Raw genomic sequence first — 144179 nt, forward strand, 5'->3', positions numbered from 1 at the left:
ATTGGGGAGAATACTGATATTAAAAACCAGGAATGTCACCCAGTGTCCTATCATTGGGGAGAATACTGATATTAAATAAACCAGGAATGTCACCCAGTATCCTATCATTAGGGAGAATACTGATATTAAATAAACCAGTAATGTCACCCAGTATCCTATCATTGGGGAGAATACTTATATTAAATAAACCAGGAATGTCACCCAGTATCCTATCATTGGGGAGAATACTAATATTAAATAAACCATTAATGTCACACAGTATCCTATCATTGGGGAGAATACTGATATTAAAAACCAGGAATGTCACCCAGTGTCCTATCATTGGGGAGAATACTGATATTAAATAAACCAGGAATGTCACCCAGTATCCCATCATTGGGGAGAATACTGATATTAAATAAACCAGGAATGTCACCCAGTATCCTATCATTAGGGAGAATACTGATATTAAATAAACCAGTAATGTCACACAGTATCCTATCATTGGGGAGAATACTGATATTAAATAAACCAGTAATGTCACCCAGTATCCCATCATTGGGGAGAATACTGATATTAAATAAACCAGTAATGTCACACAGTATCCCATCATTGGGGAGAATACTGATATTAAATAAACCAGGAATGTCACCCAGTATCCTATCATTGGGGAGAATACTGATATTAAATAAACCAGTAATGTCACCCAGTATCCTATCATTGGGGAGAATACTGATATTAAATAAACCAGGAGTGTCGCCCAGTGTCCTATCATTGGGTATTATATATATTATATGATAGAAGTGATGTCATGCAATATCCTATTATTGGAGAGTAATATATAGCAATTGCTGATCTCCTGCCCCCCCCCCCCTCCCCACCCACACACACACACACATACACAGACACAGAGATGTAAAATGTGACATTGTTTATTTGTTTATTTGTTGTCTATTACATTTGTTTCTCTTTATTTGTTTATTTGTTGTTCATTACATTTGTTTCTCTTTATTTGTTTACGGCTTGGTTTCAGTGTGAGGGCTCTGGTGGGGAAGGGGTTAAGGATGCTGGGACAGGTAAGATGGAGGATGCTAGTTGTCCGGTCCATTGCTATAGCAACCAGCAGGCGCTAGGGATGTGAGAGGTGGGCGGGGCTAATGCGGTCTCCATGGTAATTTTGACAGGGCGAAGTGCGTGTCCGTCAGCCAGCTCGGCAGCTGATTGGAGGAGCTGTCCTTTGGTGGGCGGGGTGTGTTAGCTGTCGGTGGGCGGGACTTGCTGCCCATCTTCCGCTTCCGTGTATGAGGTCAAAGCCAGGCCGGAGAGCGAAGCGAAATGGAATGAAATCCGGGGGGAAACCGTGATCGCGGCCACCGGGAGGACAGAGGCCGGAGTGCGGCTCAGAGACAGAGTGCCGGCCGGGCGGCGGGAGAGAGAGGTGAGGGCAGCCGCCATGTCTGTCTGCGGGCAGGTTACATCATGTTCTCTATGGAGACACCTCCATCACCCGGAGGGACATTCCCCAATATCACCCCATGCACCCCATATAATATAATAACACCCCTTGTGATATCACCCCATACAATAATATCACCCCATATAATATCAATATCACCCCATGCACCCCATATAATGTAATAACACCCCTTGTGATATCACCCCATATAATATCAATATCACCCCATGCACCCCATATAATGTAATAACACCCCTTGTGATATCACCCCATATAATATCAATATCACCCCATGCACCCCATATAATGTAATAACACCCCGTGTGATATCACCCCACGCACCCTATATAATATGATATCACCCCATATAATAATATCACCCCATATAATATCAATATCACCCCATGTAATATCACCCTATATAATATAATAATACCCCGTGTGATATCACCCCACATAATAATATCACCCCATATAATATCAATATCACCCCATGCACCCTATATAATAACACCCCGTGTAATATCACCCCATGCACCCTATATAATATAATAACACCCCGTGTGATATCACCCCATATAATAATATCACCCTATATAATATAATAATACCCCGTGTGATATCACCCCATATAATAATATCACCCCATATAATATCAATATCACCCCATGTAATATCACCCTATATAATATAATAATACCCCGTGTGATATCACCCCATATAATATCACCCCATATAATAGAATAACACCCCATGCACCCTATATAATATAATAACACCCCGTGTAATAATATCACCCCATGCACCCTATATAATCTAATAACACCCCGTGTAATATCACCCTATATAATATAAATATCACCCTATATAATCTAATAACACCCCGTGTAATATCACCCTATATAATAACACCCCGTGTAATATCACCCCATGCACCCTATATAATATAATAACACCCCGTGTAATATCACCCTATATAATAAAAATATCACCCTATATAATATAATAACACCCCGTGTAATATCACCCTATATAATAAAAATATCACCCTATATAATATAATAACACCCCGTGTAATATCACCCTATATAATAATATCACCCTATATAATATAATAACACCCCGTGTAATATCACCCTATATAATAATATCACCCTATATAATCTAATAACACCCCGTGTAATATCACCCTATATAATCTAATAACACCCCGTGTAATATCACCCTATATAATCTAATAACACCCCGTGTAATATCACCCTATATAATATAATAACACCCCATATAATATCAATATCACCCCATGCACCCTCCCTATATAATATAATAACACCCCTTGTAATATCACCCTATATAATATAATAACACCCCGTGTAATATCACCCTATATAATAATATCACCCCATATAATATCAATATCACCCCATGCACCCTCCCTATATAATATAATAACACCCTGTGTAATATCACCCTATATAATATAATAATACCCTGTGTAATATCACCCTATATAATATAATAATACCCCGTGTAATATCACCCTATATAATATAACACCCCGTGTAATATCACCCTATATAATAATATCACCCCATATAATATCAATATCACCCCATGCACCCTCCCTATATAATATAACACCCCGTGTAATATCACCCTATATAATATAATAATACCCCGTGTAATATCACCCTATATAATATAACACCCCGTGTAATATCACCCTATATAATAATATCACCCCCCATATAATATCAATATCACCCCATGCACCCTCCCTATATAATATAATAACACCCCGTGTAATATCACCCTATATTATAATATCACCCTATATAATATCAATATCACCCCATGCACCCTCCCTATATAATATAACACCCCGTGTAATATCACCCTATATTATAATATCACCCTATATAATATCAATATCACCCCATGCACCCTCCCTATATAATATAATAACACCCCGTGTAATATCACCCTATATAATAATATCACCCTATATAATATCAATATCACCCCATGCACCCTCCCTATATAATATAACACCCTGTGTAATATCACCCTATATAATAACATCACCCCATGTAATCATATCACCCTATATAATATAATATCACCCTATATAATACTATCACCCCATGTAATAATATCACCCTATATAATATAACACCCCGTGTAATATCACCCTATATAATAATATCACCCCATATAATATCAATATCACCCCATGCACCCTCCCTATATAATATAATAACACCCCGTGTAATATCACCCTATATAATATAATAACATCACCCTATATAATAATATCACCCCATGTAATAATATCACCCTAAATAATATAACACCCGTGTAATAATATCACCCTATATAATCTAATAACACCCCGTGTAATAATATCACCCTATATAATATAATAACACCCCGTGTAATATCACCCTATATAATATAATAACACCCCATGTAATATCACCCTATATAATATCCCCCCATATAATATCAATATCACCCCATGCACCCTATATAATATAATAACACCCCGTGTAATATCACCCTATATAATAATATCCCCCCATATGATATCAATATCACCCCATGCACCCTATATAATAAAATAACACCCCATGTAATATCACCCTATATAATATAATAACACCCCGTGTAATATCACCCTATATAATAATATCCCCCCATATAATATCAATATCACCCCATGCACCCTATATAATATAATAACACCCCGTGTAATATCACCCTATATAATATAATAACACCCCGTGTAATATCACCCTATATAATAATATCCCCCCATATGATATCAATATCACCCCATGCACCCTATATAATATAATAACACCCCGTGTAATATCACCCTATATAATATAATAACACCCCGTGTAATATCACCCTATATAATAATATCCCCCCATATAATATCAATATCACCCCATGCACCCTATATAATATAATAACACCCCGTGTAATATCACCCTATATAATAATATCCCCCATATGATATCAATATCACCCCATGCACCCTATATAATATAATAACACCCCGTGTAATATCACCCTATATAATATAATAACACCCCGTGTAATATCACCCTATATAATATCACCCTATATAATATAATAACACCCCGTGTAATATCACCCTATATAATAACATCACCCCATGTAATAATATCACCCCATATAATATCACCCCATGCATCCTATATAATATAATATCACCCCATGTAATAATATCACCCCATGCACCCTATATAATATAATATAATATCACCCCATGTAATAATATCACCCCATGTAATAATATAACCCCATGTAATAATATCACCCCATGCACTCTATATAATATATCACCCCGTTTAATATCACCCTATATAATAATATCAACATCGCCCCGTGTAATAACATCGCCCCGTGTAATAACATCGCCCCGTGTAATAACATCGCCCCGTGTAATATACTGCCTGCCCCTCCATCACCCAGAGTGCCATTCCCTGTGTAATATAATATCACCCCACATGAAATCATAACACCCTATATAATATCAATATCACCCCACATAATATCACCCTATATGATATCAATATCAACCCATGTAATATACTAACACCCTATATAATATCAATATCACCCCGTGTAATATACTGCCCGCCCCTCCATCACCCGGAGTGCCATTCCCCGTGTGAGATACTGACACCCCATGTAATATACTGACACCTCATGTAATATCACTCTATATAATATACTGACACCTCATGTAATATCACTCTATATAATATACTGACACCTCATGTAATATCACTCTATATAATATACTGACACTTCATGTAATATCACCCTATATAATATACTGACACCCCATGAAATATACTGACACCTCATGTAATATCACTCTATATAATATACTGACACCCCATGTAATATCAGTATCACCCCATGTAATATATTGACACCCCATGTAATATCACTCTATATAATATACCGACACCCCATGTAATATCACCCCATGTAATATACTGACACCTCATGTAATATCACTCTATATAATATACCGACACCCCATGTAATATCACCCTATATAATATACCGACACCCCATGTAATATCACCCTATATAATATACCGACACCCCATGTAATATTACCCTATATAATTTACTGACACCTTATATAATATACTGACTGTAAATAGTAGAGAACCAAAGGTGTCACTCGAATAGAAAGTGATCACAAGGTTAAATTTCCAATCCACTCCAATAAGATCTTAAAGGAGAAAATAATAAATAACAAAATAACTTTATTAGTAACTCTAAAAAGTACTAGGACAAATTAAACAGTGTAGCCTGATATGAGGGAAACAGCCCTGAGTGAGATGCTCAATAATAGCTAATAATAAAGCATACCACACTAGTTCCAAACGGGTATGGATTGGCAGTACGAGAACTAACTGAAGAGATAGCAATCTCCCCCTTTATGTGTTTTTAAGCCCTCATGGAAGTATATACTGCCCTGGTTACGACACAGCCTTGTGTGATCTTCCAGAAGCAAAAACTAAAACATAAAAGGAATAGTGAGAGATATGCTAAATGGTGAGAACAAAGCACACAGGAAAAAATATATAAAAAGGATATATACAGAGAGATAAGTAATAGGGATATAACCAATTAAATCCACCTCTCTAGGGTATCCCTAGTCACTAGACCTTCAGTTTCATGGATATTCTATACTTAAAGGGACACTCCAGGCACCCAGACCACTTCTGCCCATTGGAGTGGTCTGGGTGCCAACTCCCACTACTCTTAACCCTGCAAGTGTAATTATTGTAGTTTTTTATAAATTGCAATAATTACCTTGCAGGGTTAACTCCTCCTCTAGAGGTCACTTCCTGCTCTACAGCGTCGCTCATTTCCCCATAGGAAAGCATTGAAATGATTTTTCAATGCTTTCCTATGGGGAGACGTAAAGCGCATGTGCGTCATTGCCGCTCATGCGCATTAGGTCTCCTCGGCCGGTGGGCGGGATCAGTCTCGCCCACCGGCTGACGCAATGAAGAGGAGGAGCGGCGCGGAGGAGGAGACAGCGGCGAGGGACATCGCTGCTGCCTTAGGTAAGTGACTGAAGGGGATTTCACCCCTTCAGTAACCGGGGATTGGTGGGTGGGAGGGAGAGGGACCCTCCAGTGCAAGGAAAACGGATCGTTTTCCTGGCACTGGAGATTCCCTTTAAATTCAGTTTAGGGAAAAGGGGAAAAAAAATTAAAATCCCTTAAATTCTCAAATAGATGTCTAAATACCAAGTGATATGCTCAATAGCTAATGATTGGTAATTAAGCATGCCACATTAACTCCACAGGATACAAATGTAACGATATGAGAACTAACTGAAAAAGTAGCAATCTCCATCTTTGTGTTTTTAAGCCCTCATGGAAATCTATATAACACTGGCTGCAACAGAGCCTAGTGTACCATCCAGAGGCAAAAGTCAAAACACAAAGGAATAGTGAGAGATATGCTAAACGGTGAGAAATAAGCACAGGTAAAAACATATAAAGTGAAGGGTTTAAATACACTCCGTTATGGAGCACCTTATCACTATGCACGCACTTTTTTCACTTTATTTATTTTAAGAATTTTTATTTTTTGTCTTTTAGTACTTAGACAGCGATTGAGAACTTGAGGTAATTACCCTAGACGGAGTATAAGCATTGATCACCCATGAAGGTGTTTACAGGAGATTTAGGGTCTAGAGACTAGGGACACCTTTACCAGATACCTCCAGTATTTATAGTGAGGTGGAGTCATTTGTATATATCCCTATCACCTATCTCCTTGTGTATATAAACCCTTCACTTTATATGTTTTTACCTGTGCTTATTTCTCACCATTTAGCATATCTCTCACTATTCCTTTTATGTTTTAGTTTTTGCTTCTGGAAGATCACACAAGGCTGTGTCGTAACCAGTGCAGTTTATACTTCCATGAGGGCTTAACCCCTTAAGGACCAAACTTCTGGAATAAAAGGGAATCATGACATGTCACGCGTCCTTAAGGGGTTAAACACATAAAGGGGGAGATTGCTACCTCTTCAGTTAGTTCTCGTACTGCCAATCCATGACCGTTTGGAACTAGTGTGGTATGTTTTATTATTGACTATCTATTATTCAGCATCTCACTCAGGGCTGTTCCCCCACATATCGGGCTACACTGTTTAATTTGTCCTAGTACTTTTTTTAGAGTTACTAATAAAGTTATTTTGTTATTTATTATTTTCTCCTTTAAGATCTTATTGGAGGGGATTGGGAATTTAACCTTGTGGTCACTTTCTATTCAAGTGACACCTTCTACTCTCTCTACTATTTACTGTATTCCCTAGGGTTATCCACTACTTTTCCAGTCTAGGTGACCTTTGTTTGTGGGTTTGGTATGGGATGAGGGTGTTACACTAAACCCCTATCCTTGACCGCTCCCCTTCTTTTCTTTTAAAGCGGCACTGTCATGCGGAACTTGCCTTTCCTCAATCTCTTCCTCTTCTCCCCCTCTCTCAGGATCTGTTATTCTTTTCTTCCTGTCTTCTTTAGTTTTCTTTAAAATCATAAGACAAAGTAGGGACTTATGGAGGTTTCCTCCGCTTGACCAGCTTTGACCAGCGGAGGAGCAAAGTGTGCTTCATTTCCGCTGGTCAGAGCAATTTTCCCATAATTCTTACCTTTCCTCTGTGTCCCCGCGATGCTTCCTGTCATTTTAGACTAAACTGCCGAATTGCGTTCTAACTGAATGAGAACAGCAGTATGTTTGTTTGTTTTAGAACGCAATTCGGCACTTTGTTCGTGTCGGAATTTCATTCGAATGAATGAAACTCCGATCCTATTCGTGCTGTGGCTGCATCTTGCAGCCGCTTAGTAGATAGCTCCCTAATTCCCACGGTATCAGGGAGCTATCTACTAAAAGGCTGAAAGACCTAAATTGGTCTTTAAGCTAAATTTACTAATACTAAGTAAAGATTACTTAGTATTAGTAAATTATGCCCCTACTCGCTATACCGCGAGTAGGGGCATGCCTATTAAACAGTGAGCAACCTGTGGCTGCTCACTGTAATAAAAACCTATTGGCCCCCACCCCTAAACGACGGTGGGGGCCCTAAAGTAAAATAAGGGGGGAGACCTATTCCCCTGTGATATACTGACACCCCATTTAATATCACTCAATATAATATCACCTTATATAATATACTGACTGCCCCTCCATCACCCTGAGTGCCATTCCCCATGTAATATCACCCTGTATAATATACTGACACCCCGTGTAATATCACCCTATATAATAGACACCCCGTGTAATATCACCCTATATAATAGACACCCCGTGTAATATCACCCCATATAATCCGGCCCCCCCTTGTAATATCACCCTGTATAATAGACACCCCGTGTAATATCACCCTGTATAATAGACACCCCGTGTAATATCACCCTGTATAATAGACACCCCGTGTAATATCACCCTATATAATAGACACCCCGTGTAATATCACCCCATATAATCCGGCCCCCCGTGTAATATCACCCCATATAATCCGTCCCCCCTTGTAATATCACCCTATATAATAGACACCCTGTGTAATATCACCCTATATAATAGACACCCCGTGTAATATCACCCTATATAATACAGACACCCCGTGTAATATCACCCTATATAATACAGACACCCCGTGTAATATCACCCTATATAATACAGACACCCCGTGTAATATCACCCTATATAATACAGACACCCCGTGTAATATCACCCTATATAATATACAGACACCCCGTGTAATATCACCCTATATAATATACAGACACCCCGTGTAATATCACCCTATATAATATACAGACACCCCGTGTAATATCACCCTATATGATATACAGACACCCCGTGTAATATCACCCTATATGATATACAGACACCCCGTGTAATATCACCCTATATAATACAGACACCCCGTGTAATATCACCCTATATAATACAGACACCCCGTGTAATATCACCCTATATAATACAGACACCCCGTGTAATATCACCCTATATAATACAGACACCCCGTGTAATATCACCCTATATAATATACAGACACCCCGTGTAATCTCACCCTATATAATATACAGACACCCCGTGTAATATCACCCTATATAATACAGACACCCCGTGTAATATCACCCTATATAATACAGACACCCCGTGTAATATCACCCTATATAATACAGACACCCCGTGTAATATCACCCTATATAATAGACACCCCGTGTAATATCACCCTATATAATATACAGACACCCCGTGTAATCTCACCCTATATAATATACAGACACCCCGTGTAATCTCACCCTATATAATACAGACACCCCGTGTAATCTCACCCTATATAATACAGACACCCCGTGTAATCTCACCCTATATAATACAGACACCCCGTGTAATCTCACCCTATATAATATACAGACACCCCGTGTAATCTCACCCTATATAATATACAGACACCCCGTGTAATATCACCCTATATAATACAGACACCCCGTGTAATATCACCCTATATAATACAGACACCCCGTGTAATATCACCCTATATAATACAGACACCCCGTGTAATATCACCCTATATAATACAGACACCCCGTGTAATATCACCCTATATAATACAGACACCCCGTGTAATATCACCCTATATGATATACAGACACCCCGTGTAATATCACCCTATATGATATACAGACACCCCGTGTAATATCACCCTATATGATATACAGACACCCCGTGTAATATCACCCTATATAATACAGACACCCCGTGTAATATCACCCTATATAATACAGACACCCCGTGTAATATCACCCTATATAATACAGACACCCCGTGTAATATCACCCTATATAATACAGACACCCCGTGTAATATCACCCTATATAATACAGACACCCCGTGTAATATCACCCTATATAATATACAGACACCCCGTGTAATATGACCCTATATAATATACAGACACCCCGTGTAATATCACCCTATATAATATACAGACACCCCGTGTAATATCACCCTATATAATACAGACACCCCGTGTAATATCACCCTATATAATATACAGACACCCCGTGTAATCTCACCCTATATAATATACAGACACCCCGTGTAATCTCACCCTATATAATATACAGACACCCCGTGTAATCTCACCCTATATAATATACAGACACCCCGTGTAATCTCACCCTATATAATATACAGACACCCCGTGTAATCTCACCCTATATAATATACTGATTGCCTCTCCATCACCCTGCATGGTATTTTGTGTAATATCTATCACAAAAGTAATATCACACCCTGCAACATACAGACCCTATATAATATCATCTGTAGAACATACACAGATAGCTGCACACCTTGTGTAAAATACTGAATGCACAGACAGTGATGTGATTCTCCATATTAGACTGGTTCACCTTGTATAATACATTGGCAAGCATCAGCGGTGTGTAATCGTGTTCTATATATGGACACCGCCATAATATCCCACATCACCCTAAATATAATGTATTTACCTGCTAAATGTTTCCGTGTTCTGTATAGAAACGTCACCACATGTAAGTCTTTGGAGAATTCTATTACTCTGTCACTTCCAGCCACTGCAGTAGATAATGGCGGCAATGAGCACCTGTCCATCCAGAAAACTTTGGAACTTATTCTCCAGTTGCCAGTGTCCTGCCTTCTTTTAATTCCATGCACTAATTTCTAGCTTTTCTTTCTAGATTGCCCTTATTTGTGTTTGAACATGGGCCCCAGGAAGTTGCGCTTGCTCTGGCAGTTTCTGCTCTTTCTTGTGTTGGCTCTGAAGATTCTATCAGCCGCAGACTTTGACCCATATCGCATTCTCGGCCTCAGCCGGACAGCAAGCCAAGTGGATATTAAAAAGGCTTACAAGAAGCTTGCCAGAGAATGGTAGGTTTGTTGGTAGCTGGTCTTTTCTGTTGTCAGGTGAGCTGCGGTAGTTTACAGTTTATTCTGCGTTTTTTTCCTAGCATATAGTGGCGGTAAGAGAGGGATGTTCTTACTTAAGGTAAACAAGTAGCCTCTATAATTAAATATGTAAATTACAGAGACTACCCACCTTTTCATACCTTAAATAACTGCAAGCAGCCCCACAGCGTGCAGGATGGGAACCTCTGGATCGAATTCGGATGGTGAGGTGCATGGGTTGCAACCTGGGGAGCCTGGCAAAAGTTACTCGGCAAGTCTGGCAGCTCTTTTTTTTTTTTATTATTTTATGGCACGTAGGGAATTCACAAGTCGCTAGAGTCGGCCATGGGAGGCACGCCTATGATTGAACAGACATGGAGTACACATGGCGAGTACAAATGCCGAGGTGGCGTTTGCGTTTCACCCAAAAAAGTGCGCTACTGCACTTGCACAATTGGAATTCTATTTATGGCTCGAAATTTTAGGAGCCTGTTTAGGCAATGTCTGACAGCAAAGGTTGCAGGGATTTCATGGCAACAGCCTCCTCACACGATCCTGAAGTCTTTAAGGTAAGGAAAATTCTTTTTCTTTTACCTGAAAGGGACACTATAGTCTCCAAAACACCTTTTAGTTTAATGAAGCAGTTTTGGTGTATAGATCATGCCCCTGCAGTCTCACTGCTCAATTCTCTGCCATTTAAGCGTTAAATCACTTTGTTTATGCAGCTCTAGTCACACCTCCCTGCATATGACTTTCCAACTTATTGGGAAAAAAAGGAAGTGTTTCCCAGTTCATCCAAGATATTCAGGCCTCATGATCGGGAATGGAAAAACCTGGAGAAGAAATCCAGGCTTTTCAAACTGATCTTCAAATTACAAGATTCTGTTGACTGGGAAGGATTGTCAAAGGTTGATGTACACGTCGCACAGTTATCCACAAAAGCCACCATTCCAAGTGTACAAGCGAGGGGACACTCCCTGCAAGAGAACTTTTCAAACATCACCCTTCCAAGGTAAAGCCAACATTGGCGTCAGTAGCCAGAGCTCAGAGGTTTGGCTACAATCTCTGGAAGATTTGTCTTTGTAGCGGAACTCCTTTTTGGATGTCCCATCTATCGTTTTATTTGTTGGCCCTGCTGAGGTTTTTCATGCCTGGATTATACAGATTGACATTGCACCAGCTATGGACATACTTTGTTCGGTATACGAACAAAGTACCGAACAAACGGACCACCATGATGTACATTAATCATGCAATTTACCTCCCTGATCGTTTCTCTCATTCCCTTGGTTTATACAAATTCACTGCTGTATCCCCTGAGTGGCCACCATTTCGGCAGCCGAACGCGTGGCGGCGGCCATCTTAATCCCACGAACAGCGGTGTTTGGTCGTCGAGTGTCTGGAACTCAAAACGGACACTCGACTAGCCGAACACCGCTAAGACCTCCAGGATGGCAGAAAGTACCAAAAATAACTCCCGAACGGCCCGGCATTCGGTAGGATGAATCCCACGAACTAGGGGATTCATCCGGTTACCGACTCAATTATGTGTGGCATAGCCTTTCGGGAGTTTTGGGGCATGAATAGACCTACCGCAGGGCCAGATTTCATGGAACTAATTTCGGCATCTTTACCCATGCGGTCGGTCAAAACTTTACCTTCCTATAACTCCCGAACCCCTGGTCTGATCTGGGTGATTTTTGGATATGTTGCTCACCCAGATCAGATTTTTAAAGGTATATCACACATATTTGGGGTACATCTGGAAAGTGGGGAAAAGTGTGTACAGTATAATCGTATTATCTGTTAAGCTAAGGGGAGGAGATGTGTGGGAGGTAACGTCTGTATGATTGGTGCAATGTGTAATTAATGTGAATCCCTTCCTTGCATGGGAGAATCTCATAAAAGCAGGAATGTTGCCATTAAACATCAGTTCTATTCCCGATACTGTGTGTCGTCCAGTGATTGGGAAAGGTGATGGGATATTATTGGATTTGATTGCTAACTGTGGATATTCTCTGGGATTTACTACTTGTTCCTGCATCCTCTGGATAAATTGGTGGTTAAGATGTGGGAAATCGCTCTCCGCTACAGTCTCCTAGAAGGAACGGACAAATAACCAAATCATCTCTCTTGAAAAACATTAGAATGGCTAACGATTTATGTGACATGACAGGAGAACAACTGAAACTGTCAGCTCGGATCATGGATCTATCATCTGTGAGAGCAATCTGGCTTGAATACTGGACTTTCAAAAGGCACACATTGTTTGTTCCTCTGTTGGAAGAACTGATTAAGCAAATGTCTGACACAAAGAATGCTCTTCCTCAAGAAAAGAGAGGCCAATGGAACAGACTGTTCTTTCCACACACACAAGCTCTTACCGATATAATGGACAGATTTACATCTTCCACAGGCAACTGCAGAATACCAGGTCCATTGGTGAACAGTCTCATAACAGGCAAGATAAAAGGAGACCATTATGATGCCAGACAAAGAGTGGGGAGAAGATTGCAAGTGTTCATTCAGCAATGGGATCAGACCACTTAATACCCTTGGGTGTTGGATACTGTTGCAAATGAGTACAAAATAAGTTTTTTTTTTTTTTTTTTTTTTTTTTTTTTTTTAGAGTTTCCTTCTTTCCTGTTCCTTTGTTCAACTTACAGTTCTTTAGTGAAGACCAAGGATATTTATCAAGCTTCTTTTACCTCTGGTCACTGGGCCCAGAGACCAATGACTTTCAGTCGTCCCTTATTTAGACGATTGGTTTCTCAAATCTGTGGTCTGTCTCTTTCCACTCGTGTAAAAGCTCATTTCACAAGATCTATTGCTACTTCCTGGGCAGCAAGGGCATTCTCCTGAGGACATCTGTAAGGTGGCGACTTGGACATCAGTCAATCCCTTCATCCGTCATTACAGGCTGCACATCTTTTCGTCGCCAGAAGCTGCTTTTCTTCTGCTGTATCCTGACGTCCCACCCAGTTTGGGATGTAGCTGTATCCCTCCGGTACTAACGCTATACCAGGAAAAACAGACATTTTACTTACAGTAAAATGTATAACGGCAGTACATATCCCCCTTCTAATAAAGTATTTTACATTTTTTTCAGTATCTGGTCTCTTGGTTCTTCTTGCTATTACTGATGCTGCTGGCTGCTTGTGGTTATTTAAGGAATGTGCGGGTGGGGTTTCTTTTTGTAAATTACATATTTAATTATAGAGGCTCGTCGTCCACCTTAACGAAGAACATTCCTCTTATACTGCCACTATACTAAAGAAAAAAAGAATTTGCTGTACGTTTTCAAGATGTTTAAACAGAACTTGGCCAAACCATTTTGGACATTTAACCTCAACCGTTAAACCAGTAGTGTCCTATTATAGTCTATGGATTTAGTCTATCCACCTGCAGTAATCTGTGGCTTTTTATGTTGCTATGAGTGTGGAATCCTTTCTATTGGCAGCAGAGTCAATAAAGCTGGGCCATGGTCTGCTGGATGCATGCACTGCACTAAACTCACGGAGTGTGATTGGTAGAAGGAAAGTGGGGTAAATGGCAATTCTAGATCTTTGGCCACGGCATAGTTTCTTCTGAGTGTTAATGGTGTCCAACTGACGGTTCTGTCTTTTTCTTCTTTCAGGCATCCAGATAAAAACAAAAATCCTGGAGCAGAGGACAAATTCATCCAGATCAGCAAAGCCTACGAGGTACAACACGCTCTCAATGCACCCAGTTCTTAAACGCAAACTGCAAAGAAATATCCTCAGCCTGAACACTAAGAAGCTAGGAAATGGTTAGGTTGAATTTTTAAGCTACAGCAATGGTGTGGCTGTGGTGGTGTGTGTGTGCACATCTTTGTTTACTCACACAATACCAGACGTGATCCCACGGTTACTCTCGCAGTGCATTGTGGGAGCCCACAGCCTAGACCTGGGTATGAGCTTCAGGCTGATGTTTTAGGTTAGCTAATACTGCAGGGGGATTTATCAAGGAAATCTGAAATGGGGGCACAGAATGTGTTGTCTGCCTTCTTTGTACATTGTGACAGTTTTTTTTTTTTTTTTTACACCTCCGTGGTTCTGTATTATCACTTTCTATACGTGGCTTAAAATAACCCCGGAAAATCGAATACTTTACTGGGCGCAAAGGATGCCTAAAATATTAATCTCTTTCGGTATTCAAAAAGTGGAGCAGTCTCCATGGAAAGCAATGGAATTTTCCGCAGAATTGACCTTTAGACAGATTAAGGTGTATCTGTTCTAAAATAACTTCTGGGTTTTCTCCACATACAGTGCTGAGGGAGCAGCACTATATTGGGCTGTGGTGGTTCTGGTGTTTAAAGAGTCAATGCAATAATGTGACATTATATGAATTTGTGAGAGTATTTTTTTTTTTTTTTGCTGAATGCCCCCATTTGCTTCCTCTAAATCTGTGTGATGTTAGAAGTGAGTCCTCTAACCCTCTCCCTTTTTAGATCCTCTCCAGTGAAGAGAAAAGAAGTAACTATGACCGATATGGAGACGCGGGCGAGAATCCGGGCTATTCACAGCAGCAGCATCATCACTTCCGGCATTTTCACGACAGCTTCTACTTCGACGAGTCCTTTTTCCACTTTCCCTTTAACTCCGAGCGCAGAGACTCCACCGATGAGAAATACCTCCTCCAATTCTCGCACTACATCAATGAGGTGGTCCCAGACAGCTTCCGCAAGCCCTATCTCATCAAGATCACCTCAGACTGGTGTTTCAGCTGCATTCACATCGAGCCCGTATGGAAGGAGGTGGTTCAGGAGTTGGAGGGAATTGGTAAGCAACTTTGATTTACCTTCTGAAATACACTTTGCAGAAACGGGCAAAAAGCCAAATGGCTGCTGAGTATTATTTTATTCTCCCCACTTACCCTTGTTCCTGACAGTGTAATAAAACATGGGAGTTTAATGTTCCCCACTGCTGAGACAAGAACATAATACGGCTGCAATTTAAAGATGGTCTTTAAATCGCAGAGTTTCTTCTCCAGCTCTCCATCAGTAATAACGGAGTTTGCATGATTAGTCCTTCCAGCAGATTATTCTGCTCCTCTGGTGACCATTAGCTGTTCATGGCAGATTGAAGAGGTTGAACACAGGAAATTCCCTAACCTATTAAACACTGGAAAAAGCACAACGGATACCGTTCATAAAACAAAAATCTTATTTTAACAATTTGTTTCAGACTTAAGATTTGTGTTTTGATTTACAGTATAATGTTTATTTAGATTCTACAGTGATTATTATTACTTTTCCATCATATAAACTAACTCTAATGGGAACATCTAGGGAAAATCAAATGAATTTAGAGGTTATTTTGTTTAATATGGATTGGGCTATGTGCGGTGAAGCAAGTCGCTGTTTATTATTGCTATGTGAAGTTCTATTTATTATTGAACTGGCTATGATGGTCTATAATACGAACTTACATCACCATGCTGATTCACTGTGCAGAGAATTTTCAGTATTGTTGCAGATGTCCAGGGGTCAGACGGATTCATTATTCGACCAAGACCCTGGAGTTTTGCAAAAAGGACCACTATAGGCACCCAGACCACTTCAGTTCACTGAAGTGGTCTGGGTGCCAGGTCCCTCCAGATTTAACCCTGCAGCTGAAAACATAGTTTCAGAGAAACTATGTTTCACTGAGGGTTAATCCAGGCTCTAATGGCTGTCTCATTGACAGCCGCTAGAGGCGCTTCCGTACTTCTCACTGTGAAAATCACAGTGAGAAGACGCTGACGTCCATAGCAAAGCATTGAGAAATGCTTTCATATGGGCAGTTTGAATGCGCGCACTGCTCTGATGTCGGCAGGAGGAGGAGAGATCACCAGCACAGAGGGAGCCCGGCACGGGATAAAGGTAAGTGGCTGAAGGGGTTTTAACACCTTCAGCCCAGCGGGAGGGGGGCCCTGAGGGTGGGGGGGGACCTAATGACCCTATAGTGCTAGGAAAACGAGTTTGTTTTCCTGGCACTATAGTACTCCTTTAATTATTTGTTTAATTTTTAGCCAGTATTCGAAATACAACCCTAGGTAAATACAGTAACTTTGCTTCTGTAATATGTAAGCAAATTAAATATGGTTTAGCAGCTGCAAACAGACAGCTCTCTTAATGCTGTGACATTTAATCTTCCATGATTTGTTGTGCACTGGCTGTCCCAGAGGCGGTTAGTAAATTGGCGTTACTTGCTCCTGTATGTGGAGACTGTACATCTGTTTCCTGTTTCAGGTGTTGGCATTGGTGTGGTCCATGCAGGATACGAGCGACGTCTGGCCCACCATCTTGGGGCACACAGTACACCGTCCATTTTAGGAGTGATTAATGGCAAAATCTCATTCTTTCACAATGCTGTGCTTCGGGAAAACCTGCGGCACTTCGTAGAGAGTCTCCTCCCAGGAAACCTGGTGGACAAGGTGAGGCCGATACCAGGAAACAGACTGGGGCAGACAATGCCAGCTGTTTTAATGTATTTCCTTACACTATGCGAGTTTTATTTCATCTCTTGTCTTTATTCAGATTACAGATAAAAATTACATCCGGTTCTTATCCAACTGGCAGCAGGAGAATAAGCCTCACGTGTTGCTTTTTGATCAAATGCCGCCGGTACCATTAATTTACAAGGTTAGACGATCCCACTCAGTTCTTCACTGTATTTCTTTATTAGTGGCGTCCACAAAACGTGCCTCGGTGTGGATTCCCATCTTATCATTGCTGAAATGAAAGTGCTGCTTCTGCTTTCTTACAAAAGGCTTGTTGTGGCATTTAATATAATGTTTTGGAATATGACCGTGCCAGGTTTTTTACTAAAGTGATTTTCACATTTTAGAACCGAGTAGCCGAACTGGAAGCGTTGCTGACTTTGCTGAATTTTCCCAGTTTTGCTATTTTTTTTTTTTTTGCTAGTTTTTCTAATTTGAAATTCAGTTTAGATTTTCACTAGTGAACTCCCCTCACATTTAGATTTTGTGCTCGCCATTTGTTGCAGCACATCACACTGGGACCATGCAGACAGCAGAAAGACTTCATGTCATAGTTTCCGTATGTTTGATACTGATTTTAATCATACGTGCTAATCACTGTGCTGACATTTTAGCGTTCAATCTATTAGAAGTACCGTATTCTTTTGTTAAAAATGTCCAAGTCTGTCCATTTAAAAAAATGTTCTTTTTCTTATCTTAATCCATCTCCACTTTCAGCACAGATTTTAGGGAAAAGATTTGCCAGTTCTCTGGCATTGAACAGGATATTAACAGCAGGTGTCAGATGTTTTAATCTAAATGTCCCTACCCAACACCCTATGGCTGGGCTTTAGTAATTGCCTACGTTTTGGATGCTCTCCACAGATTTGGCACAATATTAGGGAATGACCCACTGCAATGTCTGTACTGTCTGCATTCGGTGATTTGTCTGCAAAGCACAAAATGACTTTCCCTTACTTCTGCTTTCAGTTAACCGCCTTTGCGTATAAAGACTATTTGTCGTTTGGTTACGTGGATTTGGGGCAGAGGGAGGCCGAGCAGATGAGCAGCCAGTATAATATTAATATGTACGCCCCAACCATGCTGGTGTTTAAAGAACACATCCACAAACCGGCGGACGTTGTCCAGGTAAGCAGAGTTCTCTTCCGTAAGTTTCCAGAATCGTATGCATGCCTGAGATTGTGTGATCTAAATCTTCAGCAGCTCTTAGTCATATTTTCTGTGAGCTTTTATAAAGTCTGCTGTCTCTGGAGCACACAAAGGCTTCTGCGAGGTAGAAAAAAAGTTATATATAGAGTTTCATGTTGAAATGTGCCTTTTTAAAGTTCTGCATTTTATAGATGATTTTTGGGGGCAGATTTTAACTTAAAGGCAGAAAGTCAACGATGGAATTTTAATACAGACGTTTTAAGAATTTAATTGTAAATTGTTCTTTGCTTGTCTGCACATTGAAATGTTAACTTCTGTGTAATTTCTAGCGTTCATCTTTTGGCAATTGTAAAGAATTCTTTGTGGTTGCAGGCCCGAGGAATGAAGAAGCAGGTCATCGATGATTTCATTTCTACTAATAAATTCCTGATGGCTTCAAGGCTGACCAATCAGAAGCTGTTTCAGGAGCTGTGCCCAGTAAGGAAGTCACACCGCCAACGCAAGTACGTGTCACTGTATTCAACCTGCCACACTAGGGGATGGAGTTTTTATCCAATTTAGAAATGTAGCAGTTTAGACGTAAAATGTATTTAATGGTTCAACAATAACTGAACCTTCAAGGGTAAATTTGCTTTATCTTTTAACATACATGCCGTTTTTCATTACCTATTGGACCATGTAATATCTGGTACTAGTCCTCCCGAAATTACTGTGTGCTATTATTCTTATAATGAACAAATATAGTGGTTAATATGGGTGTTAGGACCCGAGAGATTAGGTCCTGATAAAATACTGGCTAAGCATCATGGGAATTGTAGTTCACAAACCTCTCTAGTCCTCAAGTAGCATTGGCTGGTGAGTTATATTGAAATGCGGCATTTTGCGTTCTTTGTGCTTGTTTTGACTACTTGACATTATTTGCAGGTACTGTGTCACGCTGCTGACCGGCGAAGGAGGCAAGTTCCAGAAAGCCTACGAGTCTTTCTTGGCGTTTGCTTCAGCCAACACCAAGGACACTTTGAGATTTGTTCACGTATTCAAGGACCGGCAGAGAGAATTGACTAGCGCACTACTAACCGAAGAGGATAAACACCCTGACAAGTCCTCTGTAAGTATTTACTGTAACGTCTTAAGACTCAGTTTGTATGATTTTAGGTCCAGTGGACTTTAGTAACCCTGCCTTGCTAGACAGAGGATTTCTCTTTGATCCTGCACCAATTACAAAATCCATTGTTTAAAAACCACTGAAGCTGAGAAATTAGAGTCCTTTAGTTGCAAGGTAGTGGTTGAGGGTCATTTGTTACTGTGCAAAGAGCTCACGGTCTCCTGCCTTCCTGAATAAAGCTACTCAGTGACATACTTTGCTGGCACTAGATGCAGGCAGTATACACATTGGAAATCATTCTCCGACACTCGTTCGTTGCTGCAAGAGTTTCAGATTTTCCAAAAATGGGAGAAATTAAGATGTGAATTTCAAAGTAATCTGAAAGCACTGCTGACTTAGAGAATTGTTCGAGTTCGGCTATCTTTTCACCCTAAAGGAACACTCCGGAGCTTGCTGAAAAGCTTTGTGTCTTCTGATTTTAGATATAACTCTAATGAAAAATGCACAACTAAATGCATTCAAGTTTGTATTTGGGGTATATCTACTATAACAATTTTTTTTTTTTTCTTTTGCATTTGGGCAGTGGGGTGTCCCTTTAAATTTGAAACTCCCCTTAAATTGTCACTTTGAATAACCCTGTGTGTGTGCTGATCATTCTCACCTATAGGTGGCAATATTGGAAAGGAGAAACTCTGCCGGGCGGATTGTGTATAAAACTTTGCTGAAGATATGGAGTGGGAGTGAGGAAAATAAATTTGCGCTGCTCGACTTTCTGGACCGGTTACGAAAAGACCCGAGTGTCTTGTCATCCGAAATCATCCTGAGTGATCTGAATGATGAGCTTGCTCCTGTAAGTCATTTTTCGAGTATTTTACAGTTTTAACAGGTGTTTACGTGTCGTCATTGCAATCTAATCAATGTATCAATTTTTAATTGTATTATCTCTCTCTCTATTGTAGGTGTTTTTTCTGCGCTGGTTCTACACAGCAGTAGATTACTGGGCTGATGTTTGGGAGAGCGTTTTACATAATAATTGGTTTGTACCTCACTGCCTAAGGTTCTCTGTTACATTTAGTAAATCATATTAACTTAGAGCTGCTGTGCCCAGTACATTTTGATATCTGGAAAGATTTCTTGTATTGTGTTTCTCTTTTGTGAGGCCGGCCGTGTATAGCAGTCTCTGAGTCACAGGTTTGATTCCTGACGGCATCAGTTTAGTCCTTCATCCTTCTGAGGACAATAAAATGCATTTCATGACGATGAGAAATAATACCATCCAGATCAGGAATAGGCAACCTTTAACACTCCATGTGTTGTGCACTATATCTCCCCTCCCCCAATGCTTTGCCAGCATTATGACAGCTGTAGTCCACAACTTCAACTTCCGGAGTGCCAAAGGTTGCCCTAATAAACACCGTGGGGCATACTTGTTAACTAGGGACAGACAACATGTACGTTTCCTGGTTTAATATTTTATTATTACTATTACATACAATTCATTTCCTTTCTATAAAAATAATAAAACTATTACTTAATATTATTATATGAATTATCTTATGCAGATGTCTTAGATTGATATCTAGAACAGCAAATTCTATGAAGATTATAGGAGATAGTTGTCAGTCAGATAACCGGTTCTGTTACTTCCTGGTTTGGTTAGCTCAGTGGAACTAAAATCAAGAGGCAGCAATTTCCCAGAGCACCTGCCTTGCAAAGACTTCTGCATTGGGAAGTCTGTGATTGGACAGCCACAAAGTCTGGGCGGGATTAGAAGGGGAGGGCTTGTAAAGGGTGCAGACAACAGAACTGCAGCATTTCCAAGTTTTTTTTGTGTGTTTTTTTGTTTGTTTTTTAGATCTACCCCAATGGGAAAATGCATAATTAACATTTTCATTGTGGGGTATATATACTAAACTGTGATTAATTCTTGCATTTTGGCATTGGAGTATCCCTTTAATACACACAGTACCCGTGAGGCTGATGTCTGGTGCAGAATCCTGCAGTCCACACATTGCACATTTGTTGGTGGTGTCTTTATATGTAGTGTTGTGTAATCCAAGTCCAGGGCAGCGACCTTTCTTTTGTTGTGGTTGTTACACCTTTATCACAGGAAGATGCTTGTTTGGAAGAGGAAGTTTAGTCCGAATTTGCCAGGGTTTATTTGTGGGTGACGGATGGGTTTTCTGTTGCAGGAGAGAGATGATGCCGCTGCTGTCCCTGATCTTCTCCGCACTTTTTATCCTCTTTGGGACGGTTATAGTTCAGGCTTTCAGGTAACAAACCGCATGGTCTTTCACTTTTTAGAAGTACAAATTCAGAAATGCTTGTTCCTGCAGATGCTTATTCTGCTTTTCCTGTTAGTGACTCGAGTGATGAGAGAGATTCGGTTCCTTCTGAAAAAGATGAGCCAAGTGACAAGGAGAAAAGCACAGACACAAATTATACAAAGGAAAATACCAGGTAAGAAATGGCAGGACAGCGAGGGACTGGTCTTTAACCAGGGAGAGAGATGGGGAGACAGGCTTACACTTAATGAGGGAGAGAGATGGGGAGACGGGCTTACTTAATGAGGGAGAGAGATGGGGAGACGGGCTTACCCTTAACGAGGGAGAGAGATGGGGATACGGGCTTACCCTTAACGAGGGAGAGAGATGGGGAGACGGGCTTACCCTTAACGAGGGAGAGAGATGGGGATACGGGCTTACCCTTAACGAGGGAGAGAGATGGGGATACGGGCTTACCCTTAACCGGGGAGAGAGATGGGGCAGGGAAAAAGATTGAGAGCCAGCAGGCTCGTCCTTAACCAGAAAGAGAGACATGGTGAAACAGAGAGAGAGAGAGAGAGAGAGAGAGAGAGAGAGAGAGAGAGAGATGAGAAATGGAGAGACGAACAGATGGCGAACAGGGAGAGGCTCTTTGTTATTAAGAGAGAAGAATGAAGTTACCAGGAGAAACTTTTTTTTTTTTTTTGTCCAGAAAGGAGGAGACCAAGAAGTATGTAGACAAACCCTTCTGCCTCTGCTGCCATGTGTAACAGTGTGTCACACAGGCCCCTTGCAGAGTCAAGGTAAAATATCACAGTATAATAAATCGTTCTGTGTCCTCCCAGGGTTCCTAAGAAAGGTTTTGTGGAAGTTACGGAATTAACGCACGTGAATTACATGAGTAATCTTGTCCGGCTGCGCCCGGGACACATGAACGTGGTCCTCATACTGTCTAGCTCCACCAAGGCCAGCCTGCTGCAGCGCTTTGCCCAGGAAGTGTACACCTTCACAGGGTAAGTGACTGGCAGGGTTACCTGTGATGGGATTCTACTCAATTTCTGCAATGTCTGTCTCCACCCTGCTGGGTCTCAGTTTCCTCCTCCTCACACCATGAATATCTGTATCGGTCATGCTGTCTCTTAGAGTGCCCAGGCAGACAGTTACCATGTAACATAAAACCACTGTGTTCGGTGCGAGGGGGAGAGGGGGACATATGTTTAGATTGCGGTCTCTTTAGGTTGCTATAAATGATACACAGTCCAGTAACCGCATCTGTTTTCTATCTTACCTGATGCTCAACTGCTGGGGATCCCCTTGAAAATGCTGTGTTACAGGCACTCTGCAGTTTACCCACATATTTACATGCATTGTGTTGATAATGTAGTAATTTTTTTTTTATATATTCTACTTTGAAATTAAAGCATTTGCAGCTGATTTGTAGCTGCTGCAGTTAGCTGTCCATAGACCATGAAGTAGCTACGTCTATCCCTTAACTCACTGCTTGGTGGATTATGTGACTCAGCCCTGGAATCCATTATTTTTCATTCCATTTCCTTTTTCTTTCATGCAAATAAATCGATCAATCCAAGCACAGCCCAAACTCCTGGTGGTTCGTATCGGCTTCTGTCTGCTTGCCAGTGGTTCCATTTATGCTTTTCATGGATCTCTATTAAACGACGCAGCTAAAGGGGGTTTGTGCACGTGTTTAGTTAGGAGCTTTCAAGCATTCGTTGCTATAGACGTTTGACTGCCTTTGAATTTTGTTTAGCTCAAGCCTGTCCCATGTAATTTAAAACCCTTTAATATTTCTCTTAAATAGTGGGGGGGCTCTTCTTTCAGATAATCTAATTTTTTTATTTTTTTTTTATATTCTGAACATTTCAATTAAAAAAAAATATATTTTTTAATTTAGTAGATATCTGGAAAAATATTTTAAGGGGGAAAAAATCTTGCTGACCTTCTGATTGCAGCCTCTCCAAGCCCTCCATTCTTTTCTCCAGTCTGTGTGACTTCTGACTGGAGTATTCCCCGGAACAAAGTACCTCGAGTTATATAGATCATTGAGAGGGAGGTGGGTTGGCATACACGCCACTTCCTTTAGCTCTCTGCAGGAAAACCTTCCTGACTGTATGAAAGCTTTGGCGCTCTTTCCTTATTTTTATTGAAGTCAGCACTGTGACGGTCTGAATAAGTATTACCGTCTGTCATTCCCTTATCCCAATAAAACAATATCGCCAGTAAAATATCGCTGGTGTCGCATAATAATCCACACATGAGCCAAAGCTTAATGCTGGAACAAGACTGGTTTAATGGCAAGAAAAGGCATTAAATTTTTATACAGCATCAAACTCTGAGCCAGCAAGATAATTGAGTTTTGGAAACATACTAAACTCAATTATCTGCTGGCCAAAAAAGTTTACAATTTCAAATTTTTCAGAAATACCATAAACATACATAAAAACCCCTGGGTAGCTGAGCTTTGTGGGATCAACATATTAAAAATTCAGACAAATCCGTTCGGTGGTTTTCGAACGGCACCGTGTGGTAGTTTGAACTGCCTGCCCACGAGGTTGAATCCGAAATAGAGTTCCATAGAATTGGTAGCAAGAGTCGGTCTCCGTTCGCGTGAATTCATACGAAAACCACTGTAGATAGAGTAAAGCTGATTCGTGCAGAATGCTCCCGTTGTTCGTCTGATTCAAACTCCTGAACGCCGTTCGTCTACTGTACTGGGAAGTAGTACATGGGGGACTTCCATATAGACCGGGGTTCGTGCGAGGGCCGTGCCCCAAACTGTTCCAGGCACTCGACGACCAAGTCCCGCTGGCCGCGTTCGGGAGACAAGATGGCCGCCGTCCATTGTTCTCACCACGTCCTTTCGTATGCACGAAATGGCGGCCACCTAGGAGCATTCGATTAGTCTGAAGATTTCGTATGGTTACACAGTGTTCTACGTTCTGATTAGTACCCAGGGTGGTCTCCGTTCGGTAAAACAAATGATTTACCGAACAATGAAAAATAAAACAAATGACTAAGGGAATTAAGTAGCAGACAGTGGAAATAGCCGAACGGTTACTGGGAAATCCTTCACAAGCATTTTCTATAAACTTTCACAAATAAGACCGTCCCCAGACACCTAAATATAATAACTAGAATTGGGGTCACCTTCAGTCTATTGTATCAGTTTAAGCCGCTCTGTCTCTACTCCCCCAGTCCATTCAGCAAGTATCTGGAATAGCCAGAGTAAGCAACGGGTATCTCTCCAACTGTTATAATAATGTCTCCCTTGAGCCTTTTCTGTAACATAGAGTTGCAGGTTTTTAACATGTGTGGCCGGTGATCCCTAATTCTGCATTCGTCCTTTTGTGTTTCAGGAGCAGCTCGCTTCACTTTTCCTTCCTTAATCTGGACAAGCACCGGGAGTGGCTGGAGTACCTGCTGGAGTTTGCGCAGGATGCAGCTCCCATTGCGTACCAGTACGATGAACATTTCCTGGAGAGAGATTACACTGGATACGTGCTGGCATTAAACGGGCACAAGAAATACTTTTGTCTCTTTAAAGCCCAGTCAACCCTTGAAGAGGAGAAGCTCTCAGAAGAGTCAGAACTTTCCCCTCTCTCGGGGGACACACTGAGAAAGATCTCACTGGGCTCTGGAGCGGGCCACATCAAAAAGAAACTTAACAAGTTATCGTTGTGGATGGAGCGGCTGTTAGAAGGATCTTTACAAAGGTTCTATATTCCCTCCTGGCCCGTGCTTGACTGAGACTTTTAAAGGGGCATCACGTCCCATCAAACTGTGAACATGTAGAGGTCTGTCCTGCCAGGGGGATTTGTGTGCTTTAAATGGTTTTCCCAGGATTCCTCGAGAACAAAGACTGATTTTTCTGGGGATCAGTTTGTTATGCAAAGAGAGGATTGCGGCATTATCTGCGCCATATCCTGCCTGCTCCATCAAAGACTCCATTGCTGTCTCCCGGGACATCTCATGTGCTGCTCAGTCCAATCCTCACCCATGCTTTCTTAAAGCTAAAGCTTGCCCATCCTGGCATGGGAGCTCTGTCCTCTCTTACAGGAGAGCCTGGGTGAAAACTAGGTATAGGACACCATTGCTAAACTTACAAGAATAGTCTAATTTATAGAACCCTATTATTTCAGATATAAAAAGCCTATGACTTTGCTTATGTGTAATATTCTGTTTTTTATTGCCATCTGGCTGGGTCGACCTTGCAATGCACTAAGAATGAGGAGCTAGCCACCTTACTAGTCGTTAAAAGTAGCCAGACTCTTGCAGTGAACAAGTGGCAAATGTTAAATGCAGCAGATCAGGGAGTGCTGACCATCAACCTTTTAATGCAGAATATGTACATTTAGAAAATCCACGTACAATCACCTGGGAATAGAGGCCGTTTGGTATCTATTTAAATTGTTTTTATTTAAATACCTCTCATAGAAAGTTGCAAATCTAATGTGCAGCGCCACCTGCTGGGACTTACATGCAACATCACCACACTGCCGCTGCCTTTGATTCTTTGTATCAAGGAATATTATTTTACACATGTTCGCTTTATATCTGTTTGTTGTGTTGTCCTCACTCCACTGTTGGTCCTGCGAATACATCAGACCTTCTAGGAAGTAGTTGCCGCTTTGGCTTTATAAGATATATTCTGAAGTCCAGCCATGGAATGTAAAGATTGAGGGGAAATATTTAAATCCCAGCTAATATTTTAACTATTCATCTGCTGCAGCACAAAAAAACATATTGCCTCCCCCTTGCCCCCATAATTTAACCCTTTAAGAACCGTGAAATATGTCAGAACAGGGAAAGTCAAATATTTATCATGATATGTCTGGCATGTCGTTGGTCCTTAGAGGGTTAATGTCTATGACCCTAACTGGCCAAAATTAGTTTAATCTTAAATGACAAAGTTTTTAGCACACTTTTTATCTCAGCCATTACATTGAATACATACAATGAGAAACTACAATGCATAGGAGCTTCTAAACCAAGCCAAACTCAATATTTAGAGAATACGTCCTTTTCGTTGCTGAAGACCTCTCCTTACAATATTCTTAATAAATTTGCATATATAAAATGTATATGTAAAATGCCAGCCTTTTTTGAGATTCACTGCTGTAAATTGTAATTGTTCAGTAATTTCTCACTATACAAGTAAATCTCACATCTTTTTAAATACTTGATCATAAAATGTCAAATCTTTCTTCCTGTCTCTTCCCATTCTTTTCTTGTATAAATGGTTGTCAGAATGAAAGAGCGAAATTTGTAACCACAACAAGCCCTCTGCTGGTAAAAGGCGCACAATGGTTCAGAGCTGGGCAAGAACTAGCGTTCAAATCTTCTACAGAAAACATTTCGTTTATATGTTTGTAACCATGCAATGTTACATTCAGCTGTTTGTGTTCCCTTTAAGATCTGTCTCAGCTGACATTAATACAAATGTCTGTCCTGTGGAATGTAAGTGGCCGGGAACCCTGAAGCCGGATAGAGTGTTTGATTCTCGCCGGTGTCACAATCTTTCTGGCATTGAAAGGGGTTCACCTCCCACACGTCAAAACCAAATCGTTATTTTAGGAATAACCTTGATGACTGCTTACATTAAATCTGGCAACGCGACAGAACAGTTTTGCACTTTTTTTTTTTTTTTTAGGAAAATAAATAATTTATTTTATCTAGTTTTTCTTTTCTTTTTTTTTTAATTATTTAACTTAACGATTGTCATTTGTATATTTTTGTTTGTTTTAAAAAATGACTGCATCAGAAACCTAAATAAACTATTTTACTGTGTGATGTATGAACTGTTTATTTTATTTTTTATATGTATCATTTTTTTTGTCTATGGACAGTTTGTGTTTGTGATATGACAGGTTTGTCGATGCAAATCACTTAACATGACTTTCTATAAAACCAAAGTGATTCCAAAACATCGAGTTTATTCACCAAATGGCAAATTGTAGAGAACTGGTTATTTTTAGGCCAACACATACAATCGGTTTAAACCAATGGCCTCTAAATACATCCACGGAGATTTATATTGCAACGTTTGCAAATTCTCTGACTTTAACCGAGTTTGAAAACAGTCTCTTATTGGCCTAAAATGTTTCAATACTGTTTTCAGTTCCCCTCGATGTTTAATGAATAAACCTAGTATGTTCCCTACCATACATTATTCACCCAGTAATCACTGCTATCGTATGAGTATAGAATGGAAGTCAAAGAAATGAAACTAAATGGCTTCTGATACTTTGAACATTCTGGGAAAGTGTCTATTTAGAACTGCTTACAAAAATTTGCATTATTGACTTACACTTTTGAGAAAAGAATCCGATTTTTCCAAACTTTGTAGAATTTCAGTTACGATGTTATAGCTTATGAAAATAATTTTCACACTTTGTCAGTTGCTTAGAATTCTGTTTCTGGTGTACGGTATGTGTGGTTCAATACTGCGATCATTTTACCCCAGTTTTGCATAAAATAGGCCAGTTTAACCATTTACCACATTATATACCTTCAGAATTTATTGTATGTGCAGTGATAAATGGGACATTTACCAGCTCTGTTTGCCAGTATATATGCCATTTAATAGTGAAAGTGTTTTATTATTTCTCGCTGATTTAATTTGCAAAGGTCAGAGGTTTATTACACTTTTTTTTTTCACACATTGGATAATATGATATAATGTGATGTAGGAACACATTGATTTGATAGTGTATGGTATATTACCATTATGAACACATTGGATAGTGTCTGATATATTCTGGTAAGAACAGTGATTGGATAGTGTCTGATATATTCTGGTAGGAACACATTGATTGGATAGTGTCTGGTATGAAGACATTGATTGGATAGTGTATGGTATATTACCATTATGAACACATTGGATAGTGTCTGATATATTCTGGTAGGAACACTGATTGGATAGTGTCTGGTATGAAGACATTGATTGGATAGTGTCTGATATATTCTGGTAGGAACACATTGATTGGATAGTGTGATATATTCTGGTAGGAACACATTGATTGGATAGTGTGATATATTCTGGTAGGAACACATTGATTGGATAGTGTGATATATTCTGGTAGGAACACATTGATTGGATAGTGTCTGGTATGAAGACATTGATTGGATAGTGTATGGTATATTACCATTATGAACACATTGGATAGTGTGATATATTCTGGTAAGAACAGTGATTGGATAGTGTCTGATATATTCTGGTAGGAACACATTGATTGGATAGTGTATGGTATTTTACCATTATGAACACATTGATTGGATAGTGTATGGTATTTTACCATTATGAACACATTGATTGGATAGTGTCTGGTATTTTACCATTATGAACACATTGATTGGATAGTGTATGGTATATTACCATTATGAACACATTGGATAGTGTCTGATATATTCTGGTAAGAACACTGATTGGATAGTGTCTGATATATTCTGGTAGGAACACATTGATTGGATAGTGTGATATATTCTGGTAGGAACACATTGATTGGATAGTGTCTGATATATTCTGGTAAGAACACATTGATTGGATAGTGTGATATATTCTGGTAGGAACACATTGATTGGATAGTGTCTGGTATGAAGACATTGATTGGATAGTGTCTGGTATGAAGACATTGATTGGATAGTGTCTGATATATTCTGGTAGGAACACATTGATTGGATAGTGTGATATATTCTGGTAGGAACACATTGATTGGATAGTGATATATTCTGGTAGGAACACATTGATTGGATAGTGTGATATATTCTGGTAGGAACACATTGATTGGATAGTGTATGGTATATTCTGGTAGGAACACATTGATTGGATAGTGTCTGGTATGAAGACATTGATTGGATAGTGTCTGATATATTCTGAGTTTTATAGATGGGAATGGCGCTGTGGAAAGGCACATGGGTTTTGTTTTCTGTGAGCAATTTTGAGATGTTTCAAAATTCTTTATAAAGTTGTGCTGAGTGTGGGCAAACTGATGTTGAGGAATCGATCTAAATATTCTGCACTTATTTTTAGGATTTAGGAAATAACACTGGGTTTAAACCCTTTCTAGTAAAAGTGAGCGGCAGGGATAACAACGGATCTTTATAAATGATAAAGAAAGAACGGGTTAAATTGGGGAAATAGCAGCTGTTCAGGTAAGACTGGTTTGGACAAATGAGTATTTAAACGTCTCTGAAGTAAACTCCCAGGAATTGGAAATCTGTAAAATGTGACGGTAATGGTGGCATTAAATGTTGGTGAACTGTCCTTTTATTAGATGAGAAATGAAGACGACGTTACAGGGACCGTGAAGACAATGGCACGTTGAGTGTGTGCTACGTGAGCAGACTGGAAATGTTTAAGGATACACACAAACTGAATTACTCGAGCTTACTAGCTGGTTAAACCAGAGAGTGGATAAACATTTAGGTGCCTGAATACCGCGTATTTATGATGATGCCGATTGTATTCACTTAAAGCAGGTTGGTCATGAAATCTCTCCCAATTTCTGGATCCCTCCCTCTAGCCCCTAGCCCCCAGCCCCCACCCATTGTATAATGGCCACAGGGCTGGTACAAGCTACCTCTTTTCCTTTGTGAGGGCCGAGAGCCTGTCTAATGGGCATGCGCAAAATGCTTGGCTGTTTTGGGCTTTCTTAGACCTGGGTTGACTCTCAGGATCACGTGAGAGTCAACACTGAGGAAAGTAACGAGCTAGACAGCCATTGATGAAGGATGTGGAGTGTTACTAATGCTTTAACCTTGGTCCCTCTAACCATTTTTAGAAATAAAAACAGATTGTTTTGGGCATGTTCAAAATTTCCAAAGTGATAGAGCTGCTTTAAATGTCTCAGAAGCTGCGGTGATGGGAGAGATGACGTGGAACCCCAAACATTTCAGAAATTGTGTTTCGATTGCTGGTTTATTATCAGATGTGCGCTAGGTACAGCTTGTTTGGAGAGAGATTAGTGTCATTTATTATATAAATACCGCCATGAACAGCGGCCTAAAATAAACAGTAAGTTTGCATTAGGTTTTCAGTTTACGGTGTACTGTTGCACTGTGTGTCTGTGGATCACACACTTGTTTGAAGTGCTCCAATATTCCTACCATAAAGTTCTTGTAGAAGCCTGTAGCTCTGTGTGCATGGTACAGTAAATGCAGCACGATGTGAGCTGGGATGCCATTTACCGCTAAGGATGTGGCTTTATTTTCTTCCAACAAGTATCACATCTTGAATGAACGTCGTGTCTCTCGAACTTTAGTAAATAGACTCCTGCTTGGCGTGGAGTCCCTGTGCGCTCACCGATAAAGTCCTGGGGGGGGGGTGCAGGATGAAGTCTGGGTTTTCCACAGAGTTTCCAATTTCACAGACTTCGTCCTAAGACGATCAATACACTTTCACCTTAGGCAGCGTGCAAAGCATTTCAAACAGAAGGTTAGCGGCCGTTAGCGCTGTGTTACCTGGAAAATAAAGAAATAATTCATTGTAAATACTAGAAGTTCTGTGAGCGATGTCTGTTATAAAATGGCGTGATTGACATGTCGAGCCCCGTTATAGTGAGTCTTATTTACAGCTAGATAATTAGTATTAAGGGCTAGTCACACCCCATCGAGGATATATCTGAACACAAGATGCTCTATGTCTCCTTAATCCCACGGCTGGCTAAGATTAATGAGAGTTACAGTTATCACATTAATGGAGGCTGTTAAGAATGCTGGATCCTGCATCATGTTGAAGTTAGCTTTTTATTCAGTGATAGATCGCTTCAACTCAATGCATTTTAATGGGGAATTCTGAATAAGGAACCGAGCTTTTTCCTTTAAAAATCCACATTGGCTCACCCAAAATGCCATTGATTTCAATACACTGGGTACCCCTCTGTCATCAAACAACATTTAGCCCGAACCCGAGCCTGAGCCGAGCTAATGGTGCAAGTTTTTGATCGAAATTGTGGTTTGGCTCAGGCTAAATATTATTGTATGATGAGGAGGGGTGTCCAGTGTGTGGCCAAGATGGATTCAGAATTTAGTTTATATGGCATTGATTTCAAGGTGGCATCTTGATGCCCCCCTTTACGTGGCAAATGTGTTATTTTATTTTTAAGATTAAATCTACTACTTTACAGAAACAAGAGGCAACTTAATATACGTAGCTAATAACATTTAGTATGGTTTTTATCATTTATTATATCAGAAATATGGTATGTATATAAATACTGTATTAATCAAGTAATATTTATAATATTTTCATACATTTTGAATGAATAAAAAGTTAGATGAATAAGCAGCTTTTTTTTCTGCATTGTAGTGATGGCATTGGGCACTCACTTGGCGCGATTTTTCAATTATTATTTATATAGCGCCATCAGATTCCATAGCGCTGTACAATCCTATGTAAAGAGTGGCTCACGTACCATGGACAAATCTTTCATTAAAATGAAGAAAGGTAATAAAAATAAAAATAAATAAAAAAGGGGGGGGGTTGTGTGGGGGAACTCAGGGGATAGGGAGAGACTAATTAAGGAGTTCATACTCTCCCTATATCTTCACTGCCGCCATCTTTCTCTACCTTGTCGTTTCACCTGCCGTTATCTGCGCCAGTGGTGGACTCGCCCACGTGTTTCCATATGGTTTTAGTAAATTTCCTGCCCGAGGTTTCTCATCCTGTTCTAAAGCCCTAAATCTTTTACTATATTTCTGATCCAACATGCTCACCAGAAAGATCATACATCGGAGCCACTTCCACCAAGTCACAGCCCACAATATTTAGCCCCTTGCAGCCACGGATTATTTCCAGAGCCTGGATAAAAAAAAAAATATATATATATATACAGGGTTATCATTTCTCTGTCACACAATAATCCCACATATACACACAGCCGCTGTATTATAGTATCCCTGATAATCCCACATATACACACAGCCGCTGTATTATAGTATCCCTGATAATCCCACATATACACACAGCCGCTGTATTATAGTATCACTGATAATCCCACATATACACACAGCCGCTGTATTATAGTATCACTGATAATCCCACATATACACACAGCCGCTGTATTATAGTATCACTGATAATCCCACATATACACACAGCCGCTGTATTATAGTATCACTGATAATCCCACATATACACACAGCCGCTGTATTATAGTATCACTGATAATCCCACATATACACACAGCCGCTGTATTATAGTATCCCTGATAATCCCACATATACACACAGCCGCTGTATTATAGTATCACTGATAATCCCACATATACACACAGCCGCTGTATTATAGTATCACTGATAATCCCACATATATACACAGCCGCTGTATTATAGTATCCCTGATAATCCCACATATTCACACAGCCGCTGTATTATAGTATCACTGATAATCCCACATATACACACAGCCGCTGTATTATAGTATCCCTGATAATCCCACATATACACACAGCCGCTGTATTATAGTATCCCTGATAATCCCACATATACACACAGCCGCTGTATTATAGTATCCCTGATAATCCCACATATACACACAGCCGCTGTATTATAGTATCACTGATAATCCCACATATACACACAGCCGCTGTATTATAGTATCCCTGATAATCCCACATATACACACAGCCGCTGTATTATAGTATCCCTGATAATCCCACATATACACACAGCCGCTGTATTATAGTATCACTGATAATCCCACATATATACACAGCCGCTGTATTATAGTATCCCTGATAATCCCACATATTCACACAGCCGCTGTATTATAGTATCCCTGATAATCCCACATATATACACAGCCGCTGTATTATAGTATCCCTGATAATCCCACATATATACACAGCCGCTGTATTATAGTATCCCTGATAATCCCACATATTCACACAGCCGCTGTATTATAGTATCCCTGATAATCCCACATATATACACAGCCGCTGTATTATAGTATCCCTGATAATCCCACATATACACACAGCCGCTGTATTATAGTATCCCTGATAATCCCATATATTCGTGCAGTTACTGTATCACAGAAATTAAGTTACCGTATATGTACCGGTACAGCTAGTATATTACAGTATATCCCAGATAATAATCCCATGTACCTGTGGGGTGGTAAGACCGGCAATCTCTGGAGTCCCAGTCCCTGGAGCAAATGTTGGATCTAGTCCATCAATATCAAAACTGATGTAAACAGGTTTTTCCCCCATTTGGAGCCTAACTTCTTCCATCAAAGGAACCAGAGATTTCAGCCAGCAGTCATGTGCGTACACCACCCGAAACCCCTGCGTAATAAAGAGGATTATTTAAAGGTTGAAACTGCTTTCACTTGCATGGGTCTCCTGTGATCTTCCAGGCTGATCAAGAGATGTGAGTTCTAGGTTGCTCATTGGTAGTCTATGTTAAGGTTAGAGATACAAGTTACAGGTTGGTAGTCAATGGTAAGATTAGATATGTGTGTTCTAGGTTACTCAGGTAGTGTGAAGGTTAGGGATACGAGTTCTAGGTTACTCACTGGTAGGTAATGTGAAGGTTGTAGATACAAGTTCTAGGTCAGGGGTAGGCAACCTTTTAGCAGCACTGTGCCGATATAGGATTGTGATGTCCCGTAGCGTGCCGATCCTCAGGCCCGTCGCTACCAGGCAAGCTAACCAAGCAATTGCTTGGGGCCACGAGCTGGCCTGGGCCCCCAAGCAGGGCCGGCGCTTCCAATAAGGCTGCAGCCGTCTGAGCGCTCTATAGAGAGCCTCAGGCGGCTGCAGCACTGCCTCTCTCGTCACCTCCCCTTCCCTGTAGCGTGGCCGAGCTCCTCTTCCTCCTGTCTGGCCGGGTACCACGTGAGATTCAGTTTCCTGTTCCCGGCCGGACTGACAGGAAGTGCACCCTGAGCTCGGCCACGCTACAGGGAAGGGGAGGTGAGAAGAACATAAAGAGGGAGGGGGGGAGTAATGTCCATTTTGTTTGGGGCCCCCAAATTCCTTCAAACGGCCCTGCCGATCCTATTTTTTTAAATTGAGGTGTGTATGCTGCCGTATTCTGCTTGTGTTATATATACTGTAATTGCTTTGCATCGTTGTATTTGTGCGTATATGAGCTGTTATATTGTATATGTTCATTAGTAGTTTATGGTATCGTGTATGATACATATGAATGTGGGCTGTGTATGAGGGCTGCTTGTGGAATTGTGTGTGGGTGGATATGTCACATTGTGTGTTAGGTAGTGTATGGGGGCTGTTTAGGGTTTTGCATGTGAGAGGCTGCATGTGGGATTGTGTGCATGTATGTAGATTGTTAGTGGTGTTGCGTTTGTGGGGATTGTGTGTATGTTTGGGTGTGGGCTGTTCATATTATTTGTATGAGGGGAGGTTTATTCTGCAGATCTGTGTATATCTAGCAGTGTGGGTGGCTTCCCTGGGTTCCACTGGGGACCAGCTTGGGCAGGTACAGGTCAAGGACAGGAGCTGCAACATCAGCTGTGGGCTGCTCTACTACAGTGTGGATTCCCATTCACAAGTGCTGGGAGGAAGTTATCTGTGATCACTTCCTCTAAGTGCTGCAATGCATAAATTGAGGATTGTCCTTCACTACCTCTTTGTATTAGCAGATATCTGAAGTTTCACTGAGACTCCTGATAGGCCAGACCCTGTTTGGCTCTAGCAGCCTTGAGTGCCGTGGAAAGACACCTCGAGTGCCGTGCATGGCACTAGTGCCGTAGGTTGCCTACCCCTGTTCTAGGTTACTAACTAGTAGGTAATGTGAAGGTTGTAGATACAAGTTCTAGGTTACTCACTTGTAGGTAATGTGAAGGTTGTAGATACAAGTTCTAGGTTACTCAGTGGTAGTTAAAGGGTATCAAAACAACAACAGTTTGTATTGTAAGCCCTTCAGGCTTTTTGCAGTTAACACTATCTTTTCAGAGAAAATGCAGTGTTTACATTACAGCGTAGGGATACCTCCACTGGCCACTCCTCAGATGGCTGCTAGAGGTGCTTCCTGGGGCAGTGGTGCATGCAGACACTGGACTTTACTCATAGAGATTAATTGATTTAATGTATCTATGAGGAGATGCTGATTGACCAGGGCTGTGTTTGGATTGTGCTGGCTCTGCCCCTGATCTGCCTCCTTGACAGTCTCAGCCAATCCTATGGGGAAGCACTGTGATATTAGACAAGTTAGTTCTTCTTCTGCCACTCTTAGATGAATGATATTAAGTGTTCAGAAACGTAAGCCATTGAAATGGTGGTTACGGACTCTGAATACTGGCCAGGTGAGGTCTCTATATAATAATACCTGTTCTCTGCCAAATTCATAAGGGTCAGAGCTGTAATTGGAACCTCGGAGCCCAATTTGTACAACTCTCTTACAGTCGAGGAGCCCGTCATCCACACAACGTCATGCAACATCACCACACTGCCGCTGCCTTTGATTCTTTGTATCAAGGAATATTATTTTACACATGTTCGCTTTATATCTGTTTGTTGTGTTGTCCTCACTCCACTGTTGGTCCTGCGAATACATCAGACCTTCTAGGAAGTAGTTGCCGCTTTGGCTTTATAAGATATATTCTGAAGTCCAGCCATGGAATGTAAAGATTGAGGGGAAATATGTAAATCCCAGCTAATATTTTAACTATTCATCTGCTGCAGCGCAAAAAAACATATTGCCTCCACCTCTCCCCCATCATTTAACCCTTTAAGAACCGGGAAATATGTAAATCCCAGCTAATATTTAACTATTCATCTGCTGCAGCACAAAAAAACATATTGCCTCCCCCTTGCCCCCATAATTTAACCCTTTAAGAACCGTGAAATATGTCAGAACAGGGAAAGTCAAATATTTATCATGATATGTCTGGCATGTCGTTGGTCCTTAGAGGGTTAATGTCTATGACCCTAACTGGCCAAAATTAGTTTAATCTTAAATGACAAAGTTTTTAGCACACTTTTTATCTCAGCCATTACATTGAATACATACAATGAGAAACTACAATGCATAGGAGCTTCTAAACCAAGCCAAACTCAATATTTAGAGAATATGTCCTTTTCATTGCTGAAGACCTCTCCTTACAATATTCTTAATAAATTTGCATATATAAAATGTATATGTAAAATGCCAGCCTTTTTTGAGATTCACTGCTGTAAATTGTAATTGTTCAGTAATTTCTCACTATACAAGTAAATCTCACATCTTTTTAAATACTTGATCATAAAATGTCAAATCTTTCTTCCTGTCTCTTCCCATTCTTTTCTTGTATAAATGGTTGTCAGAATGAAAGAGCGAAATTTGTAACCACAACAAGCCCTCTGCTGGTAAAAGGCGCACAATGGTTCAGAGCTGGGCAAGAACTAGCGTTCAAATCTTCTACAGAAAACATTTCGTTTATATGTTTGTAACCATGCAATGTTACATTCAGCTGTTTGTGTTCCCTTTAAGATCTGTCTCAGCTGACATTAATACAAATGTCTGTCCTGTGGAATGTAAGTGGCCGGGAACCCTGAAGCCGGATAGAGTGTTTGATTCTCGCCGGTGTCACAATCTTTCTGGCATTGAAAGGGGTTCACCTCCCACACGTCAAAACCAAATCGTTATTTTAGGAATAACCTTGATGACTGCTTACATTAAATCTGGCAACGCGACAGAACAGTTTTGCACTTTTTTTTTTTTTTTTAGGAAAATAAATAATTTATTTTATCTAGTTTTTTTTTTTTTTAATTATTTATCTTAACGATTGTCATTTGTATATTTTTGTTTGTTTTAAAAAATGACTGCATCAGAAACCTAAATAAACTATTTTACTGTGTGATGTATGAACTGTTTATTTTATTTTTTATATGTATCTTTTTTTTGTCTATGGACAGTTTGTGATATGACAGGTTTGTCGATGCAAATCACTTAACATGACTTTTTCTATAAAACCAAAGTGATTCCAAAACATCGAGTTTATTCACCAAATGGCAAATTGTAGAGAACTGGTTATTTTTAGGCCAACACATACAATCGGTTTAAACCAATGACCTCTAAATACATCCACGGAGATTTATATTGCAACGTTTGCAAATTCTGTGACTTTAACCGAGTTTGAAAACAGTCTCTTATTGGCCTAAAATGTTTCAATACTGTTTTCAGTTCCCCTCGATGTTTAATGAATAAACCTAGTATGTTCCCTACCATACATTATTCACCCAGTAATCACTGCTATCGTATGAGTATAGAATGGAAGTCAAAGAAATGAAACTAAATGGCTTCTGATACTTTGAACATTCTGGGAAAGTGTCTATTTAGAACTGCTTACAAAAATTTGCATTATTGACTTACACTTTTGAGAAAAGAATCCGATTTTTCCAAACTTTGTAGAATTTCAGTTACGATGTTATAGCTTATGAAAATAAATTTCACACTTTGTCAGTTGCTTAGAATTCTGTTTCTGGTGTACGGTATGTGTGGTTCAATACTGCGATCATTTTACCCCAGTTTTGCATAAAATAGGCCAGTTTAACCATTTACCACATTATATACCTTCAGAATTTATTGTATGTGCAGTGATAAATGGGACATTTACCAGCTCTGTTTGCCAGTATATATGCCATTTAATAGTGAAAGTGTTTTATTATTTCTCGCTGATTTAATTTGCAAAGGTCAGAGGTTTATTACACTTTTTTTTCACACATTGGATAATATGATATAATGTGATGTAGGAACACATTGATTTGATAGTGTATGGTATATTACCATTATGAACACATTGGATAGTGTCTGATATATTCTGGTAAGAACAGTGATTGGATAGTGTCTGGTATGAAGACATTGATTGGATAGTGTCTGATATATTCTGGTAGGAACACATTGATTGGATAGTGTGATATATTCTGGTAGGAACACATTGATTGGATAGTGTGATATATTCTGGTAGGAACACATTGATTGGATAGTGTGATATATTCTGGTAGGAACACATTGATTGGATAGTGTCTGGTATGAAGACATTGATTGGATAGTGTATGGTATATTACCATTATGAACACATTGGATAGTGTCTGATATATTCTGGTAGGAACACTGATTGGATAGTGTCTGGTATGAAGACATTGATTGGATAGTGTCTGATATATTCTGGTAGGAACACATTGATTGGATAGTGTGATATATTCTGGTAGGAACACATTGATTGGATAGTGTGATATATTCTGGTAGGAACACATTGATTGGATAGTGTGATATATTCTGGTAGGAACACATTGATTGGATAGTGTGATATATTCTGGTAGGAACACATTGATTGGATAGTGTGATATATTCTGGTAGGAACACATTGATTGGATAGTGTCTGGTATGAAGACATTGATTGGATAGTGTCTGATATATTCTGGTAAGAACACATTGATTGGATAGTGTATGGTATATTACCATTATGAACACATTGGATAGTGTCTGATATATTCTGGTAGGAACACATTGATTGGATAGTGTGATATATTCTGGTAGGAACACATTGATTGGATAGTGTCTGGTATGAAGACATTGATTGGATAGTGTCTGATATATTCTGGTAGGAACACATTGATTGGATAGTGTGATATATTCTGGTAGGAACACATTGATTGGATAGTGTGATATATTCTGGTAGGAACACATTGATTGGATAGTGTGATATATTCTGGTAGGAACACATTGATTGGATAGTGTGATATATTCTGGTAGGAACACATTGATTGGATAGTGTCTGGTATGAAGACATTGATTGGATAGTGTATGGTATATTACCATTATGAACACATTGGATAGTGTCTGATATATTCTGGTAGGAACACTGATTGGATAGTGTCTGGTATGAAGACATTGATTGGATAGTGTCTGATATATTCTGGTAGGAACACATTGATTGGATAGTGTGATATATTCTGGTAGGAACACATTGATTGGATAGTGTGATATATTCTGGTAGGAACACATTGATTGGATAGTGTGATATATTCTGGTAGGAACACATTGATTGGATAGTGTGATATATTCTGGTAGGAACACATTGATTGGATAGTGTGATATATTCTGGTAGGAACACATTGATTGGATAGTGTCTGGTATGAAGACATTGATTGGATAGTGTCTGATATATTCTGGTAAGAACACATTGATTGGATAGTGTATGGTATATTACCATTATGAACACATTGGATAGTGTCTGATATATTCTGGTAGGAACACATTGATTGGATAGTGTGATATATTCTGGTAGGAACACATTGATTGGATAGTGTCTGGTATGAAGACATTGATTGGATAGTGTCTGGTATGAAGACATTGATTGGATAGTGTCTGGTATGAAGACATTGATTGGATAGTGTCTGGTATGAAGACATTGATTGGATAGTGTCTGGTATGAAGACATTGATTGGATAGTGTCTGATATATTCTGGTAGGAACACATTGATTGGATAGTGTGATATATTCTGGTAGGAACACATTGATTGGATAGTGATATATTCTGGTAGGAACACATTGATTGGATAGTGTGATATATTCTGGTAGGAACACATTGATTGGATAGTGTATGGTATATTCTGGTAGGAACACATTGATTGGATAGTGTCTGGTATGAAGACATTGATTGGATAGTGTCTGATATATTCTGAGTTTTATAGATGGGAATGGCGCTGTGGAAAGGCACATGGGTTTTGTTTTCTGTGAGCAATTTTGAGATGTTTCAAAATTCTTTATAAAGTTGTGCTGAGTGTGGGCAAACTGATGTTGAGGAATCGATCTAAATATTCTGCACTTATTTTTAGGATTTAGGAAATAACACTGGGTTTAAACCCTTTCTAGTAAAAGTGAGAGGCAGGGATAACAACGGATCTTTATAAATGATAAAGAAAGAAAGAACGGGTTAAATTGGGGAAATAGCAGCTGTTCAGGTAAGACTGGTTTGGACAAATGAGTATTTAAACGTCTCTGAAGTAAACTCCCAGGAATTGGAAATCTGTCAAATGTGACGGTAATGGTGGCATTAAATGTTGGTGAACTGTCCTTTTATTAGATGAGAAATGAAGACGACGTTACAGGGACCGTGAAGACAATGGCACGTTGAGTGTGTGCTACGTGCGCAGACTGGAAATGTTTAAGGATACACACAAACTGAATTACTCGAGCTTACTAGCTGGTTAAACCAGAGAGTGGATAAACATTTAGGTGCCTGAATACCGCCTATTTATGATGATGCCGATTGTATTCACTTAAAGCAGGTTGGTCATGAAATCTCTCCCAATTTCTGGATCCCTCCCTCTAGCCCCTAGCCCCCACCCATTGTATAATGGCCACAGGGCTGGTACAAGCTACCTCTTTTCCTTTGTGAGGGCCGAGAGCCTGTCTAATGGGCATGCGCAAAATGCTTGGCTGTTTTGGGCTTTCTTAGACCTGGGTTGACTCTCAGGATCACGTGAGAGTCAACACTGAGGAAAGTAACGAGCTAGACAGCCATTGATGAAGGATGTGGAGTGTTACTAATGCTTTACCCTTGGTCCCTCTAACCATTTTTAGAAATAAAAACAGATTGGAAATTTTGAACATGCCCAAAACAAAGTGATAGAGCTGCTTTAAATGTCTCAGAAGCTGCGGTGATGGGAGAGATAACGTGGAACCCCAAACATTTCAGAAATTGTGTTTCGATTGCTGGTTTATTATCAGATGTGCGCTAGGTACAGCTTGTTTGGAGAGAGATTAGTGTCATTTATTATATAAATACCGCCATGAACAGCGGCCTAAAATAAACAGTAAGTTTGCATTAGGTTTTCAGTTTACGGTGTACTGTTGCACTGTGTGTCTGTGGATCACACACTTGTTTGAAGTGCTCCAATATTCCTACCATAAAGTTATTGTAGAAGCCTGTAGCTCTGTGTGCATGGTACAGTAAATGCAGCATGATGTGAGCTGGGATGCCATTTACCGCTAAGGATGTGGCTTTATTTTCTTCCAACAAGTATCTTGAATGAACGTCGTGTCTCTCGAACTTTAGTAAATAGACTCCTGCTTGGCGTGGAGTCCCTGTGCGCTCACCGATAAAGTCCTGGGGGGGTGCAGGATGAAGTTTGGGTTTTCCACAGAGTTTCCAATTTCACAGACCTCGTCCTAAGACGATCAATACACCTTCACCTTGGGCAGCGTGCAAAGCATTTCAAACAGAAGGTTAGCGGCCGTTAGCGCTGTGTTACCTGGAAAATAAAGAAATAATTCATTGTAAATACTAGAAGTTCTGTGAGCGATGTCTGTTATAAAATGGCGTGATTGACATGTCGAGCCCCGTTCTAGTGAGTCTTATTTACAGCTAGATAATTAGTATTAAGGGCTAGTCACAACCCATCGAGGATATATCTGAACACAAGATGCTCTATGTCTCCTTAATCCCAAGGCTGGCTAAGATTAATGAGCGTTACAGTTATCACATTAATGGAGGCTGTTAAGAATGCTGGATCCTGCATCATGTTGAAGTTAGCTTTTTATTCAGTGATAGATCGCTTCAACTCAATGCATTGGGGAATTCTGAATAAAGAACCAAGCTTTTCCTATAAAAATCCACATTGGGTCACCCAAAATGCCATTGATTTCAATACACTGGGTACCCCTCTGTCATCAAACAACATTTAGCCCGAACCCGAGCCTGAGTCGAGCTAATGGTGCAAGTTTTTGATCGAAATTGTGGTTTGGCTCAGGCTAAATATTATTGTATGATGAGGAGGGGTGTCCAGTGTGTGGCCAAGATGGATTCAGAATTTAGTTTCTATGGCATTGATTTCAAGGTGGCATCTTGATGCACCCCTTTATGTGGCAAATGTGTTATTTTATTTTTAAGATTAAATCTACTACTTTACAGAAACAAGAGGCAACTTAATATACGTAGCTAATAACATGTAGTATGGTTTTTATCATTTATTATATCAGAAATATGGTATGTATATAAATACTGTATTAATCAAGTAATGTTTATAATATTTTCATACATTTTGAATGAATAAAAAGTTAGATGAATAAGAAGCTTTTTTTTCTGCATTGTAGTGATGGCATTGGGCACTCACTTGGCGCGATTTTTCAATTATTATTTATATAGCGCCATCAGATTCCATAGCGCTGTACAATCCTATGTAAAGAGTGGCTCACGTACCATGGACAAATCTTTCATTAAAATGAAGAAAGGTAATAAAAATAAAAATAAATAAAAAAGGGGGGGGGTTGTGTGGGGGAACTCAGGGGATAGGGAGAGACTAATTAAGGAGTTCATACTCTCCCTATATCTTCACTGCCGCCATCTTTCTCTACCTTGTCGTTTCACCTGCCGTTATCTGCGCCAGTGGTGGACTCGCCCACGTGTTTCCATATGGTTTTAGTACATTTCCTGCCCGAGGTTTCTCATCCTGTTCTAAAGCCCTAAATCTTTTACTATATTTCTGATCCAACATGCTCACCAGAAAGATCATACATCGGAGCCACTTCCACCAAGTCACAGCCCACAATATTTAGCCCCTTGCAGCCACGGATTATTTCCAGAGCCTGGATAAAAAAAAAATATATATATATATACAGGGTTATCATTTCTCTGTCACACAATAATCCCACATATACACACAGCCGCTGTATTATAGTATCACTGATAATCCCACATATACACACAGCCGCTGTATTATAGTATCCCTGATAATCCCACATATACACACAGCCGCTGTATTATAGTATCCCTGATAATCCCATATATTCGTGCAGTTACTGTATCACAGAAATTAAGTTACCGTATATGTACCGGTACAGCTAGTATATTACAGTATATCCCAGATAATAATCCCATGTACCTGTGGGGTGGTAAGACCGGCAATCTCTGGAGTCCCAGTCCCTGGAGCAAATGTTGGATCTAGTCCATCAATATCAAAACTGATGTAAACAGGTTTTTCCCCCATTTGGAGCCTAACTTCTTCCATCAAAGGAACCAGAGATTTCAGCCAGCAGTCATGTGCGTACACCACCCGAAACCCCTGCGTAATAAAGAGGATTATTTAAAGGTTGAAACTGCTTTCACTTGCATGGGTCTCCTGTGATCTTCCAGGCTGATCAAGAGATGTGAGTTCTAGGTTGCTCATTGGTAGTCTATGTTAAGGTTAGAGATACAAGTTACAGGTTGGTAGTCAATGGTAAGATTAGATATGTGTGTTCTAGGTTACTCAGGTAGTGTGAAGGTTAGGGATACGAGTTCTAGGTTACTCACTGGTAGGTAATGTGAAGGTTGTAGATACAAGTTCTAGGTTACTCACTTGTAGGTAATGTGAAGGTTGTAGATGCAAGTTCTAGGCTACTCACTTGTAGGTAATGTGAAGGTTGTAGATACAAGTTCTAGGTTACTCAGTGGTAGTTAAAGGGTATCAAAACAACAACAGTTTGTATTGTAAGCCCTTCAGGCTTTTTGCAGTTAACACTATCTTTTCAGAGAAAATGCAGTGTTTACATTACAGCGTAGGGATACCTCCACTGGCCACTCCTCAGATGGCTGCTAGAGGTGCTTCCTGGGGCAGTGCTGCATGCAGACACTGGACTTTCCTCATAGAGATTAATTGATTTAATGTATCTATGAGGAGATGCTGATTGACTAGGGCTGTGTTTGGATTGTGCTGGCTCTGCCCCTGATCTGCCTCCTTGACAGTCTCAGCCAATCCTATGGGGAAGCACTGTGATATTAAACAAGTTAGTTCTTCTTCTGCCACTCTTAGATGAATGATATTAAGTGTTCAGAAACGTAAGCCATTGAAATGGTGGTTACAGACTCTGAATACTGGCCAGGTGAGGTCTCTATATAATAATACCTTTTCTCTGCCAAATTCATAAGGGTCAGAGCTGTAATTGGAACCTCGGAGCCCAATTTGTACAACTCTCTTACAGTCGAGGAGCCCGTCATCCACACAACGTCTGAATGGTGTCCCATGATAGATCTTCTCCCCCAGGGCCGTGTCTCCGGTGTCATCGTGTGCGTCGACATGTACCAAGCCAACAGGTCCATGTCTACAACCAAAAGATATATACATAGGACAAAAAGCCTGCAGTCACCTAAACATACATATATATATTATAAGCCGGCTGCCTGTAATAAATATGCAATTTACAGACTACACTTCAAATTAACTTTAAAGCTGACAAAGATTTTCTTTTTCCTTTTTCAAAACATCTGACTTTGGTAAAAAAAATTAAAAAAAAAATTGCTATTTAGTTACAATATATTATCATACATTGCCTTAGACTGCCATAACTCCAATGTTCCCCATTTTTGGCAGTGCCCGCTTTAATGAGATTGCGGGAGACTCTGATAAAGGCCCGTTAAACGTACAGTTTGGTTCTGCATGAAGATTGACTCTGGGGCAAAGCTCTAATAGTGAAGGAAATGGCAGGACGTTACACTGGTTTCCACGGTGATAGCTCCACTTTTAGAACATATTCCCAGAATTCTGGTACGTTTAATGTGTTATTAGTGGATCTTTGAGTTACTGTATTGCAGATCCCCAAATCAGAGACAAATCAAGGCTCCACAAGGCGCGAAGGCAGGTTATTAGTTTGCCCTTCATCCTAGGGGTGCTGAACAAGGCCAAGCAAATTCATGGTTCTGGGGTTCCAGTCTAACCCCTGAGCACTAGGTGGCTGTCTTACATTTACCCCTGCTCTGCCCACTAACTAACTGTCTGAATCCATGTCCGAATCATGTTAGTACAGAGGACACGGACTGCCATAGCAGGTGTTAGCAGTGGTCTTACTGCACTCAGAACATCATAGCACAAACTCGACCATATGTAAACTGCAGACTCCTACAGCACACCTGGTATCTAACTCAAACTGTCCGTCCTGGGCATGTTGACATCGAGCGCCTGTTACATGTAGCTATACTCCGTAATATTGACCAGTATACTCTCACTCTGCAAGTGGACATTATCACTTACTTTTCAGCCACCGCTTGAAGGATGGGATAAGTGATCGTGTGATCTCCACCTGCATGGAACCGAGAAATGACTGTTACATCAAAAGCCCATACTGCACTATTTACCATTTTTAATATATTATGCACCCCCTCTTTAATTCCACCCCCAATAATGCTTACAGTGAGGCTGGGCTTTAATGGAAACAGACAAAATGTACACACATCTGCCCCTCGACAACAGGCCTTAACAATAAAACCGTAGAAAACCCAATAATTTTTTATATAATTTAATCTATCAGTCTGATAAACAACTGATACGGTAAACTTTCTTATATTTCTAAGCATTCTTTGAGATTTGTACGTGAATTGAAAGACAGCCCCCACTCAGAAACATGAAGGGTTAAACTCATTCTGTATAACCCTATATGCTCGCTGTGGGTTATGGTGTCCTCCCATGAATTGCCTGTGCCCCATGGAGTAGCCCAAGTTTTGTTTGTCACAAGTCACCTGACCCTAGTACAATGGAGATTCCAGCATCGGGGGGGGGGGGTTATTTACCATCACACTGATCACTTCCTGCTTTGTCTTATGGTAGCACCCTGCGCAGAAGCGGATTGTGACGAGAGCAATCTCGCCACATTGCATTGGAGAAGCCTGGTTGCCCGTCTGCTGCCTTTGGACTATGGACCAGACTTTAAAAGACTTACTTTCCCTGCAGAAAGGCTTATTCGTGCATTTCTGCCGGGGTGTTCGGTAGATTTTATCTATCGAACAAACTGCCGAAGGAGCGACCACCTGGGAGCTGGAGTGTGCCACCAATTTACCTCCCTGAAGCTGCGGTTAACCGCAGCTTAATTGACGAATGCAGGGTGGTCTTTGTTCGTTTACTGAACACGTGGCGGCGGCCATTTTAAGAGTCCCGAGCGGCCAGCGGTGTTCAGCGCTTACACCATGGATCTAAAAACGGACAGTTGCACGAACACCTCTGAGCCGTCCGCCTCCTGGTTCTTCTTCGTGCAGTTTAAACCGAACACATGTTCATTCGGTACTTGTGTTATGTGAATGTGAGCCTATTCGTGTAATTAAAGATTGGAGCCTATTCGTGTAATTAAAGATTTTGGCTCCATGGCAATTGAACTGTGTGAATAGGATCTGAGTGCTATTCGGTAGTTTTGTGCGCTCAGATCCCAGCTATCTGGGGATATGTGAAATGTCTGTGTTTTATGTATAAAAGGTGACTATGTATTTTAAGGTGTTTTACTGTCTTTGTGTCCCCACGTGTATAATGGAGTCTTGCCTCTGTCCTGGGAGATAATTGGATTACTTCTCAATTATCCCCAGGATAGAAGGAGGGAATTAGGATGCATTGTGGGGATGTTTTACCTCTGTGTGTCTGAAATGTGATACATGTCTGTCTGTGTTACAGTCTTCCATCTGGTCCCCTAGGGGAGTGTCCACCAGGTGGGAGACATGCATAAATACTGGGCAGGTATCCCTGAATAAACCAGACCACTGCTTGACCCTCAACACAGAGCTCTGTCTCGTCTTTGGGGGGGGGATTTACTGTATGCTGTTAGAGACTGATTGCCAGGAGTGTAAGCCGCTTGGGAGCTTTTCCTGTTCGTCTGCTAGCAGCTATTCGTGAGGTTCTGGTTCGGGAGTGCCACATTATTCCCTTGTATGCAGTTCGGGAGTTTGGTGTTTTACTGAAGCTGCCTTTATATCTGAAAGGGGAATATCGTCGAAACGGATTATAACCCCTTGTGTGCTGAAACGGTCAGTTACACTGATCATGTGACACCAGATTTTGGACAGGGTCACATGATAAATCCTAGCGCTGATTCACGGTAGATTTACCTAGAGTTAATGGAATACATCCCGCTGCCATTATTTTCTGATAAGCCTCCTTGATCCTGCGGCAGCTGTCCGGCAGATTATACAAGTTGACATTCACGTCTCCAATATCCGCCACCATTATGGAGTCGAAAGGGGCGGATCTGGTTGCGTTGTTGTATCTGCGGACCATGATTGATTCTGCCCTGATGTGACGTGGTCCAAACCTGAAAAATCAATTAAAAGAGAATTAGCATCAGAACAAGAGGTGCTGAATCCGAGCTGCGTTTCTGAGAAATGTGTTTTTAAAGGACTACAGATAAAACCGACAAATAACTTTATGCAAGTCTTTAACTGAATCTGACGAATTGAGTGGGGGCAGCCATTTTGAACTAATTTGCATAATTATTCTTACCTATTAAATAAACTTCCCTCCCATTGGTGAAATACCAGCAGTTCCAGTGGGAGGAGCTATTAATCCTGTAGGATTGACTGTTCAGCCAGCCATTCCCCAGAGATAATATAATCTCTAAATAGTATTTCTAAAACTAGGAAACTATAACAACAACAACAACAACAACAACTCAAATGGATGAATTCGCTGAACACTGGGAGTAGTTAAAGGGAAACTCCAGTGCCAGGTAAACAATCTGTTTTCCTGGCACTGGAGGGTCCCTCTCCCCCCCACCCCCCAATCCCCAGTTGCTGAAGGAGTGAAAACCCCTTCAGTCACTCACCTGAGGCAGCGGCGATGTCCCTTGCCGCTGTCTCCTCCTCCGCGCAGCTCCTCCTTCTGATTCCGTCGGCCGGTGGGCGAGACTGATCCCGCCCACCGGCCGAGGAGACCTAATGCGCATGTGCGGAAATGCCGCGCATGCGCATTAACGCTCCCTATAGGAAAGCATTGAAAACGAATTTCAGTGCTTTCCTATGGGGAAATGAGCGACGCTGGAGGTCCTCACACAGCGTGAGGACGTCCAGCGACGCTCTAGCAAGGAAAATCCTTGCTATAATCCAGGAAGTGACCTCTAGTGGCTGTCTAGTAGACAGCCACTAGAGGAGGAGTTAACCCTGCAAGGTAATTATTGCAATTTATAAAAACTGCAATAATTATACTTGCAGGGTTAGGAGTAGTGGGAGTTGGCACCCAGACCACTCCAATGGGCAGAAGTGGTCTGGGTGCCTGGAGTGTCCCTTTAATAGTAACATTTTGTCTAAATTAATCCAGATCAGTATTTTTTGCTTAATGTTTATTGTACAGAGTTTAATTCACTATATTTGGGTGTCAGTGAATAAAGCCCACGTTATATTTCATTTCTTTAAATACATCTGGGGACATGAAACAACAACACGGTCATCTTTAATAGCTCTTCAAACTACCAGATGTCTGCATCCATATATTCCACACATTACTGGGAGTATTATTGCTGTGGAGCTCCGTGATACACTCAGACACATTACTGGGAGTATTATTGCTGTGGAGCTCTGTTATACACTCAGACACATTACTGGGAGTATTATTGCTGTGGAGCTCTGTTATACACTCAGACACATTACTGGGAGTTTTATTGCTGTGGAGCTCTGTTATACACTCAGACACATTACTGGGAGTATTATTGCTGTGGAGCTCTGTTATACACCCAGACAGATTACTGGGAGTATTATTGCTGTGGAGCTCTGTTATATACTCAGATACACCAACAATATGAAGCTCATAGAAAAGAGGGACTTGGGCCCAAATAGGGACTGCACACTATTGTTCTGGTTTAGACACACTTTGTCCTCCATTTCATTACAAACGAGTAAATGCACACATTAAACATAAACTACAGCTCATTGTATCATTACAGCTTATCATATTATTACACACAGCTCATTGTGTTATTACAGCTTATTGTATCATTAAAGCTCATTACTTGATTACTTTCTTATATCAGGAGAGCTGATGGTTTCATACGCCTGATTTAGGGTTAGATTAATAAAGCCATTATTTAAGCTGTGCTTAACACTTTAGTTTTATAGGTTTATTAATTAAATGTCTGATTAGATTATTATAGGGTCAGGATTGAAATTGTATTTAACCCTTCAGGGTGAGATTCAGATTGACACTATTTAAATGTTTTTGAACCCCTTATGGTTAGGTTACAAGACCCATGATTTAAATTGTGTTTAACCATTAAGAATGCGGAGCCAAGCTCTCTGGCAATGAATGTGCTATAGGTAGTTTCTTGCCTTGCTCCTGGGCGGTTAGAGGTTCCGGTATCTAGGGGTACCCCGATAAAAGCAGCATCTAGCCCCTCTGCGGTTTCCTGGTAGGGCAGTCTCATCATGGTGCCAATTCCAGCCATGCGGGCGACATACTGAGCACTCGGTGGCACATTAAACTTGCCCCCTGAGGCCCAGCGATGTGGGGGGCTGAATGAATCCCTCAATCCGTCCGTCAAGCCTGGCAGGGTCGCACGGCTGCAGTAGTGCATGCCTCTGAGAGTAGTCCATTGCATACAAAGGTTTAGCCTGCCAGTGGTAATAGAGACGGGTACAGGACCCCACGACGCCGTTGTGGATGGAAGGAGCTGGGTGCAGATTGAGGGCCGGGCCCGGAGCATGTATCTCACAGTAGCCATAATAAGTGTCCTGCTTCACACTCAGCTCAAAGTGCAGCTATGTGTGTGCAACAAGAAATTCCTGCCCAGCCTCCTCTCAGGGACACACAGCTGCCAAAATCTGTACCGGACAAAACGGGCCTGGAGGGATCTCATTACTGCAGTATTTATTTATTTTAACACCTGGTAACAGTACTCACATTTTATTATCAGACTCAGTGATACACAGGGATATAATGCCACACGCTGTCAATATCCGGAACTTGGAACCTCACTATCATATTCACTAAGTGAGAATTCAAACGGAATCCCAAAATAAAAACCTTCTCCACCTCCATTCTGGTTTTAGTTTGGGTTTGCAACACACATGTTCATGTTGCAATATTTGTTATCTGTCACTCAGCAATGGCATGATGACCGATATTTTGTTCTTTGTATGCATACCACTATTAAAGAATAAAAAAATTAAAAAAATTGAAACTCACTCTGAATTTCTGACAATACTCACTTATGTAAATAACTGCCTGATTCTGTTTACTGCAGCGGAGAGTACCCACCTGCAAAAACAGAATGGAGTTGTAGGCATTGTGCGCCAACAGAGAGGAAGCAGCACATTTATAGATATAATAGTTATTGCAGATATGTTTTGATATTTTTCCTTTTGTTTAACCCCTTAAGGACACATGACATGTGTGACATGTCATGATTCCCTTTTATTCCAGAAGTTTGGTCCTTAAGGTGTTAAAATGAAAACTCCTGGGGAGCTGCCGGCCCACCATGCTGACTGGCCACACGTCGTATCAGCTTCTCCAGGCCAAGGAGGCTCGAGGTGCTTTAGGTGCCCCGTGTGCATCATTGGGACTTGGCATGGGGGCCTATGAAGTATCCCGCAAGGGGGTGGGATGAATTGAGGAGCCAGAGAACCTGCGTGGAATCTTTTAGCCTCTAGCCCGATTGTAATCCGTTTTTGTCTGTGGCACTGAACATTTGGTGTTCTGAATTTTATTATCTCACATTGTTTCTTGGCCGCTCCATTTTTAGTTAATTGCTGGTCATTCCAGTAATCTCACAATAGTCTTTTTAAACTGTGGAGGTTTCATCCTTGATATGATTTGACGCAGTTTAATCCGTTTGTACACAGACCTCCAGTTTTAGAGAGGGGGTATTTGGGCATGTCTTCTAATCGACAGCTAACTATATTTACGTACAGAGGGGAATCTTCTATACTAAGGAGGGATGTCTCATTAGATAACTATTAGTCTAAAATAATCTGCCATAGCCCTGCTGATCTCTGCCTACTATATTGTTTATGCTATCCTGTATCGATGCATTTCGCAGATCATGTGACGTGCATATTGCTACCGCGTCGATAGCTCTTACATATCTTGGATTGACGTGCCCACTCTCCTCCGAGTGTTTTTATTTTAGTTTATTCCTGAAGTAATGACCAGTTATTCACACCTGGTTACAGTTTATAAATAAATCTCTTATGTCTTAAAACAACATTTGACAAACAACATTAAACTCTATTTTTTTTTCCGTGGGCAGCAAAAATGCCTGATTTCTGTACGTAACCAGTGGGTGTTTGGGGATTTTTTCCCCAGAATTTTCTTGTTCTTGATGCATAAAAAAAGGTATAAAATTGTGCGTTTTATTTACAGAACTGCTCCATATTTATAAAAAGTAAAGAATCTGACTATAGATCAACTTTCCTGAAAGCGATTCCCAGATAATAAGGTCGGAAATGTAGCAAATTGAATTAAAATGGCAAACTTTCAATCACAGTCAGAGTTTGACTATTTTAGCCTGAATTTTGCAATTTACCGGTAATTTTGAATCCACTAAAATTAAGAAAAAAAACCTCTTCGTTGTGTCCTCATACAGCATGTATTGCAATTTCCTTCCCGGATTTCTCATTCTTACCGTCAAAATGAAAAAAAGATTTATGTTTCTCTATTTCACCAACCACTCTGATCCCTCCATTAACCCTTCAAATACACCTTGCAACAAAATATATCATTTTACAGATCTCTGGATCTACCTCACCTTCATCAGGGAGCATTCGGACATTATCATACAAGCAGCAAATTGAAATGGAATTTAACTGAAATAATTACACATGCAGCTGCAAAAGTAAGTCAAACTAGGATGATTACAATTTGCAAGAAATGTCAGCTATAAAAGAGGTCTGACATTCAGCGATTTGAGTTTTTAGAAATACAGAAAAGGTCAAAGAGTTGGTGCATGACCTATATGTGCCACAAAAACGTCCACATTGGAATGTGTCAACAAGAACATTCTCAAAAATAATAGGTTGCTCCCGGACAAGTTGCAAGGGCGCAGAGAGCAAAGGTCACCGGCAATGTTAGCCAGGCCTTCACAGGGCAGGCGATAAGCTACAGTCACAAAAATCAGGTCTATCAGCACCTCTGTGGATCACTGGGTTACTCAGTAAAGGGAATTCCAAATTACTTTCAAATTTAAGGAAAATATCAAAATTGTAAGAATTGCAGATTTAACTTGGAGAGTTTTTCTAATTGAGCTATTTTGGGCTTAATACAATCTCCCTATAGTAAAATATCCTGCCAGTCTCACCAAACTGATCCTGGGAGATTTTTCTTTATTTTTTTTTTATTTTTTTTTTTTTTTTTTTTTGTCAATCTCTTTTTATTGAAATTTTGTTTTAATCATACCCATGCGGGTCATGAGACACAAGAAACATATAATACACGTAGCATTATGAAACATATCATGACATAAACATTTGCGCTACTGCACAGTCATGTATTAGGGAGATTGGACCTGCAGAGGTACGTTATCAGGCGTGTGTGGACTGCTTCGGGAGAATGGATGATTGGCGATAATGGTCTTAGGGTAACCCCAGCGGGTTTTTGAGTTATGGCCTTCTTCTATATGTACCCAGATCCCAGGAGGGCCTGGGGGGGGGGGTAGGTAGGTTTGGAGCGGTCGCTCCCTCTTTGCAATGGGGGGGATGGGTGGACTAGGTGTGGGTCTGGGCCAACTGGTAGTGCGTAGCTGTAACAGTGTAACATAGTCCATGTTAGGTATAGTCTCTGTTGATCCTGGGGAGATCAGGCCTCAGGAATGGGTCACTGGATGGTGTCCTGGGTGGGTGCGGGGATGCCCAGTGCGTGACAGAATGTCGGGAACTCTGCAAGCGTGGAGAGTTTGTGGACAGTTCCGTGGTGTGTGACCACCAAGAATCTGGGAGACCTCCAGTGGTATTCTATTCCCGCTTCTCTGAGTTTTCTTTATTTTTTAAACATCTGACGTGGGTAAAAATAATGGGGATTTAGTTACACTCTATTATCATACATTGCTCTACACCAACTAGTGCCCGCTTTAATGAGATCGCGGGAGACTCTGATAAAGGCCCGTTATACGTACAGTTTGGTTCTGCATGAAGATTGACTCTGGGGCAAAGCTCTAATAGTGAAGGAAAAGGCAAGAACGTTACATTGGTTTCCACGGTGATAGCTCCACTTTTAGAACATATTACTCAGAATTCTGGTATGTTTAACCCCTTAAGGACACATGACGTGTGTGACATGTCATGATTCCCTTTTATTCCAGAAGTTTGGTCCTTAAGGGGTTAATGTGTTATTGGGGAATATTTTGGATCTAGAGTTAGTTTCCTGGTCGCCAGTTGGAAACGATATCTAATGAAGGACAATCCTGGATATTGTGACAGAGTTAGTAAGTGCAGGTAACTAGTAGCACATGTTTGCACTGAGTTGGGTTACTGTTTACTTTATTGAGCAGACAGTTTAACGTGATCATGGGTTTCCTGCTACCAATGCTGTGCCATGCGTCCATGTAATGATGGTAAAATACACGTTAATCGGGTCATTCACTATTCTTCGACGTTCAGTGGATTAAATCCGAATTGTAAAATTGAGGCTAAAACAAGCTAAGCTCTGCCTCTGGCTGACATGGACTGTTTAGCTTTAATTGTTCAGTTCGGATTTAATCTCAGTTTACTAACTAGCCCTGAATGAGTGCAAACCGTTATTCCTTATAATGACCTCCGCGGCTCCGCCATCCCTCTCACTCCATCCTCATATCACCTCAAACCCATCCCTCTCTCATTCTCGCCTTCTTCTCATCTCCTTCACCTATCTATCCCCATCTCCTCATATTCCTATCACTCCCATCCATCCTTTCCACTTACCCCATCCCCCTCTCTCCTGTATCCCTCTCACCCCATCCTCTCCTTCTATCCCTCTCACCCCATCTTCCTACTACTACAACATATCCCTTTCTTTCTTTCAATTCTATCACACCCAACCATCTCCCACTCCTTTTTCCCCATCACTCCCAGCCATCACTTTATCGCTCCTATACTTAGATCATTTTTACACATCCCTTCATCTCTCCTCATCCTCTGTTTACTCCCACCAACCTTAACCTGCTATCCCTTTAACTCATCGTTTATTCTTTGCAACCTATTACTCCGAGCCATTCCTTCCATCCCCATCTATACCTAACATTCTCTCCCAATTCTTATCACTACTATCCTAACTTCCACATTCACTCACGTCACACTCATCTACCCACACACAGCAACACAAATCACACAAAGCAATATTATTCACTCTCCGGTACCCACACAGATCACTCACAGCTACCCACCCATCACTCACAGTTACCCACCCATTACGCATTGCCGCAAACATCACTCACAGTTACCCACCCATTACGCATTGCCACAAACATCACTCACAGTTACCCACACATCACTCATTGCCACACTCATCACTCACAGTTACCCACCCATTACGCATTGCCGCAAACATCACTCACAGTTACCCACCCATTACGCATTGCCGCAAACATCACTCACAGTTATCCACCCATTACGCATTGCCGCAAACATCACTCACAGTTACCCACCCATTACGCATTGCCACAAACATCACTCACAGTTACCCACACATCACTCATTGCCACACTCATCACTCACAGTTACCCACCCATTACGCATTGCCGCAAACATCACTCACAGTTACCCACCAATTACGCATTGCCGCAAACATCACTCACAGTTAGCAACCCATTATGCATTGCCAAAAACAGCGCTCACAGTTACCCACACATCACTCATTGCCACACTCATCACTCACAGTTACCCACCCATTACGCATTGCCGCAAACATCACTCACAGTTACCCACCCATTACGCATTGCCGCAAACATCACTCACAGTTACCCACCCATTACGCATTGCCACAAACATCACTCACAGTTACCCACACATCACTCATTGCCACACTCATCACTCACAGTTACCCACCCATTACGCATTGCCGCAAACATCACTCACAGTTACCCACACATCACTCATTGCCACACTCATCACTCACAGCTACCCACACATCACACATTTCACTCAGCTACCCACCCATCACGCATTGCCACACACATCACTCAGTTACCCACACATCACGCATTGCCACACACATCACTCACAGTTACCCACTCATCATGCATTGCCACACACATCACTCAGTTACCCACACATCACGCATTGCCACACACATCACTCACAGTTACCCACTCATCATGCATTGCCACACACATCACTCACAGTTACTCACCCATCACGCATTGCCACACACATCACTCAGAGCTACCCACCCATCACGCATTGCCACACATTTCACTCAGCTACCCACCCATCACGCATTGCCAGACACATCACTCACAGTTACCCACACATCACGCATTGCCACACACATCACTCACAGTTACCCACCCATCACACATTGCCACACACATCACTCACAGTTACCCACCCATCACACATTGCCACACACATCAGTATAAACTACCCAAACATCATACTCACACATAGCCACTTATACAACACTGACAGCCACCCCACCTACACAAAACAACCTCTCCCACACAGCCTTCTATAAAATACTCCTGGGTGTGATCTCTAATGCTGCCAACTGCTAGTAATTGTAAAGAATGATTGCTAGTCCAGAGTGCGACACATAACTAGCAATTATAAGGAAGTCAAGAAACAGATGTGATTAATACAATATATTCAGGTTACATTCAGACATATAATTAATATATGTGATATTTAATAAATAACACAGATTGCGTGACGAATCTTCCTTCTCATTTTATCTCTAGTTTCTCTGGTCCGAAAGACATTGGTAGCATCTGGTGCAGTGTTTTTATTATGTATGTCCCATCTGATTTGGTCAGAATAATTTCCAGTTCTTGTCCAAACTGAGAAAAGAAGAAAAATGAAAGTTCTATTATATAACTGCTATTTCTATATCATTGTTGAAAACAGTTCAATCTTCTAACCAAACCATTATCTGCCAATCATACCGTGTACCAAACCTTCTATCTCCCAATCATCCCACCATCCCAGCCCTCTGTCTGCCAATCACCCCACAATCCCAGCCCTCTGTCTGCCAATCATCCCACCATCCCAGCCCTCTGTCTGCCAATCATCCCACCATCCCAGCCCTCTGTCTGCCAATCATCCCACCATCCCAGCCCTCTGTCTGCCAATCATCCCACCATCCCAGCCCTCTGTCTGCCAATCATACCACCAACCCAGCCCTCTGTCTGCCAATCATACACCAACCCAGCCCTCTGTCTGCCAATCATACCACCAACCCAGCCCTCTGTCTGTCAATCATCCCACCATCCCAGCCCTCTGTCTGTCAATCATACCACCATCCATATGTTCTGTCTCCTGACAAAATGTTATCTCTGGTTTATGTGTTAAAGGTTTACATGTCCAAAAACATATCGCTGACTGATAAGGTCAGAATCTGACTCTAGAACATCAGGGTCCTTATGAAACCTACCTCTCTCATAACCTGTCTGCAGGCTCCACACGGGCTGATAAATTCACTCTCCACATCTCTGGAAGAGAAAAGTATCTCGGCTCAGGAAAGAGAAACAATATATTCCAGTTCAGTTAGAATGGGATGCGAGCTCGTGAATTGAACCCACAATCTGATCAGTTCATGTTGTCAGGTATCTCCCAGCCTCTGGCCTCCCTCCACACCCTCACTGTCTAATCTCGTGGTTTTTATATATTTTTAACACGTATATGATGGTTCCCCTTTAAGGCTATTTACACCCAACGTCGCTGCCGAAGATGGAGTTACACTTCCACCAGCGAGGGGTTAATCTCTGCATGGGCAGCGATTCCAAGCAAAATGGAAGGGATGTGCTGAATTATCCCCACGAATTGCAACCTATAACCCCTTAAGGACACATGACATGTGTGACATGTCATGATTCCCTTTTATTCCAGAAGTTTGGTCCTTAAGGGGATAAACCAGAAGAGCAAACGTTGGAAAAAAGTTTCAATCACTACAAACTCACACTTTGGTGAATACATTCATTTATGCATTTCAGTTGTTTTAAAAACCTCACAAAAAATGTGCTGAACAAATTTACTCTCTGTTAACCTTATGATTAAGAAATATTATTTATTCTTTATTTTTTGGGGGTGGGCAGGGAGAGGTTTGTATGACAGCAGGGCATAGTAATGCATATTGCATCCATTAAATCCACAGTTACTCATTAATATCACAGAAGGCCTAAAATATATCAATTCTAGCAATTCTAGGTATTTTTTTGACGAGTTTAACTTTTCAGAAAGGAGAAATTAATAATTAATCCAGCTGCAAATCAAATCAAAACCAGATTACGGTAGTTAGTGTTCAGGTCAGAGAGAACTTCCAGCTGAGCTGGAACCACGAATCGTACAGGATTTAACAAGTGCACAGATTAGACCACATTAGCTGAGCTGGAACCGCGAATCGTACAGGATTTAACAAGTGCACAGATTAGACCACATTAGCTGAGCTGGAACCACGAATCGTACAGGATTTAACAAGTGCACAGATTAGACCACATTAGCTGAGCTGGAACCACGAATCGTCCAGGACTCAACAAGTGCACAGATTAGACCACATTAGCTGAGCTGGAACTGCGAATCGTACAGGACCTAACAAGTGCACAGATTAGACCACATTAGCTGAGCTGGAACCACGAATCGTACAGGACCCAACAAGTGCACAGATTAGACCACATTAGCTGAGCTGGAACCACGAATCGTACAGGACCCAACAAGTGCACAGATTAGACCACATTAGCTGAGCTGGAACCACGAATCGTACAGGACTCAACAAGTGCACAGATTAGACCACATTAGCTGAGCTGGAACCACGAATCGTACAGGACCCAACAAGTGCACAGATTAGACCACATTAGCTGAGCTGGAACCACGAATCGTACAGGACTCAACAAGTGCACAGATTAGACCACATTAGCTGAGCTGGAACCACGAATCGTACAGGACCCAACAAGTGCACAGATTAGACGACATTAGCTGAGCTGGAACCACGAATCGTACAGGATTTAACAAGTGCACAGATTAGACCACATTAGCTGAGCTGGAACCACGAATCGTACAGGACCCAACAAGTGCACAGATTAGACCACATTAGCTGAGCTGGAACCACGAATCGTACAGGACTCAACAAGTGCACAGATTAGACCACATTAGCTGAGCTAGAACCACGAATCGTACAGGACTCAACAAGTGCACAGATTAGACCACATTAGCTGAGCTGTAACACTGGATAAGTTAGAGAAAGTTTTTCGTGCACCTGTTTTGACCTAATTGTATTAGTTCCAGTTAGTGCCTGGACTCTGGAGTGCCCTTTAAAGAAACAAATGTGTTGTTGTGTACTATCCCTTTAAGGATAAAATGCAATATTGCATATAAAATAAAGATGAAATATTTCACTTGAAGAGGGGACTAACAGGACTATTCTGTATATACGGACTATCACAACATTCTAGACACTGACGTGTTTTAATCTATCATGGATTCTGGGTGTTTATGCATTAAATAAAGTTTGTCCCATGAGCTACCTTAACCCCTTAAGGACACATGACATGTGTGACATGTCATGATTCCCTTTTACTCCAGAAGTTTGGTCCTTAAGGGGTTAAAGAGAGTCACCCAGTGAATGTGCAATATGGTGTAATTTCCTTTGGCGCAATGATGTGGTTATTTAAAGGGGCAGATTCATTACAGTAAGACACAATGAAGAATTGATCACAATAAACATGAAAGAACCCATGTAGTGCATGGAGTACACACCACTTCATGTTACACTTTACATCATCGCCACTGACTAACGCATTTCTAGTAAAGTTTTGTAAGATTTTTTAATTCTTACACAACTCACGCAGTCTGTGGTTAGTTCAGTGATGATCACACAGAATACAATGTGTTCTATTGTCTGTTCATGTTCCTATTCACAAAACTAGGACTTTGCAATCTCAGACCAAAATAGTCGAGCTGGAAAAAAAAAGGAATCCGATTTTTTTTCCTTCAGATTTTGAGTTCTGCTGTTTTACTTTAAACATTGAGCCTGACTGCTAAAGCGTTCGAGGCTTAATGCCCAATAATCATTGTTTATGCCGCCAGCCTTCCACTAAACACTAAAATAAAAAATCTTAGCTGAGATTTAGCACCGGGCATAACTAATTACATCCGTCTCCTGTGCAAAGCGCATTGAAAACCCTTTTTTTTGCCCAGAATTGACATTCGGCAGTGCAGACTATATGATGTGGTATTTATATTTCCATCCTTTCTTTTAATTGAATGCAATTCATTGCGTACTGAATAAAGCCCATGAAATTTAACGCAATCGTGTTCTACAGAAAGCATTGGTTGTACTCACGTTGCGACTGCTATAGCTTTAAATTCTTTGTAACCCTCCGAGACCGCTTTCTGGATAGCTGTGCGTTCTGCGCATGTACCCAGCGTGTAGCATGCGTTTTCCACATTGCAGCCTGCAAAACACAATGGGCACAAAATCACGGTTTGCACAGAGTTGCAGCAAAGTTCACAGAATTAATTTGCACGTTGTCTATTTGTGATCCTTATGTGTGTTTTATTCATTAAACTCGGACATCAAACATGAAAGTGAATAAGCTTGCTTACCACCACTTTTTCCCATTTTTCAAAGCCTATCTAGGGCGGGATATATACTGCACCGTCACTATATAATTTGGGATTTTACACTTTGATGAAAGATGGAAATGCCGATATTCCACACCCTGCCAATTCTATGTATTACTGGATGTCTGCGTTTTATAATTTCCAGCATTCTATAACATGCATAATAAAAGTATAAATCAAAAAGATGCTCTAAGCACCAAAACAACTTTATCTCAATGAAGCAGTTTTGGTGTATAGAACATTCCCCTGCAGTCTCACTGCTCAATCCTCTGCCATTTAGGAGTTAAATCCCTTTGTGTTTATGCAGCCCTAGTTACACCTCCCTGCATGTGACTTGCACAGCCTTGCTAAACACTTCCTGTAAAGAGAGCAAAAGTTTACATTTCTTTATTGCACAGTCTGGTTCATTTTGAATTTCCTATTTCCTAGACCCTGCAGCAGCCTCCTACGTGCGACTAAAGTTAAAATAACAGAGCAGGAGATCAGAAACTTCTAAAGTAAACACACTGTGCTGTATCTAATTGAACATAAAACCATTGTTTTTCTGGAGGCATTGTCAGTCACAGCCAAACAGAAATAAACATAAACAGAAAAAGGGATTTATCTCCTCAATGGCAGAGAATTGAGCAGTGAGGAGACCTGATCTATATACTAAAACCACTTCATTAAGATAAAGTTGTTTTGGTGCTTAGATTTTCTCTTTAATCAACCCATTATAACTCCAAATGTTATCCATATTTTCAGTCAGTATGGGAATTCTTCACTAAACTGTGCATTTGTAATGCAAATTTTGGGCCACAACAGCCAATCCGAAAACCAGCTGATTTGGAGAATTTGTAGCATATGTTTTTTTAGCATAAAATGTAAATTGCAGTTGTCAATTCTCTATAACTAATAGTTCATTGAATAAACAACCTTACAAATAAATGCAGACATATGCATGCAATACTTATTATTTATTATTATTTATTTATAAAATATTTTAGCAGGAAAGATACATTGAGATTTCTCTCGTTTTCAACTATGTCCTGGGTCCACAAAACATTGCATTGATACAATAGGGTACAATAAAATGCAAAAACAATATTAATACACAATATATACAAAATGTAACATAGAATAGGTAGGAAATGTATAATCAGCCATGACAGGTGCATTCTGTTTCGAGGTATGTAGAGAGGGATCTCTTAAAGGACTTTAGGCTTGGGGAAGATTTTAAATTGTGCGGGAGGTCGTTCCACAATTGCGGCGCTCTGTAGGAGAAGGAGGATCGGGCTGCTTTCTTTTTGCATTGAGGTAGACTAAATAAAGTGCTGGTACTGGATCGGAGGTTGTAGGAAGTGGGAACAGCCGGGGAAAGCATTGTGTTCAGGTAGGGTGGGAGTTTATATGATACAACATTATCACTTCCGGCACGCTCTCTCGTCAATTAAAGGATTGCTACGGCAAATATTAACCTGCTGATTGCTGGTGGAGATGCAAAACCTTGCTGGTGAAATGCAAGCAGTAAATAAAATGCTTTCTTTCCCAACAAACTATATTTCTAAAACACCTGTGTTCAAGGTCTGGAGCAGAACAGGTGTGTTTAAGTGTCTGGAAGTGAATTTAGAGTGCAATAAATCCTGACAGGAAGAAAGTCTAGTGCTGCTGAAAGAATGTGGGTAGTGCGGAAGGGGTTTCTAGTGGTGGGGGTGGGGGTGGGGGGGGGGATAGCTGAGTTTTAAATCGCAGAAGAAAGACATGAAGGAAATTGTAACAAACTATGCTAAAAAGTCGCTGAGTGAGCTTAATGTGCAAACAGAGAACAATCCCGAGCAGGTTCAAAAATAATAAAAGTGGAAAGACACAGGAGATTAAATGGAGATAGAGAAGACACGAGTTTGTACAAATACTTGCCCAGGTAGACTTTCCCATCGTGAGTCAACAGCGCAGCGCCCACACGGAATTTACTGTACGGGCAGTAGGCAAATTTCTTGGCTTCGTGACTATTGACAAGGAGTTCTTGAATAATCTCTGGACCCAACGACGTGACCTGGCCACCATTTGCATGTCCACACTGCGTGTCTGTTACGCCATCCTCGCAGCTAACACGGTTGCTCATCTTCTTCTGGAAGAACTTCTACGGCCAGTGTTCAACAAACAAGGGATCCAGGCAAAGTGACAGCGATCACAGATCGGCTGTTTCGGCAGTCTGCGTGTATTGGGCAGCGATAGTATAATATGGCAGAGAGTATCTGAGTGTTTATCCAGTTAGGTATTGTTATTAGTAAGAATTAATCTGTTATCTATTAGTTGTGACCAGTTACTGTGTATCAAAAATAGTTACAGTAGATAATTATTTAACTTAAGTGACACAATGTTACCTATCCCTATCTATTTAACTGTCTAGCAGTTTGTCTGTCTCTCTCTATTTATCTCTGTGTCTCTGCTCTCTCTTGCTGTTTATATTGTTGTAAATCTGTGGGTGTGTTTGCACGGGTTAATACTCTGTCATTTCTTTAAACGTGTTTCCTTTGTCATTGGCCGGTTCTGACAATGGCTGAGTCTCTCAGAGCAGAATGCAGTCAGTATTACTGTAACTCTGTATCACTGAGCTCATTGGTAGAATGCACACAATGGGCTGACCTGCTCACCCTATAGGTCTCCTCTGCATTTCAACCAGCACGTAACAGCAACAAACTCCTCTCTGTAATCTCTGTGTCATTGCTCCCTGTTAAACTCATCTTTTACCAAAACTACACCTTGTCACATTACCAAGGCATTAAACCGAACTACCAGAGTTCTTAACTAACAATAGGCTCTGTATATGGAGGAACCTGCAGCCTCGCCGGATGCTCCATAGACCTCAGTATTGCACTCTCTCGCATGCGCAGCACCAGGAGTGGAAGAGGAGTTTGGGTATGAAGATGGCAGCAGCCACTTATCTGCGCCCCGCGGCCACCAGGCACACTCCAGATTTGTCTGTTTCAGGGGTCTTTGCAAAATATGCAAAACCCCCCAGATGTACAAATTCGCTTGAAACTACAATAAATGTGTTTAGAAATCAGTATGTGTAAATAAGATACATTGTTCTTGTTATAAATTACATTTTAGTTCTATAAAAACCTAAAGTTTCTCAGAACAGCCCCTCCCCTGGCCACACACCCCCACACTCACAACAGCTTTGCCCCGAACACACCCCCACTCACACTCAGAACCACCTTGCCTCTGGCCACACCCCCACTCACAACAGCTTTGCCCCTGGCCACACCCCCACTCACACTCAGAACTGCCCTGCCTCTGGTCACACCCTCACTCAGAACAGCCCTGCCTCTGGTCACATCCCTACTCACATTCGTATAGCCACACCCCCTCTCATACTCAGAACTACCCCGACCCTGGCCACACCGACACTCACACTCAGAACAGCCCCGCCCTAAAATTAAAGTGTCTCTCTGTGTCCATGTGAAATGTTGTGAGAAGTGCGAAAGTCACCTGAGAAGGAATGTACGAGTCACCTAACGTGAAATAAGTGAGAAGTTTAAGAGTGTTAATATAAAACAGTTAGATGCATTTATTTCTAGGAAAGTTCAGTTGTTCCGATGCTTTACAGCGAAACGTGCTGTGATTGGTTCATAACACACTCACTGGAATGCAGTAAACAGGGTTATCCGTGACCCCCCACCTCCAACCTGGGGTCACTGACTGCAAGAACAGAAACTCGAAGAGGTCAGGATATGCTTTTCAGAGTTTAACCCCATAAATACCAGCTGGGTATTATAAACCAAACAGTGGTAATTCGCAGGGAAATAAAGTATGTACTTCATGATATGAGGGGCTGACTGGGTTTCATGGATTAATAAGTGTGAGCTCAAATTAACTCTTTATCGATCTGTTCGTACACTCAGAATATGGAGTTTACCTCTTTGTGAGTTTTAATCCGATAGTACAGTGGGGGCAATGCATCATTGGTAATTCACGTCACGATTTACAATTGTTTGATAAGTTCCCCAAATTATTTAATGTTTTTGGATGAACGTTTAAAAGGATTTCATCTTATGAAAAATATATTAGTTTTGTAAAAAAAAAATATATATATATTTTTATATTTGGTGTATGTTTTGGTATGTTAATATGTTTAAATAATTATTTTAACAGTTTATCCAAAAATATTAAGTTATTTGGAAAGCCTATCCAAGAATATTAAAATTGAAGTCTTAGTCTATAAACAGAGCCAAGATACGCATTACTGCTATAGAGCAGCATCAAAGGGACTCTCCAATGCCAGGAAAACAAACCCCCTTTTCCTGGCACTGCAGGATCCTGCAGTGCCCTTCTGCCTCCCACCCCCCATCCCATGTTACTGAAGGGATTAAAACTCCTTCAGTGATTTACCTGAATCCAGCGCCCTTGGCGCTGAGTCAGGCTCCGCCCACGCTCCTCCCCCACTGACGTCAGCTGGCAGGGACCTGGCAGGGACCTGGCAGGGACCTAATGCGCATGTGCGGCAATGGCTGCGTGGGCAGTAGACCTCCCCATAGGAAAGCATTATTCAATGCTTTCGTATGGGGATTTCGGCGACGCTGGAGGTCCTCATGTTTTAAGAACACGGAAGTCCCTCTAGTGGCTGTCTGATAGACAGCCACTAGAGATGGACTTAACCCTGCAAGGTATTTATTGCATGTAACAAACGCTGGTATTACAGATACCTGATCGCCTATTTTCTCCCGAACTGCTAGAGCCTGCGTAATTATAGCTCGCAGTTCGGGTGTTGGTTCGAACGTTTCTCCAGACAAATTACAGCATCCAAGTATATTCTCCCATCAAATCAGACGGATACCCAAACATCAGCCTAAACTAGATGAAGGGTATAACAGGACTGCTAACCGCCTGGTTTATATGCAGTTAACAATGTACAGGGTTTACGTTGATATATTCCAGGGGCCTTCCCCACTGGACCTGAGAGGGGACAGTGACAAAATACATTCTGGAAGTACATTGGCTCTCAGGTCCAGGACACTCCTACTGACAATAATATACTCCATCCCCAGTACTGGGGAGATAATTGAGTCAAGCACTATACTAAACTCTATTATCTCCCAACATACAAAACATATATTTCCATAAAACTTAGAAAGTACCCCAAACTCCATAATAGTCATATCCCTTGATAGCCCCGATCTCAGGGACCAACATATTCAAAAATCACCCAGATCGGTTCAGGGGTTCAAGAGTTACATGGAGGTCTTAATGTGACCGACCGCAAAATATCACTCGACGACCAAGTACCGCGGGCTCCTTTCGTGCGAACAAGATGGCCGCCATTTTCTCTTGCACGTGGCGTTCGATTATACGAATGGCGGCCACACAGAGAGAGCTCTAAATTGGCGGTTTGCTTTGAAGTGAATGAGCCAGGGGGTGGTCGGTGTTCGGTTGTTTTATCTACTGATCAGGGAAAAACAAAAGTACAGAAAAAACTGTGGTAGTTTCTTCACATTGCAGTTTATAAAAACTGCAATAATTACACTTGTAGGGTTAAGGGTGATGGGAGTTGTCACCCAGACCACTCCAATGGGCAGCAGTGGTTTGGGTGCCTGAGGACCAAACTTCCCCTTGAGGACCAAACTTCTGGAATAAAAGGGAATCATGACATGTCACACATGTCATGTGTCCTTAAGGGGTTAAAGAGTAGCTGTTTATACATCGCAATAGCCAACTAAAAGGTACCTATGGATTTCACAATTAATAAATAAATCAAGACTGTTTTCTAGTTGTTCAATTATTATTATTATTATTATATTATTTATAGAGTGCCGTCAAATTCCGCAGCGCTTTACAATGGGTGGACGAACAGACATGTAGTTGTAACCAGACAAGTTGGACACACAGGAACAGAGGGATTGAGGGCCCTGCTCAGTGAGTTTACATGTTAGAGGGAGTGGGGTATAGTGACACAGTAACAGAGGGATTGAGGGCCTGCTCAGTGAGTTTACATGTTAGAGGGAGTGGGGCATAGTGACACAGTAACAGAGGGATTGAGGGCCCTGCTCAGTGAGTTTACATGTTAGAGGGAGTGGGGTATAGTGACACAGTAACAGAGGGATTGAGGGCCTGCTCAGTGAGTTTACATGCTAGAGGGAGTGGGGTATAGTGACACAGTAACAGAGGGATTGAGGGCCCTGCTCAGTGAGTTTACATGTTAGAGGGAGTGGGGTATAGGGACACAGTAACAGAGGGATTGAGGGCCCTGCTCAGTGAGTTTACATGTTAGAGGGAGTGGGGTTTAGTGACACAGTAACAGAGGGATTGAGGGCCTGCTCAGTGAGGTTACATGTTAGAGGGAGTGGGGTATAGTGACACAGTAACAGAGGGATTGAGGGTCCTGCTCAGTGAGTTTACATGTTAGAGGGAGTGGGGTATAGTGACACAGTAACAGAGGGATTGAGGCCCTGCTCAGTGAGGTTACATGTTAGAGGGAGTGGGGTATAGTGACACAGTAGCAGAGGGATTGAGGGCCCTGCTCAGTGAGTTTACATGTTAGAGGGAGTGGGGTATAGTGACACAGTAACAGAGGGATTGAGGCCCTGCTCAGTGAGGTTACATGTTAGAGGGAGTGGGCAGGGCCGGACTGGGGATACAAAGCAGCCCTGGGAAAAAAAATCTATGCCAGCCCCATAAGTCATTGCGCCATATATTGTCGCATGTAATATGTAAGGCTATGTCTTGCCACCCCAGATGATTGAGTAATTATATATATATATATATATATATATATATATATATATATATATATATATATATAGCTTTTTCTAATATAATATATTGGTCCTTTCAGAGTAAAACATTTAATTATACAGTAAGCATACTCACATGCAGACACAGACAATCTCACTGACACACACAAGCTCATTGATACACAGCCTCATAGACAAACAATTTCACTAATATACATAAGCTCATTGACATAAAAATACAAGCTCACTCACTAGCAGACACACACACACATGCAAGCAAGCAAACTCACTAGCAGGCGCACACACACACACAGCTTAATGTAGTGGTTCTGGTGTCTATAGCCTGTCCCTGCAGGCTTTTGAATGTAAACACTGACTTTTCAGAGAAAAGGCAGTGTTTACATTGCTTCCTAGTGACACCTCTAGTGACAGACACTCAGACGGTCACTAGAGGCGCTTCCTGTGTCAGTGCGGATTGGCTGAGATCATCAAACTTGATGATCTCAGTCATAGAGGCAGAGACCGGCATGACGTTGGAAAAAAAAGTGAGTAAAACACTATTTTTACAAACACACACAGACACTACGACTGACACACACACACCATGACAGACATACACACACCATGACACAGACAGACACACACACACACCATGATACAGACACACAGTGACACAGAGACACACACACACACAGCATGACACACACAGCATGACACAGACACACACACAGCATGACACAGACACAGACACAGCATGACACACACACACACACACACACACACAGCATGACACAGAAACACACACAGCATGACACAGACAGACACACACACAGCATGACACAGACAGACACACTCCCACTGACATACATACTTGTTGCTACCTGTGTGGGTGGGTGGGCAGACTGATAGGTGCCCCTCCCCTTCTGTGCCCTCTTTTGCCCCCTGTGTTCTTTTTAGCCCCTTCCCCTCCTGTGCCCTTATGTAGCACCCTCCCTTCCTGTGCCCTCTTTAGCCCCCTCCCGTGCCCTCTTTAGCCACCTTCCTTCCTGTGCCCTCTTTAGCCCCATCCCGTGCCCTCTTTAACCCCCCTTCCGACTTGTACCCTCTTCAGCCCCTTTTGTGCTCATCTTTTGGCCCCTCTCCCCTTCCTGTGACCTCTTAGCCCCCTCCCCTCCGGTGCCATTTGTTACCCCCCCTCCCCTCCTGTGCCCTTTGTTACCCCCCTCCCCTCCTGTGCCCTTTGTTACCCCCCTCCCCTCCTGTGCCCTTTGTTACCCCCCACCCTCCCCTTCCTGTGACCTCTTAGCCCCCTCCACTCCTGTGCCATTTGTTACCCCCCTCCCCTCCTGTGCCCTTTGTTACCCTCCTCCCCTCCTGTGCCCTTTGTTACCCCCACCCTCCCCTTCCTGTGACCTCTTAGCCCCCTCCCCTCCTGTGCCATTTGTTACCCCCCCTCCCCTCCTGTGCCATTTGTTACCCCCCCTCCCCTCCTGTGCCCTTTGTTACCCCCCACCCTCCCCTTCCTGTGACCTCTTAGCCCCCTCCCCTCCTGTGCCATTTGTTACCCCCCTCCCCTCCTGTGCCATTTGTTACCCCCCCCTCCCCTCCTGTGCCATTTGTTACCCCCCCTCCCCTCCTGTGCCCTTTGTTAACCCCCCTCCCCTCCTGTGCCCTTTGTTACCCCCCTCCCCTCCTGTGCTCTTTGTTACCCCCTCCCCTCCTGTGCCCTTTGTTACCCCCCCTCCCCTCCTGTGCTCTTTGTTACCCCCCCTCCCCTCCTGTGCTCTTTGTTATCCCCCACCCTCCCCTTCCTGTGCCCTTTGTTACCCCCCTCCCCTCCTGTGCCCTTTGTTACCCCCCCTCCCCTCCTGTGCTCTTTGTTACCCCCCTCCCCTCCTGTGCCCTTTGTTACCCCCCCTCCCCTCCTGTGCTCTTTGTTACCCCCCCTCCCCTCCTGTGCTCTTTGTTACCCCCCCTCCCCTCCTGTGCTCTTTGTTACCCCCCACCCTCCCCTTCCTGTGCCCTTTGTTACCCCCCTCCCCTCCTGTGCCCTTTGTTACCCCCCCCTCTCCTCCTGTGCTCTTTGTTACCCCCCCCCCTCCTCCTGTGATCTTTGTTACCCCCACCCTCCCCTTCCTGTGCCCTTTGTTACCCCCCCTCCCCTCCTGTGCTCTTTGTTACCCCCCACCCTCCCCTTCCTGTGACCATTGTTACTTCCCCCCCTCCCCTCCTGTGCTCACCTTCCAGCCCAGCCAGCCTTCCTGAAGCTCTTCTCGCGGCCGCAGGGGAAGCTCTTCTGGCGGCCGCTGGGGGAGCAGGCTGTTCTGTCTCTGCTCCCCCTCCCTCGCGCGCAGCTTAATGAGACCGGGGCCGGAATATGACGTCATATTCCGGCGCCGGTCTCTTTCTAGCGCGCGAGGGAGGGGGAGCAGAGACAGAACAGCCTGCTCCCCCAGCGGCCGCCAGAAGAGCTTCCCCTGCGGCCGCCATCCAAGCTCTCCATGCGGCCGCAGGACATCCACATGTCTCCCCGGCCCCAGGTACCGACGGCCCACCGGGAAATTTCCCGGTATCCCGGTGGGCCAGTCCGGCCCTGGGAGTGGGGTATAGTGACACAGTAACAGAGGGATTGAGGGCCTGCTCAGTGAGCTTACATGTTAGAGGGAGTGGGGTATAGTGACACAGAAACAGGGGGATTGAGGGCCCTGCTCAGTGAGTTTACATGTTAGAGGGAGTGTGGTATAGTGACACAGTAACAGAGGGATTGAGGGCCTGCTCAGTGAGTTTACATGTTAGAGGGAGTGTGGTATAGTGACACAGTAACAGAGGGATTGAGGGCCTGCTCAGTGAGCTTACATGTTAGAGGGAGTGGGGTATAGTGACACAGTAACAGAGGGATTGAGGGCCCTACTCAGTGAGTTTACATGTTAGAGGGAGTGGGGTATAGTGACACAGTAACAGAGGGATTGAGGGCCCTACTCAGTGAGTTTACATGTTAGAGGGAGTAGGGGTAAAGTGACACAGTAACAGAGGGATTGAGGGCCTGCTCAGTAAGTTTACATGTTAGAGGGAGTGGGGGTATAGTGACATAGTAACAGAGGGATTGAGGGCCCTACTCAGTGAGTTTACATGTTAGAGGGAGTAGGGGTAAAGTGACACAGTAACAGAGGGATTGAGGGCCTGCTCAGTGAATTTACATGTTAGAGGGAGTGGGGGTAAAGTGACACAGTAACAGAGGGATTGAGGGCCTGCTCAGTGAGTTTACATGTTAGAGGGAGTAGGGGTAAAGTGACACAGTAACAGAGGGATTGAGGGCCTGCTCAGTGAGTTTACATGTTAGAGGGAGTAGGGGTAAAGTGACACAGTAACAGAGGGATTGAGGGCCTGCTAAGTGAATTTACATGTTAGAGGGAGTGGGGTATAGTGACACAGTAACAGAGGGATTGAGGGCCCTACTCAGTGAGTTTACATGTTAGAGGGAGTAGGGGTAAAGTGACACAGTAACAGAGGGATTGAGGGCCTGCTCAGTGAGTTTACATGTTAGAGGGAGTGGGGTATAGTGACACAGTAACAGAGGGATTGAGGGCCTGCTCAGTGAGTTTACATGTTAGAGGGAGTAGGGGTAAAGTGACACAGTAACAGAGGGATTGAGGGCCTGCTCAGTGAGTTTACATGTTAGAGGGAGTGGGGTATAGTGACACAGTAACAGAGGGATTGAGGGCCCTGCTCAGTGAGTTTACATGCTAGAAGGAGTGGGGTATAGTGACACAGTAACAGAGGGATTGAGGGCCTGCTCAGTGAGTTTACATGTTAGAGGGAGTGGGGTATAATGACACAGTAACAGAGGGACTAAGGCCCCTGCTCAGTGAGTTTACATGCTAGAGGGAGTGGGGTATAGTGACACAGTAACAGAGGGATTGTGGGCCCTGCTCAGTGAGTTTACATGTTAGAGGGAGTGGGGTATAGTGACACAGTAACAGAGGGAATGAGGGCCTGCTCAGTGAGTTTACATGCTAGAAGGAGTGGGGTATAGTGACACAGTAACAGAGGGATTGAGGGCCTGCTCAGTGAGTTTACATGTTAGAGGGAGTGGGGGTATAGTGACATAGTAACAGAGGGATTGAGGGCCTGCTCAGTGAGTTTACATGTTAGAGGGAGTGGGGTATAGTGACACAGTAACAGAGGGATTGAGGGCCTGCTCAGTGAGTTTACATGTTAGAGGGAGTGGGGTATAGTGACACAGTAACAGAGGGATTGAGGGCCCTGCTCAGTGAGTTTACATGTTAGAGGGAGTGGGGTATAGTGACAGTAACAGAGGGATTGAGGGCCCTGCTCAGTGAGCTTGTTGTAGAATTATAGAATTTATGAAATCAGCATAAGAGAATACTTTATCAGGGAGAAATGTGCGTCAGCGGAACAATGTGTTCATCAAGAATGATCATCAACATTGTGGCCGTTGAGCGACATGTTGATCTCAATAAAGTATGTGTCAGCTGAATAATAAAATGTGTATCTACTAAAAAACCTTGAAAATTAAGCTTGCTGCCAATGCACCCCTCCCATCGAGTGCAGGGCTCGAGTCCTGCAGGAACGCGTGGGAACGGCGTCCCTGCACTTTTTTCACAGGAGGAACGCTGTTCCTCCTGCAGGCACTCAGGGGGCGGCAAAAAATGCCGCCCCCAAATGCCCTGTGTTCCCTCTGCTATGGCGGGCGGCTCTCTCTCCCTGTCACACGCGGCGAGGGAGCTGTGTCCTCTCTGCTCCCTCTCGCCGCGCGCCGTTTGCTGATGCTGGGAGCCATATTCCGGCTCCCGGCATCAGCAGACAACCCACGCGGCGAGAGGGAGCAGAGAGGACACAGCTCCCTCGCCGCGTGTGACAGGGAGAGAGAGCCGCCCGCCTCACTGCAGCCCCACTGGACCCCAGGGACCCATCCATGCCAGCTTTCCTAAAAGGTAGGGAGGCTGGGTGGGTGGGCAATGTTTATTTTAATAATAATAATAATTTGTATATGTGTATGTCTGTAGTGTATGTGTGTATGTTTGTTAGTGTATGTATGTGTGTGTATGTCTGTTAGTATGTGTGTGTGTGTGTGTGTGTTTATGTCTGTTAGTCTATGTATGTGTATGTCTGTTAGTCTATGTATGTGTGTGTATGTCTGTTAGTATGTGTGTGTGTGTATGTCTGTTAGTTTATGTCTGTTAGTGTATGTGTGTATGTCTGTTAGTGTATGTATGTGTGTGTGTGTGTGTGTATGTCTGTTAGTCTATGTATGTGTGTGTATGTCTGTTAGTATGTGTGTGTGTATGTCTGTTAGTTTATGTATGTGTGTGTATGTCTGTTAGTATGTGTGTGTGTGTATGTCTGTTAGTATGTGTGTGTGTGTGTATGTCTGTTAGTCTATGTATGTGTATGTCTGTTAGTTTATGTATGTTAGTGTATGTGTGTATGTCTGTTAGTGTATGTATGTGTGTGTGTGTGTATGTCTGTTAGTCTATGTATGTGTGTGTATGTCTGTTAGTATGTGTGTGTGTGTATGTCTGTTAGTCTATGTATGTATTTGTGTGTAGGTCTGTTAGTCTATGTATGTGTATGTCTGTTAGTTTATGTCTGTTAGTGTATGTCTGTTAGTGTATGTGTATGTATGTATGTGTGTGTGTGTGTGTATGTCTGTTAGTCTATGTATGTGTGTGTAGGTCTGTTAGTGTATGTATGTGTATGTATGTTAGTTTATGTCTGTTAGTGTATGTGTGTATGTCTGTTAGTGTATGTGTATGTATGTATGTATGTGTGTGTGTATGTCTGTTAGTCTATGTATGTGTGTGTATGTCTGTTAGTATGCGTGTGTGTGTGTATGTCTGTTAGTCTATGTATGTATGTGTGTGTAGGCCTGTTAGTCTATGTATGTGTATGTCTGTTAGTTTATGTCTGTTAGTGTATGTGTGTGTTTGTGTCAGTGTGTGTGTGTGTAGAAGTGTATGTGCTTCTGTTAGTGTATGCATGTGTATGTTTGCGTGTATGTGCTTCTGTAAGTGTATGCATGTGTGTGTGCGTATGAGTGTATGTGCTTCTGTTAGTGTATGCACGTGTGTGTGTGTGTATGTGCTTCTGTTAGTGCATGTTTGTGTGTATGTGTTTCTGTAAGTGTATGTTTGTAAGTGTCTGTCAAATCAGTGAGAGTCTGTTTGTCATTTAGTGTGTGTGTGACTATTAGTGTGTGTCTGTCAGTGTGTTTGTGTGTGTCTCTCTGTCAATGAAAGAGTGTTTGTCAGTGAATGTGTGTGTGTCAAATCAGTGACGTCTGTGTGTTTGTCACTGAGTGTGTGTGTTACTGTCAGTGTGTATCTGCCAGTGTGGGTGTCTGTCAGAGAGTGTGCTTAAAGGGACACTATAGGCACCCAGACAACTTCAGCTCATTGAAGTAGTCTGGGTGCAGTGTCCCAGTCCCTTAAACCTGCCCACGTTGGGCACCAAATTGATGTGGATTCTTTTCTGCAAACCAATAAGTTTGAATGACTATCTGTTCCTGTCCAAATTAAAAATAATAAAGTTGCGTGCACGCGGAAGTAAATTCACACTGAGACACAGGGTTCAGGTTAATGAAAGAACTTCGGAATGGTTTATTCAGAGGGGCAGGCGACCCCTTATAAAGGCATTATTACATCACTGAAGAATTCAAGATAACAACAAGTAAACATTATTAATTGGTTTAGGTGTTAAGTGGTTAGTCAAATGCCCTCCCATCAAGAGGTGGTGACATTCTTGACACGGGAGTGAACACAGGATGTAGGTGCCATCTTGTTAGCACGAGGTGTCCACTCGATGGGAGGGGTGCATTGGCAGCAATTTTGAGTAGTTGGCATTATTAGTTTCAAAGCTTAATTTTCAAGGTTTTTTAGTAGATACACATTTTATTATTCAGCTGACACATACTTTATTGAGATCAACATGTCGCTCAACGGCCACAATGTTTCATTCTTGATGAACACATTGTTCCGCTGACGCACATTTCTCCCTTGTAACGGAGCTCCGTGTACTCCGACCGAGTACCCTCCGTTGATGGATGCTCCTAGCGCTTACAGAGGACTCCAAGCACTGCAGACGACACCACAACCACCGCACGCTCCACAACCGCCGTAGCTTAACTGGAGCCGCGCCGTCTTCCTTCCACCCTGGAATGAACCTCCAGAATTCAGGACCGTGGGGGGAAGACCTCTCCTCCAGGAGAGTGTATCTGGAACAAGCTCTTAAAAGAGCTAAGTGATTAAGCTCAGGGGAATATGCAGAGCATAGCAATCCCCAGTATGATACAGCAATTCCCTCCAATAACGAGACAAGGCTACGTTTTGAAGGGTCAAGAAGAACTGAGGACTGGGACACCCAGCCTGCTTTTTATTACAAAAAGGTACACACAGGACACTCCCAGGGGGAGGTTGAAATTAACCAATCACATACATGGTACCACCCCCACGTCTCCTCCCCTCAGATAAACACATAACATAATTATAGCATACAGTAAAAATACAGTTTTCACACATACACTGTAACTTTAAAACTATACATTCAATCTCCAAAAATTACATATTTGGAATCAGCATACATCAAACATAAACACTTCCAAAAATCAGCCAAATCCCTCCAGCGGATCAAAAGTTAGCTGGAGGTCCCTTTATGACCGACCGCAAGCACAATTTCCTGCCCAAAACAGTTCCATAGATTTGGGCTGTGCGGCCGGTCAATTTCATGCCGAAAAACGACTAAGTCCCATTTCGAACGGGACTTAGTCTCTGGAGCTGAAAAACGAAATGATGGAGAAGGTAAGGGTCAGCGGTGTTCGGTAAAATGTGTAGCCGATTTCAGTTCCACAGAATCTTTAGCATAAATGGAAAATTGCCCTGCTTCCCTGGATTGTGGAGAAGCCTATTTGCCAGCCTCCTTCCTCATGACTATGGCCCCTGGAAGATTGTGCCCCTGAAAACTTATTAACTTTGATTGGGTGTGTGTGGCCCTTTAAGAACCGTCTGGGGACATATTGTGACTTTGCTGAACAATGTCCCTTTAAGACTAGAGCCCTGGAGGAGAGGTCTTCCCCACACGGTCCTGAATGCTGGAGGTTCATTCCAGGGTGGAAGGAAGACGGCGCGGCTCCAGTTAAGCTACGGCGGTTGTGGAGCGTGCGGTGGTTGTGGTGTCATCTGCAGTGCTTGGAGTCCTCTGTAAGCGCTAGGAGCATCCATCAACGGAGGGTACTCGGTCGGAGTACACGGAGCTCCGTTACATCCCTGATAAAGTATTCTCTTATGCTGATTTCATAAATTCTATAATTATACTACAAGCTTACATGCTAGAGGGAGTGGGGTAAAATGACACAAAAGGTAAGTATAGTATTAGACTAGTGACAGTTGCAGAAGAGGAATCAGTTGGGAGCTATTAACAGTTTAATTGATACGCTTTTATGAAGAAGTGGGTTTTTCAATTCTCACCTGGCTGCCTGTACACACTCTGAAAATGAATTTAACCCCACGGCTTTGCCCTACCTGCATGTAATTATGGGCTCAGACCAGGCCCACACTAATTTCTATCCCCTGGCTGGTGATTGAATTATAATAATGACTGCTGTGTAATCTGTGAGATCTAAGCTTTGCAGTCCAGGCCTACAAATCATCGCTATTAACTTGTTTGGCCAGTCGCTGCCTTCGAGGGATTCCAGTATTCTTTAATTAATGTGCAGTATATCAGAGCTTTGGCAATCCCAAGGCTCCCTGAGGATCCCGATCTGTTCAAATCCCATCTATACAGAGAACACTTCAGATAGCGGCCCACGTTCTCACCTGGTCAGATATTATGAGTACCTACTGTTTGTGGAAATTAAAGGTGGGAATGTTGGTGGTTTCTGAAACAGCATTTACTGCACCAAAATTATTAAAATAGACAAAATACTCCCTCTACCCCGCACCTTCTCTAGTCTGACTATTTATATCCAGATTGCCTCTCCTATTCCTTCAATTTGTGTTAACAAACAAAGTTTAAGGATTCTCCGTCTCGCACCTCCTTTATTTATATAGTTTGACACATACATACCTCCCAACTGTCCCTATTCTGGAGGGACAGTCCCTATTTTGTACCCAAATCGTTATTGGGAGCTCTGTTTACACTCATACACATTACTGGGAGTATTATTGCTGTGGAGCTCTGTTATACACTCAGACACATTACTGGGAGCATTATTGCTGTGGAGCTCTGTTATACACTCAGACACATTACTGGGAGTATTATTGCTGTGGAGCTCTGTTATACACTCATACATTACTAAGAGTATTATTGCTGTGGAGCTCCGTTGTACACTCAGACACATTACTGGGAGTATTATTACTGTGGAGCTCTGTTATACACTCAGACACATTACTGGGAGTATTATTGCTGTGGAGCTCTGTTATACACTCAGACACATTACTGGGAGTATTATTGCTGTGGAGCTCTGTTATACACTCAGACACATTACTGGGAGTATTATTGCTGTGGAGCTCTGTTATACACTCAGACACATTACTGGGAGTATTATTGCTGTGGAACTCTGTTATACACTCAGACACTTTACGGGAAGTATTATTGCTGTGGAGCTTAGTTATACACTCAGACACATTACTGGGAGTATTATTGCTGTGGAGCTCTGTTATACACTCAGACACATTACTGGGAGTATTATTGCTGTGGAGCTCTGTTATACACACAGACACATTACTGGGAGTATTATTGCTGTGGAGCTCTGTTATACACTCAGACACATTACTGGGAGTATTATTACTGTGGAGCTCTGTTATACACTCAGACACATTACTGGGAGTATTATTGCTGTGGAGCTCTGTTATACACTCAGGCACATTACTGGGAGTATTATTGCTGTGGAGCTCTGTTATACACTCAGACACATTACTGGGAGTATTATTGCTGTGGAGCTCTGTTATACACTCAGACACATTACTGGGAGTATTATTGCTGTGGAGCTCTGTTATACACTCAGACACATTACTGGGAGTATTATTGCTGTGGAGCTCTGTTATACACTCAGACACATTACTGGGAGTATTATTGCTGTGGAGCTCTGTTATACACTCAGACACTTTACTGGGAGTATTATTACTGTGGAGCTCTGTTATACACTCAGACACATTACTGGGAGTATTATTGCTGTGGAGCTCTGTTATACACGCAAACACATTACTGGGAGTATTATTGCTGTGGAGCTCCACACCAACAATATTGGAGCTCCTAGAAAAGAGGGACTGAGGGATTTGAGGCCAAAATAGGAACTGTGCCTCCTAAATTGGAATGCTTGGGAGGTATTTTGGAGTTATACAGTTAACCGGTATTAGATTGTCAGCTCAGTAGGTAAGTGTAAGTCTTGCAGTGAGAGTTGTGACAATAAAACCGGTTCAGTACTCAGCACTTTGCTTCCCCATCCTTCTATGCACTCTGTTCCTGATTGCTTCCTGCACTTGACTGGTTAATGCACATTTAATTGAAAAAGACACTGGATGCTTAATGCTGAAACCCAATTAAATTAAAATCGCCCAGCATCCAGGCTGTGTCGTCTCATGTTTGCGCACTGCAGATGCCAAGTTAATGGGAGATGCCCTGTGCCGGCCGCTGTCATACAGCATCAGATCTTGAAGGAAAGCTGAGACGCTTTGGTGACCCAGTCAGACAGACACTGCTGTCCTCAGGTACCTCCATGAATAAAAGCCTATTCTACTTAGTGACTGCGTTCCCATGGCAATGGAAAAAGGAACTGGGGTGACAAGGAGGGAGGCCGGTGGGTCTCACAGCTGAGTTCGTCTTCGCCAGGTGATCCGATCCAAACTTTAAGATGAATTGTCCCAATGTGTGTCTCTTGCTGATTCTGCATTTTGCCTCGCTGATGGGTGAGTTTAAACCGTGGCTGCTCGCAGCGAGCGAACCTTTATTATTTCTGGGATATCTCTTGGGAATTAGCACATGGATGGATTAGTGTATTTGTCCCTAATCAGTGTGTGCATGGGTTTCCATTCAATGCACCGTGATTGGTTTAGGGCTGTGCTGGCCAACATTCCATTAGTGAAGCAATCGCTGTGGACACCAATGGAGTGTTTTTGCTTATTGCTCCACGTCTAGAATCCCGACACAAATTTGCTCCCGTTAAAGAACTGTGATCATTTCCTGTAAATTACAGACACGTTTATGCACCAAACCGGAAATTGTTGGGAACTGAGCAGGGGGTTTCAAATTTTAGGCCTGAGTAGCCAAACTAAGTATATTCTCGACCTCCGGCTGGCTCTCTGACCTCGCCATTCTAATTAACACGGCAATACCCTTGTGGTCTCCACAATTTCTGTATTTAGTGACTAACCCTGTAAACCTTAGACTAACACAATACTGGCTTAGGGTTCTCACTGGTGGATATAGTAGGGTTTTATTGTCAAGTGACATATTTTAAAGATTTTGATTAAACTTTAAGCTCTTCGGACAGTAGACTTTGTCTTTGTCCAGATTGGTTTAAACAGGAAGAATTGGGGACAATAGACTTTGGAGCAGTGTGTAGTGTCTATCTGCGGCTAGTCCAGTCATGTAATGTCATAATGCCATGTTCAAAAAGGGACTCTTTCTAAATCAATGATAGACCCAAGCTTGGACTTGCAGAGTATGGAAGTGGAAGAGGCACAGAGACTTAGTATAAAATTATAAACGGGAAAGGGATCATTTGAATTTGTATTTTCCTGTTGCTATGGTAACTGTATGTGAATATATACAGGGACAGTGCGAATAGCCTGTTAATTAACAGGATTGTATAAAAGACACAAGGTCAGGGATTTGAGGAGAGAAAACTCTTACATCAATGACAAAAGCTTCCTTTAACAATGATAATTGATTCACTGCCTAGACAGGTTGGGTTATAAAATTCTATAGAAAAGGTTAGCACTCATTTATTGCAATAAATATCAATATTATAAATTAATTTACTCATAAACTTGATGATCCAAGGGAAAGAAAATCTTGTTAGGAAGGAACTGTTCTACTGTGATTTTAATATTTCCTTTGAAAAGCATTTCGCACCCAGGTAAGCAAAGAGTTAATATTTATAAAATGTTTCTTCTCTGTCTTTCGTTGGTGTGCTCCTCCAAGTTCTACTGGTTAGATTATAACGGTTATCATTTATATAGCGCTGACATATTCCACAGCGCTGTACAATTTAACCACAAATAAATTGGAGGGGCTCAAAGGAGCTTAATCTAGGACAGCGTGTGTGCAATCTAGGACATTAAGCTTGCAATCTAGGACAGCGTGCGTGCAATCTAGGACATTAAGCTTGCAATCTAGGACAGCGTGTGTGCAATCTAGGACATTAATCTTACAATCAAAACAGCGTGTGTGCAATCTAGGACATTAAGCTTACAATCTAGGACAGCGTGCGTGCAATCTAGGACATTAAGCTTGCAATCTAGGACAGCGTGCGTGCAATCTAGGACATTAAGCTTACAATCTAGGACAGCGTGTGTGCAATCTAGGACATTAAGCTTACAATCTAGGACAGCGTGCGTGCAATCTAGGACATTAAGCTTACAATCTAGGACAGCGTGTGTGCAATCTAGGACATTAAGCTTACAATCTAGGACAGCGTGCGTGCAATCTAGGGACATTAAGCTTACAATCTAGGACAGCATACGTGCAATCTAGGACATTAAGCTTACAATCTAGGACAGCGTGTGTGCAATCTAGGACATTAAGCTTACAATCTAGGACAGCGTGCGTGCAATCTAGGACATTAAGCTTGCAATCTAGGACAGCGTGCGTGCAATCTAGGGACATTAAGCTTACAATCTAGGACAGCGTACCTGCAATCTAGGACATTAAGCTTACAATCTAGGACAGCGTGCGTGCAATCTAGGACATTAAGCTTACAATCTAGGACAGCATACGTGCAATCTAGGACATTAAGCTTACAATCTAGGACAGCGTGTGTGCAATCTAGGACATTAAGCTTGCAATCTAGGACAGCGTGCGTGCAATCTAGGACATTAAGCTTACAATCTAGGACAGCATACGTGCAATCTAGGACATTAAGCTTACAATCTAGGACAGCATACCTGCAATCTAGGACATTAAGCTTACAATCTAGGACAGCATACCTGCAATCTAGGACATTAAGATTACAATCTAGGACAGCATACCTGCAATCTAGGACATTAAGCTTACAATCTAGGACAGCATACGTGCAATCTAGGACATTAAGCTTACAATCTAGGACAGCGTGTGTGCAATCTAGGACATTAAGCTTGCAATCTAGGACAGCGTGCGTGCAATCTAGGACATTAAGCTTACAATCTAGGACAGCATACGTGCAATCTAGGACATTAAGCTTACAATCTAGGACAGCATACCTGCAATCTAGGACATTAAGATTACAATCTAGGACAGCGTGTGTGCAATCTAGGACATTAGGCTTACAATCTAGGACAGCGTGCGTGCAATCTAGGACATTAAGCTTACAATCTAGGACAGCATACCTGCAATCTAGGACATTAAGCTTGCAATCTAGGACAGCATACGTGCAATCTAGGACATTAAGCTAGGTTAAGCAATCTAGGACAGCGTGTGTGCAATCTAGGACATTAAGCTAGGTTAAGCAATCTAGGACAGCGTGCTTACAATCTAGTAAAGTGAGAATACAGTTTAGGAAGGTGAATATGAATTCTAGGAGAACAAGTTTACAATTTAAGGAAACGGATTTACAATTAAATACTCTGCGTTTCCAATCTAGGAGAACAGTCTAGGTGTAATGGGAGTGGTATTCCAGCACAGCCAAGGTTGACTATAGCATTGATTTAAACCCATAAAGGATGATACTCCTTCCACGTCCCAGTGAGCTGCAGCTGGAGTCTCCCCAGCTAAACATCCTACACCCAGTGACCCAGTGCCTGGAGTTACTTTGTCTCAGAACAAGTGTATTACACAGAACCTCTCAGTTCACATTGAAGAGCACCGGCGCCCTCTACTGGCAGGAATGTTTCATTTCCAATGACCCAGTGACTTTAGGAGCTAACAGTCTGCAAAAAATTAAGGCAAGGTGAAGACGAGCTCCAAGCTCAATAACTGCTACAGTCTATACGGAGCCTGGAGTACTCTGGCTCCTTCTCAGAGTCAATTATCAAACCGTTTAAGAATAACCCCTTGCCTTTCAGATCATTTCTTTTATCGTGACTTTTGTGGTTAAGGTGAGGATGAGCACACTCTGTGCGATGCCCCACATTAACCCTTGAATTGCATTTATGAAATATCCAGGTGTCAAGTACAGATATAATTCAGGGACTCTTACAAAAACGGGTCTGTTCAGAGTATAGGGCAGGGAAAGGCAACCTTAGGCATTCCAAATGTTGTGGACTACATCCCCCATAATGCTCTTAAACCCATATTGCTGGCAAAGCATCATGGGAGGTGTAGTCCAAAACACCTGCAGTGCCAAAGGTTGCCTATGCCTGGTGTAGTGAATCCTTTTTTACTGTCTGTATGTCAGTTCACCACAATTTACTGTAAAGTAAAGAGTGAATTGCCCCGAATAATTCACTATCAACCTGCAGAATTTGTGATGAAGTCTAGTTTCTTTGTTAAGTGTAACTAAGTATAGTTTGCATGTTGGATTTCTCTTTGCTACTTACGGGAGATAAAGCAGCGTGTATCCCACTGCCTTTGTATGTGTGGAGAAGGGAGGCCGTGGCTTTCAGACCGCATTTTACATATTTACAAATTGTATTAAGCCATGCCCATCTCAACCACGTCCAGGTAAGCAAACTCTCAAATCAGGTTGTGCTGAATACTGTGTGCATCAAGTCCAATAAAACAATTCTTTGACAGATCCTGGCGTGGAATCGTCCAGGCGTCAGTTGGTGATGAGTATATGTAACAAAACAGATAATTAGTATTCTTTTCTGCCGATTTATTTCCTACAATACTAGTTTTTTTTTACCACTAGTGGCCTCCCTAAACACCAGTCTAAGCTCAGTCTCTCACGCCTGCCTAAGATGACCATCTGAATTGTGCTATAAGAGGCCACACCGTACTAACCTAAGTAGAAGAGTAACACCGCTCTAGAGATAGCGCTTGGGTGGTATGATCCTCACCAAGGATATAATGTTGAGTAGATTCTCCAGAAGGAGATTCTTGCCAGGGATTGGATGTAGAGTAGATAACTCAATAATAAGTAAATAAATAAATGGCCTTGCACTATAAAATGGGCATTAGCCAAATAAACTTTAATGCTTAAAAACAATACTAAAACATGCACACAACGCGTTTCGACAAACAAGGGCTTCTTCAGGTGTATATAGGATCAGCCTGGCACATATGGGTTTATTTAGGGTTCAAACAATTGCTTAATTGAATAACTTGGCGTCACAATTATGTCATATTTGACCTTTGACCCCAAGTGAGGTCACATGACATGATTCAAAGGACACATTAACAGAAAGTAGACAAAATTAAAACAATTCCAAGACAGTATCTTCCAAAGAATTGTTTTATTGGACATAATTCCCACCGTATTCAGCGTGTGTTTAGTATCGTTTTGCTTCTTGTCGGTAAGGTGTTGGGAGTATTCCTTACATTCAGCGTTTGCATCCTATTTCACGGTTTATATTAATTGATTTCTTAGCACTTATCCAATCTTTCGTATAAGCAGGCTCTCTACGCCCAGTTTAGGCCTCAGCAGGTAGAATTGTGGGCTTCACAAACATAGGGTCGAAACGTTGCTCCTTTTTGCTCCAATAAATCTACCAACTTTGAGTTTACCTTGAATGCTGGACCATCTTTCATTCCTCAAACCTGCTAAGTGAGGCCTGACCAATTTTGGGCCCAGTTGCACCCTGGAGAGTGCAGTATCCTGTATCTTATTGAGAATTGTGGCTGTCTGATTGACCACTCACGGGGGCCATCTCTTATCACACGGGAATGGATCCAAGGAGGTGGGTAGTCCATAACAGAATTGAGGCAGGTCCACCCAAAGAGGAGGTTTGTCAGCCTGGCGTGTCTCACACCTCCCAAAATTTCAAATGAACAAAGAGGAACACTTTAATTTTAGGAGTGTATTTTAGGTGTGGCCAGGGGCAGGTCCTTCTAAAAAAGTATAGGTAATTTAATAATAACAATTAATGCTTCTTGTCTTTCCTCCTCCTAATATTAATCCTCCTCTCTCGCACTCCCTTCAGATTGGTGGTACCCATATCAGCCCATCCTTACAAGCACCTTGTCTTGGTGTTACTTTTGATTCTGGCCTCACCTTTCAGCCTCACATCTGGTCTGTTGTCAAATCATGCCAATTCCACCTTAACAACATCGCCTGCATCCGCCCCTTTCTTACACAAGATGCTACTAAAGAGCTTGTCAATGCTCTAGTAATCTCTCGCATGGATTCTATAACTCTCTCCTAATTGGTCTTTCCAATAGCCGTACTGCATTGCTACAGTCTATAATGAATGCTGCCGCCAGACTGATTTTCCTCTCCTGTCGCTCCTCTCTCAACTCACCACTCTGTCAGTCCTTATATTGGCTTCCTGTATCCTATAGGAGTCAATTCAAAGTGCTAATCCATACCTATAAAGCACTAAAGAATTCTAGCCCCTCTTATATCTCCTCACAGATCCTCAGGTATGCCCCTTCTCGGTCTCTCCGCTCTGCCCGTGACCTTCTCCTGTCCGCTGCTCGCACCCATACGGCCAACTCGCGTGTGGCACTAATTGACCCTATTAACCTTCTGCATATCTGGTTAACCACAAATGCCTGAACCCCTGTGTGATCGTTCGGATAGACAAACACGTGGCTGCGACCATCTTGGCATACGAATGACACTATTCGGTCGTCGAGTGTCTGGAACCCAAATTGGACACTTGACGGCATGAACACCGCTAAAACTTCCAACCTCATGGAAGTTCGTGAAAACCCACCCGAACGGAGCGGTATTCTCTGAGAATAAATATACGAGCGAGGGGATAATGCCGAACTAAGTCACGAACGCTCTAGCCCTGGGATTTTGTATGTTTTGACTACTCGAACAAAGACCGACCGCACAGCCCTTTCGTGTGGAACTATTTTGGGAATACACTGAGTGCCGGGCGCTCTCTGTACTGCTGTTTCAAGCACTCTCAGAGTAAGATGAGTGTGGCGCTCTCTCAGACTGACACTGAGTGTGTGGAGCTCTTTGTATGGTACACTATGCACTGATGTTGCTGGGCGCTCTCTGTATGATACACTATGCACTGATGTTGCTGGGCGCTCTCTGTACGGTACACTATGCACTGATGTTGCTGGGCGCTCTCTGTACTGTACACTATGTTCTGATATTGCTGGGCGCTCTCTGTATGATACACTATGTACTGATATTGCTGGGCGCTCTCTGTATGGTACACTATGTACTGATATTGCTGGGCACTCTCTGTATGGTACACTATGCACTGATGTTGCTAGGCGCTCTCTGTACGGTACACTATGCACTGATGTTGTGGGGCGCTCTCTGTATGGTACACTATGCACAGATGTTGCTGGGCGCTCTCTGTATGGTAAACCTCTCCCCAAAGAGGAGGTTTGTCAGCCTGGCGTGTCTCACACCTCCCAAAATTTCAAATGAACAAAGAGGAACACTTTAATTTTAGGAGTGTATTTTAGGTGTGGCCAGGGGCAGGTCCTTCTAAAAAAGTATAGGTAATTTAATAATAACAATTAATGCTTCTTGTCTTTCCTCCTCCCAATATTAATCCTCCTCTCTCGCACTCCCTTCAGATTGGTGGTACCCATATCAGCCAATCCTTACAAGCACCTTGTCTTGGTGTTACTTTTGATTCTGGCCTCACCTTTCAGCCTCACATCTGGTCTGTTGTCAAATCATGCCAATTCCACCTTAACAACATCGCCTGCATCCGCCCCTTTCTTACACAAGATGCTACTAAAGAGCTTGTCAATGCTCTAGTAATCTCTCGCATGGATTCTATAACTCTCTCCTAATTGGTCTTTCCAATAGCCGTACTGCATTGCTACAGTCTATAATGAATGCTGCCGCCAGACTGATTTTCCTCTCCTGTCGCTCCTCTCTCAACTCACCACTCTGTCAGTCCTTATATTGGCTTCCTGTATCCTATAGGAGTCAATTCAAAGTGCTAATCCATACCTATAAAGCACTAAAGAATTCTAGCCCCTCTTATATCTCCTCACAGATCCTCAGGTATGCCCCTTCTCGGTCTCTCCGCTCTGCCCGTGACCTTCTCCTGTCCGCTGCTCGCACCCATACGGCCAACTCGCGTGTGGCACTAATTGACCCTATTAACCTTCTGCATATCTGGTTAACCACAAATGCCTGAACCCCTGTGTGATCGTTCGGATAGACAAACACGTGGCTGCGGCCATCTTGGCATACGAATGACACTATTCGGTCGTCGAGTGTCTGGAACCCAAATTGGACACTTGACGGCATGAACACCGCTAAAACTTCCAACCTCATGGAAGTTCGTGAAAACCCACCCGAACGGAGCGGTATTCTCTGAGAATAAATATACGAGCGAGGGGATAATGCCGAACTAAGTCACGAACGCTCTAGCCCTGGGATTTTGTATGTTTTGACTACTCGAACAAAGACCGACCGCACAGCCCTTTCGTGTGGAACTATTTTGGGAATACACTGAGTGCCGGGCGCTCTCTGTACTGCTGTTTCAAGCACTCTCAGAGTAAGATGAGTGTGGCGCTCTCTCAGACTGACACTGAGTGTGTGGAGCTCTTTGTATGGTACACTATGCACTGATGTTGCTGGGCGCTCTCTGTATGATACACTATGCACTGATGTTGCTGGGCGCTCTCTGTACGGTACACTATGCACTGATGTTGCTGGGCGCTCTCTGTACTGTACACTATGTTCTGATATTGCTGGGCGCTCTCTGTATGATACACTATGTACTGATATTGCTGGGCGCTCTCTGTATGGTACACTATGTACTGATATTGCTGGGCACTCTCTGTATGGTACACTATGCACTGATGTTGCTAGGCGCTCTCTGTACGGTACACTATGCACTGATGTTGTGGGGCGCTCTCTGTATGGTACACTATGCACAGATGTTGCTGGGCGCTCTCTGTATGGTACACAATGCACAGATGTTGCTGGGCGCTCTCTGTACGGTACACTATGCACTGATGTTGTGGGGCGCTCTCTGTATGGTACACTATGCACTGATGTTGCTGGGCGCTCTCTGTATGGTACACTATGCACTGATGTTGCTAGGCGCTCTCTGTACGGTACACTATGCACTGATGTTGTGGGGCGCTCTCTGTATGGTACACTATGCACAGATGTTGCTGGGTGCTCTCTGTACGCTACACTATGCACTGATGTTGTGGGGCGCTCTCTGTATGGTACATGGTTGCCTTATACTGTAGTCTAAGGAGGACTGAGTCGAGGAGTCGATGGTACATTTCTAACAGATCCGCTTTCAGGAAGGTCTATTGATGAAATATTCATACACAGTAAAATCAGTCTCCAAGGTGACTTTGCTCAGAATTTCACAGAGCGTCTGATAAACTCTCTAGTTCGTCCTTTTATTAGCAGCATTTTCCCAGGACGGGCAGTTTGTTAATCATATACGATGCTTGGATTTCGCAGATTGACTGAATTCCTGGAATGCACGCTTGCTGACATTTCCTCGCCTTTGCGTTTCCAAGAACCGTTTGATTCAGAGACCCTCTTACTGGAAAGGTGCATTAATTAGTTCACAAACGTCCTGTCTGCAAAGCTGTAAAAGCCTGCAGGGTCTTGTCAGCTCTGAGGGGATCACTCTGCATTTTAATGGACTGTCACAAGGCCGCTCCATAATCCAATGCACAATCCAGCCCCCAACCACGGCGGACGTAAATCTCATCGCTGGAATGTATTGTTACACACAGAACAACTATCTTGGAGGTTTTAAAATTTATATTTAAAAAAAATATACACATATATGTATAGCAAACTAATATGACCCCCTATCTCACATCCAGCTGTATCCCCGCCAGATTTTCTTGTAGCCCATGGATCAGCGCAGCTAGGGGAGTGGGCCTTGACAGAGCCAGGAGGTAGGCTGAGTAACAGCTAGCATGCTGGGTGGGGCGGAACCACGATGGGAGTATTTATACCGGCCATTATATGAAGTGGCCATCTTAACTGAACCTAAACTTACCTGTCAGTTGTCCCTCCCAGCCTCCATGAATTTGGTTAGGTTAGATAATTTTCCATCTTTTTCACAGCAGCGGGGAATGGCCTGGTTAAATTGGGGGTAGATGGAGGAGAAAGTGGGCATCCTGAGGTTTAGCTGGATTAGGCAGTGTTACAAGTGGTTCGGTGGCTCTGAACATGGGGGTGTAGCGGTGTCTTAGTACACCCCTACATTGGAACTTGTGGGTAGTGGTGTCTTGGTACACCCCTACAATTGATGTGGTGGGTAGCGGTGTCTTGGTACACCCCTATAATTTAATCTGGTGGAAATGTGGTCATATTGGGCGGCCAGTTTCTGTGTTAATATGTTAATAATGTTATTATTGTGGGGTCATTGCCAGGGGTATGTTATATATATGGGGGGATGTTGACTTTAATAATGACCCCATTTGTTATTCCTTAATTAATTAAGAATTTAATAAAGCAGTGGACTAATTATTTCCAACAGTATAACCTGTGTCCGTGTCTTAATGGGGGTTTGGGTAAGGTTAGCGCGTATGCCGGCAAATCCGACTGTGCGCCTGTCATGTTCCTCACAGTGGGTTAGGACACATTTCTATTTTGGCCTAAAACTTTCATTTTGGTTGTCAGCTTTTGGGGCAAGGCCCTGTTCTCCTACTGATTCAGCATGCCAATCATGTTTTGTAAGAATTTTCGTTTTGGTATGTTTGCCAATTGTACAATGCTGTGGAATATGTTGGCGCTACATAAATAATTGTAATTCTAGTTGTCAGCTGAGTACATCTTGCTGTTCAGTGAACAGAAACCCTTCTCCTCTATAAGCAGTCTGTCCTAGGTCTGTCCGAGGTAAAGTGGAATCTATTTAATCTGCCCCCCGCCCGAACACAGTGACAAATAAATAGCACAAATTGTAACTAAAACATAACAAAACAAAAACAAGTTGCAAGAGAGGTGAGATAAGAGACTGGGGTTATATTTACTAAACAGTGATATGTATTTATTTATTTGGGCAGTGGAGTGTCCCTTTAATTTATATTAAAGGACCGCTATAGTCACCCAGACCACTTCAGCTCAATGAAGTGGTCTGGGTGCCAGGTCCCCCAGGTTTAAACTGCTATGTTTACATTGCATGGTTAATACAGCCTCTAGTGGCTGTCTCCCTGACTGCCGCTAGAGGCGCTTCCACGACATTCAATGCGAAAATCGCATTGAGCACGCAGAACGTCCATAGCAAAGCATTGAGTAATGCTTTCCTATGGGCTGTTTGAATGCGCACGCATTCGGCTCCACTAGGGAGCTGTCGTCAGAGGGAGAGGAGAGGACATCAGCGCAGAGGGAGCCCGGCGCTGGTTAAAGGTAAGTGGCTGAAGGGGTTTTAACCCCTTCAGCCCAGCGGGAGGGGGGCCCTGAGGGCGGGGGTTTATAGTAAACTTGTCAGATGATAGAGGGGTTTATCGTGCCCATAGTAAGTTGCTTTGATTTCCCACGTAGTAAGGAAATTTAATTTACAAGACACGAAAAAGGCACCTTCCACTGATTCTTTATAATCATTCTAACACTCAGTTCCAGATATTACCAAAAGGTGGCGTATGTGTCTGTCATCGGCTGTGTTTAGTATGAAATACTTATAACAAACACATAAGGTTATTGTAAGATGTAGGCACCAACATATTCTGCAGCGTTGTACGGTAGAAAGGGGAGGGATCAGTGACAGTGGCCCACATGTGACAGTGGCCCTGCCTAGCGTGGGTTGGAATACATCACCTTGCGCATTCTAACGCAGAGCAAAGTAAAATGAAACAAACCCAACTCTGTATTTTTTACAGGTAAGTCTAAATATTACATTTGTTTTTTCTGAAACCATCATTTATTTTCCTTTCTCTCTAACTTTTACAGGTGACGGGCAGCAGAACATGCGCATTATAGGAGGATACATCGTGTCGCCATATTCCACGCGCTACCTGGTGTCTTTGAAGAGAATTAGCGGGCTGCATTTTTGTGGCGGGTCTCTAATCAGCAGGTTCTGGGTGCTCACAGCCGCTCACTGCAAAATCGAGTAAGAAAACCAGGGTTTCTGGTTAGGGCTGTTCTTTAAACTCTGAATTGTTGGGGATTAAAAGGGACTTTTTGAGTGTAGACCAAACCAGCCAAATTAGAAACATGCATTCCATTTGGTTATTTTGCCATTAAATGTAAAATTCCTGATAATTCACACCTTGTCGAATAACACTTATAGAAATTCTAACCAGGATCGAGGAGGTCATAGATTAGAGGTTAGATTGGACTATGGCATTCTAATTACCTTTCTGTTAATATCCGTACAGGCAGAGCCAGATGCTGGTTGTTGCTGGGGAGTACTCTCTGTCTACGTTTGAAGGTACAGAGCAGGTCTTTCGCCCCATCAAGCTGGTTGCGCACCCAGAATACAGCCCATCTACAAAGAATGGCGATATAATGTTAATCAAGGTGAGGAATGAGGAGCGCTTCATCCAAAGAAAATTCAAAGTGAATTTAGAATATAAAGCCTAAATAGCCAAAATGGTAGCAGAGCTTGAATTTTTCCCTTTCGGCATGTTTTTAATGCTGATGAGAGTCCACAGCATTCCATCCCATCTGTGCTGCTTGGGTTAAAGAGGAAAAAATAGCTTGAGCAGTAATGGGGAGTTTTTAGAATATTTTTATTCTCCTTACCTGGGGTCCTCCAGGCACCACTTCCCATCTCCACTGCAGCTTAGTGAATTAGACCATAGCTTAGCTCGTTGGCTGAGAGTGATCATCGGGCGGTGTCAGCAAATGCACTAGCCCTGCACTAAATGGCTTAGCCCTGGATAGCTAAAAGCTTACAATTGGGGGAGGAGGGGAGCACCACGACACACCTGGCACCATAACTACTACAGTGTGATGCTCAGTGTATAGCTCAGTGCAATGCCCGATGTAACTCCCAGTGTAACACTCTGTTTAATGCTCAGTGGAATGCTCTGCATAACGCTCAGTGTAATGCGTTGTTTAATGCTCAGTGTAAGGCTCTGTTTAATACTCTGCATAACGCTCAGTGTAACGCTCTCCATCAAACTGAGATCAATAACTGGCTTTCTGTCTTACAGCTGAACCGACCTGCTGTGTACAACTCCTTTGTGTCTATAGTGCCTCTGCCAGTCCAAGGGGTGGCACCAAGTGAAGGGCGCCTGTGTCAGGTGTCCGGTTGGGGATTCACTAGCACAATTGGGGGGAAGGCGTCCGATACCCTGCGCAGTGTAAAGCTGCCCATAGTCTCCATGAAGAGATGTAATAGTTCGGCTTCCTATGCTGGACACATCACAAATAATATGATCTGTGCGGGCTTCAATACCGGAGGGAAGGATGCATGCCAGGTTAGTGACCGAACACGGGGAGTGCAAGGTGCTCGGCTTTATACAGCAAAAACGAAAGAGAAAATATAAAACATTCAAGCCTAGAAAATACAAAATGAAGATACAGAAAGTGTGTGTACGTTTCATTACTACTCCAAGCACCATAACCACTTCATTGCACTGCAGTGTTTATGGTGACCGGAGCAGTAAGTTATCACTTAGCACCTTACCTGGACATTATGACACACATAATAGCTGGAATCACGTGAAATGTATACTGAATGTTAATTCCAGCACATAATATGCACACACTTAAGATTAGGCTACATGTTAATTCTAACCCACAAAATTATTTTTTTCTTACATCTTCGTATTTGGAGAGCATTTTGGTTTTATCTTGTTTTTTTTCCCAATAAAATAAATAATCATGCTTCCTCTTTAACTAAACCAAACTGAAAGAAAGATAATGCTCCCGTACTGTTACAAATCTAGTTGATATTTTCCATCAAGCTCCCAGATGACGCTATCAGAATGCAATGAATAACCCGGTAACAACACGCTCCAGGTGTAATTAATCAATGTTTTATCTAACAGCTGAGAGTACGTTTGTATGTGTTGGCGTCATTGTCAGTGCGCACACAGAATGTAAATAATGCAAGCTGGATCCTTTATCGCTTGTGAGCGCGGGTTGTTTTCAGATAACCGGTAAAGACAAACAGTGGAACGAATTCCAAGGGCTTTATTCACTAAACTGTGAGATGCTGTGGGGTGACAATCACTCCAACAAGTAATCACCTTAGAATAGCCAACACAAGCAATATTAGCTGGTTGTCTTCCCAAACCTGGTTATAAACAGCTGCATTTCATTCTGCATTGTGTTGTAAGCCCCGCTCTCTCTAGTCCAGTGCGGTTCTTAGCCAGATGAAGACAGTTCCTACATTAGGCATCTGACTATTTCACTTACTGCATGTGACAAAAATGACATTCCTGCTAATTCAAGGTCCCATTTCCCTTGCTTGAAAATCCAGTTTTAGTTGATACAATGTCTGTCTGATTCTGCACTGTAAGCCTTTCTACAATTTATCCTGCTCTCTCTCACCTTAGGGGGACTCTGGAGGCCCGCTAGTGTGTGATGGAAGAGTTTTTGGGATTGTGTCTTGGGGACATAGCTGTGCCAATCCCAGATATCCAGGCGTATACACAGCCGTATCAAACTTTCAGAAGTGGATTTACAGAACAATCTTCTAAGAAGACTTAGACAAGTTCCCAGTTAAGATCCCCGTTCTCCCTCTGATGCCCAATCATCGCTACGTTATTTTTGTCAAGCGCTACATGGGCACGACGAAAGACTTACAACTAAAGGGGAAAATTCAATACGATCCATGTGGCACTGGAAGAGTTAACATTCACTTAATTTGTGTGATCCTAATGCTTGGTTAAACACCAATAACTGAATTTCTAGAACCAAGGAAGTATGTACATATTATTTTTCTTTTCACATGTTTATAATTAATTCTTCCACAATAACCAGAATCCTTCCAAATGATTTTACAATATTTTGTTAATCCAATCCGCAGAATTCTGGTGTCTGTGCCTGACGGCGACAGCACTTGGCCCAGAAATGTTATGTATCTTGTTTTGTTAATAAAAACGCATGCAATGCTGCTAAAATAAATCAAACCACCGTGTGTATTATGGCCAACTGATTATCTTTATAATGAGACGTCACAGGGAGGAAGTGGCCCTGTTTTTAATGCAATCTATAGATATTGCTTTAAAATAGGCCAACAAAAATAATTAATAAATAAAAATATACTCACCTTCACAGTTCCTGTTACTATGTACTAATACACTACAGATAGATACACCAGGCAAACCAAACCAGGAAGAGCCTAAACCAATCAGAAGATTGACACAAGACGGATGGGTCTGTGGAATAAGCTTAGAACACCCAAAACCAGACAATTTACCGCCTGTTCAATGTGTTTTGTGAATGGGCTGTGTGCAGGAAGGTAGACATGTGGTGAGATTCCGTCCGGTCTGGGCAGGCTGCTTGCGGACAATCCATGGATGGCAAAGGAGGAAGGAAATTCAGCTTCTGAAATCGCTGATCCAGGGGGCAATTTTATACAATAGAGCAATCCACATAAAATCACCGCTATTACAAGCCAGGCAGCATAGGGAGACTGGGGACAGGGACCTCTACCTGCTATAACCTAAAACGTCCATTATTATGGTGCTTTACACTGCTAGGTCATCAAGCATAGAGAGAGGGGGAGAGAACATCTGGATTACATAACTTCACTGCTCTCACTGTAGAGACTCAAATCAAAATGATTTACTAAAATATAAGGCGTTTTGAATTCTAAGGGATTTCTTCACTAATCTCTGAATTGTAAAACAACTTAATTTATATTAAAATACCAAAGCTAGGGATGTAGTTGGAGTTTTTTTCGTGAGTTATTTTAAACTACTTTCTGCCGTTTGGATTTGGATTCTCTACAATACAGAGATTAGCGAAAAACACCAAAAATTATTGAAATTTTAGGTCAGAATAACAGATTTGGAACAATGGTCTACATTAAGCAGTATGTATGAAACAGTATGGTGTAACACGTTAAGCAGTATGTATGATACGGTATGGTGTAACACGTTAAGCTGTATGTATGATACGGTATGGTGTAACACGTTAAGCAGTATGTATGATACGGTATGGTGTAACACGTTAAGCAGTATGTATGATACGGTATGGGGTAATGTATGTATGATACGGTATGGGGTAATGTATGTATGATACGGTATGGTGTAACACGTTAAGCAGTATGTATGATACGGTATGGGGTAATGTATGTATGATACGGTATGGTGTAACACGTTAAGCAGTATGTATGATACGGTATGGGGTAATGTATGTATGATACGGTATGGGGTAATGTATGTATGATACGGTATGGGGTAATGTATGTATGATACGGTATGGTGTAACACGTTAAGCAGTATGTATGATACGGTATGGGGTAATGCATGTATGATACGGTATGGGGTAATGTATGTATGATACGGTATGGTGTAACACGTTAAGCAGTATGTATGATACGGTATGGGGTAATGTATGTATGATACGGTATGGGGTAATGTATGTATGATACGGTATGGTGTAACACGTTAAGCAGTATGTATGATACGGTATGGGGTAATGTATGTATGATACGGTATGGTGTAACACATTAAGCTGTATGTATGATACGGTATGGGGTAATGTATGTATGATACGGTATGGTGTAACACGTTAAGCAGTATGTATGATACGGTATGGAATAACACGTTAAGCAGTATGTATGATACGGTATGGTGTAACACATTAAGCTGTATGTATGATACGGTATGGGGTAATGTATGTATGATACGGTATGGTGTAACACGTTAAGCAGTATGTATGATACGGTATGGAATAACACGTTAAGCAGTATGTATGATACGGTATGGTGTAACACATTAAGCTGTATGTATGATACGGTATGGGGTAATGTATGTATGATACGGTATGGTGTAACACGTTAAGCAGTATGTATGATACGGTATGGTGTAACACGTTAAGCAGTATGTATGATACGGTATGGGGTAATGTATGTATGATACGGTATGGTGTAACACGTTAAGCAGTATGTATGATACGGTATGGTGTAACACATTAAGCTGTATGTATGATACGGTATGGGGTAATGTATGTATGATACGGTATGGTGTAACACGTTAAGCAGTATGTATGATACGGTATGGAATAACACGTTAAGCAGTATGTATGATACGGTATGGGGTAATGTATGTATGATACGGTATGGTGTAACACATTAAGCTGTATGTATGATACGGTATGGAATAACACGTTAAGCAGTATGTATGATACGGTATGGTGTAACACATTAAGCAGTATGTATGATACGGTATGGTGTAACACATTAAGCTGTATGTATGATACGGTATGGTGTAACACGTTAAGCTGTATGTATGATACGGTATGGTGTAACACATTAAGCAGTATGTATGATACGGTATGGTGTAACACATTAAGCTGTACGTATGATACGGTATGGTATAACATGTTAAGCTGTATGTATGATACGGTATGGTGTAACACATTAAGCAGTATGTATGATACGGTATGGTGTTACACATTAAGCTGTACGTATGATACGGTATGGTATAACACGTTAAGCTGTATGTATCATATGGTATGGTACAACACGTTAAGCTGTATGTATGATACGATATGGTATAACACGTTAAGCTGTATGTATGACATGGTATGGTATAACACGTTAAGCTGTATGTATGATACGGTATGGTGTAACACGTTAAGCTGTATGTATGACACGGTATGGTGTAACACGTTAAGCTGTATGTATGATACGATATGGTATAATACGTTAAGCTGTATGTATGATACGGTATGGTATAACACGTTAAACTGTATTTATGATACGGTATGGTGTAACACGTTAAGCTGTATGTATGACTCGGTATGGTGTAACACGTTAAGCTGTATGTATGATATGGTATGGTATAACACGTTAAGATGTATGTATGATACGGTATGGTGTAACACGTTAAGCTGTATGTATGACACGGTATGGTGTAACACGTTAAGCTGTATGTATAATACGGTATGGTGTAACACGTTAAGCTGTATGTATGATACGATATGGTGTAACACGTTAAGCTGTATGTATGATACGGTATGGTGTAACACGTTAAGCTGTATGTATGATACGATATGGTATAACACGTTAAGCTGTATGTATGATACGATATGGTATAACACGTTAAGCTGTATGTATGATACGGTATGGTGTAACACGTTAAGCTGTATATATGACATGGTATGGTGTAACACGTTAAGCTGTATGTATGACACGGTATGGTATAATACGTTAAGCTGTATGTATGATACGGTATGGTATAACACGTTAAGCTGTATGTATGATACGGTATGGTGTAACACATTAAGCTGTATGTATGACTCGGTATGGTGTAACACGTTAAGCTGTATGTATGATACGGTATGGTGTAACACATTAAGCTGTATGTATGATACGATATGGTGTAACACGTTAAGCTGTATGTATGATACTGTATGGTGTAACACGTTAAGCTGTATGTATGATACAGTATGGTGTAACACATTAAGCTGTATGTATGATACGGTATGGTATAACACGTTAAGCTGTATGTATGATACGGTATGGTATAACACGTTAAGCTGTATGTATGATACGATATGGTTTAACACGTTAAGCTGTATGTATGATACGGTATGGTGTAACACGTTAAGCTGTATGTATGATACGGTATGGTGTAACACGTTAAGCTGTATGTATGATACGATATGTTGTAACACGTTAAGCTGTATGTATGATATGATATGTTGTAACACGTTAAGCTGTATGTATGATACGATATGGTGTAACACGTTAAGCTGTATGTATGATACGATATGTTGTAACACGTTAAGCTGTATGTATATGATATGTTGTAACACGTTAAGCTGTATGTATGATACGATATGTTGTAACACATTAAGCTGTATGTATGATACGATATGTTGTAACACGTTAAGCTGTATGTATGATACGATATGTTGTAACACGTTAAGCTGTATGTATGATAGTCAGCTGATGCCGGGGAGATCCAAAGTTCAGACATGCAGGTTAGTCATTAATATGCTGGTTTATGTCTTATGGTGAATGCAGTGGCGTGACGTGCATGACGTGTGTTTACTGAAATCATTCTTGTAATGTTAAAGGAGTTTATTGATGAGAGAATGGGTTATAGACTGAGCTGAATGCATTAACTTGTTGTTCTGCAATGGCTTGTTGTTCTGCAAATACTTAATACAGAGTTACCAGCTGGTGGATTCGTTAGATGGATTGCAAAGGGGCAGAAAGACAGAATGACAAAATTGAAAAGCATAGCATGGGCGAGTTGGTGAAAGCGAGACGTGAAGCCATGGGCACAGTAAGGGCAGGATGAGGCAGCCGGCAGTATAATCAGAGCCAGCGCTACCATGTGGCTGCCTTGCGACGCACCATCCCGGGAGGACTAGGAACCACTTGTGGGGCTGGGGGAATGAGACCATGGAGGGGAATTAGACATGTAGGGTCTGGGGCGTGGATGAGACACATGGAGGGGTCGGGAGAGGAAAGAGACCATGGAGGGGAATGAGACACGTGGAGGGGAATGTGACCTGTAGGGGCTGGGGCGTGGATGAGACACATGGAGGGGAATGAGACACATGGAGGGGAATGAGACCTGTAGGGGCTGGGGCAGGGATGAGACACATGGAGGGTTCGGGAGAGAAATTAGACCATGGAGGGGAATGAGACACATGGATGGGAATGAGACATGTAGGGACTGGGGTGGGGATGAGACACATGGAGGGGCCGGGAGAGGAAAGAGACCATGGAGGGGAATGAGAAACATGGAGGGGAATGAGACATGTAGGGGCTGGGGTGGAGATAAGACACATGGAGGGGAATGAGACACATGGAGGGGCCGGGAGAGAAATGAGACCATGGAGGGGAATGAGACATGTAGGGGCTGGGGTGGGGATGAGACACATGGAGGGGCTGGGGGCATGAGACACATGTGTGGGTTGAGAGGAAATAAGACACAGAGGAACTGGGGAAGCAACAAAAGCGGCAAACATGGGAAGGGGCAGGCAGAGGTTTGGGAGATAGACACCAAGAGGGGCTGGGAGACACAAGGAGATGCAGAGGGGCTGGGGAAGGAGCAAACAAGACAGACAGGGGAAGAGGCAAAAGGAACAGGCAGAGGCTTGGGAGATAGACACCCAGAGGAGCTGTGGGAACAGAAGAGACACAGAGGGATTGGGGGAGACACCCAGAGGGTCTTGGGACACACACATAGAGAAATAGAGAGGCTTTGGAAGGGACAAAAGAGACAGAAAGAGGTTTGGAAGATAGATACCCAGACGGTCTGGGTGAACACATGTCCACCCATTGTACAGCACTAGAGAATTTGCTGGCGCTATAAAAATAATAAAATGAAAATAATAACATAAGCGACACAGAGGGTCTGGGGGGACACAGACACACAGAGGGTGTGGGGGGACACATAGAGGGTCTGCGGGGACATATAGACACACAGGGGGTCTAGGGGGAAACAGACACATAGAGGGTCAGTGGACACACAGACACAGAGGGTCTGCGGGGACATATAGACACACAGGAGGTCTGGGGGGAAACAGACACATAGAGGGTCAGGGGGGACACAGACACATAGAGGGTCTGGGGTGACACAGACACATAGAGGATCTGGGGGGGACATAGAGGGTCTGCGAGGGACATAGACACATAGAGGGTCTGAGTGGACACATAGAGGAGCCGGGGGAGAAAGAAACAAGATGCTAAGTAAATGTGATACTCACATATGGTGATCAGTGGACCTGTGAATTCGTCTCTATGTTATGTATAAATTCTGGTCACTAAAAAGGGTCCTGATTATAGATCTGGAACGCAATCTGACCCAGGACATACTACATTGATTACTAATACAGTGAGCTACAAAAAGTGTTCATTTTTTTTTAAATCTTTATTTTTGTTTTGAGATTTCAAAGGAAGTAACAATCCGTACATACATTCTCAAGGATAGTTTAGATTCAGGCAAAAAGGTAGTTCAGCCTCCAAGTGCACAGCATGCCTATATGGGTATCATCATAAGATAACATAGAAACATAGAAACATAGAATGTGACGGCAGATAAGAACCATTCGGCCCATCTAGTCTGCCCAGTTTTCTAAATACTTTCATTAGTCCCTGGCCTTATCTTATAGTTAGGATAGCCTTATGCCTATCCCACGCATGCTTAAACTCCTTTACTGTGTTAACCTCTACCACTTCAGCTGGAAGGCTATTCCATGCATCCACTACCCTCTCAGTAAAGTAATACTTCCTGATATTATTTTTAAACCTTTGTCCCTCTAATTTAAGACTATGTCCTCTTGTTGTGGTAGTTTTTCTTCTTTTAAATATAGTCTCCTCCTTTACTGTGTTGATTCCCTTTATGTATTTAAATGTTTCTATCATATCCCCCTGTCTCGTCTTTCCTCCATGCTATACATGTTAAGATCCTTTAACCTTTCCTGGTAAGTTTTATCCTGCAATCCATGAACCAGTTTAGTAGCCCTTCTTTGAACTCTCTCTAAGGTATCAATATCCTTCTGAAGATAGAGTCTCCAGTACTGTGTACAGTACTCCAAGTGAGGTCTCACCAGTGTTCTGTACAATGGCATGAGCACTTCCCTCTTTCTACTGCTAATACCTCTCCCTATACAACCAAGCATTCTGCTAGCATTTCCTGCTGCTCTATTACATTGTCTGCCTACCTTTAAGTCATCAGAAATAATCACCCCTAAATCCCTTTCCTCAGATGTTGAGGTTAGGACTCTATCAAATATCATAATATAAACTTGGGCAGCGAATGGGTCAGGCCCTTACAGTGATCCGTGTCAGATTCAGGGCCGTCTTTAACATTGACTGGACCCTGGGCAAGCATTTGCTTGGGCCCCCTGGATCCTGCCCTCCCCCCCTCCCCCCCCCTTCCACTCCCTGGTATGCAATCACGCCCCCCACCCCAACACAGTGGCAGAACTAATGCAGAGAGGGCCCTGGTGCAAGACATTGTTTTGAGCCCCCCCCTCTAGCGCTAGAGCGGAGAAAAGATAGATCCTCATCTGTTGTACAATTCCCAAGATGCTATGCCAGCTGGGGATCTTCCATTTGGCCATTCTTGCAGGGCTGTATTTGTGAGCAGTGTTTGTGAATTTGAATGTGTGCATTTTGTTGTATACAGTATGTGTGTGCATGTAGGGTGTAGTATTGGTGTTTGAGTGAAGGCTTGTGTTTCTACATTCACATATATACATACACATTAGCACACTGATACATGCACACATCTGGACACATGCACACACTGACACAGACTGGCGTATACACACACAGACACATACATAAACACACGTGCACACACACAGAGAAAAAAGCACTGGCACATCCACACACATAGATACACACTTACACAGATATGTACACACGCTAAGGTACACATGTAGGGGTGTAGTTGTGTGCAGTGTTGGCGTAAAAATGCTGGGATGTATGCATTGCCACACGGATGCACATTTACACAAACACTGAGATACACAAAGGAACACAGATACACATGCATTGGTATATTTGTGTGCAGTGTTAGTGTTGGAATGATGGGATGTATGCATTGCTACACACTGACACTAATATACACACACACACACACACACACACACAGGTACACATACAAACTGAAAAAAAGTACACAGACACAGGTATACATACACACAGATACACATAAACACTAACACAAAGGTACACTGACACTCACACAGCCAGGTACACACACTGACACAAACAGCCAGATCCACACACTGACACAAACACAGTCATATACAGGCATACTGTCAGATACACACACTGCCACAAACACAGTCATATACAGGCATACTGTCAGATACACACACTGCCACAAACACAGTCAGATACACACACACACACACACACAAAGTAAGACACACACACAAAGTAAGACACACACACAGTAAGATACACACACACACACACAAACAGATACAAACACAGCAGACACACACACACAGATACACACACAAACACAGCAGACACAAACACACAAATACACACACACACAGTCAGACACACATGCACACACAGTCAGATACACACACATACAGTCAGATACACACACACACAGTCAGATACACACACACAGTCATATCAATTTACATAGTTTAGCCATCCTCCTGTCTCCTTACCTTTACAGAAGGGTGGCTTCCCTGGGGTCCAGTGGGAGCTGGATGGCTGAGATTGATGGTAGTCTGGCTAGCTGAGTCCCTCTCCTATCTAATGTGTGCTTCCTCCTCCCCAGCGGCACTCTGTTACTTGGGAGGAAGTGATCCCACCTCCCTTCCTCCCAGCAGGCAGGAAGGCAGGGTCTCGGTCAGGAGCACTCTTAAAGGCCCTGATTACTTCACCTGCTGCAGCCCACCATGAAATTTCTCAGTATCCCGGTCGGCTGTTCAGTCCTGGCTGCGGGCAGGGGGCCCACGAGGCAGCTGCCCCATTTGCCCCTCGTTAAAGACGCCCCTGGTCAGATTGTGCATTTGTAGCGTGCATTAACGATAACTTTACGTGTTGAGAATCTATTCACATTGTATATTGGTTATGGATGTTTGCAATCTGTTGAGTTGGTCAACCTCTATTTAGTCGTAGGGTGTCTTCATTCAAGGGGTTCTGTGTGTTCATTTATGGCTAAGTGAATCCCCATAGCTGGATTCCACATATTGTGGTGTGGGGCGTTTTTGTTTTAGGTCGTAATTGGTTGGCTGAGAGGGTGGAGGATTAATTATCACTCTCTTGTTCTGCCCGGGTTCGCGCCCGCAGGTGATGTGGTGATGGTCACTGGTGTGGCACTGTGCTTCTGGTTGTTATAGTTTGTGTGCCCTGCCAGCGAGCCTGAGAGAGGAGCGTAAGAGGCTATGTGGTAGTGGGAGGAGAGTAAAGTGGTAGAGAAAGCCTTGAGAAGCAAGGTTTAGAGGAAGTCGACAGCACCACCTGGGAGCCTGGCCACCTTTTGTGCCCAAGGGAGGGTTGTAGGGGTGGGAAGGAGGGTTAGGATGTGGATCTGGTGTGTTTTGAAGTGTTGGGGGTGATAATGTTTGGTGCCTGGCGCAGTGGAGGCGTTTCTGAAGGGACAATAGTCTATTGTGTTGTTCTAATGGGCACGTTACCAAGGCAGGCAGGTGTCCCCGGTTAGCCATGGGTCCCAGATTTTGTGGAAGGTTTTGGGTGTGTAGTGGAATGGGATGTAAGGCTGTCCATGTCTATTGAGTCTTGTATTTTTGGGGCTATGACTGCCTGTGTGGGTACGTGTATCGTCGACCATACCTCTCCTATCACCCTGCGGGTGGCGAAAGCCACTTTTGCTTTGAGTTTGTTTTCGGCTCGTGTGAAGGGTTCCAGGGGTTTGGAGAGCAGTGGGGCTCATGGATCCATTGGGCTTGGTTTTACAGGAGTCTGGTTACAAGAGATGTTATAGCTTACCACGTTGGTGCTAGTTTTGGGCAGGTCCACCAACTGTGCTAAAAGTTGCCTATCTTGCCACACAATTTCCAGCACAAGTTGAATGTGGAGTGGTGCATAACTGCTAGGCGATGGGGAGTCAAGTACCACCGAAATAGCATTTTGTATCCTTGCTCCTTGTGTGTTAGGCAGATTGTGAGGGAGGAGAGGGCTTCCCATATTCCTAACCAGTCTGATGCTTCGTCTGAGGGGCCTAGGTCTGCCTCCCATGTTGTGATGTATGGTAATGACATGTGCGAGGTGTGCGTCGCTGTTGTGTTGTAAATTTTCTAAATAATGTTATGCAGGGAATTCTGAAGGTTACATAGAAAGACACGGAAAGATACAGAGAGACACAGGCATATATAGACAAACAGATACAGACAGACAGACACAGAAAGATGTAGACAAACAGACAAAGATACAGACAGACAAACAAAGTGGGATATAGGCAGACTCAGAGAGATACAGACAGACTAACTTTTTTTTCTAAAAAATACATCTCATATATTGGTTGTAACTGTCAGGGTACCTGTGGTCTCTACCTCCGAAAGAGGTAGAGACTTAGCTGTTCCTCCATCCAGACGGCCTGATGGCTCCCTTCTCCACGGTCTATCCGGTCATGCAAGGCCGGCCGCGAGGGAGTGACTGCCTTTTACAGCATCTAGGCAGGAAGTTGTCATCAGGACACTCCTCCGGAACGACCTGTCACTCAATTGCTGCAGGACCAATCAGGACGCCTCGGAGGCGTGGTTACTGCTCTGAACAGGGTATTTAACAGAGCTTCTTTCATTAGCTCATTGCCCTGTCGTGGTTCTAGCTTGTTCTAGTCACTCAGTGCTTGTGTATTCTATTATCCCTTTTGATTTTGACCCGGCTTGTTTACCTTACTCTGCTTATCTCTGTTACCCTTGATTCGGCTTGTCTCTCGCTTACCTGTCTTCTGTTACCCTCGACCTCGGCTTGTCTTTGACCATTCTATACTGTACTACTTACATTAGTCCGGCCATTCTAAGGTCCGGTATACGTATCTGGCTACTGTTTGTACTCTGCGTGTTGAATCCCTGTCCCGATCCTGACAGTAACGGAGCTCCCTCTGGGTACCTCTGCCTAGCTGGAACAGGGGACAAACTGCAGCACTTCAGCCCACAGTCGCCGTGGCCTGACTTGGGTCCTGGAACCGCTCCCTCCTGGAGCCGAATGGGGAATTCGCTCTAGAAACCCCCAGGCACTGGACGACACTCGGTCCTGGGAGCTGTGGTCCTTACAAGGACTTTCCCCTTTGAATCCTCCACACTGGAACAGTGATTAGTGATTAGCCCTTTCTCCTCCCAGTAACCAGAAGACACACAGTTCTGGGATTACAAACTGGAATGATTTAATCTGGCCAGATGGCCTGGTTTTATACAATTTCTGAACACAGACAAGCACGCCCATAACACTCCCACACAAAACCGGATAATCCCTCCCCTATGCCTGGGAGATAATTGAGTCAGGAACTGTACAAAACTCAATTATATCCAGGCACAAAAAACACACATTTCACATACACCCCAAAAGTACCTTTAAACTACATGAAAACCCCACAAACGTTGTATCCCATGATAGCCCCGATCTGGGTGACTAACATATCCAAAAATCACCCAGATCGGTTCTGGGGTTTGGGATTTCCATGGAAGTCATAAGTTTACTGACCGCACATGAGGCTCCTGCTCAGAGGGAAAAAGTAGTAGCGGTCGATCAAGTTTGGTAGTTTAAAAGAGAACAAACTACCAAACAGAATCCATTGCCATACCGAGGATCTTACGTGCATACGAACATCGGCCAACCAGACGAACCATTAGAACACTGCAGTTAGGATCGTTACAATGTATCAATTAGGATTAAGAAGTCCCCTGGTGGTCTATAGTTCAGGCGGCGGTTCGATTCACGAACAGAATATGGGAAACGCACAAAACAAGCCAGTTAAACAGTCTTTTACAGGTTTCCCTGCAGGGCCCATAGTCTGTGGGCAGGAGGCTGGCAAGAAGGCTCCTCCAGGAGCTCGTGGCAAACTCACGTGGGAAGGGGATTGTGTCACATATGTCACACCAGTAATAACAATAATAGTTTAAATAGTAACTCAACAGGAGCATCCTCTGGGTTCCCATAACGATTGCTCTTTTTTTCAACTTTATAGAAAAATGATTTTTTTTTACAGATATTCGTTCATCTCAGAACAATAAAAAAAATTTCCTTGATCTAAATTCTAACTTGTAACTTGTATTAGCTAATATCCTCGTCACTGGAAGGATGGAAGACAGACAAATCAAAGTTACTTTAATATTGATCTGAAAACCATACTGCTCATTGCGACGACCCATTTAGAAATAAATGGCTTCAAAGAGTCCGGACCTTTGGTTCCGATTGGTAAACATACTGTATCCTCCCTTCCATCTATAATACAGGATACTGATGAATATTTTATTAGAGTGAAACTATTAAAATAAATCAGAATAAAAAAACACACATTTATTACAAGCTATTAGTTCCCCAGAAATAAACCGATGGACAATACGAGAAGCTGTTTTTTTTGTTTTGTTTGTTTTTTTAAAATACTCCTTTTCATTTGACGTTAGTGAAAATCTCATACTGTTAGAAGCTTGAAAATCTATTGAAAGCCTGAAAACCTATTCAGACGAACAAAAGTACTTTGCGTGGGTGGAAAAAGTGTGAAAACATCTTGGTGAATTGTTGTTGCGTGAATCTTATATATAAATATAGCTAAAAAAATGTAATAAAATGAATATAAACCTCATTAAAGAACGTTATAGTCAGCAAATTTGAATCGGTACTTTCTAATTATGAATGGTTTTGGAAGAAACTAACTTAGAGGGTATTGTGTCTCTTACTGCATTATAAATTAACTCTTTGACAGCCATCCAGTTTGGCTGAATCAGAAATATCTGTATCTAAATACTGGGAGACTGCTAGGGATGAGCCGTAGCAAGTAAGCAGGCCCAGTGTGTGCACATGTTTATGTTTTTTAACCCCTTAAGGACACATGACATGTGTGACATGTCATGATTCCCTTTTATTCCAGAAGTTTGGTCCTTAAGGGGTTAAAGGGACACTGCAGGCACCAACACAACTATAACAGACTTAAAGGGACACTACAGTTACCAGAACCACTACAGCTTAATGTATAATATACGGCTCAATCTAGTAATAATAATAGACACATACAGTACTATTATATATACACATTGTTACACATATAATAATAGACATATACAGTACTATTATATATTCACATTGTTACACATATACTAGATATATACAGTGCAGTTATAGACACATAATTACACATATAATAATAGACATAAACAGTACTATTATAGATACATTGTTACACATATAATAATAGACACATACAGCACAGTTATAGATACATTGTTACACATATAATAGATACATACAGTACAGTTATAGATACATTGTTACACATATAATAGATACATACAGTACAGTTATAGATACATTGTTACACATATAACAATAGACATATACAGTACTATTATATATACACATTGTTACACATATACTAAATATATACAGTGCAGTTATAGATACATTGTTACACATATAATAGACACATACAGTACAGTTATAGATACATTGTTACACATGTAATAATAATAGACATATACAGTACTATTATATATACACATTGTTACACATATACTAAATATATACAGTGCAGTTATAGATACATTGTTACACATATAATAGACACATACAGTACAGTTATAGATACATTGTTACACATGTAATAATAATAGACATATACAGTACTATTATATATACACATTGTTACACATATACTAAATATATACAGTGCAGTTATAGATACATTGTTACACATATAATAGATACATACAGTACAGTTATAGATACATTGTTACACATATAATAGATACATACAGCGCAGTTATAGATACATTGTTACACATATAACAGACACATACAGTACAGTTATAGATACATTGTTACACATATAATAGATACATACAGTACAGTTATAGATACATTGTTACACATATAACAATAGACATATACAGTACTATTATATATACACATTGTTACACATATACTAAATATATACAGTGCAGTTATAGATACATTGTTACACATATAATAGACACATACAGTACAGTTATAGATACATTGTTACACATGTAATAATAATAGACATATACAGTACTATTATATATACACATTGTTACACATATACTAAATATATACAGTGCAGTTATAGATACATTGTTACACATATAATAGACACATACAGTACAGTTATAGATACATTGTTACACATGTAATAATAATAGACATATACAGTACTATTATATATACACATTGTTACACATATACTAAATATATACAGTGCAGTTATAGATACATTGTTACACATATAATAGATACATACAGTACAGTTATAGATACATTGTTACACATATAATAGATACATACAGCGCAGTTATAGATACATTGTTACACATATAACAGACACATACAGTACAGTTATAGATACATTGTTACACATATAATAGACACATACAGTACAGTTATAGATACATTGTTACACATGTAATAATAATAGACATATACAGTACTATTATATATACACATTGTTACACATATAATAATAGACATATACAGTACTATTAAAGATACACATTGTTACACATATAACAGATATATACAGTGCAGTTATAGATACATTGTTACACATATAATAGACACATACAGTGCAGTTATAGATACATTGTTACACATATAATAGACATATACAGTACAGTTATAGATACATTGTTACACATATAATAGACATATACAGTACTATTAAAGATACACATTGTTACACATATAACAGATATATACAGTGCAGTTATAGATACATTGTTACACATATAACAGATATATACAGTGCAGTTATAGATACATTGTTACACATATAACAGACACATACAGTGCAGTTATAGATACATTGTTACACATATAATAGACACATACAGTTATAGATACATTGTTACACATATAACAGACACATACAGTGCAGTTATAGATACATTGTTACACATATAATAGACACATACAGCGCAGTTATAGATACAGTGTTACACATATAATAGACACATACAGTGCAGTTATAGATACATTGTTACACATATAATAATAATAGACATATACCGTATAATTATAGATACATTGTTACACATATAACAGACACATACAGTGCAGTTATAAATACAGTGTTACACATATAATAGACACATACAGTTATAGATACATTGTTACACATATAACAGACACATACAGTGCAGTTATAGATACATTGTTACACATATAATAGACACATACAGCGCAGTTATAGATACAGTGTTACACATATAATAGACACATACAGTGCAGTTATAGATACATTGTTACACATATAATAATAATAGACATATACCGTATAATTATAGATACATTGTTACACATATACTAGATATATACAGTGCTGTCATAGATACATTGTTACACATATAATAGACACATACAGTGCAGTTATAGATACATTGTTACACATATAATAATAGACACATACAGAACAATTATCAACACTTTTTTACATGGTTGGTTTGTTTAAACTTCAGAATAACGTGTTAATTATCTGCAGGTCCTGTTTTTTTAAGGCCGGAGTCCGAAATAAAACCATCCATGAGTTTGGGTGCCGGCCATGGTTTATATCCATTTCTGAGTTATTTTGCTGATTGTCACCCAGCTTGGTAAAGAGAATATTCTATTAAATAGTGTGTCAAGTAATGTAAAGTATGCCCTGGGTGTCTGGATGAAGATAAGAGCGACAGGTCTGTGACCGGATCACAGGGAGTCTAACAATAAATGAATACATGGGGGTCACACTGGACGGCCATAGAACGGGGGATTACTTACTAGCTTCCAAACTGTTAGAAATGCCTTATCTAATATTGATTACTGCTTCACACAGATATTATTCTATCTCCAAATGAAGAGATTTTGGGTGGTTGTTATGGCAACAGTGGAAGAAGTGGTTCAAGGAGTCCCACCCAGATATAACTCACAGGGTCTTTAATCATTAATGGAGACCAGGGAAGGGCAATATCTGCAAATACAATTTAACTAGTTGAGTGCCAATGTTGCAGGACTTCTCACAGGTGGCTCCCTTCCTATGGAATAGCCTGCCTACCGCCATCAGTCTTCAATCATTTAAAAAGGGCCTCAAAACCCATCTCTTTAGGAAAGCTTATGGCCTCCCAGATTAACCTCTACCTTACATACCTGTCTCTTACTCTCTCTCCTAAAGGGCAGCACTCTACTCTCTCCTCCAGCTCTAGTTCACTCCCACCTTGTTTGATTGCTATTTCCCGTTCTATTGTGTTTTATACCCCACCTCCTATAGACTGTAAGCTCGTCCTATAGACTGAAAGCTCGTCCTATAGACTGTAAGCTCGTCCTATAGACTGTAAGCTCGTCCTATAGACTGTGAGCTCGTCCTATAGACTGTGAGCTCGTCCTATAGACTGTAAGCTCCTCCTATAGACTGTAAGCTCGTCCTATAGACTGTAAGCTCGTCCTATAGACTGTAAGCTCATCCTATAGACTGTGAGCTCGTCCTATAGACTGTAAGCTCGTCCTATAGACTGTAAGCTCGTCCTATAGACTGTATGCTCGTCCTATAGACTGTAAGCTCGTCCTATAGACTGTAAGCTCGTCCTATAGTCTGTAAGCTCGTCCTATAGACTGTAAGCTCGTCCTATAGACTGTAAGCTCGTCCTATAGTCTGTAAGCTCGTCCTATAGACTGTGAGCTCGTCCTATAGACTGTAAGCTCGTCCTATAGACTGTAAACTCGTCCTATAGACTGTAAGCTCGTCCTATAGACTGTAAGCTCGTCCTATAGACTGTGAGCTCGTCCTATAGACTGTAAGCTCGTCCTATAGTCTGTAAGCTCGTCCTATAGACTGTAAGCTCGTCCTATAGTCTGTAAGCTCGTCCTATAGACTGTAAGCTCGTCCTATAGACTGTAAGCTCGTCCTATAGACTGAAAGCTCGTCCTATAGACTGTAAGCTCGTCCTATAGACTGTGAGCTCGTCCTATAGTCTGTAAGCTCGTCCTATAGACTGTGAGCTCGTCCTATAGACTGTAAGCTCGTCCTATAGACTGTAAACTCGTCCTATAGACTGTAAGCTCGTCCTATAGACTGTAAGCTCGTCCTATAGACTGTGAGCTCGTCCTATAGACTGTAAGCTCGTCCTATAGTCTGTAAGCTCGTCCTATAGACTGGAAGCTCGTCCTATAGACTGGAAGCTCGTCCTACAGACTGTAAGCTCGTCCTATAGTCTGGAAGCTCATCCTATAGACTGGAAGCTCGTCCTATAGACTGTATGCTCGTCCTATAGACTGTAAGCTCGTCCTATAGACTGTAAGCTCGTCCTATAGTCTGTAAGCTCGTCCTATAGACTGTAAGCTCGTCCTATAGACTGTAAGCTCGTCCTATAGTCTGTAAGCTCGTCCTATAGACTGTAAGCTCGTCCTATAGACTGTAAGCTCGTCCTATAGTCTGTAAGCTCGTCCTATAGACTGTAAGCTCGTCCTATAGACTGTAAGCTCGTCCTATAGTCTGTAAGCTCGTCCTATAGACTGTAAGCTCGTTTGAGCAGGGTCCTCTTCAACCTATCGTTCCTGTAAGTTTTTGTAATTGTCTCTGTAGCAGAGTAGTAGGTTAATCCACGGTATCTCCGCTGGTAGTCAGATTCAGCATACAAAGTACAGGTAGCGTAGTAATATTCCTTTATTCCCAAGAACTAGACGACACATAGTTTGGGAGTCAACTGAGCTTTTATTCCAAGGTCACCGTTTTTATACAAGTCCCCGTGCAAGGGGTTTCCAGACTGGCATTGCAGGGGTTTTCCTCTGGTGGACTCCATGCTATTTCCCACCATGCATTGCTGTACTGGAGAGATAATTGTGCAAGAGCATACTGTTAATTACATTATCTCTCCGTGCAGCAAAATATACTATTTAACATTAAATTCTATAACTCATACAATTTTATTGTGAATTGTCCGAATGACCCCTCATTGAATAGCTAGGATCTGAGCGCACCATCTGGCGAAATACCGCTCAGATCCATTCACTAGAATAGCAAAGCCATTCGAATGAAGGGTTCATATGAACACCATTGATTTTATACCATTCCACTTAAGCTGTTGTAACATGCGGGTTCGTGCAGTTTCAATCCACCGAACGCCGCTCTTTTTGCACGAATGAGGAAATATACAAATGACATGGAAGTTCAGCGGTATTCGTGTGGTTGAGTGGCCGATTTTAATTCCCGGCACTCGATGACCAAACACCGCTGAACCCTCGTGAGCAAAGATGACGGTTATACGAACAGCGGCCACCCATAAAAACATTTTGTGGTTAGACTGTTGCTGTTTCGCTAATTAGAGACATACGACCCCCTTTGTGTGGTCTCCTGTTCGGCAGTTCATTAGTTACACGAACAGAATACTCCAATACTGTTCGTGAAACTTGTGTACGAATGCCATAGTATTTTCAAAGCAAAATTAACACATGAATACAGTTTTTGGGCATTCTAAAGTAGCTAGGTTTGCCACAGTCTCATTTATTGTTAAATCTCCCCCTTTGATAATATTGTAAAGCACTACGGACTATGCTGGCGCTATATAAATACCAGTAATAATAAAAAGATGGAACAAATCACAAGCATCGCCGTTTCCAGCCTAGGTTTCGCTTTGTAAATCTCTGGTAATGTCTCTGTCTGCTCTCATCTCTTCGTCTCGGGTTTTCTGCTGTGAACAGTTTGGAAAGCTCTCTCCATTTATTATTAAAGTGCCTCGTCTGTCTGACAGCGTCCTGCGAGCACATTTACTAAGACATGATGCTGAGCACGCTCGATTTCATGTTAATTCCCCGATTCCCATGAGAGTTTGAATCCATTCTCGGAATCTGTCTAATGGCACGCGCAGTACATGTCATTACAGTGAAACAATGAGAGAGTTAATTTTCACAAACTCTGTCTTCAGTCACATAACGAGCTTTCTCAAACAGACACAAACATACTGGTGGGGACCCATAGGCGTGTGCCAGAGGTGTACCAGTGCCCAGGCTAATGCAGGAATAATATTTATCTGGGCATTTACTTATTGAACCCACACATACATTGCAGTGTATTCTGATCTTAGGGTGATTGCTGACCTGTGCCAGCATTCATGTTATTGAGCAGGGCCATAAACCCCACTATTCCTGTGTATCTTTCTGGTTTCAACTACGTGTCTGTCAGTCCACCCATTGTACAGCGCTACGGAATCTGATGGCGCTATATAAATAATAATAATAACATCAAGGAAATCCAATAAATATTCAGATATCGATGTCAGGAAGCAAAGACCTTCATTTTAAATGTTCTATATATTTACAGAAACGTTGACTTGAATATTATGCCCAAAAAATCCCCAAACTGATATGACAGATATTATCTGACTACGGGGCCAGTTTCATATATTTGGATAAACTTTTAAAATGATATAATATTATGAGACCTATTTTCATTTTGTAATATTTATATACATATATATTTAAATATATTTTAATATTTTGAAAAATAGTATTTTAAAAGCTTATCCAAAAATATGAAATCATTTGACTACATTGTGAAGGCCCTGCTCAAACAAGCTTACAGTCTATGAGGCATTGAGGTAGGTAGCTATATATTGCTACGTGCCTTGCCGAGGGACACTTACCTGTGAGGTGTTTTGACAGGGATTTGAACCTGTGACTTTAGCTGAGTTGGAGAGCTTTTCCAAACCAGATATTATTGTCTAAATTTTCAAGTTCAGTTTTCAATTTACAAGAATTCGATGACTAGTGACTAAATCCCACAGTGTTGGGCTGCCATAAAGTCTTACAACTATTTGGCAGTGTCAAAAAAAGCAGAAATTGTAATTTGTCGTTTATTTTCTAGGTTTATTATAACATCCATGAATTCATGCAAGTAATAATTTGTTTCCTCAAATAAAATGCAAATGTCTTTTGCTTGATCCAGATAATAAACACAGTATATCGTCTTGTATTTAATATTTATATTACTGACACGGCAGGATTAACTGCTCAGTGCTGACGTCAATTCTCCTCTAGCCGCAGGTTTAGTAAATATAAACATGGCCTCGGTTCAACAATTGGGCCACAATAGCAATATTTTGTTGGCAACATTAAAGCACGCACACCTCGGAGAAGGGCTATTTCATAACAACGTTAGAATAATTTCCAAACGGAGAAATACTCGGAGTAAATGGACACATTTTAGCCCATAATTGCCAACGTGGGAGGAATTTCAACTCACTTATTCCAACTCTGTTAATCTGGACTGAAATGTATAATTACCGGCTTGAATCTTCACAATTTCCCCAATAGTTTGTGCATTATCAGGGATATTATCAGATGTTAGTAAAGTGAATTAAAGTCTGAATGTCAGAGTTTGGGCTAAAATAGATGATTTTAGAATAGTTCTCCAACACAGTATATAGTAATCACATCTTGCCTATTTTAGTTGTGGCAATAAAGATTTGTGTCTTCTGTTTTGTTTCTGGACATTAAAAAAGGCTTCGACAACTGGCGTACACAATCCAGACCAAAACAGTCAGATTAAGGACGAATTCCACTCTCAGTGGATTATTAACGGGGACATTTTGCAGGTCAGTTGACAGCTCCGTTTAGTGAATACGCCCGCCACGTAATGTATTTTCATTGAGGGCTTTTTGGTGAGTGATGTCAGCAACCTTGAGCACTACTTAACTAAAAGGAAACTGTAATCATTGTGCGGACAATCCTGTGATTAATGGGATGTAGCAAGCAAGCGGTCAATACTGTATGTGGATTTCTCTTCTAGAATTCTACTATTATTTAATTCATTAAAAAACCCACACAATGAAGCGACTTGCCTGCGTAAATCCTGCCCTTGAAATTCTAAGGATATCCATACAGTAGAATGTCACCGAGCTGGAATATGGGGTGCGCGGAACATGTGCCAAATGTGGTTTTATACTTAGTCCCAGGATCTGCAGTGCAATAATTCACTTTACGATTCACTACCATTATTACTGGGCGTGCAAGCCTACACAGCTTCAGTGATTTGAAAATCAGATAAAGTGCAGGCCATGATACACGTTCTGGAAAAGTTCTCCAACCTCGTTCTAATTTAGCTGGTTTATCTTTACATTATTATGACATGTTTCCATTTAGTTTTTAATTCAGTAAAGATTAGCAAAAAACAAAGCCCAATGAGAAATTCTTGAGCAGGATTTTAAAATTGGAGCAGTCAGCATGAACATTCTGTTGGTTTCCATGGTAACTGCTCCACTTTTAGAACTTTGCCCGCCAATTTATCAGAATTCTGCAAAAATTCACAAAAACAATGCATAATTGGATGGTTTCTTACACGCCAGCCCCAGCTCTCTGCAATGTGTCTGTTTATTGACATAAAAAGGATGTTTTTAATGGAAGTGCGGTTGGCCGATGGATCCCATCCTGTGTCGACGGTTTAGAAGTGGCGTTTAGCTATGAAGTTTGCTCAGATAGTAATGATCTTCCTGTTTGAAGAAACCAGCTGTGTTATCTTAGTGTGATATCTTAATGCAGATTTGGGATACGGGCTATTTGGAGATTTATCTGAGAAAAATAGTCTATTGTCAGGAGAGATATATTTACCTGATCCGGAGGGAGATTCATTAACTGAAATGTGTGTCTTTCATTAGTTCAGATTGACCAACCCCCCACAGCTGATCAATAACAAGGAGATTAACTTTAATTGGGAATGCAATTTATATATAAATAGATTGCATGTTATTTATTGTCAGCTTTGCATTTTACACTCACAGTAATTACGATGTGGAATCCACGGACAGATGTTATTTTATTCCAAGTTTAATGTCTCAATAAAACACGTCTAGAAAGGTTTTCTATTGTCCTTTAACGTGTTGTAGGCATTTTAACCTCTGTGGGTTGTATTCACATATTTAGCTTGATAAAGGCCTCTGTGCAGGCCGAAACGTTGCACTTTTTGTTCCAATAAACCTGCCTTCCTGCAGCAATCCTGAGGGCCTGGACCTCATTTATTTTATATAGTTTCATTATTGTCAGAAAATCAAAGTGAACTTTGAATTTTAAACCAAAGTAGCAGAAGTGAAGACATGCCTGACTTGGGGAGTTTTTCCCATTTTGGCAACTTTCGCCCACAATGTCAAATACACCTCGAATTATCAACAATTCCCAGTTTAGTCAATTATCCTGACAGTAAGTTGATTTAGGCTAAATTAGTTCATCAGTGACTTTTGCAGATTATGAGAATTTTTCCCAATAAATTATATTGCCCTAAATTTAGAATTTTGTTTCAATTTACTGCAACTGCAAGAGTATGGAGCGACTGAGTGTCTACTGCTGGTATAGAGACACTGCCAAATAAAAATATTAATAATGATAATCTAATAATCACTGTTGGTAGATATACCCCAATGAAAACATGCTTGCATTTAATGATATTTTTATCATTGATTGTATATCTAAAAACATTTTGTAAAAGCTGTAGATTTCTTGTCTGTAGCCTTTGCAAATCCTCCCCTTCTAACCCCGCCCAAACTTTCTGTGACTGTCCAATCACAGACTTCCCAATACAGCTCAATGAGAAGTCTTTGGAAGGCAGGTGCTCTGAACAATTGCTACCTCTTGAGTTTATCTCCACTGAGTTAACCAACCAGGAAGTAACAGGATTGGCTGTCTGATTGACAGCCAGGGGGGTGTATCAAGATTAATTTCTAAAAGTGTGAATTTCTATGGAACTCTGTACTTTTTGTAAAATTAAAAACAAGGTCACACTCTTCACACATAAAGTACTTGCACAAGGTGAACTGCTTTAGAAGCCTGGAGTACCCACGGCTCTAAGATCAGCATCTGCTTTTCGGAAAAAAAAGAAGCGGGGGCTGTATTGCAATGTATACATTAATATATTTATACATCTCTATGGCATTTTTTCTTTTCAATACTATTGACAGCCAGGGGGGTGTAACGAGGTTAATTTATAAATGTGTCAATTTATATTGATCTCTACACTTTCTGTAAAATGAAAAAAAAAAAAAAAGAGGACACGCTATTCACACATAAAGCACAGCAAGCTAAACTGGTTTAGATGATGTGTAAATTAATTTAACTCTCAGAGAGCTAGGCAGGGAGTTAGCAACCAAAGACAACAGTGCGGGACTTTTAGTAACCCCGCCCCTTGAGTTACAGGTTACAGGAGTAAAAGCAGGCCCGGACGGGCCATCAGGCACACCGGGCAAATGCCTGGTGGGCCGCGATGGCCATAGGCCAAGGCCGGCAGTGGAGGTCACAGGACCTCCCCAGCCGGTCCATGCAAGATCTCCCTCACCGGCCCACTTGCACAGACATGCGGCTGGGGAGGGAAGGAGAGACAACCTGGCAGAGCTCTATCTTGCAGCTCTGCCGGGTTCCTCTCGCAAGACCAGGAGCGTTGCTATGGCTGCTTTAGCCTGAATTTTACAATTCAGATTTGAGTTCACTACAAGTCTCTGTTTATGTGAATAACTCTGCCGATTTCCTCACGACCCTGGGACGATAATACACTGTGCGCAGACTGTGGAGTCGTAATATTAACTAGATTTATGGCCTCGGTGAAGGCCTTGATTACATGCATGTTTATACATCACATCATCTCGCCAGCGCCTTCAGAAATAATAAAATCACACAAGTAAAGTAAACCCAGAGCAAGTAAAACGTCAGCAAAGTTATTACAGGTAACTATGTTACACTGCGAGAAGATCCGTTTAATTAAACAGAATTCATCTTGGCCCAGATAGTGATTGCTCAAGGTGAAACAGTCATGTAGCAAAACTAAGTAAATACAAATAACATTAGCTCTGTAGCAATATTGAAAAATAAAGCAAATATTATATAAAGTGTCATGTAACCAATAAACAAAAACAAAACAGAATGATGCAAAAACAAAACAAAACAGAATGATGCAAAATGTCCAGCTGACATTTATCGACATTTCAGTCAGGGAAAAAGCAGGCTGAGTGTTATGGGAGTTATATTCCTTCGAAACAGGAGTGGTTAGGGTGTTAGTGGATAGTGATATTATCCACCAAGGGAAGGCGATACAGAATTATTAAGGGGTTATTCAATAAACTCTGTGAATGGAAAGCAATGTTGCAATATTTAGACCAGAATAGCCATTTGGAAACATTCTCCAAGTATGCCAAAAATCTGTCAATCTGTGTCCAATTCACTGTTTTATCATTTTATTATGTGGGTTCAGATCACTACAATAAGGTTATTTACTGAGTGAGAAATATTACGTGTGTGGGGGGGAGGGAGGGAAGGTTATAAATGACTTTTACATCTGACAGTGAAAGGGTTAAATCACTAGCATGTTTCCATTACAAAGAAAAGATGACACAGGGACTCATTGAAAGGATTCAGTTTATTGAAACATTGTGTCACTAACTATAATCCAGTAACAATAATAATAATAATAATAATAATAATAATAATAATAATAATTAGTCTCTATTGTGATAAAGTCCTAGCTCAGGAAATCACATGGCTTCCTTACATTCTCTGTCTGAGCTGAGCTCCAGCTGATTGGGACCTGATTGGGAACAATGTCTCTGTTCCTCAGGACCCCATATCCTTGTACAGAAGAGCTGACAATCTCCATTCTGCATGATCTCCCAGAAATAACCCTTACACTGACGGCACTCAGAATGGAAGCAGGGCACTCAGTAATGTAGGTTAGTGTCAGCAAATAGTCCTCACTGGATGCTTCCAGTCTGAATTGTGAATGGGGGGCTTCCAGTCTGAATTGTAAGTGGGGGTCTTCCAGACTGGATTGTGAATGGGGGTCTTCCAGACTGGGTTGTAAATGGGGGGCTTCCAGTCTGGATTGTGAATGGGGGGCTTCCAGTCTGGATTGTGAATAGGGGGCTTCCAGTCTGGATTGTGAGTTGGGGGCTTCCACCCTGACAGCTGGGTGAGGGTCTTGCAGGTGCAGCTGTGTTTTTTGCACAAAGCCCTCTGAATACTTAGCCTCCTGAGCTCATTAGCCAGTTCTAGGATCTTATCTCTCTCCTGCTGGACATAGCAGGTGTCCATGGAATACCCCCTGGGGCTGTCCAGACCTTCCTCCTTATCCTCCTCTTCCTCTAAGATGGAGCTGAGCCTGGAAGGGCTCATGTGTCTGTCTGCGGGGGGGTTATAGGAGCACACCCCATTCAGCAGCTTCCTCAGGGGCACCAGGGGTACCACACATTGCCCCAGGAGCTCCTGCTGCCCCCTTCTGAAGTCACTTTGTCTCTTGAGCCTTTTGAATTCATTGAAGGCTGCCATGGAGGTCTGGCACAGGAGTAATGCCATGGCCCTGGCATTGTCAGCCTTGGAGAGCAGCACAGCATGGCATCTCAGAACCACAGCCTTGTTCTTCACCTGGTGCCTGTAGATCCAGGAGAAGATCTTGGGGTGGCCAGAGTCCACCCCACAGTAGGTAATCCTGTGCAGTAGGTAGGCATGCACCGGCTTCCTGGAGCCCCTTCCACAAGGGCTCATCCTGATCCCATAGCTGCCCAGAGAAAGCTTCATCTTGGAGCTGCACCCCCCAAACTCACTCTTCTGCCAGATCTTCTGCACTGAGTCCAGCATGCAGCCCTCCCCCTTGGCATGGAGGGTCACAGCATTGCCCAGGTACCACACTGTGTAGCAGGGGTCCTCCCTGTTCAGCTCCACCTTCTGCCTCCTGCTGCTGAACACCCTTCCCAGGCGCTCCAGGGGGACCTGGTGTAGGAGGTCAGGGCAGGAGCCCAGGAACCAGGTCAGGGCTGAGGAGTAATTCAGAATCTTTCCCTTTCTCTCCTTCTTCACCAGCACAACCTTGCTTCTCCTCCAGGGCAGCATGTTGGGCATCCAGGGCACAGGGACCTCGATGCAGGGACAGAGCTTCTTAATAATAGGCACACAGGGCAAAGAGCTCCTCAATGCTGGCACCCAGGGCACAGAGCTCCTCAATGCTGGCACAGCTCTCTGGACACCTCAATGCTGGCACCCAGGGCAGAGAGCTCCTCAATGCTGGCACCCAGGGCAAAGAGCTCATCAATGCTGGCACAGCTCTCTAGACACCTCAATGCTGGCACCCAGGGCACAGAGCTCCTCAATGCTGGCACCCAGGGCAAAGAGCTCATCAATGCTGGCACAGCTCTCTAGACACCTCAATGCTGGCACCCAGGGCAGAGAGCTCCTCAATGCTCGCATCCAGGGCAGAGAGCTCCTCAATGCTCGCATCCAGGGCACAGAGCTTCTCAATGCTGGCACCCAGGGCACAGAACTCCTCAATGCTGGCACCCAGGGCAGAGAGCTCCTCAATGCTGGCACCCAGGGCACAGAGCTCCTCAATGCTGGCACAGCTCTCTGGGCTGGGAAGGCTGTGCATTGGCTCCTGTCTGGAGATGGAGTGAGGAAGGGGACCTGGCTTCTCTCTGCCCTTCCCTCTCAGCCACTCCCCACATCCATTCTCCCTCAAACCCCTCCACCCAGGGCAGATCACAGGGGCATAGCCCCTGGCTGGAGAATCACAGTATATACAATGTATCGCTGTAAATTAATCTATTCCAGCACTCAGGGGGTTACATTGACAGCTTCCCTGGGATTATAAATTGAATTATTGAGCTGCATTTAACCTATTAATGCCCTTCATGACAGATGACACCTCAGGGTGGTTACTTTGTCATAGGATGTCATGAAAGGGTTAAAGTGCTATTGTAATACTGTAGTTTAGATACAAAGCTGGTCTCCTATTTACTAAGAAGCAGAAACCAATGCAGAGATTTAAACATATCAGCTAATTGGAGCTGTCCCTGAACAGGTTGATTTAGTCCCTTTAACCCTTGGATGACAATGGAATGTCTGAGCTGAGGGTTAATAATGAAACATGTACATTAATTAAACAGGGATTCCTTGGTAAATGTTAATGACTCTGGTAATGGATTGATAATGCCTGATCCAACTGGATACTTTGTAACAGATGTCAGTTCACCAAAATTCAATGTTTAGAAAACAGAACATGGAAAACTTACAATGCGCCATACCATATGTATCCGTCCTGGTAAAATAGCTTATAAATAAACAAAATAATAAATAATATTGTGTCAAGGGGCCTGACAGAGAGAAGGGGATGGGGGCATCATCTCTAATGTAGGCTCTCTTTAACATCCTGAACTACTCTAACAAGAACACATGGATCCATGACATGCATCTGTTCAAGAAAGGGTAGTAGATACCTGGAACAGCCTTCCAGTGGGACCAGTAACAGTGGTATAGAAAGGGTAGTAGATATCTGGAATAGCCTTCCAGTGGAAGCAGTAACAGTGATATAGAAAGGGTAGTAGATACCTGGAATAGCCTTCCAGTGGGAGCAGTAACAGTGATATAGAAAGGTTAGTAGATACCTGGAATGGCCTTCCAGTGGGAGCAGTAACAGTGATATAGAGAGGGTAGTAGATACCTGGAATAGCCTTCCAGTGGGAGCAGTAACAGTGATATAGAAAGGGTAGTAGATACCTGGAATAGCCTTCCAGTGGGAGCAGTAACAGTGATATAGAAAGGGTAGTAGATACCTGGAATAGCCTTCCAGTGGGAGCAGTAACAGTGATATAGAAAGGGTAGTAGATACCTGGAATAGCCTTCCAGTGGGAGCAGTAACAGTGATATAGAAAGGGTAGTAGATACCTGGAATAGCCTTCCAGTGGGAGCAGTAACAGTGATATAGAAAGGGTAGTAGATACCTGGAATAGCCTTCCAGTGGGAGCAGTAACAGTGATATAGAAAGGGTAGTAGATACCTGGAATAGCCTTCCAGTGGGAGCAGTAACAGTGATATAGAAAGGGTAGTAGATACCTGGAATAGCCTTCCAGTGGGAGCAGTAACAGTGATATAGAAAGGGTAGTAGATACCTGGAATAGCCTTCCAGTGGGAGCAGTAACAGTGATATAGAAAGGGTAGTAGATACATGGAATAACCTTCCAGTGGGAGCAGTAACAGTGATACAGAAAGGGTAGTAGATACCTTGAAAAGCCTTCCAGTGGGGGCAGAAACAGTGATATAGAAAAGGGTAGTAGATACCTTGAATAGCTTTCCAGTGGGAGCAGTAACAGTGATATAGAAAGGTTAGTAGATACCTGGAATGGCCTTCCAGTGGGAGCAGTAACAGTGATATAGAGAGGGTAGTAGATACATGGAATAGCCTTCCAGTGGGAGCAGTAAAGGATAACACAGTAAAGTAATTGAAGAATACATGAGATGAGTCTGTCCTATGTTTCAGTATGGGAGCCAGTGTGAGGTTTATGAATTGTTTGATCTCATAGTCTGGTTCGGTGTTTGCTTGAGGCTCGGCTACTATGGGAGCATTGTCACTAAACACACATGGTTTGGCTGGGAATCAGTTCAAACCAGGAACAAATGGCAGGAGTTTTAATAAATTCAATTAACCCCTTATTCATCGAGTCCCCTTGTGAATATAAGGAGAGGGAATCTTATCAACAGGATTATTGACCAAACTGAAAATTCAAAGTGGATTTCAAATTTAGGGATAAATATCTAAACTGGAAAAATTCTCTAAAATTTGAAATTCGCTTTGAATTCTCAGTTTAGTGAATTATCCTGATCTTCAATATGATTACAGTGCATCATATCATTAGAGAATATTGCTGTTTTAAGAAAACGCAGGCCCCCTCTTGTACCTCTATTCCAATGCCAAAGTCAAGGTCTCCCCTTATCTGATCCTCCTCGCTGCCGGGGGACGGTTATCAGGAAGGACAGGCTGAGGGGAGGACAGGGGTTCTGTGCTGTGTGTGCTTGCAGCAGACACAGAACATGCACACAATTCACATTAGCCCCCAGAAGTCGTGTTCCGAGCTGGCTAAAGACGCCCCAATGAGGCGGATGGAAACTGAGCTATGCCTCCAGCAGCAGAGGGGTTAAACTCTTCAAGTATGGCATATTATAACAAAATGCTGCACATCCAAACTCCAGGCACCATGACCACATTCATTCACTGACTGGTCATGGTGCTTTCTGTAACCTTCTCTCAATAATGCTCAGCTGACAGATTTTTTTTATTTTGCAAATCTTTTTCTTTTATAACCAAATATAGAGAATTCCATATTATTATATACAACAGTACATAGAGTACACACACACAGTACATAGAGTACACACACAGTACATAGAGTACACACACACAGTACATAGAGTACACACACACAGTACATAGAGTACACAGTACATAGAGTACACACACAGTACATAGAGTACACACACAGTACATAGAGTACACAGTACATAGAGTACACACACAGTACATAGAGTACACACACAGTACATAGAGTACACACAGTACATAGAGTACACACACAGTACATAGAGCACACACACAGTACATAGAGCACACACACAGTACATAGAGTACACAGTACATAGAGTACACACACAGTACATAGAGTACACACACAGTACATAGAGTACACACAGTACATAGAGTACACACACAGTACATAGAGTACACACACACAGTACATAGAGTACACACACAGTACGTAGAGCGCACACACACAGTACATTGAGTACACAGTACATAGAGCACACACACACAGTACATAGAGTACACAGTACGTAGAGCGCACACACACAGTACATAGAGTACACACACAGTACATAGAGAACACAGTACATAGAGTACACACACAGTACATAGAGCACACACACAGTACATAGAGTACACAGAGTACACACACAGTACATAGAGTACACACACACAGTACATAGAGTACACACACACAGTACATAGAGTACACACAGTACATAGAGTACACAGTACATAGAGTACACACACAGTACATAGAGTACACAAACAGTACATAGAGCACACACAGTACATAGAGTACACACAGTACATAGAGTACACAGTACATAGAGTACACACACAGTACATAGAGCACACACAGTACATAGAGTACACACACACAGTACATAGAGCACACACACACAGTACAAAGAGTACACACACACATAGTACATTGAGTACACAGTACGTAGAGCGCACACACACAGTACATATAGTACACACACACTCACACACAGTACATTGAGTACACGTACGTAGAGTACACACACAGTACATAGAGTACACACAGTACATAGAGTACACACAGTACATAGAGTACACACACAGTACATAGAGCACACACACACAGTACATAGAGTACACACACAGTACGTAGAGCGCACACACACAGTACATTGAGTACACAGTACATAGAGCACACACACACAGTACATAGAGTACACAGTACGTAGAGCGCACACACACAGTACATAGAGCACACACACAGTACATAGAGTACACAGAGTACACACACAGTACATAGAGTACACACACACAGTACATAGAGTACACACACACAGTACATAGAGTACACACAGTACATAGAGTACACAGTACATAGAGTACACACACAGTACATAGAGTACACAAACAGTACATAGAGCACACACAGTACATAGAGTACACACAGTACATAGAGTACACAGTACATAGAGTACACACACAGTACATAGAGCACACACAGTACATAGAGTACACACACACAGTACATAGAGCACACACACACAGTACAAAGAGTACACACACACATAGTACATTGAGTACACAGTACGTAGAGCGCACACACACAGTACATATAGTACACACACACTCACACACAGTACATTGAGTACACGTACGTAGAGTACACACACAGTACATAGAGTACACACAGTACATAGAGTACACACACAGTACATAGAGTACACACACAGTACATAGAGCACACACACACAGTACATAGAGTACACACACAGTACGTAGAGCGCACACACACAGTACATTGAGTACACAGTACATAGAGCACACACACACAGTACATAGAGTACACAGTACGTAGAGCGCACACACACAGTACATAGAGTACACACACAGTACATAGAGTACACAGTACATAGAGTACACACACAGTACATAGAGCACACACACAGTACATAGAGTACACAGAGTACACACACAGTACATAGAGTACACACACACAGTACATAGAGTACACACACACAGTACATAGAGTACACACAGTACATAGAGTACACAGTACATAGAGTACACACACAGTACATAGAGTACACAAACAGTACATAGAGCACACACAGTACATAGAGTACACACAGTACATAGAGTACACAGTACATAGAGTACACACACAGTACATAGAGCACACACAGTACATAGAGTACACACACACAGTACATAGAGCACACACACACAGTACAAAGAGTACACACACACATAGTACATTGAGTACACAGTACGTAGAGCGCACACACACAGTACATATAGTACACACACACTCACACACAGTACATTGAGTACACGTACGCAGAGTACACACACAGTACATAGAGTACACACAGTACATAGAGTACACACACAGTACATAGAGTACACACACAGTACATAGAGCACACACACACAGTACATAGAGTACACACACAGTACGTAGAGCGCACACACACAGTACATTGAGTACACAGTACATAGAGCACACACACACAGTACATAGAGTACACAGTACGTAGAGCGCACACACACAGTACATTGAGTACACAGTACATAGAGCGCACACACACAGTACATAGAGTACACAGTACGTAGAGCGCACACACACAGTACATAGAGTACACACACAGTACATAGAGTACACAGTACATAGAGTACACACACAGTACATAGAGCACACACACAGTACATAGAGTACACAGAGTACACACACAGTACATAGAGTACACACACACAGTACATAGAGTACACACACACAGTACATAGAGTACACACAGTACATAGAGTACACAGTACATAGAGTACACACACAGTACATAGAGTACACAAACAGTACATAGAGCACACACAGTACATAGAGTACACACAGTACATAGAGTACACAGTACATAGAGTACACACACAGTACATAGAGCACACACAGTACATAGAGTACACACACACAGTACATAGAGCACACACACACAGTACAAAGAGTACACACACACATAGTACATTGAGTACACAGTACGTAGAGCGCACACACACAGTACATATAGTACACACACACTCACACACAGTACATTGAGTACACGTACGTAGAGTACACACACAGTACATAGAGTACACACAGTACATAGAGTACACACAGTACATAGAGTACACACACAGTACATAGAGCACACACACACAGTACATAGAGTACACACACAGTACGTAGAGCGCACACACACAGTACATTGAGTACACAGTACATAGAGCACACACACACAGTACATAGAGTACACAGTACGTAGAGCGCACACACACAGTACATAGAGTACACACACAGTACATAGAGTACACAGTACATAGAGTACACACACAGTACATAGAGCACACACACAGTACATAGAGTACACAGAGTACACACACAGTACATAGAGTACACACACAGTACATAGAGTACACACACACAGTACATAGAGTACACACAGTACATAGAGTACACAGTACATAGAGTACACACACAGTACATAGAGTACACAAACAGTACATAGAGCACACACAGTACATAGAGTACACACAGTACATAGAGTACACAGTACATAGAGTACACACACAGTACATAGAGCACACACAGTACATAGAGTACACACAAACAGTACATAGAGCACACACACACAGTACAAAGAGTACACACACACATAGTACATTGTGTACACAGTACGTAGAGCGCACACACACAGTACATATAGTACACACACACTCACACACAGTACATTGAGTACACGTACGTAGAGTACACACACAGTACATGTGTGTCCAACTTATATAGACAAAATATACACCTTTAACACAAAAACCAGTGGATAAAACTTAAGTGGGTATATGTATACAAATAAATAAAAATAAATACCCAAAAATATGTGGGAGTATGAAGATTCCTCTGTATCTTCAGGAGAAGCACAAAATATAATAGAAAAATCTCCCCATATATATACGTTGGATGTAGACAGGAGGATCAAAGTAATCTTCTTTGTAATCTTCTCCAGCCAGATGCCCCTGAAGAAGTCGTAGGACGAAATGCGTAGGGCGGCAAAGAACACTTCATTTACGGACTTTTGATTTTATTTAAGTTCTTATTTATTTTGTTCGTGTTTTCTTCAATTTGGTTTCCTGCATGTCTGACTGGGAGATCTACCAAGAAGTTCACAACAATATCTGATGGGCTTTTAACCTTCTTGCATGTTGTAAGTGCAGACAATAAAGTGTTTCTTATATTTTAAAGTGGTACACTATGTTCTTTTATCTTCTTTCCCTTAAAGCTAATATGCTGGGATAAAGAAGATTACTTTGATCCTCCTGTCTACATCCAACGTATATATATGGGGAGATTTTTCTATTATATTATGTGTGTCCAACTTGTCTGGTTACAACTACATGTCTGTTCGTCCACCCATTGTAAAGCGCTGCGGAATTTGACGGCGCTCTATAAATAATATAATAATAATAATACATAGAGTACACACACACAGAGTACACACACATATTTATATATATATATACTTCCCCCCACAGTATATTAATATATGCAGATACTAAAGAAATTCCAAGCTGTGTGAATGTCCGAGCAGGGCCTACTATTAAGTAAACCAGAGTTTGCACATAGTTATTGATCATATGTCGTCAATCAGTTGGATAGCTGCCATTTACAAAATAACTCAAAGACCTAGCTACTCGAAGACACAAGAGATAGAAGGCATGCAATATTTATAGCTGTACTCAAAGTTGTTTAATAATTTAATAGAAATTGCTCTGATGATACTGTAACATTTTCTCTCATAAAAATCTCAGTGGGAAACTCAATGTATTCCGTGTGAAATACATAAACAATTTAAAGGGAGACCATAGGTACCGTAACCACTTCACCATTAAAGGGGTTATGGGGCAAATACCCTGCCCCTTCAGGCTCTCATTTAACAAATGCATCAAACTGACATAACAAAACTATAAACTGAAGTTTGCATTTCCTCCTAGAGCTCACATGCATAAAGTGCTGACATGCAAGGACATGAGCTCTTGCAAATACAAAGACTGACAGTATATCTCGTGATTGGTGCTGGGTGCCCAAGGCTGCATGCAGCGTCAATCATCAGAGAGATGGACAGTCTTTGGACTCCAGGGGTGCAGTGTGTGCAAGTCCTCAAATAACAGTGCTGCTGTGATCACATTGGTATGAGAAACAGGAAGTGTAATTAATTCCTCACTTTTTGATTGACAGTGCTTGAAGGTGGAGTTATAAGTTCACTTTCAAGCCCTGTTCTGCTAAGTTTACAAAAATGTTAAGTGGAAATCTGCAGTGACAAGTTCAGATGTTGTGTATTTTAATCCCATTTACATTGTAGGAATTTATAAAACGTAACAAAACAACTCCTGGAAAACATCTAGCCCATTATTAAGTTATCTGCTCAGTTTATCTCAGCAACAAATGCAATATCGGTATTGTTTACTCTGTAACAAGCTCTTGCTGCTGCTTTAGGTGAAATCTTTATTTTTCAGACTTTGTGGATGTTCTTGTGATTCTGTTCTGTTAATTAATAAATCACTATAACGATATCCGTGTTGGCTGTGTATATATTTCTTATATTACCACGAACCTCATATTAATTGATTTGTAAAGAGATAGAAATATATTTACCATGTGAGTCAATACACCGTTTACACATTATATCTCAGTGGTTTATTTGTTTCTATTGATTCCATTAACGGAATCCCGTGAAATACGTGTTAGCGGAACCAAGAGCTTGCAATCTTAATTTATTCTAATTATTTTGGATGACCTTATCCCCATTTCTAATTTTATCCCCAATGAAGTGAAATGAGAATTGTTTGGAATTCAAAGTGAATTTACCAAACTGAAAACAGAATTTATGTGGAGAATTTTTCCAATTCGCGTATTTTGGCCTACATTCTATTAGCTTGGAATTCACTTTCCAGTTGTTTTCCCGATAGTGAATAACCCGAGCAATGTTTTGAGGTGACCTAAATTTGGAGTGCTCTCACCCACCGCTGTGGTTTGCCGGCCTCTTCCCTCTCGAATTAGCTATAGATTGATAGACTTTGGGACCGGGCTCCCTGAGCGGCTGTAAGGAGAGTAAGAAGGCTGGATATAGTGTTCCACCAGCTTATCAGTTTGCTCTGCAGAAAGAGGAAGGTGATTGGTACGTTCGGCAAGAATGTATTAATGAATCAGAAAAAAAAACCCATGGAGGTGTGCGTCACGCTATAACCTGTATCTGGGTTATATTTCTATATTCAGGATATTGTGACCTAATAAAAGGCAGCACAATGCATTCTTGAAAATCTAATTCATTAGCTTGTATGACACGCTGAGAAAACAGCGCCAACGCAGCTCGGTGCTGCCAATGTACTCCGCGTAATGTATTCAGTAATTCAACAGATTTTCCAAACAAAATTAATTTAAATGACACTTCGATGTCAGAAAAGTTGCTATATATAACAGCCTTGTTCAGTTTCTACGGTAACTAAACTTCTAAAAATGATGTCAAATAGCCAACTTCATAAGGTTGCCATGGAAACAGCCATGCAGCGAAGAATTAATATATAAATAAATATTTCTTGACTTCTGTACGACTTCCTATTTCTTCTGTAAAATGATTTGTGTTAGAGCTAATATTATTGGAATTTCAGAGGATTATTAAACGTATACATTTGTTCTGGGGGTACCGGAGAGATACAGATCAGCTCCTAGTATCAGTGTGCGATCCAGTCATTTACTCTAACATTATTTTATGGCAATCTTAAATGGAGGTTTAAATTGTAACTTGGTAGACAGCGAATTGGGACGCCCAGTGCCTTATGGGATTTATACTTGGGCAATATGTATGTATGGGGGGCCAATGTATAGTGTTGTTTGATCCACCATGTTTTTCTGGATACACATCACTTATACATATTGCTGGGCCACACAAAGTGTTGCTCTGCATTACAAGGACTTCAGTTATTGGAAGAGGAGAATCGGGTTTCTAATTATTGATCAATTCTTGTTTCATATTAGAATAAAGATAGTTAATTTGCTCAAGTCTCCAAGCCCATCCTGCTTTAATTCAATTACAGTTTTGGACACCATTGCCATTAGGGGGAACATACCACCTAGTAAGTAACTCCATTTTTTCGCACTATCTTTCATCACAGCGTGCACTATTGTGTGCCTGTTTTCTCTCCTACATACATCACAGATGATACCTGCCACCACTTTATCCTAGAGTGGGGATTATTCTACTTCACGCTACCAAATAGGAGCAATTTAGTGGCTCCATTTCATGTGAGTGTAATACCATTTTCTAAGTGTCAGTTTACTCCATCTGAACATACTACATTATACAGTCTCCATTTTTGTTTCTATTACATATTCGGGGAATTATCCATTTGGATCAAGAGATATACTGGACATCCTTAACAAAGATTTTAGCGCACAAAGGTAGAGCTAACTGGAAGCGTATCTCTCCATAATTAATTTCTCTAGACGTAGTACACTATATATGTTATATATTCTACATTGCTCACAAATAATTATACAATAAGTAGAATGCTCTTACTGTACCAAGTCTAAATATTAACAGGATTTGGGTTCCTCTAGTTTGTAACATCCACGGTCTACAATTATAGTCCGTAAATTAGTTATATATTTACTCTATGATTATTATATTGTCTGTCCACAAACATGACGCAGAGCGAGGGAATATGACATCTACCACGGGTTTTCTGGCTGATTGTATGAGCATCATGTTTAGTTTTGTTTTCCTGTTTTTGATATAGGAGACCGTGTGTTATATTATAAATATAATAAATACAAGTGATCTATTAAGTAACCCTATCTAACGCTAATTCTATCATTTAGAGTCTGACGTTAATGTGAAGAGGGTGGGATTAGGGAATTATTCAAAGTTCCTGCCACACAGAGCATCCATTATTACCCTTCCCCTTTTTCACCATTTTTCATTAATCATTTTGGGGTAAATGCACGTTTTGGCCCATCATTGCTTTGCATTAGCCATCTATCATTTCAGTAAATTCCAGAACTCGAGTATGGCCAATATTTCATCTGACTGTTTTATTGCACAGTGCCCCCCCTAAACATTGCATTTATCCCAAATATCCCCTTAAAATGGCACTCTATGCACCATAATCACTACAGATTGTTATAGTAGTTGTGGAAGATGCAAGTGCCTGGCGCTGTACCTGTGCTCATGGTCCATTATTGCCGTTCAGATTTAGATTTGTTCTATTCTATATTCTTCCCTCCGCAGTGGCAGCAGAGAGATTGGGCTTTGGGTGCCTGGAGAGACACCGTTTTTTTTGCCAAACAGCTATAAAAGGTTTGGCACCCAATAACCATAACCTCTAGAACAAGCTGTAATAATACAAAAAGCTGCAGTGATGGTAGAGCTTAGACAGTCCCTTTAGATTTTCTCAGCTGCCTCTTACTCCCGAGTCCCCACTCCATGTTAACCAACCCCTTTCATCTCACCAGCTGTCCCTTCGCATCTCTTGTGAACCCCTATTCTAGCAGGTAACCAGTACAACTGCCCCCACTATTCAGTTCTTCTTAACCTCCAGTCAAGCATTATGTATCCTCTGCTTTTTAGAAATGATTTTAATTGCAGAGTTTTATTACATTTTACAAAACCCTTTTCTCTGTGCTTTGTTCTGCACATAATTAAATTTGGGTCATTAATAAGCACTGACCTCTCTGGGTCGTAAACTACGCTATTAAAGTGCCTTGTATGTCAAAGGAGCAGCAAGAATAATTTCCCGTGACGTATTCTTGGGAACATTTACCGCTTGATGAAAGACTGACATCAGACGTTTGCATTAGTTATTGTTGGTTTAGTAACGCTTTCATTGCTGTGAGATACATTTTCTTTTTTTTTTTTAAAAACAAAACAAAATTATAATTTATAAATAATCGTGTGTTCCTACAATTACGTTCTGAGCATATTCTATTCAAAGATACTTTATAAATGCTTAAAGGGATACTCTCTAGTTGATGATACAACTTAAAGGCACTTAAAACACTATATGCACCCAGACCAATGCAGCTCATTGAAGTGGTCTGGGTGCAGTGTTCTGGAATGTAAAACATTTCTGTTTTAGAGAAATTGCCATGTTTACATTGCAGTGCTAAGACTGCTTCTTGTGGCACTCTACCAGACAGCCACTGGGGGCGCTTCCTGCAGTTTCACAGAGTTTGACGCCATGAATCCCCATAGCAAAACCCCATAGGAAAACATTGATTTCCTATGGGGAAGGTGTCGGAGGAGCAACGTGACCCAGCACTGAGGAACATCTGCGCTGAAATCAGGTAAGTGACCAAAAGGTTTTTTTTTACACTTTCACAGACAGGAGGGCACCGGGGCAGAAGGCACTTTAGTGTTAGGAATACATCTTTCTATTCTCAACACTAAAGTGTTCTTTTAATCTTTTTGATGTGGTTATAGCACATGGAGTACATGCGCACTGTCCTTCCATTCAGTATAAAATCATTTCAATAATGTATCCCTAATATGCCTCATGTCTGCATGGGCTAACAAAGAGTCTGAGCTGGAATGGGCGGCTGTGATTGGTTGAGTATCAGCTGACCGCTTTTAGACTATCACCGCAGTCATTCCTGGTATGAATTGGTATGGCTAGAAGGAAGTGTGTAATCTGTGACGGTCTGAATAAGTATTACCGTCTGTCATTCCCTTATTCCCATAAAACAATATCGCCAATAATCCACAGGGTAAAATATCGCTGGTATCGCATAATAATACACACATGAGCCAAAGCTTAATGCTGGAACAAGACTGGTTTAATGGAAGCAAGGGCATTCAATTTATACAACATCAAACTCTTCCACTGAGCCAGCGAGATAATTGAGTTTTGGAAACATACTAAACTCAATCATCTGCTGGCCAGAAAAGTTAACAATTTCACATTTTTCAGAAATATACTTTATATACATAAAAACCCCACAAAATATCCCTGGGTAGCTGAGCTTGATGTGAGTAACATTAAAAATTCAAGCAAATCCACCCTGTGGAAGTTTGACCGGCCTGCCACGAGGTTGTATCCGACCAAGAGTTCCATAGAATTGTCAGCAAGAGACGGTCTCCGTTCGCGTGGATTTATACGAAAACGGCCATAGATAGAGTAAAGATGATTCGTGTAGAATGCTTCTCTTGTTCGTCTGTTTGAAACTCCTAAATGCCGTTCGTTTACCGTATGGGGAAGTAGTACGTATGGGACTTCCATAGAAACCGGGTGTTCGTGTGAGTGCCATGCCCAAAACAGTTCAAGTTCCCAGCCATCCATTGTTCTCAACACGTGCGTTCGTATGCACGAAATGGCGGCCACCTAGGAGCATTCAATTAGTCTGTGGTTTTCGTATAGTTACACAGTGTTCCACGTTCTAATTAGTACCCAGGGTGGTTTCCGTTCGGTAAAACAAATGATTTACTGAACATGCAAAATAAAACGAATAAACAAGGGAATTAAATAGCAGGGAGGGCAAATAACCGAACGGTTACTGGGAAATCCTTCACATAATCTATACCTCCAAAGCTATAAAACTGCCCAAAGAATGGATTAGAACTGTACAGAGAGACATCAGCAGGGGACTGCAGGCACTATAACTGTTTTAATGAAAGGGTTATAGTGCCTAGAATGTCCCGTTAATTTAACTTCGAGACAGAGATCTCAAACTTTGAACACTGCGCCACAAAAGACAAAAACCTCAACTTCAAACATCTCTGAATCGACCTAATATCATTCATCATTCTCTCCTATCTGTCTCTTCCATGCTGCCAATTACTGCAAGCTCCCTGCATGCCCACCTCTACTGTCTTGCCAACAGAGTCAACCCAAGGATTTATATATCAGGGTTTTAACGCTTCCAGTGGCAGATGGCAGTGAATTCGGAACTATTTATGCATCATCCTACTAGGAAGGCCACAATCACTACATTTACACACTGTAAAAACCAAATAAAAAGTTACCTGCGCTCTTCCCAAATCCCTATGTATATTTAAACAAATGGAGGTTATATAGTTACTCCAATGGCCACTGGAAGGAAAAGCCCGTCTGCCAACGTCAAGGCAGAGCACCTTAGGTGGGTCCTAACTCTAGCCATTCACCTTGCTTCCTTGAGCTTCTGTCAAATATATCTCCAATGAGACAGAGAGGGCTATTTTTATATACACCCCTATATATTTATTAACCCTTAATAGGCTAAATCACACTGACTGCTGCCTTGTAGCAAGTAGATTTACAATTCCCATGTTTGGCAGAGTTTCAGCCATTGACATTGCAAGCAGAGCATACATTCATGGATTTTAAACCCTTAAAACCGGAGGGTGTACTATTACACCCTATTCTAAGCGGCTCTAAACGCCACAGGGCGTAATAGTACGCCCTCCGTTTTTTGTTTTTTTTACTTACCCATTTGCCGGCGATCCCACGCCGGCGATCGAGGTTGGAGGGACTCCCAGGGAGCCCCCCGCGGCACATCCGACCTCCTGCAGCCCCCCGGCCATGTGAGAGTAAGGTCCTGGCAAAGACCTCACAATTATAGGCCGGGTTAGCTGCCTGCTGCATTGCCAGCAGGGGGACTGCCTGTAATGACAGGTAGTCCCCCTGCTGGCTGGAAATAAAATAAAATTAAATTAAATAAGTGTAAAAAAAAAAATATATACTTAGATCATATATATATATTGATCTAAGTATATATATACACATATACATACACTCTGTGTATTTTACTATTAATATATATATATATATATATATATTAATATCAAATTACACGTAGACTGATACTGATTAAATATATATATATATAATTATTGTTATATATATTTATATATAATATAAAAAAAATATGTAAATACGTTTACATTTTTTTTTTTTAAATATATAGATGTGTGTTATTTCGTTCTCACTGTATTGTCATATTAATATATATATTTATATCCAAATACACGTAGAACGAAAGAATATATATATCTATATACATAAATATATATGTATATATCACTATATATATATATATATATATATATATATCACTATATATATATATATATACCTATATACCTATAAAAATATTAAAAAAAAAAAATATATATATATATATATATATATATATATATACACATACGTATATATATATACATATATTAATTCTACACATATATTTATGTAATATTTTTACATAATTAGGTATCCTAATTAATTACAATTAGCGGGACCTGCCTGACAACCCATGCCGAAAGTAAAGGGAATTTAATTTGCTAGCACTATATTTAACCCTATAACTTTCCAAGACACCATAAAACCTGTACATGGGGGGTACTGTTTTACTCGGGAGACTTCAGTGAACACAAATATTAGTGTTTCAAAACAGTAAAATTTATTACAACGATGATATCGCCAGTAAAAGTGATGTTTTTTGCATTTTTCACACACAAACAGCACTTACACGGACGATATTATTGCGGCAATACTTTTTACTGTTTTGAAACACAAATATTTGTGTTCAGCGAAGTCTCCCGAGTACAACAGTACCCCATATGTACAGGTTTTATGGTGTTTTCAAAAGTTACAGCATCAAATATAAGGCTTGTGTTTCATTTTTTTCACATTAAAATTCGCCAGATTGGTTACGTTGCCTTTGAGACCCTATGGTAGCCCAAGAATGAAAATTACCCCTATGATGGCATACTATTTGCAATAGTAGACAACCCAAGTGTGGCGAAACCAACCTCGCCACTGGGCCCTGGAGAAGCCTGTTTGCTAGCCTCCTACCTACTGACTATGGCCCCTGGGTTATTTGGGGCATATTGTACTGTATATTGCTGCTACTGGCCCTTTTAACAGCATCTATGGACATATTGGGACTTTTGGGACTACTGTCCCTTTAAGACTGTGCTACATATTCTAGTGTACTGCCTGTAATATTATATGTGTATTTGTGTGTTAAGTTTAACCTGGGATATGTATGCAGCATTCACCTGATTGTTCAGTAGAATCACTCCATTCATTATATTGAGTGAAACTACCGAACAACCAGACCACCCAGGAATAAGTGTGCCTCCAATTACAGTTTGCAACAATGTTGCAAACGGGTAATTGGCAATCAGTGTAATGTATTCTTTGTCCTCTGGGTGGCCGCCATTCGGGAAACAAACACGTGGCGGCGGCCATCTTAAACTACCGAACAGCGGTGTTTTGCCGTCGAGTGTCTGGAACTAAAATCGGACACTTGACTAGGCAAACACCGCTGAGACCTCCATACTTCCAGAAATTCGTATAGAAACTACTGAATGACCCGCCGTTCGGTAGAAAGAACCCCACAAACAAGGGAATTCATTCAAACCCTCTCCAGGCTCTATAACACAGGCAATTCGTCTGTTTTCATTCCCTTGTTTGTGACCGACCGCAGGGCCAAAATGCATGGAACTGTTTTCGGATACTTTACCCATGCGGTCGGTCAAATCTTTGGAACCCCATATCTCCCGAACCGTTCATCCGAATGACTTGAATTTTGAATATGTTGTCCCTCTGAATAAGGGCTATCCAGCGATGCTGGATTTAAAGGTGTACCCCCTGTTTTTGGGGTACATCCAGAACTTGGCTGGAAAAGTGTACCGGATAATTGGGTTTAATGTTATCTGAGGGGAGGGGATGTGTGGGCTGAACCATGTATGTGATTGGTTATTTTATGCCTCCCCCTGGGTGTGGACTGTATGTGTATTATTGTAATAAAAGCCGGGCTGGATGAGCCAGTCCAGAGTTCCTGTTTTACCCTCAAAGTGATGTGTCGTCTCATTATTGGGGGGAAGGATTTATTGCATGCTGTTCCAGTTGACTGCTAGGAGTACAAGCCTATTCGTATGGTTCCTATTCAATGGTCTACAGCATTCATATGCTTGGGAGAATTTAAAAGGTTTCTCGGATTCGGTGATTGTGGTGTCTGCCAGAGTGCTTGGAGTCCTCAGGAAGCGCTAGGAGCATCCATTAACGGAGGTACCAAGTCGGGGTGCCAGTGGATCCGTTACACCAAGGTATTGCAAATGGGGTATGTCCAGTCTTTTTTAGTAGTCACTTAGTCACAAACACTGGCCAAAATTGGCGTTCTTTGCATTTTTCACACACAAACAAATACTAACGCTAACTTTGGCCAGTGTTTGTGACCAAATGGCTACTAAAAAGACTAGACATACCCCATTTGCAATACCTTGGGTTGTCTACTATTGCAAATGGTATGCCATTATGGGTGTAAATTTAGTTTCTGGGCTACTATACAGTCCCAAAGGCAACGTAACCAATCTGGCGAATTTCAATGTCAAATGTAACGTGCTATATTTGATCCTGTAACTTCCCAAAACACCATACAACCTGTACATAGGGGATACTGTTTTACATGTAACACTTTGCTGAATACAAATATGTGTATTTTATTGCAGTAAAAGCAAACAGTATTATGACATTGACAGTTAAAATGTCATGTAGAACTAAAAAAATAACATTTCTTATTTTCTCCCATTTTTTTTCATATTAAATTATGTTTCATAGCTAAATATTTGATATTAAAAGCCCTGTTTCCCCTGAATAAAATGATATATAATAAGGGGTTTTGTTTACGTTTTGTTTTGTTCACAACGTGTACATTTGGCTCAGTCCTTAAGGGGTTAATGATTATTATTGCTGCAAACATGCTATGGATAGACCATGCACCCTGTAACATCTCTAATTACTGGTTCGTATTTACAAACAGACCCACATTATCTCTGGTGCTTTCACCGGTGGTACTATCTGGGCAATATTACCCAACACAGCTGAACATTTATCACAATGGTTTGATTACAATTATTTATATAGTGCCAACAAATTCTGTGGCGCAGTAAATCCACCATTTCCAGGAACCAGTTCTTTGCTAATAGGCAGCACGTCACCTTTCATCGCAGCTGGAGTAACTCAGTGAGTGCACAGGAAGAGAGGGCACTGTGAGCGGTGAGTGCGCACTCTGTTACAGGAAGTGGAGCCAGTGTGGGGGGTGAGTGTGCACTCTGTTACAGGAAGTGAGGGCACTGTGAGCGGTGAGTGCGCACTCTGTTACAGGAAGTGGAGCCAGTGTGGGCGTTGAGTGCGCACTCTGTTACAGGAAGTGAGGGCAGTAAGTGCACACTCTGTTACAGGAAGTGAGTGTAGTGTGGGCGGTTAGTGCGCACTCTGTTACAGGAAGTGGAGCCAGTGTGGGGGGTGAGTGCGCACTCTGTTACAGGAAGAGAGGGCACTGTGAGCGGTGAGTGCGCACTCTGTTACAGGAAGTGGAGCCAGTGTGGGGGGTGAGTGCGCACTCTGTTACAGGAAGTGAGGGCACTGTGAGCGGTGAGTGCGCACTCTGTTACAGGAAGTGGAGCCAGTGTGGGCGTTGAGTGCGCACTCTGTTACAGGAAGTGAGGGCAGTAAGTGCACACTCTGTTACAGGAAGTGAGTGTAGTGTGGGCGGTGAGTGCGCACTCTGTTACAGGAAGTGAGGGCAGTGTGGGCGGTGAGTGCGCACTCTGTTACAGGAAGTGAGGGCGATGTGGGCGGTGAGTGCGCACTCTGTTACAGGAAGTGAGGGCAGTGAGTGCGCACTCTGTTACAGGAAGTGAGGGCAGTGAGTGCGCACTCTGTTACAGGAAGTGAGGGCGGTGAGTGCGCACTCTGTTAGAGGAAGTGAGGGCAGTGTGGGCGGTGAGTGCGCACTCTGTTACAGGAAGTGAGGGCAGTGTGGGCGGTGAGTGCGCACTCTGTTACAGGAAGTGAGGGCGATGTGGGCGGTGAGTGCGCACTCTGTTACAGGAAGTGAGGGCAGTGAGTGCGCACTCTGTTACAGGAAGTGAGGGCAGTGAGTGCGCACTCTGTTACAGGAAGTGAGGGCGGTGAGTGCGCACTCTGTTAGAGGAAGTGAGGGCACTGTGAGCGGTGAGTGCGCACTCTGTTACAGGAAGTGGAGCCAGTGTGGGCGGTGAGTGCGCACTCTGTTACAGGAAGTGAGGGCAGTGAGTGCGCACTCTGTTACAGGAAGTGAGGGCAGTGAGTGCGCACTCTGTTACAGGAAGTGAGTGTAGTGTGGGCGGTTAGTGCGCACTCTGTTACAGGAAGTGAGTGTAGTGTGGGCGGTGAGTGCGCACTCTGTTACAGGAAGTGAGGGCAGTGAGTGCGCACTCTGTTACAGGAAGTGAGGGCAGTGTGGGCGGTGAGTGCGCACTCTGTTACAGGAAGTGAGGGCACTGTGGGCGGGGTCTGTGGCTTCATGCCCTCACTGACGTCATCACTCGGCGCCGGCTCTCGGTGATTGCTGACCAGGAAGTGACTGACGGTAACGGAGTCAGTGGAGTTAACTGTGTCAGTCCCGGTTTGCAGAGTGACTGCCCCTCCTGCTCCGTGCGGGGTAAATAGACCCCCCCTGCTCTGCCCCTGTCACTGGGGGTCCTGTCCCCCACCCCCTGCTCTGCCCCTGTCACTGGGGGTCCTGTCCCCCACACTCTGCTCTGCCCCTGTCACTGGGGGTCCTGCCCCCCACCCCCTGCTCTGCCCCTGTCACTGGGGGTCCTACCTCCCACCCCCTGCTCTGCCCCTGTCACTGGGGGTCCTACCCCCCACCCCCTGCTCTGCCCCGGTCACTGGGGGTCCTACCCCCCACCCCCTGCTCTGCCCCTGTCACTGGGGGTCCTACCCTCCACCCCCTGCTCTGCCCCTGTCACTGGGGGTCCTACCCCTCACCCCCTGATCTGCCCCTGTCACTGGGGGTCCTACCCCTCACCCCCTGATCTGCCCCTGTCACTGGGGGTCCTACCCCCCACCCCCTGCTCTGCCCCTGTCACTGGGGGTCCTACCTCCCACCCCCTGCTCTGCCCCTAGAGAACCACCCTCTCCTCTATAGCTCCTGGGTGTCTGTTAGAGAACCGCCCACTCCTCTATAGCACCGGGGTGTCTGGGAGAGAGGCCGCCCTCTCCTGTATAACACCGGGGTGTCTGGGAGAGAGGCCGCCCTCTCCTGTATAACACCGGGGTGTCTGGGGGAGAGACCGTCCTCTCCTGTATAGCACTGGGGTGTCTGGGAGAGAGACCACCTTCTCCTGTATAGCACCGGGGTGTCTGGGAGAGAGACCGTCCTCTCCTGTATAGCACCGGGGAGTCTGGGAGAGAGACATCCTCTCCTGTATAGCACCGGGGTGTCTGGGAGAGAGGCTGCCCTCTCCTGTATAGCACCTGGGTGTCTGGGAGAGAGACCGACCTCTCCAGTATAGCACCGGGGTGTCTGGGAGAGAGACCGACCTCTCCAGTATAGCACCGGGGTGTCTGGGAGAGAGACCGTCTTCTCCTGTATAGCACCGGGGTGTCTGGGAGAGAGACCGTCCTCTCCTGTATAGCACCGGGGTGTCTGGGAGAGAGACCGTCCTCTCCTGTATAGCACCGGGGTGTCTGGGAGAGAGACCGTCCTCTCCTGTATAGCACCGGGGTGTCTGGGAGAGAGACCGACCTCTCCAGTATAGCACCGGGGTGTCTGGGAGAGAGACCGACCTCTCCAGTATAGCACCGGGGTGTCTGGGAGAGAGACCGTCTTCTCCTGTATAGCACCGGGGTGTCTGGGAGAGAGACCGTCCTCTCCTGTATAGCACCGGGGTGTCTGGGAGAGAGACCGTCCTCTCCTGTATAGCACCGGGGTGTCTGGGAGAGAGACCGTCCTCTCCTGTATAGCACCGGGGTGTCTGGGAGAGAGACCGTCCTCTCCTGTATAGCACCGGGGTGTCTGGGAGAGAGACCGTCCTCTCCTGTATAGCACCGAGGTGTCTGGGAGAGAGACCGTCCTCTCCTGTATAGCACCGGGGTGTCTGGGAGAGAGACCGTCCTCTCCTGTATAGCACCGGGGTGTCTGGGAGAGAGACCGACCTCTCCAGTATAGCACCGGGGTGTCTGGGAGAGAGACCGACCTCTCCAGTATAGCACCGGGGTGTCTGGGAGAGAGACCGTCTTCTCCTGTATAGCACCGGGGTGTCTGGGAGAGAGACCGTCCTCTCCTGTATAGCACCGTGGGTGTCTGGGAGAGAGACCGTCCTCTCCTGTATAGCACCGGGGTGTCTGGGAGAGAGACCGTCCTCTCCTGTATAGCACCGGGGTGTCTGGGAGAGAGACCGTCCTCTCCTGTATAGCACCGGGGTGTCTGGGAGAGAGACCGTCCTCTCCTGTATAGCACCGAGGTGTCTGGGAGAGAGACCGTCCTCTCCTGTATAGCACCGGGGTGTCTGGGAGAGAGACCGTCCTCTCCTGTATAGCACCGGGGTGTCTGGGAGAGAGACCGACCTCTCCAGTATAGCACCGGGGTGTCTGGGAGAGAGACCGTCCTCTCCTGTATCTAACTATTGGGCAGCCCTGACTTGGTGAAATCCCCCCCAATTCAGGTATTACAGCTATGTGGCAGGTTGGCTGTTTAGTCTGATGATTGTAAATGTGTTCACAATTCACCGTTTAATGGATAAACCTTAAATATAACTGGCATTCCCTAAATGAAATCCTTAGCCATTACCATGTTTAACTTTCATTGGGATGTGAGGGTCGCTGGCATTGCCCGTCCATTCCATGTTTTATTGTGATTTAGATTGCATTTTGAGTACGATATTTTTTACGGAGTACATTGTTCATAATGTATAAATGGATAATGATATGAAATCACATGACGGTGTATCCTTTTACTTCCACCTATAGACATGGAAAATGGTGGACGCCCATCTTTTGGCCAGGTCATTCTCTTGGCGACCAGTTCAGCTGCGACTGCACTTTTCTACTCCATTTACCGCCATAAATACAGCGCAGCACAGACGCTGAAGGTTAGTTAGTTGCTGTGAGCTTTTTTTACACTCTGACAATTTAATTGTCTTTCTATAACATTAACACAGTATGTAGATATAAAAATGTGATACAAAAATGTGTAAACTTTTAAGGATTTGCAGCTTCAATGGGAAGCCATGCCCTGAGCTCTGCTCTACTCCTGAAGCTCACAGGATATCTACATATCAGTGGAGTAAGTTAAAAGGGAACCGTTACTTCTCAGGAATTTTAATATTCGGTTTACTTACCCCCTATATTTAACAAATGTGTTTTTATAAGCAGTGAAAAAATAAAATGTAAATATATAAATCCACCGTGCTGTAATTATCTCTGTTTTGAAACTGAGCACCACCATCTTGGCTCCTTGTCCTTATTGTTACAAGCTCCACCCCTTATACCTGTCAGTCAGGACAGAGAGTGCAAAGGGAAAAGAGGAAATAGAAACATTAGATGATACTTTTGAAAGTGTTCTGTATTAATTATTGATTTAAATTCCTAAAGGTGGGACAATCCCTATGGAAACCCGTGGAACCAGCAGTTAGTATAAATAGTGACTACTTACCTTTTTACATTATGCAGCACTTTTTCAAACAAGATACTTTAATAAACATTAATAAAAGCTAAGATGGACTGCAGAGAAGGGTGGGTAGGAACAACAACACTACTGGCAGCAGCCTATAATAGGAAATAACCTCTAACCTATGAATAAACGTAAAGAATTACAAAGACCGCTCTTTCTCTGTTTAGTACCACGCACTTTAAACTGGAAGTCTTTTCAAAGTTCACATTGGTCCTATCATTTCAGTCTTTGATGCAGCGATTCTCATTGTACTTAGCCAGATACATGTGAATACAAAAATAAAAAGGGAGGAGAGAGACAATAGAAATGGTTCATAGGGTAAACATGTTTTAAATTGATTGTATAAAGTTAGTAACAGGGTGGACTCTCACATTGATGATTACTTTACTGGCATGACATATCTTTGGGAAGTTACTGTTCTAATCCAGCAGCGTTCAGCGGGCAGTTGTAGCAAAAAGAGAGAGCCTCTCATTATCGATGTTTTCAGGTTCTGTATAACACTAATGGTTTAAGTTGTAGCTGATCGTCTTGAAATTAACAACTATGTTCCCAAACGCGCTTCGCTGTGAATTTGGCTTTTTCAATGATACATTCAAAAGCCATTGGCGAAACGCGTTTGGGAAAATAGGTTTTAATTTTAAAACATCAGCTAAAACTTAAACTATTACTAGTATACATTATTCACATGTATCTGGCCAACCGCAAGGAGATTTGCTGCTTTAATGACTGAAACCAATTGTAGCAGCGTGAACTTTGAAAAGACTTTGAATTTAAAGTGTAACTGTTACTATACATAGGAAGCGCTGTCTTTTTTTTTTTTTTAACTTTCATAAATATCTCCAATATTATTATTTCTTCTCCTCCTCCAATGCAATTTGTGCCATGAATGAACTGGATTGAGATGTAAACTGCTGAATCTTTAATTTAAAAGAAAACGGCGCATCACATGCAAAAACAAAAAAGATGAGGAAATGAAGTAAATTTATTGAATAGTGCCCCAGTTTGAAGCTGGACACTGTGTACAGCCTGGATCCTAAATTAACAGAAGCAGCTGAATATTGTGTTGAAATGCAGTTATTCATTGGCTGCAATAGAGAGTGTTTTAGGAGTATCTATAATTTGTCTTGCGCAGGCATCCTGAAACTATTTTTTTGGACTTTGCTTTCCTTTTGTGATATTGACCTGAATTCAGCTGAAATGTTTAAGCTCTTCAGCATAGAGCATATTAAATCGTACTGTTAATTCAGATTTATTTATTTTGCTTAATTTTAAGGGCGCAAAGAAAATCTCCCTGAACGATGACATACATAACTTACTCATGGACCTGCCTGGTCGGTGTGTGCCATTTGCCGTGATCGAAGGTTGGTTTCATGTTCTGCTGAATAATACAAGTATCAAATTCCGATGGGCTGTGCTTTCTAACTGGCGGGACGATGGTGTTTTGCAGGGGTCGTAAAGTCTGTTAAGGAGTCTCTAAATAGTCAGTTTGTGGAAAATTGTAAGGGAGTAATCCAGAGGCTCTCACTGAAAGAGCACAAGATGGTGTGGAACAGAACCACGCACCTCTGGTAAGTAACCAGTTTGATAAAGCCTTCCATCTCCTGCATGCCTTCAGATAGTGACCCCTGCTGTTCAGGCGCCAACAGACATCACATACTAAACGAAACAAACTCTGTGTTTAGATGAGGAGCCCCACCACCGAATACATCAAAATAATAGCGCAGAGCTACAAACTGACACTTACCCCTCAAACGGCATAGGGGGTTAATACCATATAGGGATAAACAAAAAAGAGATACAATAGTGTGATATTGTATGAATTGGGGGGATATAAAAGAGCCTTTTACAGAAATAGGCTCTAAACCGCAGGCTTGTGTGTACTTATCACGTGGCAACCAGACCTTTTTCTTCAATCTTCGAGAATTCGACACAGAACTACATGTGATATTAACCCCCTATGCTGTTTGAGAGTAGCACTCTCACTGTGATGTTTTAAGTCGTGTAGCTCATCACCTAAACATTGAGTTAGTTTTTTCGTTTTTCTGTACATATTTGGTTTTTTTGGAGTACCCACTGAATGTTCAAAGCTGCTTACCACCACTATTTCACTACGCTTACTCTCAAACTTGTTTCCTGTTCATTTCAACAGAGATCATGCCTTTCCTCCCACCTTCCTACAAACCTCATCTCCTTTTCTCTGTAATCCTATAGACCTCTCCTTACCCCTACAGACAACATCTCACTCTCTCTTTACTCTTGCAAACATCTCCTTCCCTCCTTACCCTCTCTCTGTACCCCTAGAGTCAACATCTCACTCTCTCTGTAATCCTACAGACATCTCCTTACTCTCTCTCGGGAAGTGCACATGCCATTGTACAGAACACTGGTGAGACCTCACTTGGAGTATTGTACGCAGTACTGGAGACCGTATCTCCAGAAGGATATTGATACCTTAGAGAGAGTTCAGAGAAGGGTTACTAAACTGGTCATGGATTGCAGGATTAAACTTACCAGGAAAGGTTAAAGGATCTCAACATGTATAGCTTGGAGGAAAGACGAGACAGGGGGGATATGATAGAAACATTTAAATACATAAAGGGAATCAACACAGTAAAGGTGGAGACTATATTTAAAAGAAGAAAAACTACCACAACAAGAGGACATAGTCTTAAATGAGAGGGGCAAAGGTTTAACAATAATACCAGGTAGTATTACTTTCCTGAGAGGGTAGTGTATGCATGGAATAGCCTTCCAGCTGAAGTGGTAGAGGTTAGCACAGTAAAGGAGTTTGAACATGCGTGGGATAGGCATAAGGCTATCCTAACTATAAGATAAGGCCAGGGACTAATGAAAGTATTTAGAAAAAATTAGGCAGACTAGATGGGCCGAATGGTTCTTATCTGCCATCACATTCTATGTTTCTGTACCCCTAAAGACATCTCCTTCCCTCTTGCCCCTACAGACAGCATCTCCCTTTTTCTGTACTCCTACAGACATCTCCTTCCCTCTTGCCCCTACAGACAGCATCTCCCTCTT

The 144179-nt window shown here is 42.1% G+C and overlaps 7 protein-coding genes across 8 annotated transcripts in view; 3 read left to right on the forward strand and 4 right to left on the reverse strand.

Moving 5' to 3' along the window:
- Positions 1-1271: 1271 nt before the first annotated feature.
- DNAJC16 (DnaJ heat shock protein family (Hsp40) member C16) lies at positions 1272-28131 on the forward strand. The gene is made up of 15 exons (XM_063437005.1): positions 1272-1417; positions 11242-11431; positions 15087-15153; positions 15921-16251; positions 17703-17887; positions 17991-18095; positions 18923-19081; positions 19475-19605; positions 20027-20210; positions 20875-21057; positions 21167-21243; positions 22400-22480; positions 22569-22667; positions 23317-23484; positions 25846-28131. Exons 2-15 carry the CDS (start codon positions 11265-11267, stop codon positions 26234-26236), a joined length of 2328 nt encoding a protein of 775 aa, XP_063293075.1. The 5' UTR covers positions 1272-1417; positions 11242-11264; the 3' UTR covers positions 26237-28131.
- Positions 28132-31387: 3256 nt separating this feature from the next.
- Positions 31388-36879, reverse strand: LOC134578022 (agmatinase, mitochondrial-like). Its single transcript, XM_063436989.1, has 4 exons — positions 36782-36879; positions 34597-34776; positions 33203-33287; positions 31388-31948 (listed from the first exon to the last, which is right to left on the reverse strand). Exons 2-4 carry the CDS (start codon positions 34720-34722, stop codon positions 31875-31877), a joined length of 285 nt encoding a protein of 94 aa, XP_063293059.1. The 5' UTR covers positions 34723-34776; positions 36782-36879; the 3' UTR covers positions 31388-31874.
- Positions 36880-42482: 5603 nt separating this feature from the next.
- On the reverse strand, positions 42483-51136 carry LOC134577417 (agmatinase, mitochondrial-like). The gene is made up of 7 exons (XM_063436144.1): positions 50490-51136; positions 48282-48484; positions 46447-46495; positions 45325-45520; positions 44323-44502; positions 43942-44026; positions 42483-42693 (listed from the first exon to the last, which is right to left on the reverse strand). The coding sequence occupies exons 1-7, from the start codon at positions 50879-50881 to the stop codon at positions 42620-42622; spliced, it is 1179 nt and encodes a 392-aa protein (XP_063292214.1). The 5' UTR covers positions 50882-51136; the 3' UTR covers positions 42483-42619.
- Positions 51137-56914: 5778 nt separating this feature from the next.
- CDA (cytidine deaminase) lies at positions 56915-63524 on the reverse strand. The gene is made up of 4 exons (XM_063436287.1): positions 62799-63524; positions 60622-60733; positions 57718-57775; positions 56915-57124 (listed from the first exon to the last, which is right to left on the reverse strand). Exons 1-4 carry the CDS (start codon positions 63001-63003, stop codon positions 57011-57013), a joined length of 489 nt encoding a protein of 162 aa, XP_063292357.1. The 5' UTR covers positions 63004-63524; the 3' UTR covers positions 56915-57010.
- A 14952-nt stretch (positions 63525-78476) lies between these two features.
- LOC134577170 (trypsin-3-like) lies at positions 78477-92819 on the forward strand. The gene is made up of 5 exons (XM_063435840.1): positions 78477-78537; positions 89730-89889; positions 90158-90299; positions 90938-91204; positions 92288-92819. The coding sequence occupies exons 1-5, from the start codon at positions 78483-78485 to the stop codon at positions 92429-92431; spliced, it is 768 nt and encodes a 255-aa protein (XP_063291910.1). The 5' UTR covers positions 78477-78482; the 3' UTR covers positions 92432-92819.
- Positions 92820-117015: 24196 nt separating this feature from the next.
- FAM43B (family with sequence similarity 43 member B) lies at positions 117016-118958 on the reverse strand. The gene has a single exon (XM_063437216.1). It carries the CDS (start codon positions 118426-118428, stop codon positions 117271-117273), a length of 1158 nt encoding a protein of 385 aa, XP_063293286.1. The 5' UTR covers positions 118429-118958; the 3' UTR covers positions 117016-117270.
- Positions 118959-137973: 19015 nt separating this feature from the next.
- MUL1 (mitochondrial E3 ubiquitin protein ligase 1) overlaps positions 137974-144179 on the forward strand; it is a 9024-nt gene continuing 2818 nt past the window's right edge. The window contains exons 1-4 of one of the 2 annotated variants that reach the window (XM_063436959.1): positions 137974-138053; positions 140441-140562; positions 142417-142504; positions 142591-142711. In XM_063436959.1, the coding sequence (XP_063293029.1) occupies positions 140443-140562; positions 142417-142504; positions 142591-142711 (329 nt within the window). In that variant the 5' untranslated portion in view covers positions 137974-138053; positions 140441-140442. Of the gene's footprint in view, positions 138126-140440; positions 140563-142416; positions 142505-142590; positions 142712-144179 lie in introns of both variants that reach the window. The other variant, XM_063436960.1, reaches the window with a different exon arrangement.

This window comes from Pelobates fuscus, chromosome 11, assembly GCF_036172605.1.
Source record: "Pelobates fuscus isolate aPelFus1 chromosome 11, aPelFus1.pri, whole genome shotgun sequence".
NCBI classification, from domain to species: domain Eukaryota; kingdom Metazoa; phylum Chordata; class Amphibia; order Anura; family Pelobatidae; genus Pelobates; species Pelobates fuscus.

Coding starts and splice junctions, on each gene's coding strand:
- FAM43B (XM_063437216.1), bottom strand. CDS start 118,428: ATGCCCAACATGCTGCCCTGGAGGAGAAGCAAGGTTGTGCTGGTGAAG.
- LOC134577170 (XM_063435840.1), top strand. CDS start 78,483: ATGAATTGTCCCAATGTGTGTCTCTTGCTGATTCTGCATTTTGCCTCG. Junction 78,538..89,729: donor GCATTTTGCCTCGCTGATGG/GTGAGTTTAAAC, acceptor TAACTTTTACAG/GTGACGGGCAGCAGAACATG. Junction 89,890..90,157: donor GCCGCTCACTGCAAAATCGA/GTAAGAAAACCA, acceptor ATATCCGTACAG/GCAGAGCCAGATGCTGGTTG.
- DNAJC16 (XM_063437005.1), top strand. CDS start 11,265: ATGGGCCCCAGGAAGTTGCGCTTGCTCTGGCAGTTTCTGCTCTTTCTT. Junction 16,252..17,702: donor TCAGGAGTTGGAGGGAATTG/GTAAGCAACTTT, acceptor TTCCTGTTTCAG/GTGTTGGCATTGGTGTGGTC. Junction 19,606..20,026: donor AAGTCACACCGCCAACGCAA/GTACGTGTCACT, acceptor CATTATTTGCAG/GTACTGTGTCACGCTGCTGA.
- LOC134578022 (XM_063436989.1), bottom strand. CDS start 34,722: ATGGAAGAAGTTAGGCTCCAAATGGGGGAAAAACCTGTTTACATCAGT. Junction 33,288..34,596: donor CCGGTCTTACCACCCCACAG/GTACATGGGATT, acceptor TTTTTTATCCAG/GCTCTGGAAATAATCCGTGG. Junction 31,949..33,202: donor TCCGATGTATGATCTTTCTG/GTGAGCATGTTG, acceptor TTTATTTTCCAG/GTAACACAGCGCTAACGGCC.
- LOC134577417 (XM_063436144.1), bottom strand. CDS start 50,881: ATGGCTACTGTGAGATACATGCTCCGGGCCCGGCCCTCAATCTGCACC. Junction 45,521..46,446: donor CTTCAAGCGGTGGCTGAAAA/GTAAGTGATAAT, acceptor TTTTGGTTGTAG/ACATGGACCTGTTGGCTTGG. Junction 44,027..44,322: donor CCGGTCTTACCACCCCACAG/GTACATGGGATT, acceptor TTTTTTATCCAG/GCTCTGGAAATAATCCGTGG.
- CDA (XM_063436287.1), bottom strand. CDS start 63,003: ATGAGCAACCGTGTTAGCTGCGAGGATGGCGTAACAGACACGCAGTGT. Junction 60,734..62,798: donor CGATGGGAAAGTCTACCTGG/GCAAGTATTTGT, acceptor TGTGTTTTGCAG/GCTGCAATGTGGAAAACGCA. Junction 57,776..60,621: donor AAAGCTATAGCAGTCGCAAC/GTGAGTACAACC, acceptor TTTCTCTTCCAG/AGATGTGGAGAGTGAATTTA.